Raw genomic sequence first — 144,179 nt, 5'->3', positions numbered from 1 at the left:
TTGGTCTTTCTGTCTATTTTGATGCCAATACCATACGGTTTTTATTACTATAGTATAATCAGATTAGTAAATCTCAAAATTCTTAAAAAGCACTTTTGGAGTTTTTCCTTACACAGCTCAGCCTTGTACTCTGAGCTGGTCTCAGCACCTTTTACTAGACAGTTAAGTGTGAGTGCTAGGGACACAGGTACCATCTGGAGATGTGGAGAAGTTGAAAGCCTGAGGAACCACTGTATACAGCACACATTTCTGAGCCCAAGGTGGCTCAGCTCCCTGAATCTCAGAAATGCTAGGCTGAGCTGCATCTTGGTTCCCAGTGAGGCGTGGAAGAGAAGTATGCAAGAGTACATCAGGAAGGGAAACCAAGTCAGGGAAGGGCCCTGGCCAGGGCTGGCAAGCACTCTCAGCAGCACCCTGGGGCACTCTGCTTCATGTAGCATGGCTAGCTGAAGATATGGTCCTTCGGAAGGTAGCAGCCCCTAGTCTATAGGTTCCACAGACAGAAGATACTGCAGTTCAGCATCTGCAAGAGTTTTCATGAAAGTTTCTTCCCATGAACTTGATTTTGAAGGCATCCTTCCTACTCAGGGGGATGATAGGATTCTCACAGATGCTGAACACAGAGCAAATTTCCTGTAGAAGTCCTCCAGGAAGTACATCTGGTCTGGCTGTCGAGGGCAAAGCTCTCTTTCCTGATGCACCTCACCATGTGTGAACCTGGTGCAGTTCACACATGGGAAGGAGGCGGAGTAGAAGGCCTGGCCCAGGGCCCTGATGACGTGATCCCAGACCACCTCTTCACACTCTGCCTCACTTCTCCAGGGTGTCCTGTAGCAGAGTTCACAGGGGGCTGCCCATCCTTTTGATAGACGCTCTGCCTGGCCAGCTGGTGGTGGCAGGGACAGCAGGTGAAGCACTGGGCATGGTGTTGCCTCTTCATGGCCTCCATGGCCTGTTCTCAGGGGGACACTATCTTATGGCAGAAGGCACAGACATCTGTGGAAATCTCTCTTTCCAGGAAGCCAACAGGTTCCTTTAGGAGAGGTGGCAGCTCCTTCTCTGAGGGCTTGAGGTGACTGGGTCAAGGCTGGACTGATATTCCCTCTGTCAGAGCCTGTGGTGGGGATGGGGGCAGGTGCAGTGGCTCCAAGTCCAAAATGAATGATGCTCCTTTTGGGGGTTCCTCATCAGAATGTGGCAGGAGGAGGTTCAGGTCACCAAGTGTGTCCTCGCTATTTGGGGTAGGGTAAGAGGGAGAGCATCCTTGGTTGGAGAGCTGAGGTGGTCCAGTTGGCACAGGAGCTGCAGTCCTGCTAGAGGGCACCCAAGGGCTGGGTTTCCCCACTGAGCCTGCCCCAGTTGCCTTCATGGAGGCAGGGGACTCCCAGGGATGGCCACGCCTGGATTCGCAAGCCACCTACTCCTTCAGTCATAGCCACATGCCTGCATAGGGGTACGAGGGTGATAAACACAGATAAGGTGACCCTCTTCTTGGGCTGTGAGACCATTGATTCAGCTCCTGCTGGGACAGGGAGATCTAAGTCCCAGAGGTAGGCCAGCTCTACTGCCTGGGCTGCTGGAGATCGGTGTTCAACCCTGGTTAGGCCCTGGGATTTGCCAGGGACCTGAGTCAAAGATGGGCTCTCTAGCCATTCCCTGAACATGTGACCCTGGGTGGCAGGCCATCTCCCTGAGCCTCAGTGCCTTCCTGGGGTTCCTTGGCACCTCTCCAGCATGGCCTTGATTTGCTCACAATGGCGTTTTAAAGCCTATGCTCTTGGTCACTTAGAAACTGCTTTTTCCATCCACACAGAGAGCTAATTGATAGGACAAAACAATATAACTTGGGATGTAGGAGGGGTATGTGTGTGGTAGCAAAAAGGCAACACAAGGAGTCTTTGTGTGGTGGAAATGTTCTACATCTTGACTCTGGTGTATATACAAAACTACCTAAGTGACAGCATTGTGTAAACACACACACGTGCACGCACCGTACAAGTAAAACTAGATGAACCTGAATAAGATCACAGGATTGCATTAAGTCAATATCCTGGTTGTGATATTATGCTATAATTTTAGAAAACACTACCATTGGAGAAACCTAGGAGAAACAAATAAGGGATGATCCTATAGTATGATTTGAGGGGATCTACTGATTTCTCAAGAACAATTTAAATCAAAAAAGAATACAGTTCTGAGATTGCCTTCCTTGATGAACTGAAGAGTAACTGCAAGATGGACGAATATCCTCTGAGGATATATTCTTCCTGAACATATCACACCACTTTTCTGATGATATATATATAAATAAATAGTTGAGATTTAATGCCAACGAATATAACTTTAGGAACATAAGTAAAAAGCTATAATAGCTTTCAATTATTTTTTAAAAATATGTTTTAGTTGTAAATGAATATTTTATTTAACTTATTTATTTATATGCAGTGCTGAGGATCGAACCCAGGGCCTCACACATGCTAGACAAGTGCTATACCACTGAGCCACAACTCCAGCCCCTTTCAATGATATTTTACCTCTGTAAACCTTAATAAATTCCATGTTTTGAAAGATTTAGGACACTACCCCAAACCATAAATATAAAACTTACAGCAACACAAATTGTTTAGTCTCTGTTCATTTTACCCCATTTACTGAAAGTGCAACAGAACTAAAACAGGCTCCAGACTACCAAAAGAGGCCTTTTGAGCCACGTCCTCCAGCTGCTTTCCAAGATTCTCTACTTCAGCTTGTGTGGACACAGTCAATAAACTAAACTTTAGCCACCATTGGGAATGTCAACATGAAGTGACATTTCAAGAATTTAGCTGGTTCCACAGATAGCAAACTTTTAGAAAATACGTAGCCTTGTGTGGTGGCACATGCCTATAATCCCAGCTACACGGGAGGCTGAGGTAGTAAGATTGCAAGTTGAAGGCCAGCTTCAGCAATTTAGTGAGGCCCTAGGCAACTTAACAAGGTCCCATCCCAAAATAAAAATGGTATGGGATATAGCTCAGTGGAAAATAAACCTGGGTTCAATCCTCATCACTATTTAAAATAAAATAAAATTACATTAAATTAAAAAGTAAAAAGGAATGAATATGTAGCTTAGTGACAGAGTGCTTGCCTAGCATGTGAGAGGCCTTGGGGTTCAGTCCTAAACAACACACACGCACACACACACACACACACAAAAATACGTGTCAAAAAACTATTGCCAAACATCTCAAGAAACTCTTGAAATCCAGCTGGTTTCCTGCAGAGCCTTGTCTTCCTTCTGTGGGTTTGCTCTTATGCAAGTGTCGAGCACTTATTTGGATCAGAGTATTTTCCTGTTGTGTGACTGTGGTAGAAAAAAATCAGTTGTTTTGAATCAGTTGCACATTCTCAAAGACTATTCTGTGATTGAGGATGTATATGAACTGATTTCTTTGTCTGTATCAGGCTTCCTGGTTAGAGAAGTGATTGAGAAGAATGAAAAATAAAATCACGTTTTTCTAGCGAAACAAAACCAGAGTTGCCCTGAGTATTCATTCCTCATCTCTTCTGCACCAGATGCTGCTGTTGCATCTGCCTTTCAGGCTTGGAGCATCTCTTCCACCACTAACACTGCTTCTGCCCGAAGTCAGAAGAGGACAAAGAATTAGAGAAGCCCTTTTCTTGGTGGCTTCATCTCATAGACCCATCTATTTAGTATGAGCTGGAAACTTATTATCAATTATTCTTTATGATACTATATACTTGTATCATTGAAATATAGTTAATCTTTATTAACAGATGGCTATTGCAGAGGGGGAAAATCAAACTCTTTCACTGGGCTTAGGGAATTAGCAAGTTGTCCTGAACCCTGAACAATGGCAGTTCTATTATTGTGCTCTGAACAAGTGTATGTTCCATAAATTTTTGTTATCTGTGATAAGAAGTGAGAAAAAAAAATCCATACATGGACATACATGGAGCTGTCCCCATAGAAACTTGATGAAAGACATTTGGCTTAAAAAAACAAAAACAAAAACAAAAAACATACCCTTCCTTTTGAAATGTTTCTATTATTGCTTTATTTTAAATAAAAATCTGCCTATACTGCCAGAGCTATGAATATATCTCAGAACTTTCCAAAATACCTGACAATTGTGGTGTGAGGTCAAACCACTGAAAAAGACAATGGAGTGGATTGATGCACAGAGGAGAAAATCGCCTGCATGTCTGGGCTTCTTCCTCTCAGGCTCCCACGAGCTCTGCTGAGAAGAGGCTGCCAATGGTGTACAAAGGTCTGCCTTTGGCTGCAAATAACTGTGCTATTCTGAGGACATCAAGGCCTCTCTAAGGCAATGAAGCCAGTCTACTTGTGAGTTGAGCTCAATTGTAAAAGAATTTCAGATTCCAACAAGGAAGGTTCTAGTGGAGCACACTAAGTCAGAATGTAATCAGAATGAGATGAATGCCTTTAGAAAGGTACGTGTGTGCTGAGAGTAGGCAGAAAGCCAGAATTCACTATTCAGTTCTTACAGTCTCAGCCCTGTGGAGGCCTTAGTTTGGCCTTGGTCCCAGCATGTAAATTTCCCTCTCCCTTCAAGTAAGCTGTGTTACCAATGACAGTTGTAATGATGGGTAGAAGGGGAGGAAGAAATCTGCATACCCATCATTCCTAAAAAACCAATTGTAAGCCCAGCAGCTGTCTTTATAGGCAAAAGGTAGAATTTTTACTAATAATCAGAAAACTAAGGTCAAGTTACCTCAAATAATGTTTCTTCTGCTATTATGCCCATAGTACTCTGGACCATGCCAGGATATAAAGTTGTTTGGGGCAATGGTTGTGGGTGTTTAATCAGAGGAAATTGTCTTAAGTCAACATGCTTCCCAATGTCTCTATTTTTGCTAATGGTACCATCATTTTCCTGTCATCCAGCCTTGAAACCAGAGACCATGAACTCTTCCATCACTTGTTTCACGTCAGAAGCCAGTAGAGAGTTGATCTATTACTTTCCCCCCATTCACAATATCTTTCTTATCTGTCCATGTTCGTTTTCATTCCCATATACCTTAATATGGTCATGGTCTTTTAACACTGCAGTTTTGTTCCCCTCTATAAACTCATGTTCCATGTGGCTGGGTTTGTAGCTCAGTGGTAGAACACTTGCCTAGCACGTGTGAGGCCCTGGGTTCAGTCCTCAACACCACATAAAAATAGATAAATAGAATAAAGGCATTGTATCCATCTACAACTAACTAACAAACAAACAAAACAAAATGAAACTCATGTTCCAAGCAGCATTTCATCATGTCACTCCTTTGTTTGAAAGCTGTCGATGGCACATGCCTGTGTACTAGTAGATAAAGGTCTAAATTCAACCAAGTATCCTCAGGCTACAAATATCTGGCCTGGAGTTGTACTTTCAATCCTATCTCCCTATGTGTGAAATATGCATTCTTCCCAAATGAGTCTATTCACTGTCCCTAAAACATTTGACTCACTCCTATTTTCTTTGCTTTCCCAAGACTGTGACTCCTGCCTGGAATCCCTTCCCTTGCCACTACTTAAGTCATGTGCCCTGAATGCATAGTTAACTTCTCTGGGAACAGCTCTTGCCTCCCCAGCTAAATACCATACTTAGTACTGGGCTGGTTCTGTAACCTTTGCTCTTTTGCTCTGAAGAACTTTGTCCTTAGAGGTATGTGGAGCTTTGTTTTTATAGCTTCCTTATTTCAAATAATGAAATTGTGGCAGAAAATTATGGAATCCAGGCTGTCTGTGGTCAGTTGCTAATTTTTACCTACATTTTGGAACTTAGTGGGTTCTATATAATAAAATGGCTTCTATATATTATACAATTTAATCCTATGTGAAAATACTGAAATTGACTATTATTGCTGAAAAGAAACTGAGAGACTGTTTTATGCCTTTCTATTTCAGGTGAGGTTCACAGATCCTGGTGATTGCAGTAAGAAGATCATTAGTTTGAGGCCAACCTGGGCAACATAGTGAGATCTCATTAAAAAAAAAATTGAGGTTCACAGACCAACAACATTATATGTATGACCTGGGAGCTTATTTGAAATGTTGAATCTTGGGCCCTAAGCTGGCCTACTGATCCCAAGATTCCTAAGTGATCTGTGGGCACAGTGGTGTTAGAAGCATTAGGATTCTCCCTACCTCTAGATCCAGAACAATTTTATGGAAGGTGAAAAGAAGGAGGCCATGTGAGCTAGTGGAAAGTATTCTGAAATATGAGCCAGAAGCTGTGTGTTTCATGCCATCCACCAGTTCATGATTCTGAAAAAAAAAAAAATCACTGATTCATTTTGGGCCTAGTTTTCTGAAATTTCAAATGGGAATAATACCTCCCGGTTGTTTTATGAGATTGAAAACAATTAAGCAAGAGAACAAATGTGAAAGTGATTTTAAAAATCACATAAGGTTCATATATGTTGTTAAATCATTATTATTGGTGTTTTAAAAAATTTGCTTTTGTGAGTCAGACATCTGGGTTGTGGCAGAATAAGGGGCTATGACGCAGCTCTCCTGCCTTCTAGTCCCATCAGCACTGAGTGAGGCTCCATCACCACAGGCTGTGCAAGGCCCTAGGTGTCGCAAAGAGCAGCTGGAACAATCTCTTGAGAAAGGTATTTGTACATTTCAAGAGTCTTTAAATGTGTTAGTACCCTGTGACCCAGTCTTTTCTACTAGAAATCTGCCTCGAGAAAATAAACAGGAATGCAGATAAAGAATTTTAAGTAATTATGTTCACTGAAGATTGACTCAGAAAAAACAGAAACAAGAACAAAACAACTGCAAACAATCTGAATACCCAACAGTAGGGAATGGTTAAATAAATTGTAAGACCCCCATATGTGGTACGTCATGCAGCTATTAAGATTTTTCTTTAAGGGGCTAGTGCTATGGCTCAGTGGTAGAGCACTTGCCTGGCATGTGTGAGGCACTAGGTTGATTCTCAGCACCACATATAAATAAATAAAATAAAGGTCTATCAACAACTAAAAAATTTTTTTTTCTTTAAAAAGAGTTTTTAAGGACATGAGAAAATGTTTGATGTAATACTAAGACCAAAAAAAGAAAAAAGAGGTGGATCATAAAATTATATATTAAGTATGATCTCAACTATGTTTTAAGAGCTGTGTGGGGAAAAATCTACTAGGAAACATAGGAAAATATGAATAGTGCTTGTTCTTGGAAGTGGAATTTTTTGGTTTTGCTTTTCATTTTTTAAAATGATACTGATTTTGATCAATGTGCATGGGAATGCCTGAAAGAATGATTACTTTTTTTTTAGATAATATGCATTAAAAAAATTTTTTTTTAGTTGTCAATGAACCTTCATTTTATTTATTTATATGTGGCTCTGAGAATCGAACCCAATGCCTCACGCATGCTAGGCAAGAAGTGTACCACTGAGCCACAACCCCAGCCCCAAGAATGATTACTTTTTTTTTTTTAGGAAAAGTCATCTTTACTCTAAAATGCATGCAATGGAAATACAGTTGTGTTTGTTGGTTAGTGGCTGTGGCTGCTTTATAAATAGTTTGTCTTATTCTTCCCCTATCCCTTCCCTCATTTTGAACAGAAAATAAATGCACCAGATTAAAATATGTGTGTGTATACATGTATATGTACATGTATAATTTTTTAGACCCAACAGTACAATTAGACACACAACATAGTATATCTTCCTCCCACCATTTCCTCAGACCAATTCCTCTTCCCAGAAACAATTACTGGTATAATTCACTATATTAGTTTCTCTGTTCCCTTTCAGAGGCAGTATGTGCATTTTCCCCCAAAGGTAATACACTATGTAGATTTTTCTTACTTCTTTTTCTTTTCTTAAAATAACTTTTTATTTTAAAAAATTCAAGACTTCAAAAGTTACATAAATAGTAAAACTCCTACATATCTTTACCCAGATCATCAATATTTTGCAATTGCATTCTCCCTCTTGTGTATATATATATATATATATATATGTATATATATATATATATATATATATATATATATATCTGTGTATTTTATTTCAATTTCTCTTATTATTGTTATATTTAAGAGTAAGCTGCAGACATATTTACTCTAAATACTTGTTTTCCTGTTTCCTAATTACAAAAATATTCTCTTATATAACCATGATACAATGATCAGATTTGAGAAATTTAACATTGATATGATGCTATTATCTAAATAAAATTTTTTCCAAATAAAAAATTTTTCCAGTTGTCCCAGTACTCTCCTTTGTGGCATTTTCCCCTCATACCAAGATCAGAACCACCTGGACACATTGCATTTTGTTGTCATGTGACTTTAGTCAACCTTACCATGATATATTTTCGAGTCTATCCATCTTTAATGACATTGACATGGTCAAAGAGTACAGACTGGTTGTTTTTCATGCACCATCTTTTATTCAATAACATGCCTTGAAGAGAATTTTAAGCTATTAATAAGCCAGCCTTTAAAAAGATTGCTTTTGGTAATGGGGATTGAATTCAGGGCTTAATACATATTAAACATGTGCTCTTCCCCTGAGCTATACCCTCAGTTCAGGCTATATAAATATACATATGCCTATATATGTTACAATACTGGACATTGGACCCGGGCCTTGAGCTCTGAGATATAGCCCTAGCACTTTTATTTTTTATTTTGAGACAGGGTCTCACTGAATTGCCCAGGTTGTCCTCAAACTTAGAATTTTTCTTTCTTTCTTTCTTCTTCTTCTTCTTCCTTTTTTTAAATTTGTTGTTTTTAGATACACATGACAGTAGGGTGTATTTTGACATGTCATACATACATGGGTGCCATTACATACTGGCATTACAATTTGGACACCATTCTTGTGGTTGAAACTGATGTGGAGTTACTCTGGTCATGTATTCATATATATGAGCATAGGAAAATTATGTCCAATTCATTCTACTGTCTTAAACTTGGAATTTTTCTGCCTCATCCTCTGGAGTAGTTCAGATTATAGGTGTGTGCCATTGCACTTGGCTTTCTTTGAACAAATTTTTGATAACATGGGTTTTCCTGGTAACAAGCTAGTACAAACACTATGTCATCTCCAGGTTATCCTGGCAAAACATATAAAACCACGAAATAGTTTATGCTTACTTTCATACATATGTTTTTTTTTAAGGTAGCACACATCATTGGAGAGCCGTATTCTTGTTGTTCAAAGAAAAAAAAATAATTTTCTTTCTCATGTTATCATAAGAGTAATATATGAAAAAAAGAGTAATATATGCTCATTATAAAAAACAAATCCAGACATTTCTTAGAAGTATAAGTAAAAATGCAAAATACACCTATTTTCTCAGCATTTAGAAAGAACCACACTTCATAGTTTGGGATATAGCTTCCTAAACCTTTTGCTGTGAATATTCACACATTTGCTTTTTATCCCCAAATGAGATAATTCTATTCATGTGATTTTATACCCGCTTTTTCTTTCTCCCCTCCCCCCATGGTGTGGGGATTAAACCCAGGGCCCTTGTGCATGCAAGAGAAGCACTCTACCAACTGAGCTATATCCCCAGCCCTGCTTTTCCTTTTAACAATACGTGATGGATAGTTTCCCATTTCAATAAACATATATCTGCATCGTCATTCCTAATAGTTACAGAATTTTCTACTATATTTACTTGTTCATTTATTCAATAAATATTCCTATATAGAATAGGCACTGATAAAAGCTCTTGGGATGCATTCATAAGTATTAAGTCTTTGTTGATACAAATTCACTAATTAACCCTGTATTACTGGATGGCAAAGTCATTCAATTTTTGCCATTATAAAAAGAGCTATGATGAATATATGTCCTTTTTTTTGTGCCTTTGTCTAAATACTGCCTTAGAATAAATTTCTGTGTTAATCACTTGACCAAAAATATTCATATTTTAAATCAATTGTGGTGGTGCATACTTGTAATGCCATCAACTCCAGAGCTGAGGCAGGAGGATTGCAAATTTGCGCCCAGCCTCAGCAAAGTAACAAGACCCTGTCTCAAAATAAAACAAAAAAGGGGATGGGGATTCACCTCAGTGGTAGAGCACTTGCCTATCATGAAGCTTCAACACCAGCACAACTAAATAAATAAATTAAAAAATTAATGGGAAAGGGGTATAGTTCAGTGGTAAAGCACCCCTGGGTTCAATCCCCAGTTAAAAAAAAAAAGAAAAAGAAAAAAGGGAAGAAAGAAGGAAGGAAGGAAGGAAGGAAGGAAGGAAGGAAGGAAGGAAGAAAAAAATACATATATTTTAAATATTAAATAAATGCAGATTGTCTTTTAGGCAAATTTTGCCAATTAATACCCAGTGCCCAGTATGGTTTGTATTCTTGCCCACACTGAGTAGTAGTAAGTTTTTAATCTTTGCCAACCTGATAGACCAAAAATTAAAATAAATGTTAACTTGTTGGTTTTTGTAAGTTTTAACAACTCATATTTTCTACCCTGGGATGTTCTTTTTCTTAGTGATTTATATAAGAAAATTATGATATATTTTACAACTACTTTCCAATTCCTTATTTATCTTTGTCCTTGGTTTGTAGTATTTTAAAAACCATATTAAACCATATTGAAGCTAATTTATTTTTCTCTATAGAACAACCGTGTGACTTACTTATCCATGTTTGTTTGCTTATGGTGCCAAGGTTTGAACTCTGGACCTTACACATGCTAGGCAAGTGCTCTACGACTGAGCTACATCCTATAGCTTTTAATAATGATTGATGATTAATAAACATACTGAGTTGAAAGTGTTTGAAATAAGCAGAAGATAGGCTTTTTGTCAACTTGAACATCTCCTTTTGAATTTCTGGCAGTGCATGTAGGAGGTGATCTGAAATCCGTTCCTTGGTGGGGTAGGTTGGAGTAGGTTGGGGTAGGTTCCTGCTAAGTGAAATGCAAGCTGAGTGATTTAAAGAAAGGGAGTGGAAAGAGAAGTAACCATCAGCCTGGCTGCAAGAGATCTGGGGAGGAAGATATGGTGCAGAGGAAGAGATGTGGTAGCTGAGGTATCGAGTGGAAATTTGAGGAAAGAAAGAAGTTTAAAGATAATTTTTAGGAAGTTTGTCAGTATGATAGCCAGTTCTCACAGAACCTGTAATAAAAACCACATCTACACACCATGCTTTGAAGTTGGACTTAGACCTATTTTGTGGTGCCAAGTGGAAGACAAGCCCCAAGGCAGGTGCCAGTGAAGCAGCGTGGCCTAAGGCAGCCGACTGTGTGGAGGGTCTGCCTGTCATCGCACTGAGGGTGACTCTGCAACATTCATGCCACCATTAGAAAACCAATTCCACCCACTCAAGGTAACTCTTTCTCTCTCAGCAGAGGTCAGTCAGGAATTTGTGCCAATGAGATGTCAGAGGAGGCTCCCTGGAGGCCTTCAGAAAAGAGAAGTGCATGACTCCTGCTGAAAGAAGACAAGATCTGTCCCAGATCATGTGGACTTGAGGGGAACTTGCCTTAGAAGCTAAATGGGGAGGGGGAGCCATGGCTCTATATTAAGCCACTGCAGCAACCATCTCTGAAGTCCACCCCACCTCTAGTCATCCTGTTTCGTGAAATAATAAATGTCCTTAATACTTCAGCCTGTGGGAGTTGAAACTTTGGACATTTTGACACACAGAGGAAATTTCAAGCAGGAGTTCGAGCGAGTTGGAACTCTGGCAAAAGTGCTAAATTCCTAAATGTAGTAGTCTGGACATTGTGCCAGATGTTTAGACTGGGCCTTTGCTCAAGAGCTGTTTTGAGCGGTCTTGGTTCCCAGAACATGTTATGTTCTCTCACCTCAGGGTCTTTGCCCAGGCCATTCCTTCTTCCTGGAATGCTCCTCCCTCTGCTCTGGCTCTATTAGGAGTCAAAGACTAGAAAGATTTCTCTGAGCCTTCAAGACACAGTTGGTCGTTCTCATGTGTGTCCTGGTGTTTTCCCAGGCATAGGCCTTTGCAAGCTATGTGGAAATTGCCTCAATCTCTTTGTGAAGACAGGGACTACATCTGTGTAAGTCACCATTGTCTACACTGTGCCTGGTATATTGCCATGCTGTGTCCAATATTTGCTGAATGAATGAATAAAAAAGTTTTTATTCTTCCTACTTGGGCTTTAAAAAGATTTTTGCCTTTTAAAAGAAAGCTCCCATTTGTTACAAATATAGATTAAAAAAAAGCAACCATTTAATTTTTCCTACAAAAAAGCAGACTCTTAAGTACTGACTACTTAATATGTCATAAAGAGCTATAAAAATTTTGAGATATACTTCACATAACATAGCGTTCACCCCTCTAAAGTATGTCATTGTGTTTTTTAGTGTATTCATAGGTTGTATGACCATCACTGCTATCTAATTTCAGAAAAATTTTCACCATCTCTGAATCCATTAACAGTCACTTCCCGTTCCCTTCTCCCAGACTCTGGTAATCACAAATCTGTTTCTGTCTCTACGGTTTTGCCTATTCTGGAAATTTCCCCCAAAATGGGATTATACTGTATGTGGCCTTTTGTGTCTGGCTTCTTTCACTTAGCCTAATGCTTTCAAGTTCATCCAAGTGGTAGCATGTATCAGTACTTCATTCCTTTGTATGGATGAACAGAATCCCATTGTCTGGACGTATCCCATTTTGTTTATCCATTTATCAGTTTGTCACAGGAAAGCAGGGAACCAAAACTCCAAACCTCAATTCTTGTGTTCTGACAAAAGAAAATTTAAAGTCAGCCACAAAAAAACCATGCAAGAGAAATTTATTAGAAGCCAAAGTAAAATTAAAAGCAAAGTGAGGCTCAAGCAGAGAGCACTCTCAAGAGAAAGTGGGCTGAGTGTGGTGGCACACGCCTGTAATCCCAGCATGCTGAGGCAGGAGGATCCTGAGTTCAAAGCCAGCCTCAGCAATTTAGCCAGGTGCTAAGCAACTCAGTGAGACCCTGTCTCTAATAAAATACAAAATAAGCCTAGGGATGTGACTCAGAGGTCGAGTGCCCCTGAGTTCAAAACCCAGTACCATCATCCACTCCCCTGAAAAAAGAGGGAGTGGTCCATCTCTAAGCAGAGAACAACAAATGCGATAACACTGTCTCCAAATTTATTACCAGTTTGATGTTTACTGGGAAAACTGGGGATCACCTTTGCCGGTAAGGTGTTCAACTCCTCTTTCACATCAGGCCGTGGAGTTTTAAAGCTTAGTTGGTCCTCTCCAACTGTCATGGTGGCCATCCTATTTAGGGGGTCTTTATGTACAAGTCAATCCCGTGTTAATGTGGGCACTGGGGTCAGTAACCAGTTAGAAGTTACCTTAGTGCACCTAAAGGTTATCTAGTGCTACTAAAGGAATCTTCCTTCCCAGACAAATGGAGACATCTATAGGCATAATTCCTAGCTTCACACCACCTTCAGTGGAGCTTGTCAAGAGTTAGTCCCATTAAACTTCTTTTTTTGCTGTATTTTCCCATTAGCTCCTTTGCTTCTGTTTATTTCTATAAATTACTACCACCCTTTGCTTTCTCATCCACTTTGAAAGTAACTTAAAGGAGACTCTAAAGTAATTTAAAGAATGCTTGTGACCTTGCCATGCATTTAACTGCTCATTGCTAGTTACTACCTAACAAGTTGAAGACCATTTGGGTTGTTTTCACTTTGGGGTTATGATGTATAATACTGCTAATGTAGCAGGTTTTTATGTGAATATGTTTTCTGTTCTTTTGGTATATCTAGGAATGGAATGGATCATGTATATGGTAACTCTATACTTAACTTTTTGAGGAATTGTTCAAGTGATTACCAAAGTGGCTGCACCATTTTACATTCCCACCAGGGATATATGAGGGTTCCAATTTCTGAACATTGTAGTAAATGTTAATTTGAATAAAATTATATTAGGCAAACAGAATGCTGACATGGAGAAATAGGAATGATGCACTTTATACTCATGGTTAATGCATATGAATAATAATCTCATCAATCTGTCAATCATTTGCTATCCAAGAGCTCATGAGCACAAGGCAACAGAAAATGACTAATGGAATATATGATAGATGTAACCAGTTATCTGTATTTTTTTAAAAGCATTCATGTTGATGGATAGAAGAGCCTGAAAGAGTTGAAAGTTATGGCTGGGCGCAATGGCGCATGCCTATAATTCCAGTAGCTCCGGAGGTTGAAGCAGGAGAATTACAAGTTCAAAGACAGCCTCAGTAACTTAGCAAAACCCTAAGCAACTCAGTGAGACCCTGTCTCTAACCAAAATATAAAAAAGGGCTGGAGATGTGGCCCAGTGGGTAAGCACCTCTGGGTACCAAAAAAAAAAAAAAAAAAAAAAAGAAAGTCATGAAACAGTGGCCTTAGTCTAATTAAGCCTAAACCCAATGGCATTCAGACATGTCTGTGCCTGTCTGGGAGACTGAGCTGCCAGAACCTGACTTTAAAGAGGAACCAATGAGCTTGGGAGAGAGGACTAAGCTAATGGAAGTGAGACTTAAATAGGAAAGTTTGTTAAGGTTTCTGGAGGGAAGCACAGTTGTGAGTTTGGATTCCCCAAAATCTAGTCCTGTCTTCCTATATCTAGGACTGAATTCCAGAAGAGAAAGGCCTGTGTGTAAAATCTGAAAGCATTATTTTCTTTAAATATTCTTAAGACCCTGGATTCAAAAGAGCACTGTCTCAATTAATTTGCTTATGTGGTTACATATCACACAAAAAAGAAAAAGGCTTTCTTCATTTGGTCAGCAAACTTTGAGACTTCCAAAATATTCATTTCCACTTAAAGGCCCCATGCTTCAGGATGGTGTCAGTGGCAATGGGCCTATTAGGGAGCAATGACTGAGGACATGGGAGACAGGCGTGGAGCACCTTCACAGAACTTATAGGCAGTGAAGTCTTGCCCGCGGAAAAGAGACCGAGCAGAAGGCAGTGGTGGTAGCTCATGGGGGTCCTGAACTTTTTGGTAAGTCCTGGCGAGATGTTCCCTGGACATTGATGGGGTCTATAGGTCCTTATCAATAAAATAAGAGCAGGAGACACATGAGTCATCACTATTTGTGTGTTAACAGTGTATAACATCCTGACTGGAAATGTAGTCTAACTATTAATGAAATAAAATGAAAAATAACTGGGTAGCTGAGGAATGAGCCACATAAATTTGAGTTGAATGATTAAAAACACATTGTTCCTTTTGAGATGAATAGTAGGACTATAAAATAGAAATTTTCCACCTTAAAAGTCTTTGTTATTGTTATAGCTGATGTAATAAAACTGGTTAGTGGCCTTTCCCACCATAGGTTGCTGTGTTATTCTCACAGCTAGGAATTTTCCATTGCTTTAGAGATTAATTTTTCCCACAGTTTTCTATCCCACAATCTTTGGAGTTATAGATGAAAATGTAGCTATTAGTCAATGGCAGGAAAAGTAAATGACTGGTACAATGTGTAACAACTAAAAAAAAAATGAAGCAAGTTCAAGTTCAATTGGATCCAAGATGTTGAATAAATATAAAGCCATTGCAACAGAATCTGTGAGGAGAGCCACACCCTGGGGTTCAAAGGGAGGAAAGGGAAGAACCCATGAATGCTACCTTTTAAACCTCACAAAAAATGAGATCACACCTTTATTTTTCTAATAGGATGAACTAGTCCCCCCCAACTCTCCACCTCCGTGGTACTGGGATGGAACCCAGGGCCTTGAGTAAGCTAGGCATATGCTTTACCACTGAGCCACAGCCACAGCTTAATAGGATGAAACACATTATTTCAGGCCAATGTTCTTTTTTGAGAATATCATGAGTTATCCCATTAAAGGACACTTTCAGAAGCATTAAGAAAGAAATGCAACAAGAGTTCTTCTGATAAATTCTTGGTACATATTGAAGCATAAAATTAGCTTGGGTGGGGCATTGTGTGAGAAGCACACAAGAAAGCATGATCAGGAGGAATGCCGTATTCCCTCTGTGTGTTGGGAGGAGAGATTAAGGCAATCTTTTCAAATGCTGGTGTCTTAGTCCTTTTCTGTTGTTATAACAAAATACTGGAAACTGGGTACTTTATAAAGAAAATAAGTTTATTTAGCTCATAGCTCTGGTGCTAGCATCAGCTCAGTTCTGGTGAGGGTTTGATAATGGATGGCATCAAAATGGCAGGAGTGTGTGCAGAAGTGACAGATCATATGGCAAGACAAAAAGCAAGAGACAGGGGAGGGGCCAGGCTCATTCTTTTTATAATAACTCACTCTTTCAGAAACTAATTCACTCCTACCAGACCTGTCCTCACTCCTGTTAGACAGCATTAATCCATTTTGAGGGTGGAGCCTCCATGACCTAATTATATTTCTCTTTTCCTTTCTTCCTTCCTTTTTATTCATCTATTTCTCTGGTACTGGAGCTTGAACAAAGAGCCTCACACATGCTAGGCAAGTGCCCTACCACTGATCTACATCGTCAGTCCTTTTTTTTTTTTTTTGGTACTAGGAATTGAACTCAGGGGCGGGGACTCAACCACTGAGCTACACCCCTAGCCCTATTTTGTATTGTATTTAGAGACAGGGTGTCATTGAATTGCTTAGCACTTTGCTTTTGCTGAGGCTGGCTTTGAACTTGCCATCCTCCTGCCTCAGCTTCTCGAGCCCCTGGGATTACAGGCATGTACCACTGAGCACAGCCCAGTCCTTTTAATTTTATTTTGAGATAGGGTCTTGCTCAGTTGACCAGGTTAGGTTCCAACTTGTGATCTTTCTGACTCAGCCTCTAGAGTTGCTGGGATTATAGGCATGCGCCACCATGACCAGCCTAACTCTCTTCTTGAAGCCCCATTTCTTAAGGGTTCCACCACACCAACACTGACCTTTTAGCACAAAAGGAGGCAAGCCATATCCAAACCACAGCACCTAATTTATGTGAGGGCCCTAAAAACACTTTGAAAGTATCCTGAGCTAGGGCTACTGAAAGGGGCCATATAGGTCCATGGTCTTCACAAAAAATCAGACAAACTGAGTTTTGATTTCTATTGTATATTCATTCATGCCTTAGGTTTCTAGTTGAACATAGGGATTTTCTGCTTAAAAAATGGAAAGAAAGTGGGGAATGAAGAGGAGAGAAACAGACAGAAAGAGATTGGACTTGACAACCACTGGGGTTTGCCTTGAATCCACTTTTGCAAATATTATGGTTTCCCAGGAGGAGCCATCTCCAGGCTGAACCCTGCACGTTAATCACAGTAGTAGCAAACTCAGCTGCTGTTTTCTTTACTCACACCGGGAATTCATCTACTCCTGGCTCCCAATGTGGTCTTGGCAACACTTGTCATGGCTGCTTTGTTACTGAGCCACATGGTTGGAAACTGAGCAGAGCTCAGTTTTGTTGGACACATCACACCAACCCCTGGCTGACCTCCTGCTCTGTACATCCCCATGTATGGGGGAGAAATCTCAGCCAGGAGCTGGTTAAACTGCTGACCTGTCCAGAATTTGGAAATCTCTTCTCAGCACCACTGAGATTAAAGGAGAGTTGGGAAGGAAAAATCAGTGGTTCCTTTAAGTGCCAGACAAGTTATGAAAATGCCAGGGGATGGCAAAGCTAGGGGGCTTGAACACTTGTCACTTTAGTACTCAGCTGTGTGACTTTGGGAAACTGTGTGTCACATTACTGAATCCAAAACCAGCCTTAATAAATTTTTTTTTCATCTTCATACTCAGGCATTTTAAGACACGGTAGAGAGGGCTTCTAATATTTTCCACACATCATAATGGAATAAAACCAGGAGAGGAACAAGAACAGCCAGAAAAGAATTACAAATAGAGAATAGAAGTTAGAAAAAATGGAAATTAAATGACATCTGTGGGTTTCATCCATAACTGAATCTGGCAACGAACAGTTTACTCAGGTAAGGCAAACAAAAGCCAGTAAGTTCCCTGCCTCCTGATGGGACCCCTACCTCCACCTTGGGCTTTTCGGCTCCTTGGATAGCAGCGGACACGTCAGTTCCTGCTGGCTTCAGTCCTGTCTGGCCTCTCTATTGAGCATTCAGCATTTCCTAAGTCCTGAGCCTCCAATGGCTACACATGGTACCACTGGAGTTCTTTGCTTGTTGGTGGGTCTGGAATTTGCCTGCTGCTGCTGCACCTGGTCCCCAGATGGAGAGGTTGACACAAGGCTTCCAGGTGTGCACTGAGCTACAGGTTCCTGAGTTTGTGGCTGGCCTCCTGCCTACTTTCTCCCCGTTCCTGCTGCTTTTTTTTTTTTTAGCTGGAACTAGACCCTGGTTCAGAAGCTGTCTGGGGCTGTCCATGCTGTTACCTGGATCCTGCCAGTCTGTTCCTATCATTTTCCCTGTTACTGCCCATTCACCCACTGCTGGAGTATGCTAGACTTCTAAACTCATTACTTCAAAAAATGTCACAACTACAGCAAAGTTGAAAACAATGTGATGAATAACCATACACTGTTCACTTAGATTTGCTAATTTTTAGCATTTTGTTACATTTGTTTTTACATGCACACACACACACACACACACACACACACACACACACCATTGTCCTTATAATGTTCTTTACAGTTATGTTTTTTTTTCAATCCAATCAGGATTCAATCAGGACCATGAATTGCATTTAGTTGTCATGTCTCTAATTATCTGTAATGGGGAATAGCTCTCTTGCTTTGAAAGAAAAATCCTATTTGACATCAGCAATTTTGAAGGTGTTCAGGCCAATTGTAAAACGTTCACATGTGGATGTCTGATTATCTCCTTACGATTAGATTCAGGTTAAGCATTTTAGCAGGATTATTGTATAAGTATCACTGACTCAGTCTAGCCTGTGCCCAGTGCTCACTTGCCTTCCTTTGCATACCCCAGCACAATAACCATCCTGTTGTCCCCAACTTCCACCCCAACAGAAGGCAAAGCACCAAACATGGCCAAAGAACTTTGCTGGGCAGACGTGGGCTTCCAGGGGACAGGGCAGGACTGCTGCCCCTAGATGCCACTCTGACAACTCAGATTGGATTGGTTGGAAAAATTAACAATCAAGTGTTCCTATTGGGCTTCTACTGTCATTTGTCTCAGATGAGATCTCAGACACACTGGGCTTTTAGAACTCTATCACAATCCAGGGTTGGTTAGGCTGAGGGTGGACCCAAGAGTAAACATGGGACAAAGATTCCATAGAAGCAAATCTTAGATGTTCCAAAGGCCCCAAGGCTCTTGTATCTAACCTTTATTGTTTAACAGACCTTCCAGACTCAAGTGGAAAGGGGCTGTCACTAGACTTCAGGCAGAAACAGGAAGGATGAGAAGTCAGGACTGAAAGTCTGGTTGAGTACAGGGATTGGCAGATACCCATGTTCTGCATTAGCAAGGAAATAAAATTCTTCCTTGAAAAGGAAGCCTTTCCTGTTATTCTGTACATCCCTATGACTGAGCACCTGCTCAGTAGATGGAGACACCCAATCCTTGCTTTGGAAAGAATGAATGGATACATAGATATGATTTCCAAAAGGCCAAGTTTAGTACCCAAGAGTCTTATTTAATTGAGAGGAACAAAGAATAAGTGAGAGATAGGGACAAACTGCAAAACATAGAACTTTGCAGTACATAAGTCAAGAATAACCCAACTGAGGAATGGGGATGAACCATGGTATGTTTGAGCATGTATTATAATTTAGCCCCAACCCACTAACACTGGATTTTTCTTTCACAATGAGCTTGTCAGTGTCCTGATTATTGCATGCGGAGGCTCTTCAGCCACCGTGTAGCCAGGAATATGCCTGCTCCATCAGACACTTGTTTGGCCTTCAACTAGCTCAGAGTCAGGCTAAAAGGAATCTCCCTGCCCCCCCCCCCCCTTTACTATTCTGAATCACACAGCAGAAAGAGCTGGAAAAGTGTGGACACACTCATGTAGTATCTGGGATCCTCAAAGCCAGAAAGGAGCATCTCCATCTCAGTCTTTAATATAACAGCTGTGAGGAAAGTCCAAAAGTAGGGATTTCTTGAAATTACATAGAGAGAAAGCCAAGATGCTCTAATAAAACAGATCAAATATAAAGATCTGGCATATTCTTAAGACAAGGAGCATGGTTGGTGTCAGCAACTGAGCTGCAGACTGTCTGCATTTAGCATCTGGAAGGCTGGAAGCTTCCAAAAAGATCTACTAGGTTGATGAAATGGCTCTGGAAGATCTCTTACTGGATATAAGCACCAAGGAGGGGAGGAAAAAAAAGACTCCTCAGGTGATTCAGGAGAAAAGTATTTTTAAATAGAGAAGAAGAGTGCAATCGTACTACCATCTCCACATTTAGAGATGAATAAAAAAAGGCACAAAGAGAGGAAGTGGGCTGTTCCTGGGCCTCCCGTAACTACAGTCCAGCTCTGCTTCCTTATATAGGTTTCTTTTGCACACATGCCCTTGGTTTAGGTTTCTAAAACCGATGTTTTTTATTTATAGGTAAGCAAACCCCAATTTTTCTAAATTCTCACTAAAGATGATGTTAGCCAGACCTTAATTTGTGTGATCACTGCGCCTGGATCCTCCTCCTTCCTCCCTTCCTGTCTGAGTCCCTTGAAGAAACTAGGTGACCTCTTCTGTTCTATAAACTTCCCAACTTTTTTCTTTCTCTCTCTCTTTTTTTTTTGCCAACGTGTCAGTACATCTGAGCCCTCCTGATCCCTGTTGGCTGCATGGGCTCAGTTCCAGTTCTATCCTTTCCCGGGGAGCTGCTGTCAGCCTGGCTGGATTACAGCCCGGCAACGGTTCTGTTGCTAATGAATTGGCAGGGAGAACAAAACACTGCAGCTCTCCTGGAACTATTTTGTCATCTATAGTTGGAGCGCATAAAACCTTGGGCTCTGGAAAAGAACAAATGTCATTCAAGTTTGATTATTAGCTCTAGGATGTCAGGACCCCTACTTCACCACACCCTGAATGTTTGTCCCATTGCAGAACTCAAATGACAAAGGTTAAAGGAAAACTCCACCCTTGTAGCATTTCCTCACATATTTCCCACTCCAGGACTGGCTGGCAGGACCAAGAAGGGAAAATTCTTGTATTTATAGCTCAGTGGATAACGGGGCCAGGCTTGGCAGCTTCCAAAAGGCTGAGCAAATCTTGGAACACTGGGATTAAAAGAGCCCTTAAGGAGCATTAAGTCCAATGTCCTCCTCTAAAGATCAAGAAACCAAAGCCAGAGAGATTGTCTGGTGTTGTGGGTTGAATTGTGTCTCTCCAAAGTTCATATATTGAAGCTCTAATATGGAGTTCCTCAGAATGTGACCTTTTTTGAAGATAGGGTCCTTAACAGAGGTAATTAAGTTAAAATGAGGCAATCAAGTTAAAATGAGGTCATTGGGGTGGGCCCTAATCCAGGATTACTGGTGTCCTGATAAGAAGGGGAAACTTGGACACTGAGACAAGTATACAGTGAACCACTGAAGATGGCCATCTGCAAGCCAGAAAGAAACAGATCCTTCCCCCACAGTCCTCCAAAGGAACCAACCCTGCTGACTTCTAGCCACCCAAACTGTGAGACAATACAGTCCTGTTAAGCCACTCAATTCATGGTGCTTTGTGACAGTAGCCTTAGCAAACAAATACACCTGGAATCTCAATTCAGAAGTGGCTGAACTGGGTGTCTTGATTGTATCCAGTGGTGCACTGTCCCTAGACTAGAGATACACTGTGAGGTTGCTATCTGCAGAAAACCAGGGTGCTTTTCAAGAGGAACAATTTGTCTAAGAATTTGGAGAGCACTGTCTCTGTCTTTTATAAGTAGAGGTAGAAGATGCTCCCATCCCTTGTTATCTAGCTTTAGAAGTTTCCCCTACTGAATTCATTTTTGCAGAGTTCAGGAAATACACATTCTCTTTTTATGTAATTGGCATGGCATTTTTTAGTACTTGTATTCAATTTCTTGAATACAAGAAAATTATCTGGGACTTTCATTCTTTTAGTATTCCTTTTTGTGAGAACATTTTCAGCTACTGTTCCTAATTTATTAATGGCATCCTAATTTAAAGTTATGAATAGGCTTGAATTTCATTTTTATGCAGATTCATAATGACATTTTTCTTTTGGAGAAACATATTTGAGAAATGCAGTGATCTGGATATTCTGCAATAACTCTTCACAATAGTGAAACTGTGACCACAGTAGATTTAAAGCAACAGCCCCAACAAGGATAGCCTTTAAGGCACCCTCTCTTCCAAAGTGTGGTCTCCCTAGAGCAGGGAGGTCAAAGACCGGGCGACTTAATTGAGAACTTGAGTAGGCTCTGTTCCCTTCATGTCTACGTGTTGAGGGAGGGTAGACATGATAAAGCATTCTAACTGCCTGGCACAAGCTTAGGAATTTTCCAGAGAAATTCTCATGGACAGGTGAAGAGTTAGGGATAGGCACTGGATACCAGGGGTAGGGATTAGCCAGTTGGCCTCATGAGAATGCTCCATGAGAAATCTGTGTCTCTGCTACCACATCAAAGCATATTAGTCGTGTTGGCCAATTCTGCCAGGGACCAGTCAGTTACACACTGGCTTTACAATGTACAGCCTGTAAAAAACCCTGAGCCATAGAAAGTGTGTTTCCATGTAGGCTCCCAGGATTTAGGATTTTTTGACCCCTTCAGCAAACTGGGAGCACTGAAAGATGGTCGGTAGCTTTAAGTTCTGCTAAAGAAGAATATTATTCAACAGTTTGTTTTTTTTCTAGTTTTTAGAAATATGGGTATTTTAACAGTGATTCAGATTTATTTATTTATTTTTTGGGTACTGGGGATCAAACCCAGAGCCTCACATCTGCTAGGCCAATGCTGTACCATTGAGCTATATCTCCAGCCACCCCCACCCCCGCCCTCCATATCTCTCTCTCTCTCTCGTTACACACAATACCTTTATTTTGCTTATTTATTTTTATATGGAGCTGAGGATCAAACTTGAGGGCCTTGCATGTGCTAGGAGAGCGCTCTACCACTGAGATACAACCCCAGCCCCACAGCCCACTCTTTTTAATTTAAAAATACAAACCTAAGCATTTTTCATCAAATGACATTCAGAATCCTAAAGTGACTCTTTTTTTTTTTTTTTTAAGAATATACCTATAATGTTTTTTCAAATGAGAAATATCATGACAATATCTTCTGGTTATCATTGTCACCTATGGTGCAGTTCCTGGTGGTGCTGGAGCCTGAACCCTCTCTCCGTAGTCCCAGGCTCTTGGGGGCACACAGCACAGGAAACCTGGGCATTCTCTTGGCAACCCCAGCATCTCACTGCTTCAGTAGGCTAGGGGCTCTGACCTCCTTTTTGTAGCTCCTTTGGTGTCCCCACCCTGCCCCAAGAATAGTTTTGTATCTTTTTACAGAGTAAAGAATAAAAATTCTTTTTTTCTTTTTTTTTGGTACTATGGATTTAACCCAGGGGTGCTCAACCACTGAGCTATACCCCTAGCCAATTTTATTTTATTTTGAGACAGTTTCCCTTAATTGCCTAGGCTGGCCTCAAACTTGAGATTCTCCTGCCTCAGTCTTCCCAGTTGCTGGGATTACAGGTATACACCATCACAAAGGGCTTGAAGAATCAAAATTCTTTATTACTTACAGGAAGCTCCTTAAAATACTTGTTAGCTAATATCAGCTCTCAAAAAGACGTGTCACTCCCGGGGCTGGGATTATAGCTCAGTGACAGAGTGCTTGCCTAGCATATGTGAGGGACTGGGTTTGATTCTCAGCACCACATATAAATAAATAAAATAAAGGTCCATCAACAACCCCCCGCCAAAAAATATGTCACTTCCCACTTTGGTGATGGTCCCCTTTGTCTTTGTTTCTAGGAAAACAGATTTTGAGACAGGGATTGGAGTACAAGCAGGTTATTGAGAAGGGCTACAATAGGGGAATGAAGATGGGAGACATAGAGAAGGTATGGGGCAGCTGGGTGACACCTGGGAAACTGCAAAGAGTACCCCTTGGAGTTATGCCACTGGAATACTGTCCCATAATTCTCATCTGTTACTGGCTAAATTCTGCTCCTGAAAGTGGCATGGATTATCCCGTGCTTTTTATCTGCCCCATGCACAAGCCACATGATCTCTTGCAGTCAGGTCAAGTCTTCAGGCAGAATCACAGACGCTACCTGTCTTAAAGATAACAGTGAGTGCCTAACAGACCTGGGTGGTACATCTGTTCTACCTCCTTCTGCAACCTCTGAACTCTTGATTTGAAATTATAGCACTGACTCTGACCTTCTATTGAAAGCAGTAAAACTGTGACTCATCTCTGCCATTGAGTGGAAAAAGGAAGGACCTTCTTCCCCAAAGAGCTTCATTCTATTTTTTCCATGGGTAACCAGACCACTCCCAATAATCTTTGTCTCGAGTCCATGGGCAAGATCATGGATTTATATTGTGGTGATGAAATAACATACACTCAAGACAGAAATCCCTCAGAGTTACCATGAACCATTTACTAAATGACCCAGACCAGAGATAGTAAACTGATTTCACTTGTGTGACCAAAGGATTTCCAGAATACTGCTCAGAGAATTCTTTATTTTTTAAATGTTTATTTTTCAGTTGTAGTTGGACACCATATCTTTATTTTCATGTGGAGCTGAGGATCAAACCCAGGACCTCGCCCGTGCTAGGTGAGTGCTCTACCTCTGAGCCACAATCCCAGCCCTACTGTTCGGAGAATTCTGAGACTCATGGAAAAAAGAGTAGGTTGATTATTAATTCATAATCCATAACTGTCAAGGTACCAATCCCTAAGGGTGTATATTAGTCCATTCTCTGTTGCTGTCAGAACACCTGACACTGGATCACTTATAAAGAATTTTTTTTTTTGCACATGGTTCTGGAGGTTGGAAAGTCCTCAAAAGATGTAAAACACAAGGAGTGGTCTCATTTTAGAATGACCTGCTCTCAAGGTAACTGATCCGATCTCGGGGAGAGAAGTCATTCCTATGAGAAAGGCATTAATCCCTTTTAACAAACTAATCACCTTTTAAATTTCAACATGAGTCTTGGTGGAGACAAGTCACATTCAAACCATAACAGGGTAAAAAAAAAAAAAAAATCCATGCAAGGGTTGGGGATATGGTTCAGTAGGTAGCGTGCTTGCCTCACATGCACAAGGCCCTGGGTTCACTCCCCAGCACCACATAAATAAATAAATAAATAAATAAATAAATAAATAAATAAATAAAATCCATGCAAGACATACCTGAATACACAGGTTTCCAGGATAGTATTCTCCAGAGTCAGGAATTAATTGACCAGTCCCTAGACCCTGCCTATAAGACTGTATTAGTGAGCTAGACATGATGATGCATACCTGTAATCCCAATAACTCCGGAGGCTGGGGCAAGAGGATCACAATTTCAAGGCCAGCCTCAGCAATTTAGTGAGGCCCTAAGCAACTGAATGAGACCCTGTCTCAAAATAAAAAAAATAAAAATAAAAAGAGCTGGGGATGTGGCTCAGTGGTAAAATATCTCTGGGTTCAATTCTGTTAAATTCTATTGGCAATATTACCAATAATTATTGGCTCAGTTAGAAAATGGCCATGCCCTCATTAGGGGGAGAAGGGAGCTTCCAGAGAAGTGACTGGAGTGTTCTGACCAGTTAGAGGAATTCCAAGTTTTATGTGTCAAAATCCCAGTCTCTCATGAATCCATGAAATGGAAAGGCTTTTATTTTTAAACAAACACAAGAGAGAACCTAAGGATGAGGAAGTGTCTTTTCCATTTTGACTAAATTTCCATAACCACTTGATAACTCAGAGTTCCCTGTTGTGAGAGTAGGAAATTCGCTTCAGTTTTCTGGGTCTCCCGCTTCCCCATGCGGAGAGAGTTATGGAATTTTTGACTCATCTTTTGGGGCCACTTTGAAGAAAGGTGAATATTAGATTCTGAAGGCAGTGGAGAATCTAAACATCAACAACGGAAGGGAGAATCAGGACTTGGAGTTTAGCAATCAATTACCTAGTGCCACACAAAGTCCTAGATTCGATATACAATTGTTGTGTGTTTTTATTTACAGTCAGGGAGGACTCTGAAGCTCATTACAATCTGGAATTACTTCATACCCTGGGCTGGAAATTTCAAAGGATTCAAATCCACTAGCTGCTTTGCTCTTCAATAACTATTAACTTGACCATTTACTTCTTAAAATCAGGCTGAGTTTAGTACTGGCTGAGCCAGCTTCTATCTGTCTTGAGTGATTCTTGCTATTGTCACTGTAGCCATGTGTGGACAGAAGAGAATATGGCCCATTATCCTACCAGATGCAAATATGATCCTGATTCAACAACAACAACAAAAATCTGTCCTCCACGCAGGGAAAATAACAACAGACTCTGAAGCCGAATGGAGCTTTTGTGACAGGGCAACCTGCTCTTTAGGAATTCACACTGTGGTTTGTGAAGAGCAAGAAAAAAGAATTCTGAAATGGACATTTCTAATTTTGTCTTGAGGCCTGTGCTAAGGTGAAATTTCGTTTTCTTTTTTTTAGTTGATGTACCTTTATTTTTTATTTATTCATATGTCGTGCTGAGAATCGAACCCAGTGCCTCACACATGCTAGGCAAGTGCTCTACCACTGGGCCACAACCCAATCCCCTAAGATGAAATTTCTATCAAATCAGAGCTGGGTGTGGTGGTGTCCCTGTAGTCCCAGCCATTCTGAAGGCTGAGGCAAAAGGATTGTTTGAGCCTAGGAGTTTGAGGCCAGCCTAAGCAAAATAGCAAGGCCCTGTCTCAAAGCAAAACAAAACACACAAGAAGAAAACAAAATCTGCTGAGAGATAATGAACTTTTTTTTTTTTTTAGTATATTTTTTTTTAGTTTTCGGCAGACACAACATCTTTGTGTGTGGTTCTGAGGGTCAAACCTGGGCCGCACGCATGCCAGGCCAGTGTGCTACCGCTTGAGCCACATCCCCAGCCCCAATGAACGTTTTTTTGAAAGATAAGATTTTGTAACAGAAAAATTTTTATTTGTATTATGTGGCTTATATGTGGCTCATCATTCCATCGTGCTCTCTGTACCTCTGGGAAACTAATACCCAATAAAAAGCAGTATCAATAACACAAGTAACTTCACCAATAATTCTTTGATCTAAGGCATAGGTGACTGAAATAAAGTGTTGATGAGCTACCTGTAGAAAATACTACTAATGAATAAATCACATTTGATTTCTACCTATGTGTAATGGAATAGTACTTTAATATTAATCTACCAGTTTCAATTCCTTGTGCTTCTTGCCTTCTCCCAATGTTTTAGAGTCGTTGAAGTCTTTTGATATGTATTGCTCCTATGGTAAGGTCTAAATGGCTAAAATGCAGGGGAAAAAAAACTGAATGTCTTTTGAGTTTTAAAAAGTTGACTTTGAAGATCTAGGAGGGTATGCCCCATTCCCTGTGCCCTACTCAGCAGTACTATAATTATTGTCTTTTTGTAATAACAGTTGTAAGAAAATGGTTTTTCTTTGTTATTGTATAGCTCTTAGTCATTTGTACTTTCTCATTTGAAAATTGTCTGTTTTATGTTCTTTTCTCATTTTTGTACTGGAATATCTTAGTTCCCTTATTTCCATATTGATGCATCATACATGTGTGTGAATGAATGTGTGTATTTGAGGGGTGTGTGTGTGTGTGTGTATACATTTGAATATATACATATATATATTCAAATGTTTTCCCAGTGTGATACTTCTCTTTTGATATTTTTGATCTATAGAGTTTAATATTCTATATAATCAAATCTACAGGGATGGGATATGGCTCAGTGGTACAGAGCTTGCCTAGTACACACAAGGTCCTGGGTTTGATCCCAGCACTGGAGTAAAGAAAAAGGAAAAAAAAAAATCTTTTTTTCCATGTGACTTCCTCCATGGCTTTGAAACTTAAGATGATAGCTTTTACACATAATAAGTTGAGAATAACATCTATTTGTAATTTCTCCTATTTTGTTTGCAGTTTGATTTTGACAACAAACTCTTTATTCTTAGGAATTTTATTCATTCCATCAATAAATATTTTTTGAGTCTGATAAAAGGTAGGTGATAGGGATAGACTAATAACCAAAATATTTAGAGTAGGAGAGATGAGTGAGCAGCCATCAGGAGCTCTTGCGCAGTTGGGGCTGTGTTCAAGGTGCTGAGCCTAAATGAAGCTGGCCAGGGTAGAGAGCCCTGGAACTTCTCCAAATCTTAACTTTGTTCTCAGAGAATTCCCTTGAGTTAACTTGATAAACTAAAACAGTTTCTGCAGCAGGCTAAATGTGATTAACCATGGAACATTATTCATGCTCTGGCTGTTAGGTGAAAAGTCATCAGAAACAAAGGAACCAAGAGAACTATTTTTAAAAGATTTAGGAAAACAACAAAATATACCTTCAGCAAGATTTAGAATCAGGATTCAGAGTATCAGGGCTGTCTGAGATGATTTAGCCTTGACTCCTGTACAACCAATAAAGAAAACCTCAAAATGACCAGTAAATGTGAAAAATAAAAACAGAACAATCTCACTTATAATCAAAGAAGTGCAAATTGAAACAAGAAGACATCACTTTAAGCCTATCAGACTAGCAGATATGTTTTATATATAGGATTTGGGGAAATTGATATTCTTTTAAAAAATATTTTCTAGTTGTAGATGGACACAATACCTTCATTTTGTTTATTTTTATGTGGTGCTGAGGATCAAACCCAGTGCCTCACACATGCTAGGCAAGTGGTCCACCATTGAACCACAACTCCAGCCCAGAAATAGGTATTCTTGTGCTGATGGTGTGAGTATATATCAGTGTAATTTTCAAGGAGATAAATTGGCCATATCACAATAAAGGCTGTAATATTTATAGCTGTTGACCCATCAATTCTACTTCCTAGAATTTATTTCATATGACTGGATATAGTAAAAAAATATGTATCCAAAGATTAATAACAAAAATCATAATAACTAAAATAGCAACACTGGAAAAACTATCCAATAATAGAGGGCTGATTAAATAAATTATAAAGGAGCATGTGGTTAATCATTTAAAAATATTAATGTTAGGAAATTGCTTATGTTAAGGAAATCATGTTTCAATTCATTTTTCCTTCTGAACACTAAAATATTAAACATATGGTGAAATTATGGGTTTTTTTAAAATGCTTTTTGTGCATTTTTAATTTTTTTTTCTCTTTTCTAAAAAAGTGGGTGAGATCTGTACTGCTGTGTTTAGAGAAATTACTAAGTGGGAAATGGTGGGCTCCTGGGGCATAAGGGAGAGAGGAGGGGCTCTGAGTGTTCCATGGGGAAGTTGTTACCTCAACCTGGCCTGTTACTGTCTTTTGGGGCCAATCTTAGGCCTGGGTAGTGTTGGGCCCAATGGACAGGGATGAGAACTACTTTTCCATTTTCTATTGTGCTTGAGCAATGTCCTGACCAGAGGTTCTAATAAAGCACCTCATCTGGGGCCCCAGGGCTGGTTAGCCAATGCAAGTTGTCCTGATTGGGCTCTGCCCATTAGTGTTTCAGAGATGTCTGCTGGTCCTGCCATCATGTGACATGCTATCTCCCTAATATGGCAAGCCCAGCATCATTTCTGGATAACTGGCAGGAAGAAGGGGGAACAACTTCCAACCTGCTGGTATGTTTTGTCACTTTAGCTGTGCCATGGTACCCAGATATTTGGCTAATCACATCTGGACATTTCTATAAAGGGTCTGTTTTGAAATAAGATTAGCATTTAAATCAATAGATTTTTGAGTAAAATAGATTACCCTCCACAGTGGGGAAGACTCATCCAGTCAGTTGAAGTCCTTAGGAAAAAAAGAGAGGTGTCCCAGAGGAGAGAGAATTCTGCCTGCAGACAACTTTTGTAGATGGATATAATCTCTTTATTTACTTATTTTTATGTGTTGAGGATCAAACCCAGTGCCTCATGCATTAGAGGCAAGCGATCAACCACTGAGCTACAACCCCAGCCCTGCCTATCTCTATCTTACCAGCCTATCCTGCAGATTTTGAACTTGCCAGCCTCATGACAATTAGTAGATTCCTTAAAATAAATCTCCCCATGTCCCTATATCTATATATAAATCTCTTCTATTGGTTCTGTTCCTTGGCTATTATAGTGAATAAATAGCTCAAGTAATTCTACTCTAAGCTCAGTCTGAGGCAGGAACCAGGAAGTAGAATATCTTCTTACTTTCTATTTGCATACATTTGATAGAATCATTTTTTTTTTTTTTGGTACTGGGTTTGAACTCAGGGGTACTCGACCACTGAGTCACATCCCCAGCCCTATTTTGTATTTTAATTAGAGACAAGGTCTTGCTTTAATTAAAGACAGGTCTTGTAGTTGCTTAGCACCTTGCTTTTGCTGAGGCTGGCTTTGAACTCTCAGCTTCCTGACCTGCTGGGATTACAGGTGTGTGCTACTGTGCCCAGCTAGAAACATGTTTAAACGTCTGCAAATACTATGATAATATATCAAACCAGTGTGGTATATCAGTGGTACAGAAACTGTAATAGCTTTTAGTCATTATTTTTATCAATCAATAAACACCAAAAGTACAACTACTGTGGTGTATGAAGAATTTTTATTCCATGAAGTTGACCAAATTATATTGTTATGGGTATGTACAAATGTTACAACAAATCGCACTATTATGTACAATTATAATGCACTAATAAAATTTTTTTGTTCTTTTTTAATGAACATAATACCTTTAGTTTTATTTATTTATTTTTATGTGGTGTTGAGGATCGAACCCAGTGCCTCACACATGTCAGGCAAGTGCTTTACCACTGAGCCACCCACCAGCCCAGAACTTTCCATTCTGGACGTTCTTAATATCAAAAATGGTCCCTACAGTTTTAAGTGATGAGAAGTCAATGAAAGATATTTTTAAATAAAAAATTTTTATTGCTTTTCCCCCACAGAATATGATACATTTTACTTAAAAACTTTATAAAATATAGATAAACAAAAAACAATAAAAAGGTGCACCCAGAGGTGATCAGTGTTCATAACTGTTAAACTTCCAGACCTTTTTCTATGCGTGTGTATAAACAAATATTTTTATAATTCTACATATTTAACTGTAACCCCCCCTTATAAACATCATTGTGACATTTATTACATATATACATCAGCATCATCATTTTAAATAGCTACATAGTATTGATAAGGAGATTTCATAATTTATCTCCTAACATTAGACAACTGTTTCTAATTTTTCCATTACATATAATAATGAGATGAACATCTCTGAGTGACTGACCACATTTGTCCAATTTTTTCATTGGGATTTTCCTTTGGAAGTGAGTCAAATGACATGAGGTCTTTTAAAAAATATATATATTTAAAAAATCTTATTTATTTATTCATTCATTTATGTGGTGCTGAGGATTGAACCCAGTGCCTCACACATGCAAGGCAAGCACTCAACCACTGAGCCCCGTTTTGAGGTTTTAGTATAAATTTCCCAAATTACTTTCAGAAAGTCTGCACCACTTTTACACCCATTATCTGTGTATAAGCATACGCTTTCCACATCTTTGTCAGGGTATTATTGTTATTTACCAAGTAGAAAGCATTATTTTTCCTTTCCTACTAATAAGGTTGAATTGTTTTTTTTAGATTTTTTTTTTTAGTTGTCAATGGATCTTTTATTTATTTATATGTGGCACCTCATACGTGCCAGGAAAGCGCTCTACCACCGAGCCACGACCCCAGCTCCCTCTCGGAGTTTGAGTTTTTTAAAACAGCTTTGAGGGATCACTTACATATCATAAAATTCAAGCAATGTCAATGTGCAATTCAATGATTTCAGTAAATGTACAGTGGCAACCAATACCACAATCCACTTCTAAAACATTTCTACCACCCCAGAAAGTTCCCCTATACCCATGGATAACCTCTGTTCTAGAAAACCACTGTTCTACTTTTTTTTTTTTTCCTATAATTTGTCCTTTATTGTGATTTCATACCAATGGAAACATACAAAGTGCAGTTATTTTGCAGTTGGCTTCTTTCAGTTGGCATAACGTTTCTGCGATTGTGTGTTGCAAATAAATCTGTCTAGAAGTCATTTGTTGCTAAACTTTTTTCTCCTCATGTTCATTTCCAGTTTTCTGTTACAAAGGCCCTTGCCTGTTTTTCTACTGGAGCATTAAAAGATTTTACAGGGAAGGGCTATAGTTTCAATTAAATAAAGAGAAATCTGGTACTTATTCTGATTTTATCTTTGCACTTCCAAATCTAGGATAATTAGTGAAAGTTTTGTGCATTAAATATTGGCTTTTATCTACAGTACAGGATTATAAATGATATGGCACTGAGGAGTAATTATTTATTTGAATCAAGTTTTCGTTTTCTCTCTTCAAGGAATATCATAAATTTCTAATGCTTTCTAAAAAGTCTTCAAGTTAGTCCTTTAAAGTTGATTTTCTTTAAGAGAATAAAAATATTTCCTTTCAGGAACAAGGTGGAATATAAATAAATAAATGTTGCCTTACTTTAATTCTGCTCTAGGTAACTTGTTTTCTTTATCAATGGCCCTTAAAACATTCCTCATCCCTAAGGTAGACAAAGACTACTATTTGAAAATTAAACAGCATTCTTTGAATTCTTTGTTATCTCTGTAGAGATTAATTAAAACAACAACAACAGCAACAACAAAATATTAATAGCTTGCAAAACCCATTGCCAGGTAAAAATTTTCTAGTCGGAAAAAAAAAATGTCCCTGGTACCAGGGATTGAACCCAGGGGCACTTAACTCTGAGCTACATCTCTAGCCAATTTTTTTTTTTTTAATTTTTTGACAGGGTCTCACTAAGTTACTGAGGCTGGCTTTGAACTTTCGATCCTCCTCCCTCAGCCTCCAGAGTCACTAGGATTACAGGCATGCACCAATGTACTCGGCAAAGATACAGTTCTTAAAGGTGGCAGAGAAATGTAAAGTTTGACACATTGAATAGGGAGCCTGAAACATTTCCGGATTACTCCTTCTTCAGCTTTCAAACATTTCCCTTCTTCCTAGAATGGTTTGTGTGTGATTTATTTTAATGCTAAAAAAGCTAAAGCTAGAGTTCCTCACATCTATGGGCTCCTTCCTAATTTGGGGCTCCTAATTTTATATGTTTTTCTTTAAAGAGGGAACTCCAAATTATATAAGCTTTGGGCTCCATAAAACCTGAATCTGTCCCTGTAATCAAAGCTCTCTGTAATCCATTTGAAGGTTTTCTACCTCATGGTTGAGTGCTGATATACTTCCACAAGATTTCTGTGCCATGATTTATCCTAGACATCTTTTTAGAAAAATTTGCTAGGCAAATGTCAAAGCAAGAACAAAAATGATTCACCTAGAATCCATCATCTCAAAAGTCACCTATTCATCTGTGGCACCTTCCAGGTTTGTCCACCTAATTTTAATGTGATTATAATTAACCTTGGATTTGAAAAAATATTATGCTGATAAACACGGCTCACTTTACAAAGTGAGCATCACTATCCTTTTTAAAATGTGTATGATGTGGCTTCATCATGGCACTCAACAGACAGGGAGGTGGGAACTTAAGTGATACCTAAGGAAGACGGTCGACTCAGTTGCAAAGGATGACAAACTGTGAGGGTCATGTCTGGCTTGTTCACCACTGTAAGCTCAGTGTTTAGTACAAGATCTGGCATGAAGTTAGTATTCAAATATTAACTGAGTGACTAACTTTGAATGTGACTGACCCAATATTTTTGGAGGGGAAGATGTATGGAATAAAATCCTAGATGATAGCAATTAACTTATCATTTTCTACTAAAGAAGAATCCTGTATAGTTAATTAAACAAGTGTAAACTGAGTGCCTAGATCACTTGGTATTGACAGAGAACCAAAGGAAGAAAAATCTGGAGAGTGAATGCCTTTTCACCCCTGTCCCAGGTCTGTACTACATGGTCTGAGGTCAATAAAGAGAATGGAGAAGTTTCCAATCTTTTAAAAAGACATAGCCTTATTTTACCTTTTCAGAAGAACTTGGAAATCAATAAAAATTATGTTGGGGAAAAAAAAGTAATTTTACTTAGGGATGTCAAAAATTTAGAGGCCTTTTTTGGCTTAAGGGACTCTGGAAAATGATGACACCAACATTTTGCTAGAAACAGGACCAAGCATATCTGCAGTGTCATAGTCATTGAGAAGTCTGACCCTGCAAAAGATGGAACCTAAGGTTTTCTTGTCCTGGGGCCAGAGCAAGGAGACAATAGCATTTCCCAGCAAAAATTAAGTAAACAAAATCCCAGAAATATTTTTCTTTCAAATAATACTGATTTAATTTCTACTTTCCTATGAAAAAACAAATTACATTTCAGAGAATACTATTTAGGTTAAGAGGTTCCCATCAGCGCTGTTTTGCAATATGTGTTTACATAATCTGAAGTGAAATGGCAGTTAAGTATAAAACTGGGGCCAGTCAGGTCAGTTTGGGTGCATTAAGAGGATTAATTTTATTTTGGATTACAAACTAATGTCACATTCTACTGTTTAAGTGTCAACTAGATTTGAATTTGGTTTTGGACATTCCAATTGGGATGAATCTGAGAAAAAAACAAAGTCTGGGGACGTGGCTCAGTGGTAGACTGCTGGCTAGCATGTGCAAGGCCCTGGGTTTGATCCATTCCCCAAAGCACAAAATAAAACCAAAAACAGAACAACTACCAGATTTTAAAAAGCAACAGGTCAGTGATTTGTAAAGAAAATATATAGCATCAATATTTCCTGCTGTTATCAACGGCTCAAACATTTGAGATTATGAATACTGACATTTAAACATGTGAAATTTCTGGAGAAAAGTGTGTGTGTGTGTGTGTGTGTGTTGGGAATCGAACCCAGGGCCTCACACGTGGTACATAACTGCTCTACCACTGAGTTACATGCCCAGCCTGACAGAAAATTATATAGAATGTTTTTGTTTGTACCACCCAATATGTTTCTAATTATTTCCCCTATTAATCATTTGGCTTTGCTGTGCATGACTCACAGGAGTGAATAACAGACTGTGCTAAGAACGCAAAAAGTAACAGCATGAAGAAGCAGTTAAACACATCTTGTAAAACTTGACTTAGAGGAAATTTATCCAAGTTAAAGCAAATATACTTAACATATGATTCCGTTTGCTGGCAAACATATCAAATATTTAAAATTTTGGGGGCTGGGATTGTGGCTCAGTGGTAGAGCACTCGCCTAGCACAGGTGGGACCTGGGTTCGATCCTCAGCACCACACAAAAATAAAGGCATTGTGTTGTGTCCATCTACACCTAAAAAATAAATATTAAAAAAATTTAAATTTTGGACAGTTATTAGGAGAAGCTTGACAATGGGCCCTGTTGCTTCATAATTCAGCTTGCTTTACCAACCCACCCTAGGATGCCCACCAAAGGTGCTCAGCATGAACTGTCTTGCAACATTCATTATTGTGAACACAGGTCCTTTACTAGATTGAAAGTTCCTTTAGAACACGAATGATGTCTTATACACCTCTGTCTCCTCCAAAGCACAGAACATTGTAGTTTATTCAATATTTATGGAAATGAGTATATCAAAACACAAAAAATTCTACCAGTGAACTCCAAAGAGAAACAAAAAAGTGTACTACTAGACTTTACATAGTATTTACAAAATATACTTATTGTATATAAAGCATTTCCATATAATATAGTCTCTTTTTTTGGATAAATTTATTTTGTACTCCCATGAGTTTTTGGATTTGCTCATGAAATTGATTTCAGATGATCATCCACAGGTATCAAACTTAGTTACATTTTCTTTGTCCTTTCTAATTTAGTATTGGCATATGCCACATATTCTTCCACAGAATTTCTAAGGAAGACCTCTCTAAAGAAACCATTTTAAATTTTATAGTGTCCTTCAGTTGTATGTTAAAAAAGCTACCTTCAAAGCAGCTAAAGTTAACCTCATCTGAGCAAAAAGTGAAAGAAACTTAATTAGAAAATTCAAAGAGATGATAGACAGTAGAGAAAAATCTCAAATTAATTGTCATGTGATCCTAATGATTTCATATCTTGTTATGCTAATGTGTGAGCCAGGACACACACATTCAAATACAAAGAGTTTAACCATGCCAATAACAGGCCAAAGGAGATAGTCTCTTATGCCATTAAGCATATATCTAACAGGATTTTAGAAATTGTCATATTTCCTTTGTCCATTAAGTGGGCAAAACACATCAAATCATTTTTGCATGTGTTAAAGCATTCAAGTACATTTTCGAAAAGAGGCAATGAAAACTTTATCTCTAAAGTTCATAAAGAGAAGGGAAGTAATTAGGAATAAATAGGGATTGAGCCTAGAAGATCTCTCTAGTGTTGTTGCATCTTATATCTCTTAACTGAGTAAGTCATATAAATCCAGAGGCTCTCAAGCAGAGTCATTTCTTCATTCCTTATACTTGGAGAGGTTAACACAGGAATTGAGACATCTAATACAGAATTTTCCAATTGACCTAATTTTTACCAGCAGTTTCTGCTACCAAAAACTTTGAGACTATCTCCATAATAAATGTAACTAAGTTTAAAAGCCTATTAGCTGCATATGTTAAGGTATGTAGAAATGAACTGACATAATGTCTGAGATTGACTATAAAAATATTTCAGTAGAAAAGAACAAAAAGGACAGGTGAAGCAAAAGCAGCTAAGCCTTGCAATTACTAAACTCTGGGTATGGACGTGTAGGTGTGTACCATATTATTCTATTTTTATGTGTGTTTGAGAATTTTAATAATGAGACTTTTAAAAAAGCTTCAGGAATTATAAATTATCATTAATATAGACATATGGGTCAATGAATAGAATGGAAAACTTTGCTTAAAGAAATTAAGGCTGGTCTTAAATCTGGAGCTCCTTACTAGGCATACAATATGATTTTACCCATATTTTGCAGGGAAGGAAATAATACAAATCTACGCATTATCCTGGAATGTGAAATCTTTATCAACACATTTATGAATTTTAGCCTAAAATCAGAGAAAAAAGATTCTTAATTCTAAGAATCCAGATTTCTTAATCTTTTTTTTTTTTGGATGTAAGTTTTTCTTATGGGGATTGAACTCTGCCTGGCCAGACTTCAGACTCCTTTTGGAAGTCATGTTTTAAACAGAATGAATCCTTCTCTGTGGTAGAGAAACCACTTTCACTCCCAGAGGAGTCAAGATATGCTGGGCAGAGCCTTACCTTCCCAGGCCTCTTCTCCATTTCCTTTTCTCCCCTGCATGGCCTCATATGCCTCTCTCTGCCCATGCTTTCCCCATTGGGCCTGTCATGACAGCCTCTGCAATTCAGGGATCCAAAAAGCAGAAGGGTCCCCTGAGTCTATGGGGACAATCATTCTTGCTCCAATGCAAAACCTGGTTTGGGCAACTATAATTTCAACCTACAAAACTGAAAATGAGTTAGAAATAAAGGAGGAGTCAGACACGCTACAAACTCTCCTAATTCATTTTGCATAATTTTCTGATTATGAGGCTCATACTAACACTGTTTTAAATTTTTGCCCTTCAAACAGAGATTAAAGATTCAGTTAAGAATTCATTCTATTAACACTGATGCCATGGAAGCATTTTTTTTTTTTTTTAAATGAGGTATTTGGTTTACAGTCCCAAATGGTAGAAGTTTAAGCCTATAGACATACTCTAGAAAATGAAAATGAAATTGAGTACATGGAAACATAAAGCAGAAACAGGATCTAGTAATATGCTAGCAAATGCTGTGAAACCCTGAGAATCCTTATTATAGCTAAAATAAATCCACCTACCTTATATTTCTAAGCAGGACACCCTATGATTTTTTTCCTATATATCTACTTAAAAAAGACAAATGAGAATGAAGAGGTAAGTGAATATGATAAAGGTAAAGAGACTATTCATTCTTATTGATCCTTTTCCCACTCTAATAAAAAATACTTAGTAATAGACCTTTGCTTTCAAATTATTTTAGAAAAACATTTAGAATTACAGCAGCAACAGCATTTACAAGTGAGTTTATGTAGAACTATTGTCAAGGCTCAAAATACCATGAAAGATCTTAAGAAAACAGTTTTCACATAAAAAACTGCACAATCAGGTTAGCCAGACCCAAAATGATGATGAAAATATGAAAAATTAACTTAGGCCATGTCAGACGTTCTTCTTGGTGGAGGGAAATTATATAGATGAGAGATGGATATATGAATACAAAGGCCAGACCGCAAGCTGCTCCTGAATATCTGTAAAATAAAAGCTTTGGGGATTAATATTCACCTTACATTTTGCTTTTTCTGTTTTATAATTAAGGCAAATACAGTAAACTTTAAATCTTCCTCAGTCTCATATTGTGACAAAATTACTTTGATTCTTTTATTGCTGACATTGGGCTTAAACTTATTTTACTTGTTAATAAAAACAATTATTTCCTGCTCATCTTTATAACATCTGCTTGACAAAGGGTTTTTATTCATCCCTCAAATCTCCATAGTTCCTCTGTGCCTCAGTGATTGTAGCTACTTCCTCAGAAACATCTGGAGACAGGCTTCCCATCTTTGATCTTTATAAACTAATTACACATTTTGAGTTTGTGAGGGACTGCTAGAATCTGCTTAAGAGTGAAAACAGATGAGTGCCACTGTGGCATTTAGCATAATTATCAAAGATATTAACAAAAATATCTAAACATGAGATTGTGACAGAAAAACAGGCATTTTCCTCTCTCTTTCCCAGTTTTCTTTAGGAATGGCTTAATAGAAACTTAAGAGACCAATACATTCAATATGTATCAGGCTAATAATCTCCTCTAGTTTCTTTTTCTCCCTACACCTGTTTTATTTAAAATAAGACTAAGTATTTCTTTTTTTTTTTTAGATAGAGAGAGGGGAGAAAAAGAAAGAGAGAGAGAGAGAGAGAGAGAGAGAGAGAGAGAGAGAGAGAGAGAGAGAGAGAATTTTTTTTTTAATATTTATTTTTTAGTTTTCAGCAGACACAACATCTTTGTATGTGGTGCTGAGGATCGAACCCGAGCCGCATGCATGCCAGGCGAGCATGCTACCGCTTGAGCCACATACCTGCCCCAAGTATTTCTTTTTGTATAATGGCAAATGGCTCAAATAATGCTGTTCATGAATCATTGATTGTTACTTTTTTAGATAAGGGCTTTCAAAAAAGCGACTCAGCTCTGCTGTCTGTATTAAGGAAGAGAAATCAGATCATTCTGAACCAGTTTAACATGAGAATCTGAGGTCACAATTTTATTTCCACCCTGCTCAACCTGTCACAACTTTTTAGGGAAAGGATATTAAGGATAGAGTCTCCTCTGGGACCTGAACTCTTACTTTTTGACTAAAATGGACACTGACATGTTTTTGAATAGATGCATTAAGGAAGTTGACATATAAAGGACCTCCTGGGCAGTCACAAGAATTTATGTATTATACAGTAAAAATACCTTTTTTGGGGGTTGAAAAATAAAGGAAATACAGTGGGAAGCTTTAGGGATAATGGGGCTTCTACAGTCTATTCTCCACCAGGAATAAACAGAAATGAAGTTTAATGAGCACCTTAACTGATACCAGGGAACTACATTTGAATGCTACCAATTTTAAAAATTAATAGAATTAGATACAATTAAAACAACAATGACAACGACTGTGACAATGACAACAACATCAGGAAAAGCCTAAAAATAAAGGCCAATGCACCAAAACGGTACAGGCAGTACCTTATGATCCCTCCTATGTTTGGGTAGAAACAGGCCATGATCACTCCAGCTCCCACAATAATTAGATTAAGAATCAGCACGTGGAAAATGCTACAAGGTGAGAAGAGAATTAAAAGGAAAAACAACATATATATAAATAAGCAAATTGTAACCACTAACATAAGAACAAAATTCATTCTTAACATCTTTAAAATGAATTGTCAATAAGATCACAGCAAAAATAAAAGGCAAACAATAGTACTCACTGCTGGTCACAAGACAGTGAAATTGGCCCTTTAATGCAATTACATAAATAGGCCAAATTCTATAGGTGCAAACTGGTAGCATGTATCAGAATTCACATTCTTTGATCTATCATTCCATTTGGAATATCTTAAGAAAATAATCAAAACCATGAAAAAAGCTATTAAAAATGTAAGGCAACAATTTACCTGACAGAATATAGTAACAATTATTAAAAATCACATCATTATTACCTAGATGATTTAAAAAATTACCTAACCAATTTGAAAAAGAGCTAGCTAGATTTTCACTACAGAAGAAAATCCAAAAATATTTGAAAAAATATTAGATGTAAACACTCTGGAAAAGCAGTAATGATGGATAGTATTAGGATTTAGAATTTCACATAATGTTTCCTCTTTTCTATACTTCAATTGTTTGTAAAATGTTTACCTTAACATTTATAATAGAAAAATTTTATATATTAAGGGAAAGGCATTATATATGGACAAGTATTTATTTTTCAGATTTATCTAAAGCTATTCAATATTTACCATGAATAGAATTTTTACTAAATACTTTAGCTAGATATTAACAATTCAAGGTTGGGAATTAATTTTGGAAACAAATAACAATAAATGTACATAAACACTGATGCCAAGGAAATAAATACTTCCCCCCAAAATGATTCTCGGAAGCCTAATGTACATATCAAAGCAACATTCTGGACCAAATCATCAGAGATTAATTAATCTCAGATAAAGATTACAGAGAACTAAAAATAAGGAAAATCCCTTATGCAAATAAGTGGTCAGTCATATATCTTGATAAATTACGAAGATATTAGGCTTCAAGATCTTACTATTTGTTTAGGAACTCAAATCTTAAAATTGCTTCAGGGCTTTGAGACCTGGCGGGGCCTTTGTTATTTCTGTATTGTAAAAGGAAATGACTTTCTATATTTTCCAAAGTGGTAGTTCTTAAAGTGTGATCATGAAGTTCAGGGCTTCCCAATATCCTTTCAGGTAGTCCCTGGGTAAAAATTTTTTCATACTACAAGATGTTATTTGCTTTGCAAAGATAATGGTGGTTCAAAATGCTGGCCCCTTAGCATGGGTATAGGTAACTGTACCTATCTGTAATTTGTATTCTTTATGCCAAATACTGTGGGGAGAGAGGAGAAAGAAAGAAAAAGAAAAAAAATTATTAAAAAATGCTGTTGAGGGTTGGGGTGCAGTTCAGTGACAGAACATGTGTTGAGCATGTGCAAGGACCTGGGTTTGAACTCCAGTCTGAAAACAACAGAAAAAATTCATGCTTTGAATATACATCTTTTTAATATTCTATTGAGCAAATGGGAATTACATAATAGAGCATATCTCCTATATACTGAAGTAAAATGGCTGTTCTTGGGAAAAAGTGCTTGAGCAGTAGAACTGGAAGCCAAACTAGCTGTTTTTCCCAAATACTGCTATTTTTACTTGATATGCAGACAATGATGGTCATCCAAACTTGGGTGTTTTTTTGTGTGTGTGTGTGGGTGTGTGGGGGGGCTGCTGTTGGTGCATGCCTGTAATCTCAGCTACTCAGGAGATTGAGGCAGGAGGATTGTAAGTCTGAAGCCAGACTAGGCAATTCAGCAAGACCCTGTCTCAAAGTGAAAAATATAAAAGGGGCTGGGGATATAGTACAGTGGTAAGCACCCTGGCTTTAATCCCCAGTACTGTAAAAACAAAAACAAACTTCGGTGTTTGACAGACATTTTCTTTAAAATAAATGATGAGCTTATCACTTTAGGAAACAACCTGCAGTATTTATTGCCAATGACAGCATGTGAGCTTTCAAATAAAAACTATAATTTTGAAGAACTTGCGAGTTTCCCAAAACTTAAAAGAATTTCATGATGAAATTATTGATAATAATGAATGTGGGTTTTGGGAGATCTGCAGAACTCAGTGAACCAATATTGACCATTCATGATGGATAAAAGAACCAATGTACAAGAAACACCAATAGATTTTAATGTGATTAAATTCCTGATTATACATTGCAACTATAACAAACTACCACTTGTCAAAGTTTTGACATAGTATCAAAGAATATCTGCCATTGTCTGAAAAGGCTATTAAAAATACCCCTTCTTGCTGGGTGCGGTTGAACATGCTTGTTATCTCAGCTGCTTGGGAAACTGAGGTAGGAGGGTCACAAGTTTAAGGCCAGCCTCAGCAACTTAGCAACACCCTCAGCAACTTAGTGAGACCCTGTCTCAACATTAAAAAAATTAAAAAGGCTGGGTAGGTAGCTGTGGTAGAGTGTCTCTGGGTTTAATCCCTAGGAATGCAAAGCCCCCCCAAAACAAAACAACAGCAACAAAAAATCCACACTCCCCCAAAGAACCCCACCCCACCCCCCAAAAAACCCTAGAGTTTTCAAGTATATTTATGTGAGGCTGGATTTTTCTTCACATATTTAAATGAAATCAATATATTATAACAGACAATGCGGAAACGAAAGGGAATCCAATTGTCCACTAGAGAAGCAGACATTAAAGAGTTTTAAAATGTTAAAAAAAAATTGGAAGTAGTTATATTTTGAAAAAATGTTATTAATGCTAACAAATAATGGTTATTATTATTATTATTATTTGAGGCAGGGTATCTCTGCATTGCTTATGTTGACCAGGCTGGCCTCGAATTCAAGATTCTCCTGCCTCAGCCTTCCAAATAGCTGGGACTACAGGTGGTCACCACTGCACCTGGCCTTATTGATTTTTAAGGAAATTAACAAATACTTTAAAATTCTTAAATCTTAATTTTTCATATGTTAAATATTGATAGATATACCTGCAAAAACTAAAGCTCCTGGGGGTCCTCAATAAATTTTAACAGCATAAAGAGGTTCTGAGACCAAAAAGTATGCTCCCAAGTATGCAGAGGCTGCAGCGTACTTGTAACTGTAGGATAAATGATAGTGTGTTTTTGGTGACAGGGGAAGAAATATAATGTGAACACGAAAGGGAAATCCCAGACATTTTGCAAGAAGAAAAAACAGTCTAACAGCCACCATTCTGCAAAATAATGGCAGAAAACAGGAGTAATGCATTTGTCCAGAATTTGTTCATCCATAAATTCACAAAATTTATTTTATGTTGGTGAATATAAATACAGCACAGAGAATAAACACAACAGGAGTCTTATATTTACTGAACTCCAGTCTTCTAGATTAGTAATGTTAGGAATGCAGTTTGTTTCTACTATCAATCTTAGAGATCTGGTAACTCTTTTTTTCTCTTTTCTTTCAGTGCTGGGATAGAACCCAGGGCCTCATGCATGCTAGGCAAGTACTCTACCACTGAGTTACGCCCCCCTACCCCTGAGACCTGATAACTCTTGACTTTTGCTTTGCTTTTAAACCAACATATTTATAGATATAATTACTTACCGAGGGAACAGACTACATAAAGTTTATTTCCAACAAGAAGTGGCTAAGATCACTTATTCAGTTTGTCGTGGTAAAATGCAATTTTCCCCAAATTTTAAAGTTTTCTTCCTTTAAGATAATTTACTCCCAATAAAATAGGACTAGGTACTTTTCACTAAGACAAACCTAAAATAAAACAACATAAGCCTGGTGTGGTAATTACAGGTGCACACACCTGTAAGCCCAGGGGCTCAGGAGGCAGGAGGATCACAAGTTTGAGGCCAGCCTTGACAATTTAGCAAGACTGTTTCAAAATAAATAAAAAGGACTGAGGATGTAGCTCAATGATAAAAATCCCCTGAGCTTGATCCCTAGTATTGCAAAAAGAAAATAACAACAACAATGAAAAACCAAAGTAAGAGTAGGAAGGAGTTAATCAGGGATCCACAAGAAGACTTCATGGAAACCCTTAAACCATACATGGAAACTTCTCTTGGATAAGGGTAACAAGCTTAGCTTTAAACTGATTTTCAAAGGGACTCACAATTCCCCCATATCCAACAGGAGATTAAAATTTACCACTGTAATTTAAACTTGTCATATATCAAGTAAGAAATACACTCATATATCTCATCTTCAATTCTAAACGTCTGATCATTTATGTCAAAAATGCACAAATGTTAATAATACACAAGTAAGTATCAATGACCAATAATTCACGTAACATTGTTGCTTCTCATTTGCACACATGACAACACAGGTATGACGTATTTTGTGCTTCTTAGCAATATGTAAAATAATAGCAACTAAGTCATAAGATATATATAACTGATATCAGTTAATTAGCTATACTGGAAGGAATGAACCTAAATCTATTCTGGACAAGGGAGTGGCTTCTATATTTAAAGCTCTTCTGGGAAAGGGACACCAATGATCTATCCTTAGTAACCATTTCATTAGGCAAATTTTTATAGCAAAAGGATCAGTCACACTTTAAACTGACCTGTTTGCATAGTCATTTGTTGCTTGGCACATCCTGCTGGTCAAGAGAAGAGTCCTTACCTAGGATAAATGTCACCGAAGATATGGCCCAATAGCTGGACACGAGCCAAGTAGCCTAAGAGCGGGTACACAGTCATCATCTGGAACAGCAGGAATATCCTTGCAATGAAGGACAGGGTGTCACTGCTAGGGAAGTTGTCTAAAAAATTCTAACCCAAGAAAGATAATGAGGTAATGTTAAAACTCAAATTCAGTACATACAAATTCATAAAATGGATAGTCTTATGCTTATTTTGAACACAGGTACTACTCAAATTGTGGACTGTGAACTGGTGCCCATCCACAAACTGCTCCTTAGCTATTTTTCAATGAGGAAAGTACAAATATTGAAAGTAAATGCTGAGAAACTCTTACAGAAGTTAAGATACTGCCATATATTTACTCTTTTATAAAAGTATCAGTCTGCAATTGCTTTGAATTTAAAACAAAAACAAAAAACTTGTTATTTACCATAGATGGATCAAGAAGCACTGCTTTCTATAAGGTCCAAACACAATACCTAAATCAGTTTTTAATATATTTAAATGGCAAATTAAATTCAACACTGTTTTAGCTTTCTTGCTTTTCCTCCTCTGAAGTACTGTAGTGCTTTCATAGTAAAGATTATAGAATAAGGTGAGAGTATATCTATCATCTAGTACCACCACTGTTTACAGTATAACATTAAGTAAAAAAATAATTTATTTCTACAATGTTTCATAACCCCTTTAGTTTGATATCTTAAAAAAATTAGTCACTCAATTTAAAACATTTTTCCTTTCAAATACAAATACCACAAATATCCCTATTCCCAAGGGAGTAGGCTTTGTATGGGATTGTTCATATCTGGGAATTCAGCAAATATCTGCCTGCCAAAGAACTTCTGGAATCAAAGAAATCAAGAGAATAAGAACATTTCAAACTATTATAACAGCAGTAACCTCTTCCTCTTAGAGAGATGAGAATAGTACTTAACATTATTCTGCTGAAATAAATTTTATAATTCAGTTGTAATAAATCATTGTATACACCACTATATTCTACTGGAGGAATATCTTTTGACTAGAAAGGAACCATGAAAAGCTGTTTTTTGTTTTTTCTTTCTTTTTTTTTAATGAAAAATTCTGTAGTCACAATAAAAAGTAGACTATTCCTAGCTAGGAGCAGTGTTACAAGCCTGTAATCCTAGTGACTTGGGTGGCAGAGGCAGGAGGATCGGGAGTTCAAATCCAGACTCAGCAAAAGCAAGGTGTTAAGCAACTCAGTGAGACCCTATCCCTAAAATAAAATACAGAATATGGCTGGGGATGTGGCTCAGTGGTCAAGTCCCCCTGAGATCAATCCCTGGTATCCCCGTCCTCCCAAAAAAGAGTATACTATTCCTAAATTTTTGATGGATTAAATCGAAGAAAATATTACTTATGGTAACCTTTTAGTGAAAGATTTTTTTTCTATTTTTTTTTCTGTCTTTTTAAGCAGCCAAATAGTCTGTCTTTGTTTTCAGTAGCAACTCAGTATCTAAATGAGTCAGATCTATCATTAGAGATTATGAACTCAGAACAGTTTATCCAGGGCATTTTAAGATCTGAGTTTGGAAAACAAGGCAGGTCAGGGGATTCTCTGTAGAGATTTTATAAATTCATAACAATAACTGTAACTATTCTCCACACAATGGTAAATAATATACATCATATAAGCCATTTATTTGAATACCACAAGGTGCCTGGTATCTAGTATGTTATTTCAGACAGAGTATGTACACTATCTAATGGAAAAGGAAATTGAAGCTCATAAAAGATTGGGAAAGGTGTCCAAATTCCTACACTTTGCGGGTATGGTGGAAATGGTATTCAAACCTAGGTCTGTCTGATATTATATCTTGTTACTATAGCATAGTGCCTACAATCATAAACAAAAGTATAAGGAATCACACAAAGAGGGCACACAGTGCCTTACCTGCTCAATACAATCTTTGGATAATGGTGGTGAAGGAAATGAAGCAAAAACCAGGACTCCAATATAGAGATAAGTTAATGTCACCAGCATGTAAGCAATGCACAAGTCCCTCACCTGTAAATATAAAAAATTGCCACAATATGAAGAAATTTACAGCAAGTCTACTTGTCTTTTTAAAAAATATTTATTTTTTAATTGTAGGTGGGCACAGTATCCTTATTTTACTTACTTATTTTTATGTGGTGCTGAGGATCAAACCCAGGGCCACGTAAGCGCAAGTGCTCTACCGCTGAGCCACCACCCCAGCCCTACAGCAAGTCTACTTAGAAGACTGACAGGGCTGGGTTTGTGGCTCAGTTGTAGAGTGCTGGTCTAGCATTCATGAGGCACAGGGTTCGATCCTCAGCACCACATAAAAATAAAAAGAAGATATTGTGTCCATCTAAAAAAAACTAAAAATAAACATTAAAAAAAGACTGACAAATAAATACAAAATATCTCTTTTACCTGTGTATGTCTGTGTATACTTTCTAGGTACCCAATCTGTTCATACAAAGTAGTTAAAACAAAATCCACATGCTTTAAAATTAGTCTGCCAATTTTTTTTTCTTTTTCTTTTTTTTTACTAGAATGGAGTATGTAGACTAAGCTGCCTGTTGGCAGACTCAGGAAAATTAACAAACTGTTGCTTAACATAATTTAAATCCTGACTTAATTTCAATAGACAATTCATCAAATTATAAAATATTTAACTACAATGATACAGCTAAGGGATAATAATAAAGTAAGTATAAGTCATCTTCATTATGAGCTGCAAAAATTTAAAAGTTCTTTCTTTAGTAAATTAACTTATATACATCAAAGCATGCTTTGATCACAAGAGTGGTACATATTAAAATATATTCAATAAAGAAGGAACGCTAGTTAAAGAGCAGACAATAAGTATTAAAGACAAGCTTAATAAACCTAAACAGTAAACAAAGAAAATCAAAAGGCAGCTGTTCAAACAGCTGCACAGTGTTATTACTGGAATCAGCAAACAAACACAGAACATTAAATTAAGTGGATTGCTTTCTTCCACTGCTGTTCCCACCCTCCCAATTTCCTCTCCTCATGCAAAGTAAAAAGCTCCAAGATATTTAATATAGCCAGCTGTCAGATCCAAACAGAACAGATTCCACCGCTTGAAAATTGTCTCCATCACCACTAAAGTTACAGCCAAACAATTTAGCACAACTAAAATGTGGCAGTAAGCCTATTCATTTTTCATTTTAAACAAATTACTTTGAAAGCTAAGAAAATAAATTAGAAAAAATATATACAACTTTTTTTTTTTTTTTTTTTAGTTTATAACACAGTAAGAATATTTGAATATTTGGAATCAAGGAACATTCAGATTTTCTGGCTAACTCTTCTCAAGTGGGTGAAATTGTAGTAGTGGAGTTTTTATGAACTTGAACTTTGATAAGCTCAGTTAAAAAACAAGTAACAAGCTATGAGAAATCTTATGGTTAGGAGGTAAATTGACAAAGAGCTTGAAAACATACCAGAAATTTCATATGCTAAAATAGATGTTGGAAAGGTCTAGGGAGCTGAAGGCTTATGCAGATTAGTCCCAGGCCTCTCGAAGAGCTTATTGTTCAGGGTTGAAGAAGGGGAAGATGACTAAACCTCTAGGAAGGGGTGCCGAAAGTCTTCCCTCTGTAGTTTATGCAGCTAAAGGGCCTATGGCATAGTTACCTCTAGGGTTGCCTCAAGCTCTGGTGTGGGATAAACAGGAATGAACCAGGCAACACCTATTTTCATATTTAAGGGTAGTACTCTCCCATTCTGACTTCTGAAAGTCATTTCATGCTCAACTTACTTGATACCATTCAAGAACAGAAGTAGCCTTATAAAAAAAAAATCTTGGGAGGCAAGACAGCTATGCCAGAGAGAGAGGTATGCATATAAAAAGAGGGACAGCCATCAATTTACATATGACTGATTACCACACTTCCTGCAAAAAAATAATAAAAAAAAAAAGGGTATCTAGTATGGAATATACTAGTACACTAGTATATTTTAAGTCTAAGATGCTTCCTCATAGAACAGTTTCCCCTTCTGCTTCTGTTTTTTTTTTTAATTAAAAAAATAAAAATTGACACACAGATTGTAAATATTTATGGGGAACCATGTGATTCAATAGTTTATTCTGTTATGTTTAGATCAAGTTGACTCTATCTCCTCCAATATTCACCATTAATCTGTGATGAAAACATATTATCTATAGTTACCCTATTGCACATTAGAACATGACAGATTTCTTTATAAAAGACCCTTTTTATCATGCAACTTGGCTTTTCTCTACACAATCTATATTCAATACAGAAAAAGAATAAATGCTTGGTGTCATGATTTTGTGTACTGAGTGCCACATTATATACCTAAAACAGTTATTCTAAGTAAATATGCAGTCTTCTCAGGTATCTTTGGGAAGTAGTCAATTAAACAAAAGTAAAATGGGGCAAGGAAATAAACTGTCTGGTCCTGACGCAGAGAATAAGTTCTTTAAAAAACAAGTGTTAGGTGGGCTGGGGTTGTGACTTAGTGGTGGAGTACTTGCCTAGCATGTGTGATGCACTGGGTTCGATTCTTAGCATTGCATATGAGCAAATAAATAAAATAAAGGTTCATCAACAATTAAAAAAAAAATCCCACAACACCAACAAACCAAGTTTTAGGGCTGGGGATATAGCTCAGTTGGTGGGTAGAGTGCTTGCCTTGTATGCACAAAGCCCTGGATTCAATCACCACCACTACACCACCACCACCACCACCACCACCACAAAAATAAAAAATACCAACAAAAACAATGACATTTACTTTGTAGTCTCCTATCATGTCATTTGTACATTTATATGCTGATGTCAAATTAAGATTCTTTGGAAAGAAATACAAGCATTATTTTCAATTATGCAAATTCCTTCTGTGTATGCTACCATGTTTGGGGATAATGGCAACTAAGACTATGTATCACAGCACATGCTTTGCTTGGTATTCATGGTCTTCCATTTACTATCAATTAACCTCACCCATCTTGGCTTCTGGATGGAGACACTCTTGTTTCTTATCATTATGTCCCTGCTTTGTTTATTTAGCCAGATACACAATCTAATCTGTTCTTGCTAACTTGGACTCCTAGCTTTTCATTTCCTTAGCTCTAATTGCTCCTAACCCACCCTTTCTGTCTTCACTGGTTTTGGGGAATTTCCTTTCCCATGTGTCACTTCTGTGGGCAGCCTTCTAACTGGTCTATTGCCCATCTTACTTTAGATATAGTAATTGTATCTGAAGGCAGGCAACAGGAGATGCTTCTCTCTTCTCATATTCTTATACACAACTCAGATCAGCAATGATTACACTGCATTGTAACTATAATTATTTTTTATTATAAAAGTAACCCATGCTCACGATAAAAATATTCTCAAGGGGCTGGGGTTGTGGCTCAGTGGTAGAGCGCTCACCTAGAATGTGCAAGGTGCTGGGTTCGAGCCTCAGCTCCACATAAAAATAAATAAATAAAATAAAGGTATTGTGTTCAACCGTAACTACAAAAAAATATTTAAAAAAGAGATTCAAGTGGAGACAAATGTCCCTTGACATTAAAAAAAAAAAAAAAAAAAAAACAGCTAAATTTAGTAGTTCTTATATCATGTTTTTAAAAATTTGTTTTGTGAATACAGTATTTTATTTATTTATTTTTTGTATGTGGTGCTGAGGCTCGAACCCAGTGCCTCACGCATGTGAGGCAAGTGCTCAACCACTGAGCCACAGCCCCGGCCCAATATATCATGTTAATACTAACACTACACTGTGAAATCTTGAGGAAAGGGACAGTGTCTTTTTCATCATTATATATCCTCAATACCCAGGACAGTACCTGGCACATAGGAAGAATTCAGTAAATACAGATAAAAAGCAGTAAACACATAGACTTCATTTGTTAATTGCTTCTAGTTGCTAGGCAGGGGCTGAGCATATTTCATATGTTATCTCATTTAATCCTCATACCAACCTTATAATGTAGATAAATTTCTTCATTTTATTGAGGAGTAAATTAAGTCTAGCAAAGTCAAAAACGCATTCATGACTATAATATTAGTAGTTGGTATGAATATATATATATATATATATATATATATATATATATATATATATATATTCAAATATGTATTAAAAGTCAACGTTCCAATCAAGGTCTTTCTGGTTCCATGCAATTAGCTACTACAAAAGAGAGTTTATCAGTCTTATGCATTTATGTCACAGTTAATAAATAACAATAATGAAAAAAAATGAAAGAAGCAACATGCTATGAAGTACGGAGAACAAAGAAATGCAAGAGAATAGCAAAATCAGGAAAGTTCTATTTCACAGTATTCAACATACATTCAGTAGAACTGAGTGAGGAGTAGCATATCTGGTTTGTTTTGTTTTGTTTTTGTTTGGTACTGGGGATTGAACCCAGGGGCATTTAACCACTGAGCCATATCCCCAGTCCTTTTCTGTATTTTATTAAGAGACAGGGTTTCACTGAGGTGCTTAGGGCCTCACTAAGTTGTTGAGGCTGCTCTGAACTCACGATTCTTTTTCCTCAGCCTCCTGAGCTGCTGAGATCACAGGTGTGCACCACTGCACCTGGATCATATCTGTTTTTATCTGAAAATACTTCAATGAATAGAAATGAAGCTTTTATTATAAAAGCATATGAGGTTTAGTGTGATCCTAGGTTTATGATTAGCATGCATATATGTGAGACTTGCTATTCTTTGGCTCAAACCCAAGCCACTGGCTCAAACCCAAGCCATTAGTGTACTAGACCTAAAGATATGGCCTCTTGAAAGCCCACTTACTGGAAAAGGGCAGAAAAATGTTATATTTTATAAAACGAGGCTCTGAGTGAAAAAAAAAACAACACTTAATAAAGAGACACTCATGACAATATGAACTAGTTATATGTCAGGAAGCCTATGTCACTACAGTAACCCAATTTGCTTCATGAGTAAGAAATGGCTAATGGTAGGGAACTAAAGGCTGGTAGAATATCAATTTAAAATGAGGAGTAGGTATACAACAGGCCAGAATAAGTCTGGGAGCACATTCTATTCATCAAACCTAGTTTACCATTTGTTCCATACACTGTTCATAGTGAAAATACTATCTAGTAGAACATTTACTAGAGAATAACAGAAACCGACCACACAGACCTACCCCAAACGTTCACATAAAATCTTTTTCTGGTGTATAGCCAAGTAAACTACAGACTCACATGAAAAAGGAAAATGAGATACAAAGCATTTCAAATTGTTTCAAATAAAGTAAACAGGGAGGGCTGGGGATGCACTTCAGTTGTAGAAAGCTTGCCCAGCATGTGTGAGGCTCTGGGTTCAATCCCCAGCAGAGCAAAACAAAAAAGAAAAACGAAAAGTGAAAACCCCACAAAAAACATAACAGGGTTTTATAAGTAAAGACAGACAAATACAAACAACAACAAAAGCACTATATAGCTGGGCACAGTGATACACATCTATAATTACAGTTATATGGGAGCCTGGGGTAGGAGGATTGCAAGTTCAAGGTCGTCTGGGGAACTTAGTGAGACTCTGTCTCAAAATAAAAAATAAAAAGAACTGGGATTTGTTTTCAGTGATAGAGCACCCCTGAGTTCAGCCCACAGTACCCCTCCCCACAACACATAGAACACTATGCAGGTTATGTAGGTTCTGACTCAAACAACAAAGAAATATCAAGACGTTAATCTACATATCCAGGAAGGCTATAAGGATTACATATTCTGATGATAAGGAATTGGATGATCTTCTTCAAACCCCTATTTTTTTTTTTTTTTTGGTAACATACACCTTAGTAAGGAATAGGAATAATAACCTGTTTAGTTATACATATATAAAAAGTTAGGTTTAGTTACAAAACAAAACAAAACAACCCAGAAAATTAAGTTGAATTGGAAAACTGGAAAATTCAGATTATTACAACTGTTTAGGGGCTTTATTTATTTATTTCCTCACACTGTCTTTAGATCCAAGTCCAACTATAGTTATAAAGAAGAGAAGGGAGGAGACTTTTTTATTCTTTTGTCTTCCACTATACTTTCAAACCTTTGTTTACTGAGCTTGGGATGACCAACTCAATATCAACACTGTGAGTTCAGAGTCCTTGACAAGCTTCACATTTTCTGACTTTAATTCCAAGAAAATATCATATCCCAATATTAAGTGGATTTCTTTTCTTTTTTTTTTTTTTTTTCGTGGTGCTGGGGATTGAACGCAGGGCCTTGGGCATGCAGGGCAAGCACTCTACCAACTGATCTGTATCCCCAGCCCTTAATTGGATTTCTATAAGTCAAATTAGTGAAAACTGTTGAAAGGTATAATCATTAATTAAATGACAAAAGTTCTTCTCAGTATTATAATATCTACTTAGCTTGATTTATGTCAACACTTATGATAATCAAAAGGAGATTGTAATTATTTGCATATACTCAGTATTTAGAATATTGTTGGCACAGAGTGGTTCATAAATGTTAGTTTTATCATTAGTACTCATAATTATAATTATTAGTATTTTTAGACTTTAACACAAAGTACAACTATTTTTTTGAAAGTCACACCATTATCTAGTTTTAATTAAGTAAGAACACATCATCCATTTAAATATTTACTTTTAAGGCTCTGTTTTGAAAATATTTCCCATAAGTGACAAAAACTGAAGTTAAATTTTATTGCTAACCTATCATACTAATTCTACGAAGCCCATTCCACAAACTCATTGTAAAAAATAACTCATTTTATGGTACTGAAGTTTCTACCTTTTTTTGTGTGTGTGCTGGGTGGGGATCAAATCCAGGGCCTCACTCATGCTAAACTAGACTACACCCCACAGCTTCTTGAATGTTCTAAGAAGAAGGCAAAAATCCCTCCCTTCCTCAACGCTCACAAGACCATGAAATAAAACACCCTTCCCTCTATCCAGTCCTGAGCTTTCCATGCTGGTTTATTTGTTTTCCAGATATACTTTTGTGATTTCTAGAAAACAATTGTACTTGAGAATTCTGGAGAACAAACAATCAAGCACAGACTGGCCTCATTTTGTATGGTAGTGCAAGACTAAAAATTACTGTGTAACCCAAAGCTATGCAAAGCAATCACAATAATCAAAGGGGAAAAACTATGATTATTCTGTGATCTTTAATAATTTTTGTTAAAACTTTAAAATTTCTCTGTTTATTACAAATGTATAAGAAAATAAAAAATAATAAAATGAATATTTATTTATTATTTATTTATATATTTATTTATTATCATAATTTAAAATATCAGAGGGGCTGGGGTTGTGGCTCAGTAGCAAAATGCTTGCCTAGTATGTGCGAGGCACTGGGTTCGATCTTCAGCACCACATGAAAATAATAAATAAATAAATAAATAAATAAATAATAAAATAAATGTATTGTGTCCGACTACAACAAAAAAAAATTTTTTTTTAAATACAATAAAATATCAGAAACTCTTCTCAAGTTCAAGAGTCTAATAGACCACCATACAATAATCAAGGGAGACTTCAACACACCTCTCTCACCAATGGACAGATCTTCCAAACAAAAGTTGAATAAGGAAACTATAGAACTCAATAACACAATTAATAACCTAGACTTAATTGACATATATAGAATATACTACCCAACATCAAGCAGTTACACTTTTTTCTCAGCAGCACATGGATCCTTCTCAAAAATAGATCATATATTATATCACAGGGCAATTCTTAGACAATATAAAGGAGTAGAGATAATACCATGCATCTTATCAGATCATAATGGAATGAAACTGAAAATCAACGATAAAAGAAGGAAGGAAAAATCATGCATCACTTGGAGAATGAACAATAGGTTACTGAATGATCAATGGGTTATAGAAGACATCAAGGAGGAAATTAAAAAATTCTTAGAGATAAATGAAAACACAGACACAACATATCGGAATCTATGGGACACATTGAAAGCAGTTCTAAGAGGAAAATTCATTGCTTGGAGTTCATTCCTTAAAAAAAGGCAAATAAATGATCTCATACTTCATCTCAAAATCCTAGAAAAAGAAGAGCAAAACAACAGCAAAAGAAGTAGAAGGCAAGAAATAATTAAAATCAGAGCTGAAATTAATGAAATCGAAACAAAAGAAACAATTGAAAAAATTGACAAAACTAAAAGTTGGTTCTTTGAAAAAATAATAAAATCGACAGACCCTTAGCCATGCTAACGAAGAGAAGAAGAGAGAGAACTCAAATTACTAGCATACGGGATGAAAAAGGCAATATCACAATAGACACTTCAGAAATACAGAAGATAATCAAAAATTATTTTGAATCCTTATACTCCAATAAATTAGAAGATAGTGAAGGCATCGATAAATTTCTTAAGTCATATGATCTGCCCAGATTGAGTCAGGAGGATATAGACAACCTAAACAGACCAATATCAATTGAGGAAATAGAAGAAACCATCAAAAGACTACCAACTAAGAAAAGCCCAAGACCGGATGGGTATACAGCAGAGTTTTACAAAACCTTTAAAGAGGAACTAATATCAATACTTTTCAAGCTACTTCAGGAAATAGAAAAACAGGGAGAACTTCCAAATTCATTCTACGAGGCCAACATCACCATGATTCCTAAACCAGACAAAGACACTTCAAAGAAAGAAAACTACAGACCAATATCTCTAATGAACCTAGATGCAAAAATCCTCAATAAAATTCTGGCGAATCGGATACAAAAACATATCAAAAAAATTGTGCACCATGATCAAGTAGGATTCATCCCTGGGATGCAAGGCTGGTTCAATATACGGAAATCAATCAATGTTATTCACCACATCAATAGACTTAAAAATAAGAACCATATGATCATCTCGATAGATGCGGAAAAAGCATTCGACAAAGTACAGTATCCCTTTATGTTCAAAACTCTAGAAAAACTAGGGATAACAGGAACATACCTCAATATTGTAAAAGCAATCTATGCTAAGCCTCAGGCTAGCATCATTCTGAATGGAGAAAAATTGAAGGCATTCCCTCTAAAATCTGGAACAAGACAGGGATGCCCTCTCTCACCACTTCTGTTCAACATAGTTCTCGAAACACTGGCCAGAGTAATTAGACAGACGAAAGAAATTAAAGGCATAAAAATAGGAAAAGAAGAAGTTAAATTATCACTGTTTGCAGAAGACATGATTATATACCTAGCAGACCCAAAAGGGTCTACAAAGAAACTATTAGAGCTAATAAATGAATTCAGCAAAGTGGCAGGATATAAAATCAACACACATAAATCAAAGGCATTCCTGTATATCAGCGACAAATCCTCTGAAATGGAAATGAGGACAACCACTCCATTCACAATATCCTCAAAAAAAAATAAAATACTTGGGAATCAACCTAACAAAAGAGGTGAAAGACTTATACAATGAAAACTACAGAACCCTAAAGAGAGAAATAGAAGAAGATCTTAGAAGATGGAAAAATATACCCTGTTCATGGATAGGCAGAACTAACATCATCAAAATGGCGATATTACCAAAAGTTCTCTATAGGTTTAATGCAATCCCAATCAAAATCTCAACGGCATTTCTTGTAGAAATAGAGAAAGCAATCATGAAATTCATATGGAAAAATAAAAGACCCAGAATAGCAAAAACAATGCTAAGCAGGAAGTGTGAATCAGGCGGTATAGCGATACCAGACTTCAAACTATACTACAGAGCAATAGTAACAAAAATAGCATGGTACTGGTACCAAAACAGACGGGTGGACCAATGGTACAGAATAGAGGACACAGAAACCAATCCACAAAACTACAACTATCTTATATTTGATAAAGGGGCTAAAAGCATGCAATGGAGGAAGGATAGCATCTTCAACAAATGGTGCTGGGAAAACTGGAAATCCATATGAAACTGAATCCCTTTCTCTCGCCATGCACAAAAGTTAATTCAAAATGGATCAAGGAGCTTGATATCAAATCAGAGACACGGCGTCTGATAGAAGAAAAAGTTGGCTACGATCTACATACTGTGGGGTCGGGCTCCAAATTCCTCAATAGGACACCCATAGCACAAAAGTTAATAACTAGAATCAACAAATGGGACTTACTCAAACTAAAAAGTTTTTTCTCAGCAAAAGAAACAATAAGAGAGGTAAATAGGGAGCCTACATCCTGGGAACAAATCTTTACTCCTCACACTTCAGATAGAGCCCTAATATCCAGAGTATACAAAGAACTCAAAAAATTAGACAATAAGATAACAAATAACCCAATCAACAAATGGGCCAAGGACCTGAACAGACACTTCTCAGAGGGGGACATACAATCAATCAACAAGTACATGAAAAAATGCTCACCATCTCTAGCAGTCAGAGAAATGCAAATCAAAACCACCCTAAGATACCATCTCACTCCAGTAAGATTGGCAGCCATTATGAAGTCAAACAACAACAAGTGCTGGTGAGGATGTGGGGAAAAGGGTACACTTGTACATTGCTGGTGGGACTGCAAATTGGTGCAGCCAATTTGGAAAGCAGTATGGAGATTTCTGGGAAAGCTGGGAATGGAACCACCATTTGACCCAGCTATTCCCCTTCTCGGTCTATTCCCTAAAGACCTAAAAAGAGCATGCTACAGGGACACTGCTACATTGATGTTCATAGCAGCACAATTCACAATAGCAAGACTGTGGAAGCAACCTAGATGCCCTTCAATAGACGAATGGATAAAAAAAATGTGGCATTTATACACAATGGAGCATTTATACACAATGCATTAAAAAATGACAAAATCATAGAATTTGCAGGGAAATGGATGGCATTAGAGCAGATTATGCTAAGTGAAGCTAGCCAATCCCTAAAAAACAAATGCCAAATGTCTTCTTTGATATAAGGAGTGTAACTAAGAACAGAGTAGGGACGAAGAGCATGAGAACAAGATTAACATTAAACTGGGATGGGAGGTGGGAGGGAAAGGGAGAGAGAAGGGAAATTGCATGGAAATGGAAGGAGACCCTCAGGGTTATACAAAATTTCATACAAGAGGAAGTGAGGGGAAAGGGGAAAATAATACAAGGGGGAGAAATGAATGACAGTAGAGGGGGTAGAGAGAGAAGAGGGGAGGGGAGGGGAGGGGGGATAGTAGAGGATAGGAAAGGCAGCAGAATACAACAGACACTAGTATGGCAATATGTAAATCAATGGATGTGTAACTGATGTGATTCTGCAATTTGTATACGGGGTAAAAATGGGAGTTCATAACCCACTTGAATCAAAGTGTGAAATATGATATATCAAGAACTATGTAATGTTTTGAACAACCAACAATAAAAAATTAAAAAATAAATAAATAAATAAATAAAATAAAATATCAGAAACAGCTGGGCACCTATAGTCCCAGCTACTTGAGAGGCTAAGGTAGGACAAGTGCCAGCAACTTGAGAGGCTGAGGTAGGACAAGTGCTTGAGACCAGGAGTTCAAGGCTAGCCAGGGCAACATAGTAAGATCTCATCTCAAAATACAGAAATAAAGGTTGGAATTGTGGCTCAGTGGTAGATGCTTACCTAGCATGTATGAGGCACTGGGTTCAATTCTCAGCACCACAAAAAATGAATAAAATAAAGGTCCACTGACAACTAAAAAATATTTAAAAAAATAAAAAAAATTTAAAGAAATAAAACATAAATACATAAAACATCAGAAACACTGAGCATTAGGATGTTCAATTTCTTTGTAAAAACCTAGCAAGAGTAATTTGAACCATGCTTGCTTCTTTTCATTGCATAATTTACAATATATAGCCAGCATCTTTTCCATGCCTTGGTGAACTTTCATAGTTCTTTATTCTAACTTTGCATCACTCCTAACATTTCATTCTTTGTGCTTTCAATATTGTGAAATATATCTGAGAATTCTTTCCATGCAAAGTCTTCTGACTATATTACTTCCTATAGAAGTATATATTATATACTTCCTATATATTACTTCACAATCGCCTGATGAATAGGTTCCCTTTCCCCTAAGCTCCTCTGGCTGCATATCTAGTCTGTCAAATGGTAGAAGCATCAACATGTCCCCAATCAGCTATTTCTTTTATAGCTCATTTATGTTCAATTTAAATTTCATTTTGAGCATTACCACATATTGTTTCTCTATTGCATTTTTACCTTTGATTGCCAATTCTTTAGTTCAATTATCAACTTTAAAAAATCATGTGGGTCAATGACAGAGAAGTAGGCAACACAACCACTCAATTTGCACACTGTACAGAAAGTAAATAGTATGCACAGGGATCGGTCGCTGACAGATTTTGAAAGAAGTGTTGTGACTGGTCACTAATTAAGGATGTGCACCTGTTATTTACATGTGATTTGTGAACTGAGGGCTTCCAGCTATTATTTTATTAGGCATGCACTCATAGTTCAGATCCTGTGGTACACTGAAATTAGAATCATGTTCTTGGGGGGAAACTGATGAATTTAAACCACAGTTAACTGAACTATTTAATTGTAGGAACCATGCAATATGAGAACTGCCTACAATATAACCCATTATTTTGATATTCTTTTCTATAAGACACTAATTATGAGTGTGACAAAAATATGAATGATTTAAGATTAAAACACAAGACTTCAATGAAATTGTGTTCTTCTTTCCTAGATTCCCAGATATGTGAAGTTGTTTTCTGTTATCAGGGAGACTTTGATAGTAAAATTTGAGAAGCTCAGCCCTATGGATAGAATGATCCCATACATGAGAATCCCACTTCACAGAATGGGCTTCTGGGGTACTTGGTCTATGTAGGCATAAGAAAATAGGCTGTAAATATCAGGAGAGAAAGGGTAAAAGGGATAAAGAAACCAGCCCCTACTATATGTAGACATGCTTCAATTTTATAACAGTGATACTCTTATTACAACCCTGACTGGCAGATATTGTTAATGATAAAAATACGTATAAGTTGAATCTGAGGCAAGGTCACCACATTAAGAAGTATGAAAAAATCTTAGGCTGGAGCTGAGGCTCAGCGTTGGAGTGCTTGCCTTTGAATATGTGAGGCACTGGGTTCGATCCTCAGCACCACATAAAAATAAATAAATAAAATAAAGGTATGTGTCCATCTACAACAAAATATTAAAAAAAAATAAGCATGAGGGGCTGGGATTGTGGCTCAGCAGTAGAGTGCCCACCTAGCTCGTGCAAGGCACTGAGTTCAATCCTCATCACCACATTAAAAAATAAATAAATAAAATAAAGGTAATAAAGATATTGTGTCCAACTACAACTAAGAAAAAAAAATCAAAAAAGAAAAAGTATTAAATTCTATGTTAACTCAACTCTAACTCCATTTACAAATAACATTCAGATATATGGGTAGTAAGAACAAAGGTAGAAGAGATGGACTTTTATGCTTGCCCTAATTTGAGAGCTAATTTTCCTCAATTTAGGAAGTTTTTTGTCTTCATAATGATTCTGCCAAACATTAACGCTTACTCGAAGCCTTCTCAGAATCCCCAGGCTTAGGAAACTCTTCCTCAATATTTCACTAACAACTGTATAGCCCTCTACTAGATTTTCATCATCTTTTTTGCTTATATGGTTATAAGAAGTCAAACGGAGATCAATAATTGCAGACAAGGCAATAGGGAACTGATTATGATTAACTTTTACTTGCATTGGGTTTAGTTTGCTCTGCTTTTTCCAATATCTTTTTTTTTTTTTTTTTTCCTGGTGCTGGGGACTGAACCCAGCTCCTCATTTTTATGTAGGTGTTCACAACTATACATTTCCTGCTAAGCACAGCTTTAGCTCTAATTCTGTAAGTTTTGGTATATTAATTTTTCATTTTCATTTGTCTCAAAATATTTTCTATTATATTTCTTCCTTGATCCATTGATTATTTAGGAGTATTTGTACATAATTGTTAGCTACACAAATGTCTTTGTTATTAATTTATAATTTTACTCCATTATAGCTGGAAAACATACTTTGCATATTTTTAGTCTTTTTAAATTTATTGAAACTTGCTTTTTGACCTACCATACAGTCTATCTTGGTCAATGTTCCTGTGTATTTGAAAAGAATGTGAATTCTGCTATTGAGAGAAGACATACATGTCAGTTAGTCAAATAAGTTGGTGGTATTTTTCATACCCTTACTTATTTTTGTCTATTTGTTCTACGAATTATAGAGGGAGATGTGATAAAATCTCCAGTTGTAATTGTGGATTTGCCTATTTCTTATTGCAGTTTGTCAACTGATAAACTTCATTTGTTTTGAAGCTCTATAAGTGCATACACATTTACAACTACTAGGTCTTCTTGATATATTGATCCTTAAAGATCATTATGTGATGCTCCTCTTTATCTCTGGTAATACTTATTTTTTTTAATTTTTATTGTTGGTTGTTCAAAACATTACATAGTTCTTGACAAATCATATTTCACACTTTGATTCAAGTGGGTTATGAACTCCCATTTTTACCCCGTATACAGATTTCAGCATCACATCGGTTACACATCCACTGTTTTACATATTGCTATACTAGTGTCTGTTGTATTCTGCTGCCTTTCCTATCCTCTACTATCTCCCATACCCTCCCCTCCCATCTTCTCTCTCTACCCCATCTACTGTAATTCGTTTCTCCCCCTTGTTTTTTTTTCCCCTTTTCCCTCACTTCCTCTTGTATGTAATTTCGTATAACCATGAGGGTCTCCTTCCATTTCCATGCAATTTCCCTTCTCTTTCCTTTTCCCTCCCACCTCTCACCCCTGTTTAATGTTAATCTTCTTCTCATGCTCTTCCTCCCAACTCTGTTCTTAGTTACTCTCCTTATATCAAAGAAAACAGTTGGCATTTGTTTTTTAGGGATTGGCTAGCTTCACTTAGCATAATCTGTTCTAATGCCATCCATTTCCCTGCAAATTCTATGATTTTGCCATTTTTTAATGCAGAGTAATACTCCATTGTGTATAAATGCCACATTTTTTTTATCCATTCGTCTATTGAAGGGCATCTAGGTTGCTTCCACAGTCTTGCTATTGTGAATTGTGCTGCTATGAACATCAATGTAGCAGTGTCCCTGTAGCATGCTCTTTTTAGGTCTTTAGGGAATAGACCGAGAAGGGGAATAGCTGGGTCAAATGGTGGTTCCATTCCCAGCTTTCCCAGAAATCTCCATACTGCTTTCCAAATTGGCTGCACCAATTTGCAGTCCCACCAGCAATGTACAAGTGTACCCTTTTCCCCACATCCTCACCAGCACTTGTTGTTGTTTGACTTCATAATGGCTGCCAATCTTACTGGAGTGAGATGGTATCTTAGGGTGGTTTTGATTTGCATTTCTCTGACTGCTAGAGATGGTGAGCATTTTTTCATGTACTTATTGATTGATTGTATGTCCTCCTCTGAGAAGTGTCTGTTCAGGTCCTTGGCCCTCTGGTAATATTTTTTGTCTGATATTAATACAGCTGCTCCATTTTTCTTGTGTTTAGTACTTGAATGGCATGTCCTTATATTTAAACTAAGTTTCTTGTAGACCACATGGTTACACTTTGTTTTACAACAAATCTGGCAATTTCTATCTTTTTAATTGCAGTGTTTGGACCATTTATCTTTAATGTAATTATCAATGCACTGGGTTTAAATCTACTAACTTGCCTTTTGTTTTTTTTGTCCCATCTATTTTTCATTCCTTTTTCTCTATCTTCTTTTGGATCATTTGGGTACTTTTTTTGGGGGGGGGGCAGGCACACTGGGGATTGCACCCAGGGGTTCTTTATCACTAAGCCACATTCCAGCCCCTCTTAAAATTTTTTATTTAGAGACAGGGTGTCAAAGTTGCTTAGGGGTTCGATAAGTGGCTGAAGCTGGCTTTGAGCTTGTAATCCTCCTGCCTCAACCTCCTGAGTCACTGGGATTATAGGCGTATGCCACCATGTCTGGCCGTTTGGGTACTTTTTACAATTTTATCACCATCATTGGCTTATTAACTACATTTTCTTATTTATTTAACTTCATTTTCTTATTTATTTATTTATTTTTAGTGATTGTTCCATGATAGGGGCTGGCACACAATGGCACACAGGCCAAATCTGACTCACTGTTTTTGTAAATAAGGTTTTATTGAAACATGTAACCACCATCCATTTGTTTATCTATTGTCTATGGATGCTTTCATGCCATAACAGCAGATTTGGATAACTATAAAAAACTATATAACCTGCAAAACCTAAAATATTTACCATCTGAACATGTACAGAATAAGTTTGCTGACCACTGCTCTAAAACTTGAAAATTAAGATCTTGAAACAAATTGCATAATTGTACTCCAAATACAAAGTGTCTCAAACACTGACTTAGAAAGTCTATCCTCAGGAGATATCAAAGTCAATTCCTCAGATAATTACTCACATTGTTTTCCTGGTTCTTGTTATTTTTCAAGAGTGTGATAATACAATTATGAATAAAGAAAGCAAGAGTAAGAACTCCAGTCAGCTGTGGGAACTGATATCTTATCTCTAGGAGAAAAAGAGACAGAAACAAAAAAGTTAAAACTGACAAGAAGAAAATGAGTATCAGTAGTCAATAAAAATCAGTTGTCTCTGTTTTGTCCAGGGAATAAGAATATTAAAATGTCTTTACAATGTTCCCAAGGTCAGTACTATACTCAAGCAAAGGAAGGAAAAGAATCAAGAAATGTCTATTCTGGGGCTAGGTTGTGGCTCAGCGGTAAAGCACTCGCCTAGCACGTGCAAGGCCCTGGGTTCGATCCTCAGCACCACGTAAATAAAATAAAGATACTGTGTCCAACTACAACTAAAAAATAAATATTAAAAATAAATAAAATAAAATAAACTTAAAATAAAAAGAAATATCTATTCTGTATAGGTACTTTATATCAATTATTCCTGATTGAAGTCACATGACTATTATATAGCTGAGCAGAATTCAAATTCAGGGTCTGACTCTAAAATCCTCTATTTTTCTAAGATCTGAATTTGCCAGAAAATTACTTCTAGAAAAGGATGGAGAATAAAAATGATCATTTAATATTTTTTGATGATGTCTAAAAAGCAATACTTAAGCTGGACAAGGTGGTGCATTCTTGTAATCCCAGTGATTTGGGAGTCTGAGACAGGAAGATAGCAAGTTTGAGGTAAGCTTCAGCAAAATAAAAACTAAAAACTTTAAAAAAAAAAAAAAAAAAGGGACTAGGAATGTGGCTCCATGGAAGAGTATCCCAGGGTTCAATGACTAGTACTGGAGTTGCATTGGGAGGATTGCTTAAGTTTTAGAAATAAATGTCTGCTTAGAGGGGACTGATTAGACTATGATAGAGTTGTACAGTGGTATACAATATTTAAAAATTATGTTGTTGAGGAAGATTTTTTTGTGGATTTATTTTTATTTTAAAAAATACATGTGTGAGGCTGGGGTTGTAGCTCAGTGGTAGAGTGCTTGCTTAGCATGTGTGAGGCACCGGGTTCCATTAGCACCACATAAAAATAAATAAATAAAATACAGGCATAAAATACAATAACATTAAGGGGCTGGGGTTGTGGCTCAGTGTAAGAGTGCTTGCCTAGCATGTGTGAGGCACTGGGTTCGATTCTAGTACCATATATAAATAAATGAATAAAATAAAGATCTATCAACAGCTAAAAAAATTTTTTAAAAAATTAAAAAAATACAAAAATGTACAGATGTATGGGCAAAGGAAGGATAAGAACCAAGAAATGTCTATTCTGTATAGGTATTCTGTTTTTGTAAATAAGGTTTTAAAACTTTGCTGTGACAGCTGTGGGTATACTACTCAGATCTCTTTTTGAGTGAGAATCGGAAACAAGAAATACAGTTAGCTGATGGCCTAAAGCTGCATGCCCTCATGGATCTGCTGCCCTGATCACGCACCAGTCATATTTTACTGGGCCTCGCTGAGCCAACAACTGAGCACAGCAGAGTACTAGGGCCTGACCACTTTTGCCTAATCCTGGATTTCTACACTGGTAATCTTTAACCAGAGGTTCACATTTGGGTTGTCTAAGACTTTCTGAATCTATTTCTGCTCAGTCCATCTCCTTTCCTTCTCTCCTTTCATAGAGCTCTGAGTCACACTGTGGTCCTACTAGTCACCTATGTCTCCTGCTCCCCTTCCCCAATCCCTTTATCTTTCATTAAGGGCTACCACAATAAATTTCTTATACTTCTCACTCCATATCTGTGTTTGCTCGTAAGAGAACCTGAACTGACAAGAGTTGGTATTGGAAGTGATGTGACAAAGAGGGCAGTAAGAAGGGATTTGGGTCTTGGATCAATTATTCAACTTTCAGTTATCATCCATGCTGACCTCATGCTATCTTCCAAGGTTCTCAGAGTGTTTTCACTATCATTATTTTGAGGGATACCGTGTTAACTTAGAGAGTGGATAAATGAGGCTATGGTACTTCTGACCTTTTCCTTCTTTTTGGTATTATTGGACTGCAGCAGTTCTATTATGAGTTCTGTTTATGGGCAGGGAATTACAGGACTATCTTTCTTTAAGTCTCCTGAAGACAGAAGCCCATCTTCCAAGTAAGGAGGAAGGACAGTCTTATAGCTGGCCTCCAAAGTTATTTTTAGTTTTAAAAGAGAAGGCTTTTTGTGCTGGGACGTTGGCTCAGTGGTAGAGAGCTTGCCTAGCATGCGTGAGGCACTGGGTTTGATTCTCAGCACCACATACAAATAAATAAAATAAAAAATTTCATCAACAACTAATAAAAATATTTTTTTTAAAAAGAAGGCTTTTCATGATTGAGCTTTTGCCTTTTAGCGCTTCCTTTTTCCCTATTACTTCCTCAGCAAATATTCTTTCACTAGCCATTCAAATCCTCATAATTTCCTAAATAAGTCATGTTATTTCAGGCCTTAACTGTTGCTTGAACATGTTGTTCCCATGACCAGGCATATTCCTGTCCCCCAGTTCTTCTCTTAGAGAACTCCTGTTGGCTAGCCCTTTAAAAAATTCCCTTTTGAACCCTTTTCTGACCCCTAACTTATTTATAAGCAATTCTTCTATCCTGTTACATCTACTGTGCATATCTTTGTATTATGATTGTTAATTCACAACAATTAATTGATCTTAATGCTCAGCTGTAGTCTCATGGAGGGCAGTGGATCCTCTCTATTATTACAGTTTGTCAAGTATTAGGGGTACTCATTTATTCTTAAGAACTGAAGGACTCTCAGCCATGAGAAATGTCCAAATTCTATTTTAAACTGCTTTTACAATGATTTTGATTTTTGCTAAGATTTATCAGTTTTCAATACACTCTTTTTCAATTTGGCTGACCTTGTCTTTCAGAGCAGCCAGCCTCTATGACTTCTAAGTCATCTTGTGAAGTATTTGTTAGTTGGTCCTTTGCCACCTTTTCTAATTAATTCAGATGATATCACTTCTATGTTTCTAACTTGTCAAATTACAGTGGTAAATATCCAGCTTTTTGCAATTAACTAAACAAATCACTTTTCAAATAAATTTCTTGAAAACCTGAGATTCTCTTAAGTATACATTTCACTCAAATGAAGTATACAATTAAATAGTTTTTAATGTGTTGACTGAGTTGTGCAATCATAACCATAGCACTTCCTTTCTATTGTACGGATATACAAATAATAGTCCATTGTATGGATATACCACACTTTATTCATTCATCATTGAAGGACATGGGATCATTTCCACTTTTGGCTATTATGAAAAATGCTGCTATGAACATCCATGTACAAATTTTTGTGTAGAAAACATGCCTCTTTAAAGAAAACAACATTTACATTATAATAAATTAAACTAGTAGGTTCTTCAACAAAGTGGTTTTAAAGAAGCCCCAAACATCTGATCTTTACAAACTGTTTATTTTATCCCTTTGGAAAAGCATATCAAGAGAGAATGTAAGCAGGGGTTGGGGACGTCGTAGCTCAGTGACAGAATGCTTGCCTAGGATGCGCAAGGCCCTGGGTTTGATTTCAAACTCTGTGGGGGCGGGGTGGTGGGAAGTGGGAGGGAGAATTAATATGGGTGCATGCAGATAGGGAAAAGATAATTGCCATATGCAGAATGTATAAAGAACTTGTATAGATTAATAAGAAAACCCCAGACAACTAAATAGGGAAATGAGCAAAGTCTTGAAAAGGTACCTCACAAAAGAGGAAATCCAAATAGCCAATGAACATATGAAAAGGTGCTAACTTCGTTAGTCATCAGGGAAATGCAAATGAAAACCACAAAGTAATATCAGCACTTGCCCACCAGAAAGGGTAGATGAAAAACACAGAAAATAAAGAATTAGTGAAGAGTGAAACAACTAGAACTCCCAAACACTGCTGGTGGGAATGTCAATTGGTACAAGCACTTTGGAAAACTGGTTGGCAGTATCTACTAAAGCAGAACATACACATACCCTGTGACCTATCAACTCTACTCCTCCACTGGTACTCAAAGCAGCCCTATGTTCACCAAGACTCAGATGAGAATGAAGAGTGCAGCAATAAACCTGACAGTTAAAAACTGGTAAAACATAAACTGTGGTAGACAAGCAATGAAATATCAATGAGAATGAACTATAAGTATGTGCACTAACAGGACTCACTCTCACAAATAACCAGACCTCAAACAATAATACTGTATATTCCACTTATATAATGTTTAAAAAAGCAGGCAAAACTAACATTTGGTGTTAGAACACTGGTTACAGGAAGATAATGACTGGTGGGAGGCCAATAATTTCTGGTTTCAATCTCAGTGCTATAGCAAGTGCTCAGTTTGTGAAAATTCAATAAGTTTTACATTTATGAGTTCTACATTTTTGTACATAAAAGTTCCACTTCAAAAACTTCAAAAGAAAAAAAAGGGAGAGAGGGCATGGCACACATCTAAAAAACGAGTAGAGAGAAGTTTTGTTATATTTGGAGGCACTATTAGTATCAATGAATGGTAAAATGTAATCTGATCTGCTCTGAACTATTTGAAACATATGTGAATAGAAAATTATTTTTTCCTAGTGACAGAGGAACATAGTACTGCTATCAAAATGGCAAATTACTCCATCATCCTTGAAATTCAGTGTCTGAAGTCTCTTTGAAGTCAGTTTCAAAGCATTGTACAATTTTTTATCTTAGAAATGTCATTTAAATTGCATTTTAAAATTCTTATTGACTAGAATTCTCTTGCTTCATATCTTCTGTCCCAAGCCAGCCATGGACTGTGTGTGTGAGCTACAAGCATTTGAGCACATGAGGGAACTGGACTGACATTGCTGCTCTGTCTGGGCTGTCGATGTATGTGTCTTTTTCACTTGCTCTGTCTTTGATCCCACACAGCACCTGAGATGGGTGGCTTTACATCACTGAACCCCAAGAAAATGATACTTTCTGTGCCTGTGTGATTTGTTCCTGCCAGCCCAATTCACCTGGAGTGACCCTGACTGATTTAGTTGCATGTCGCGGCAATCTTTCCTCCTAAATTCTGTTTCTCAGAGGCAAGGAATTTTAATTCTTCTATTGGGCATGTTTTAAACCCATAAGCTAGCTTATTTTAACATATTTATTAAAGTTAAAATCTAGCTGCTTCTTTATATTACTACTGTTGGTACCAGGAATTGAACCCAGGGGCACTATACCATTGAGCCACATTCTTAGCTCTTAAAATTTTTCATTTTGAGAAAGGGTCTTGCTAAATTGTCTATCTTGGCCTTTAATTTGTGATCCTCCTGCCTCAATCTCTCCAACTGCTGGGATTATAGGCATAAACCCCCATGCCTGGACTGATCTAGCTTATTTTTAAGTAATAAGCTTCTTAAAAACTTCCTTATTTCTAAATTTTTGACATAATTCATTGATTTTCCTTCCATCAGAAGGCTTTAGTACTTTTTAAATATTTTTTTTTAGTTGCAGTTGAACACAATACCTTTATTTTATTTATTTATTTTATGTGGTGCTGAGGATTGATGGAATATATTATGAGTACATTTCCTTTCATAGAAAAAAATATTTTTTAATGTTAACTTCTTCATCTTTATTTTTTTTAAATTTTTTTATTTTTTTATCTTTGAGGTGCTGGGGATTGAATCTGGGCACTTGCACATGCTAGGCAAGCTCTACCCTCAGCCCCAGATTATCTGTATTCTTATGACTGGCATTCTGACTGATATGTGATGAAATCTCAATACAGTTTTGATTTGCATTTACCTAATTGCTAATGATGTTGAAAATTCTTTTGTATATTGTTGGCCTTCTGTATTTCTTATTTTGAGAGGTATCTATTTAATTCATTTGCCCACTTATTAACTGGGTTATTTTATTTTTATTTTGGTGTTAAGTTTTTTGAGTTCTTTATATATTCTCGATATTAATCCTGTCAGAAGAGTAGCTAGCAAAGATTTTACTATTCTGTAGGTTTCCTATACTATGCAGAAGCATCAGTGTTCTGAAATTTTTTTTTTTGTCCATCAACAGATTTATTAACAAAATGTGATACATACATAGAATGGAATATTATTGGGGCCTTGGAAGGAAATTCTGAAATATGCTACAACATAAATGAAACTTGAGAACATTAAGCTAAGTGAAATAAACCAGTTTGAGACTTTGTATGTAGATATGAGGTATTTATAATAGTCAGTTGGTAGAGACAGAAAGATGGTAGCTGTCAGTGGCAGGGGAGAGAATTATGAAAGTAATGGTTCTTGTTAATGATTATGAAGTTTTGGTTTTACAAGATTAAGAATTCTGGAAATTGGTTGCATAAAAATGTAAATGTATCTAACTGTACTGAACTGTACATTCTGAAGTCATTAAGATGGTAAAGATCATGTTAGATATGGTTTACCACATTTTTTTAAAAGTATAAGATGAGAAGGGACAGAAATGGTCACCTCTAGTAGGAAAGAAGCATTATTTTATTTTTTTTTTAATTTTTTATTGTTGGTTGTTCAAAACATTACATAGTTCTTGACATATCATATTTCACACTTTGATTCAAGTGGGCTGAAATTTTATGATATGATTTGGCATGGGCCTTACTCAAAAGTGCTGAGCACTTCGGGCCCTTTAAATCTAGAAACTTGTATTATTCAGTTCTAGGACAATTTCTTACATTATAAGATAATTAATGACTTCCTTCCTTTCATCTTCTTTCTTCTCTGTGGGATGTCTTTTAGCTGAACCTTGGATCACCTTAATGCTCCAATTTTCTTATCTTTTTCTATTCTTCCTTTATCTTTTCTTCCCTTCCTTCCTTCCTTCCATCTATCCACCCAATTATGCTTTCTGCCCTACTTTTGGGAAGAAGTTAGCTTTATCTTCCAATTCTCTTGAATTTTAAATTTCCATTTTATACTTCTAAAGCCAAACCTCTCTCTTATTTCCCTCCTGTCTTGGCATCCAAATATTGTTTCATGGATATAATACTATCTTTTATCTTTGAGGATATAAATTTTTGGAAATTTCCTGGTGTTCCCTCTTATTTTCTTTTCTCTCCAAGTTTCCTTTTCCTGTATCATTTTCCTGTAAGAGGTATCTCTCAAATATCTAGTGATTTTTATTTTTTAATTTATATTTACAAGTGAATTTTTTTTTTAAATGCACTTAAGATGGATGTGGTAACATCAGCCTTTAATCCCAACTACTCAGGAGTCTGAGGCAGTAGGATCCTAAGTTCTTTGCCAGCTGTGGCAGCTTAGCAAGAACCTGTCTCAATACATACATACATACATGGCCTGGCAGATGTAGCTCAGTGATAAAGCATCTCTGGGGTTCAATCCTCAGTACTGGGGAAAAAATCTTTTTTCTAAATTAAAAATGTATAATTGGTAAACATCTAACTGGTCTGGTGAAAGCAAGGTACCTATCCATTTCTTTGGTAGAACCCAAACATCTGAGATTCTAGGTTGTTCCTTGTGGGTTTTCAGTTTCTTTATAAGACAACCTCTACCTGACTGTCAGTATTCTCAGAACCAAGGGATAAAAGAAATTTGGTGGAGACAGTGGGAGAAAGCAGTAAATCTCAACATTCAGCCTATACACTTAGTCCCTGTGATAGTATTAGAGTCTGTTTTCACCCTCTGCTATGCCTGGTGTATCCAAGTTTAGAGCTACTTTGATTTAGTTTTTTCCATTTCAACTTACTAGGTTGAGGAGGTAAAGGGGAATGTATCCCTCAAACTAGGCCCCTTTGTGTTAGAATTCCTATTTCTTACTTTTTTTTTTTTTTTAGTTGTAGATGGATACAACACCTTTATTTTGTTTATTTATTTTTATGTGGTGCTGAGGATTGGTCCCAGTGCCTCACACATGCAAGGTAAAAGCTCTACCGCTGAGCCTCAGCCCCCCTATTACTTACATTTACATTTCAGTTTCTCTGCTTTGTTTTCAGTTATCAACTCTTAGTTTTCCAGCTTCTAAAAATCTGTTGCTACCTCTTGTCTATTATTATATCTTCTACAAATTCTCTTGGTTTGGTTTTTATTTTCTCTACTGTTGTTTTAATGGGCTTTAGAAGGGAGTGGAAATAAACACATTTATTCAATGGGTTCAGCACTCTCTATATGCCAGGAAATATAAGGCTTAGGGGGACAATAGTAATACAGAAGTATAAAAAACAAAAACAATATTCCTTTTCTTAGAGAGTTTAACAGTCCAATTACAGGAGACAGATACACAAGTAAAGAAAAATAAACATACGTATTTGTTCCCATCTTGAACTTTCACAATCTGAGTAAAAAACCAAAGAAATTTGGAAACATTTTTGGATAAACTCCTTGCTTTCTTAACTTTTGCTATTTTCTGAAACTCAGGAACCAAGAGGTATTTCTCAATATCCTAATTCATTATCAAAATTAGGAATTTATTATTTATAGAGTTAGATAACCATGGACACTTGCATATAAAATTTGGTAGTGATAAGAGATTTAAATAAAGACAGGCACAAAAGGAGACATGAGGGTGGCAAGGTAGTCAGGGAAGACCTCTCTAATGATACTAACCATTCGGATGTCAGAAAACAAAAACACATTTCATACACAGGAATAGAAATCAAATGGAAATATTCTAAGACAGGAATGTGCTTGGCATTTTGATTGAACAGCAAGGAAGCCAGTGTGGCTGGAGTGGACTATGTAAGAGGAAAAGTTATAGAGGATTAAATAAGAAAGGATACCAGTAGCCAGATCATATAGGACCTATGAACTATGATAAAGACTCATTCTGAATAAGGTGGGAAGCCATTTCTCTTGCCAGGCACAGTGCATGCCTATAATCCCAGTGATTTAGGAGGCAGGAGGATCAAAAGTTTATGACCAGCCTTGGTCAAAATAGTAAGACCCTTCTCAAAAAACAAAAATTTTAAAAAAGGGGCTTGGGATGTAGTTCAGTGGTATCAAACTAGTACCACAACAAAACAAAACAACAACAAGAAAAAATCATTCTAGCTGCTAATGTAGAACAGATTGTGGTCAGGAAGACACAGTAGAGATAACAAGATTAACTAGGAGACCACTATAAATAATCCAGGTGAGATTAGTATCTTGACATAGTTCTTTCTGATAGAAATGGTAAGAAGTATTCAGATTCTCATTTTTTTTTTCCAAAGTAAACTAGACACACTTTGCAGATGGATTAGATATGGGATGGTAGTGAAGAAAGAACAAAGACTGAAAAGTTTTTGGCTTGAGTAACTGGAAAACTGGAGCTATTGTTTTTAAGAGAAGCCTAGGAGAACAGTAGGTTTAAACAGGGAGGTGGGTGGGGCCATGTGGATGTTGAAGTTTTTTACATATTTGATTTTTGTCAATTTAAGTTTAAGACATCTATAGACATCTATACGGAGATGCAGAAGGGGGAAGTAGATGTATGCTTATGGACTTCAGTGGAGAATCTAGGCTAGAGACATACAATTGGGACTAGTCAAGTCAGCATATAGATAATATACAAAGGCAGGTAACTGTATGACATTACTTAGGGAATAAGGATAAAGAGAAAATTTGAGATTTGAGTACTAAACCTTGGATGACTTACAATTAGAGGTCAGACATTTGAGAAGCAGCCAAGTTATAAAGAAGAGTCAAGAAAGAATGAGGCTTTAGAAGTGAAGTAAAGAAGGTGTTCCAAAATGGAACCAAACATGAATAAGAATAGTGAAAATCACTGGTTATCATGGAATGACTGGGGCAAAGCCTACAAAAATTGTGGTATATATGTGTATTAAGAATTGTAATGCAAAAAAAAAAAAAAAAAGAATAGTGTTACCTTAGATTAGGTAGAGGGAAGTGAAAGGAGGGGAAGGCAGGAGATGTGAGGATAAGAAAGACGTGAGGATAAGAAAGATAGTAGAATGAAACAGACTTTATTACTTTATGCATGTATGTGACTGTATGACCAATGTGATTCTACAATATGTATACTCAGAAAAATGAGAAATTATATCCCATCTATGTATGATATATCAAAGTATATAAGTGCATTCTACTGTCATATATAACTAATTAAAACAAATAAAGAATTTAAAAAAACCTTATATATATATATATATAAATAAATAAAAGAAGAGAGTTCAAGGCAAAATGGAAGGAGAACTTAGAGAGAGTGAGCATATGTAAGTCTTCCAAAATGTTTCTTCAAAGGGAGGCAATAGCTAGAGGGAATTATGGGACCACATAGTTTTTTTTTTTCTTTTTAGATTGGAGATTATTTTATATATTGGTAGAAATAACTCAAAAGAGGAAAAATTGATACATGATTTCAGAGAAAAAAGGGATAATTTTAAAGGTAAAGTCCTTCAGTAGGGAAGAAAGGGAGGAAAAAGTTTACATGGTTTTTCTTATCCTCACTTCCCCCAATTACTTGGAAGGAAGAGTGATGATGGGATCTACATGACTTGAAGAGTAAATTTTTGGAAGAAAGAGTATATAAGATTCACCTGGAACTATAAGTTTATCTGAGGAAAGATTTTATCTCCACTAGTTTTTCTTTGGTGGATTGAACCCAGAGTCCAGTAAATGGTAGGTAAGTGGTCTACCGAAAAGCTACTTTCTTTTTATTTTATTTACACTTTTTATTTAATTTTGAGGCAGGCTCTTGTAAAGTTGCTCAGGTTGGCCTCAAACTTGTGATCTTCCTGCCTCAGCTTCTCAAGTAAGTGGTGTACCACCATGCCTCATTTCAATTTCTGGTTTTTAATTAGTCTCTACTGAAAAAGGTTTACGGCATATTTTCATTCTTGAGAAATTTCTTAATGACAATAAAATAATTTTAGGATCATAAATATCAATACAAACTTTTTTTAGTTTTATGATTCTTCCTTTATGTCATTTTTAAATGAAGTCATGTGAAATAAATGACCTAGTATCTATTTAAATGTTTTTTTGTGTTTTCTATATATTTATCTTTTCCCTTTCTTTATCTCTATTTCTAATGTTCTATCATTAGCAGAAACTTTTATCATTAAGAGTTTTTACAAATCATAGTAGACCTAATTTTAGAAAATAATATCCTAGACTTTTTATCAATCAATGAAAAAACTAGCTTTAAATTGACATTTTCATCAGTATCCAACTTTGAATATAATCTTGGAGAGAACAGTGCCTTTTAAGTCCCAGTACTTCCTTTATCCTGAATCTACATTGACTTCCAAGTCTTTGTGGGCTTCGAATAAAAATGAAGAATCAAAGCTAATATAATCAAATATTCTGAACACAAGCAGCCACAGTAATTGGACTCTACAATGTCCAATAAATAGCATCTCCATACACCTGAAAAACTCAGGAATGTACTAACAATGGGAAGAAATGGGGTGGTAGACAACTACAATTACATATTTTGGAAGATAACCCAAGATACTGAGTAGATACTAGAATTCTTGACTGCCTAAATCAATGACTTAAGAATGGAAAGTGGGGCTGAGGATGTGGCTCAAGCGGTAGCGCGCTCGCCTGGCATGAGTGCGGCCCAGGTTCGATCCTCAGCACCACATACAAACAAAGATGTTGTGTCCGCCGAAAACTAAAAAATAAATATTAAAATTCTCTCTCTCTCTCTTAAAAAAAAAAAAATAATGGAAAGTGGTCTTTTAGCACCAACAACAAAATTATGTACTATTTCCTTATTATTAGTTTTCAAGGCATTTATCTAATAGCTACTTCCATTTTCTAATCTGTCTCCTCATTTAGCATTATTTATTTATTGTTTCACAGTACTTTTCTCATGTCCAAAATATTCTTTTTTTTTGGTGGTGCTGGGGATTTGAACCCAGGGCCTTGTGCATGTGAGGCAAGCACTCTACCAACTAAGCTATATCCCCAGCCCCTCATGTCCAAAATATTCTATATTTGGGTGAGAAGGAAATTACCAAGTTATAAGCATGAGGAAGGAAAGGGGCAAGGAGAGGCAAACATTAAATTATCACAATTTTAGCCTGAGAAACAGTAAAACCCATAAGGGGAACATTGTTTTAATAAGCAGTATCATCCATATATATCACTGACCATGTTCTAAGTCTTTGAAATTCTAGAGGTATATTTCTTAGAAAAGCCTAGAGAATTATTAACTTTCCAATTTCATTGTAACATAAACAAACCAAGTAGAAAAGACAAAGGGCCCTGGTTATCCCTAACTGTAAGAAATCCCAATTGTGGTCCTATTTTTAGCTTACTAGCATTAAGTGTTCAATATAAAAGAAAACACACTATTTGGTTTAAAATGGCATATAATGATAATTTAACTTACAGATCACATTATTATAATTTATTAGTATGTTATTTTGCCAAAACAACTCACCTGGTACAAAAAATTCTGTTGGCATAAACCAGTGAAATTCCAAATGAAATCCCAAGCGAATAGCTTTCAAGGTAACAAGAAAAATCAAATAGAGAACAGATACTGTGCCTGCAAGAAAAAAAAAATCCAGAAACTGTTTATCATTTTTATATGTGTATGTGTGTGTGTGTGTGTGTGTTTTGGGGGGAGGCGGTTTGAATCTAGGCGTGCTTTATTACTAAACTACTCCCCAGCCCTTTTTGTTTTTTGAGACAGGGCCTCACTAAGTTGCTGAGGCTGGCCTTGAACCTGTGATCTTCCTGCCTCAGCCTCCCTAACTGCTGGAATTACAGGTGTATGCCACTGTGTTCAACTATTCTCTTTGTGTGTTTTACAGACTTTTTAAAAATCAAACCTTGTTTCCTTATTCTCGCCAAAGTGTGAAAAATTGTTACCTTCATTGATTATCTCTACTAAAATCAAACTGGGACCTAAAGAATACAAATAAGTTATATGAGTTACCAGAAAATAAAATAAAAACTTTAAGTAGTAAGCCTAAGAATAACTGGATGAAGGTAGCTCACATATTGTTAAATGCAAGCTGCTTAATTTACTTATGAGCTGAGTTTGATGGAAGACACAAAGGGTCCATTACAAAACTGTAAGGTTACACAGGAGAAAAAAAAAAACAACATGAAACTATAACTTTTATTCTTTGCATTGATGCTAGTGACAGTCAACAGGCTGAAAAAGTCTGTCACAAAAATTAATGTGAAATGATAAGAAAGTAACAAATGTAGATCATAAACATTTGAGAAGGTAAAAAGTCAAATAATCCATAAACAATCGGATATAGTATTTACATGAGTGCTGAATGATTAGTACTGTTTGTACTTGAAAAAATTCCAGATTCCTTTCCCAGGTGTTATATACAAGGTGGAGTGGGCAGTCACAATGTTTTAGTAGAGCAGAAAAGTCAGAGGATTATTTCTTTTGAGGAAGTTAAGTCCAGTCATTATAGAGCACAGTCAGGAAGCCTAGGAATATCCTTAGATGCTAAATCCTCTAAAGAAGGTTTAGTTGTAAAAGAAAGGCAAAGCACCAAGGAAAAGAACAAAAGCTTTATATCCTTCAACCTGGTTAGAAGTCTGGTGATTGTTTTGCCGAAATGAGCAAATCCTTCCACAAGTTTCTATGCTTTCAAAAGATTTGTTCCACTGGAAAGTCAGCAAGCAAATCAGGAAACCACAAATGAGCCATATAAGCTCTACTGTGGGTTTTGAGATTAGCTGATTCAGAAAGGATGAAAACAAGAGGCCAAAGCTTATATAACCACAAATCTATTATTTTCTGTGTCGTGTGTGTAAAGTAGCTTATAGTGAATTTGGTTCTAAGGCAGAAAAGCAGAGAAATGTATCTTAACCTCCTCTTTTCATCTTCTGGAAACCCAGCTACATTTTGGGTTTCCACCATCAGATTCCTTGATGTGATGGATAATCTGATTATTTTATGCTATACTGCCTACCAGGGGATAAGATACACAGGGGGAGATAAAACCCTACAGTCTACTTGGGCCTATCAATTCTTTATGAATGACATCCTTGCATTTTCTCTAGTTAACCAGATTTGAGTTTACCCTGGGGATTGAAAATAGGGTTAAAACATTGCTTTAGTGAAAAAGAAATCACTGAAAGAGGTCTGTTACTTTAAGGAAACAATAGTATTCTAAGAAAGAAAATGCACTGAGGAAGAGAGCAAAAACAGAATAAACCTTAGAAGCTCGAGCTAGATAATGATATTCTAAGTTCAAATGATAATTCTATGCAATACTCTTAAATGGAAATGACAGGAAAAAAACATTCCATAACGTCCTGTAATAAGTTCTAATGTTTCCAACCCTTAAAGTTGAGGATTTCTATAATATCCATTTTGATCTCTCCTCCTGAAATTTTAGTCGATTTCCTCTAGTTGTACTCTCAGAAAAAATATAGAAGAGTTATCTAGTAAGGTTAGAATGGGAAACAAAATAACTTATATCTCAAAACACCAAAGAACAAAAAAGGACTTGAAATGATCATCTACATTTTTCTCTGTGCCAAAAAAAAAAAAAAATGTAGAGAACTATATGAACAAATTCAACATAGATGAACAGGCCTAGCAGATAACTTTCTCCCCAGAACCATATTTTCACAGAATCTACCATGTATTCTATTACACAGAATTTCCACAACACAGTATCATGTCTTACCTAGGATATTAAATTTTGAAAAAAACGAAGGAGATTTAAAATTGAGCAGTGGCAGGAGAAGCCCTATGAGGTAAAACGGCACTGTCTTGGACTTATTCCACCACTTTTCAAACTGTTGGACTTCTGTGTCATTGGCATGGAAAATCATAGAGCCATTGTCAGGATGGCCACCACTCCCAGCATTTGGACAAATCACTGCAACAGTAAAACACCACATTAGAGAAGACCATGAAAGTAGAAAATGTCCATCCCCACAGACTGATATTTGCTCAACTTTTACTAAACACTAAGCTTCTCCTTTATGACAAAAATGTAGAATTATATTTAGTCACATTAGGAATTTTTCACCTAAAAATGAATTAAAGATGAGGGAATCTTAGAAAATTTTGAGGTACACTCTTAATTTCTGTTGAAAACTATAAAATATCCCATCAAACATCCCTTGGTTCCAATGCGAGAGAGAAAATATTGGACTAAATGGCATTCAGTCCTATTTGTACAATAACACAAAAAATGTCATTCAGGGTAACTGTTGTACTATTAACTCATTAAAGGACAAAGGGTAGATTTCTTTTAATACAAATAGAATATACAGGTTTGGAATAAAAAGCAGACATTTCTAGAATAACTACCATGGTACTTCCCAAACCTAATCATTGGTGAAAACTTAACAGCCTTGAATTTTAGCAATCCAAAATAATTCTGGAAGTTTATCACCCTTGATAGAAGCCCAACAGCTGGCTGACATTACTAGAAAATTAGTAAAGTGCACATGTGTGTATTATGCGCATGCGCATGCATACACATACACACACACACACACACACACACACACACATATTGTTTGTTTGTTTGTTTTTGCTGGTACTGGGATAGAACCTAGAGATGCTCTATCACTGAGCTACATCCTCAGATCTTTTTAATTTTTATTTTGAGATAGCATCTCCCTAAATTGCCTAGGCTGGCCTCACACTTGCAAACCTCCTGCCTTAGCCTTCCTAGTCACTGGGATTACAGGCACATATAGCATTATGCCTAGCAAATGTATTTTTTCTTAATATTGATTTACAGGTGGCAATTTCTTCTATTATTAGATACTGTACAAATCATTCTTATTGTTTCTAATTTCACAAAAGAGCTTTTGATAGTAATCAGCATTCTTAATACTAGTGAAAAATTACTTATACTCAGCAACTGTCATATTCATCACTAGTCAAAGAGAAAGAACATTTATTTTATTATGAATTTTATTCTCTACCTATTTTTTGGTATGCCATAAAACCAAACATTTAATTTTTTCTCTTGTTCTTTCTTTTCTTAGCATCTTCTCTCTCTCTCTCTTTTTTTTTTTTTTGGTGGTATTGGGGATTGAACCAGGGCCTTGTGCATAGGAGGCAAGCACTCTATCAACTGAGCCATATCCCCAGCTCCTTTTTCTTTCTTAGCATCTTAACATGTACCTTTTTCTTCTATGCTCTGGAAAAAAAAATTGTCTTTGCTAACTGTAGTAGTAAAGAGCACAGGCTATGAAAGTAAATTGACTAAAACATCTGCTACTTAACAGATGTTTTTGGGCAAATTAACTTCTCTGTGTCTTGGATCCTACATTTACAAAGTGGAGCTAACAGTTTACCTTATAGTGTTGCTATGAAATGTTTAGAACAATGTCTTTGCCAAGTAAATATTCAATAAATATGAGCTACAATTATTTTGCACTAACTAAGATGGGTTGTTTCATACTTACCATACTGTTTCAAAATAAATATTAAAAGATAAATCAAGACATGCTGATATTAACACAGGTTATCACTATGCAAAGTAAACTGACTTTGCTGATGATATTTTACAAATTATCAACATAATTGTAATATTTATGACCTCATGGATGAAATTACTCCCTGCTGCAGAAGAAATTCTATGAGATAATTAATAAGCTACTTCCATCAATGGTATCAGAATAGCTATACAGCAAAATCATTTTCTCCTTTAAGACAAGATTCTTTGAAAATTCTGGAGTAATGAACAAGGTACAAGAGATTTTAATAGAGCAATTCAAAGGAATTATTTTATTCTCAGGAATAAAAGCTGGTTATTCACTCATTTTCAATAGTTGACAATTGACAGGTTAATCAGGCTTAATTAAGGGGTAAAGTAAGACACTGAACAGCAAGCATTGGAATGTATGCTTCATGAGAAGTTTGACTACTGTCTGTTCATTATTATAAACCCAGTGCTTATAACAGCTCCTGACACATACTGGGCTTAATAAATATTAGTGATCAATGTGTACCTCCATAAAAATGGCATCAATTTTTCATTCCTGAAACCTAACTCACAAAGCTTTAGGTAATGTTCAAGGTTAACAACAAAACTGTCAACAAGGTTACAACCGTGTTTACATTCATTTTCCCTATGATTTCCATACTGGTTTAAGCCCACTGGCCACAATGGGTTTATTTTAGTTTTTAAAAATTTTTATGTTTTTGTGGTGCTGAAGATTCACCCCAGGATCTTTCACATGTGCTCTACTGTTGGGCTACACTGCCAGCCCCAAGAATTTATTTTTAGTAAATAAATTAAAGGAAAATTTTATTAGTCTCTTTTCAGTATCAGGAAATTATTTTATTAATTACAAATCTGTGTAGCCTATAGATTAGTAACTAAAATATTACACACCTAAAATTAAGTTAACAAACTGAAAACTATGCTTCTAGACACCTAACCCAAGAAGTGATGTAGGTTCTTGAAAATTTTTGATTATTCAGGTAATACAGACACTCTGAGCTTAACTATGTGTTGTATAATACAGGTTGCATATCCCTTATCTGAAATGCTTGGGACCAAAAGTGGTTCAGATTTTGGATTATTTGCATTGATTTTACCAGCTGCACATCTCTAATTTTTGCTTTGTTTTGGATGATGCTGGGGATAGAACTCAGCACAACAAGCATGTAGGCAAGCACTCTAGCATTGAGCTACATTCCCAGCCCCCCAATCTAATTTTGGAACATTTTAAATTTCAGGTTTTTGAATCAGGGATATATAATATGTATGAACTAAATATTTTCCAGCTCACATTAACACAACCTATTGACTAGTTCACATCAACATAAACTTTTTTTGGAGTTTTTAAAAAAATGTATCAGTTATCAATAATTTAGTAGCAGCTCTGTTAACATAATAATAATAACAATATTGCACTTTTCATTTACCTAAAATAAATTCATAGGTTTTAGCTTAAATTCTTTTTGGACAAAGTGAGGAATAAAGAACCAAATTAAATTCCAAACTACTTACCAGGGTTGCTATTATTGGTTCTCAGTGTAGTGTCTGTGTCATTAATGTGATGAATAAAATCTAAAATTTAAAGACAAAAATGTAGCTTAATACTGAATGAAAGATGCTGAATCTATTACCCTCTAAAGTTTTTTATTTACAAAAATATTAAAATTATCTATCATGTGTAATATAGTATCTAGAACACTAAACCAAAACAAGTTTATTATTTTTTTTTCTTAAATTTTTTTTAGTTATACATGGGCACAATATCTTTATTTTTGTTTATTTATTTTTATGTGGTGCTGAGGATTGAACCCAAGGTCTCACACCTGAGAGGCGAGTGCTCTACTGCTGAGCCACAACTCCAGCCCCACAACTTTATTATTAACAGTTTCACCTTCTATAGCTTTCGTCACTTACAGGAATCATAATATTGGATTCAGAGTCCCACTTTGAAAATTTTTATATAATTTAATATTTTTAAAAAAATCTACCTACAAGGCTAAATTAATAGTAGTAAAAGCCCTGGAATGTAAATAATGTGTACAATTTATTTTTCTATATTCATGTTAATTACAGTTACATTTTACATAAAGTTCTAAAATATGCAAAAAGGGAAAACAACAATCATGTAGCTAAACTTACTGGGAAAAATCACTTAAGCTCTTTGTAAAGTACAATACGTGTTTTTATGGATCCAGGGCTGTAGAGTAATTATTATACTCCCAAGAACCATTGAGTTAGATTAAAGGAAGTATCAAAGAAAAAAGCATATACAGCCATGGTATATTAATATGAAGTCATACTAATTTAGGGTAAGCTCTAAAGGCAATGATTGGTGTCCATAAAGAAAGAGTGAAATTTAGGTGCACACAAACACACACATCTACACACATATATGTATGTATATGTTTGTATGTATTTATATGTGTGTATGTATACAAACATAAATGTATGCACATACATACAAACCATTTAAAATAATGAGTAGATAGGATGGAACTTTCTTTATGAATGATGTGACTATCTAAATAGAATATCAAAAAGTACATGCAGGGCCCTGGGTTCGATCCTGAGCACCATATAAAAAAAATAAATAAATAAAAACAAAGGTTAAAAAAAAAGTACATGTACAAAATTATTAGAATTAACAAGAGTTCAGCAAGTTTGCTAGATTCAAACATACAGAAATTGGTTTATAATCAACAAACAATTTGAATATGTGATTAAGAGATATCATTATTTCTGGAGAGATAAAAATAGAATTCTGTTTCTTGAAGGAGGTGTGGGTTATATGAATGTATCCATTTAACCATTAATCCATTGAATATTGTAAGTCAAATATTCAAGTATTTCAATGAATAAATTCTTTCTAAAAAAGAGAACTATATATATAAAATAATAGTTGAACTGGTGTGGCAAATGTGTATAATGTGGATCATGCTTTCTTAATGGATGTGGTATTGCTCCCAATGGGAGGAAAAAAACCTTATTATTTTTATATATCAAGTACAGATATACATACAATTCATGAACAGATTTATAGTATATCTGAGATATACTATATAAGCTATAGAGGAGAGGAATATGTAGGATCCTTATACTGTTGTTTCCTTTGTATGTTTGAAATTTTCTATAACAAAAAGTGCACATGTTGTATATTAAATCAAAACCACATTTACAAAAAAAATTTAAGGTACTAAGGAAAAAGTCTTTAAAAAAGATATGCAAGAGCTTTATCAAGAAAAATTTAGAAGATATTTAAAAAGCTTATATAAACAGAGAACTATGCCATGCCACGATCATGGATAGAAAAACTAAGTATCCTAATTATGTAAATTTTCTCCACACCTATAAATCTAGTGTAATTCTAATCAAATTCTAAACTCAGTACCTTAATGGCATCAATAGTGCATACTGACTAAAAAGTTTAATGCAATTTCAATCAAATTCTAATTGGATTTCTCTGGACCTTGACAAGTTGATTTTAAAATGTTAGGTCCATAGACCCTAGTGGAAAAAATTATGGATTTGAAATTAAAAGTAAAGCCAAGCCACCAACTAGAAGATATTTGCAACGCGATGGATAAAAATATTCCATAAAAAAGAAAAAGACCAATAATCCAATAGGAAAATGGGAGAACATGACTAAGTTACTTAACTGTTTATATAATTAAGAAAAGATGCCTAGTGTTACCCCTTATGAACAGATCTTGAGTGACAAAATCTGTCATAATACCTGTGAGGAGAACACAGAAGGAGGGACTTTCATAATTGCTGGTACCAGTGTAATTGATAAAACCAGGATAAAGAATAATTTGGCAATTTCTAACAAGGTGAAAAAGTGAATATTCCAATTTCTAGAAGTCTGTCTTAGAGTTACAAAGCCAGGAGAAACTCCCACATGTAAGAAGGAAACAGAAATAGAGATGTTTAATAAAGTGTTGCTTGTACTAGCAAAATAAATTAAATGTTCATCAAGACAATGGATAAGAAAGTTGGGGTATATTCAAATTATTAAATATGATAAATCAGTTACAATGAACTGTGTATTAATAAATATGACAAAAAGCAAGTTGCAAAATAACTTGAATAGATTAAAAACATGAAAGACAACACTACATGTTGTTCATATAGTTATGCAGTAAAAACACAAAAACATGCATGAGTGAAAAACACCAAATTTAGGGAAGAAGGAAAATGGGACTGTGAAGGGGAATACACATGTGGCTTCAATTATATCTGTAATATTTGATTTTTTCATAAGAATAGAGAACTAATACAAATATGGCAAATGTTAAAACACTAAAGCTTGTTAGTGGGTACAATGGTATTTATATTAACTTCTGCATTTTTTTGTAGATTGAAATGTTTCACAATTTTTCAACAATAAAAATGTTTGGCAATAAAACATCTAATTAAAAATGCTAATTTTATTGTTTAAAATAAAAATAGAATTCCTGACCCCTCACTTAAATACTGTAGAGAGACTAGCTTTCATGTAAATCCATATTTTAAATATATAGTTTACTTAAAGGCAGCTAAACATACTAAGTTTTAGGTCTATCAATTATTAGGCAAAAATAATTTGGAATCTTATTCAATATAAGATGAACTTCCTCTATCCAACTTAAAAAACATTATAAAGAGTATGTGGTCTGAATTTCTAAGACTCTTTTCAGAATTCAAGTAGCTTACTTGGGCAGATTACAATTTTGTAGTATATAAATAATATATTTATCAGATAAATTCTAATATTTTTAAAATAAGTAACTGAAATTTGTTTCTCCTAATCTACAAATCAAATTCTTTATTTTATTTATTCATTTTTTTTTTTTATGTGGCGCTGAGGATGGAACCCAGGGCCTCGCACATGTTAGGCGAGCGTTCTACCCCAGAGCCACAACCCCAGCACATCAAATTCTTTAGCAACAAACACTAATGATTTTCACAAAATTTTCTGCTACAATACTAAAATTTTTAACAATGCTTAAAATAGTCACTGGGTTATGACAATATTTTATATTAATTAGATACTTTGAAGGAACATTGTTTACTCAAAAATTAATGTTTGGAAATGAACATACACATTATATTTGAGATCATAACCATGGAAAACAAACTGAATCATAAATTTTCCAGAATTACATACTTACAGTACTTCTTATTTTGTAATATCCCAAGTCCTAGAGTTTAAGGCGGGAACTACAAGAGTAATTGTATTTGAAAGTAATTGTGTTAAAGTATATGATATCAATACTTACTAAAAATAAATTTTCCAGTATTAAAAAGAAAATTAGACATAAGCACCCAATAAACTATCATTGCTCCAATGAGAGACACCAAGGAGAAAAGGAGACTTGACCACTGCCCAAAGGAACCAAAATAATATCTGCAGACATCTGGATATTCCCAGGTAGTGGTATCCAATGAAGCTAGAGAAAATTAAAAAAAAAAAAAAAAGAATAAAAACAGATGGAGATCACATATTCTATATTAATAATTTGTGTTTCCCAAATTAACTCAAAACATTTAGAAAGATTACTGATATTTTACCACCAGAAATAATAGCAATTAAAACACAGTAGAAGCTGGGCAGTAGAGCACACTTATTATCCCAGCAACTCAGGAGGCTAGGATAGAAGGATCACCAAGTTTGAGACCAGTTCAGGCAACTTAGTGAGACCTTGTCTTAAAATAATAACATGGTCTATTTTTCTTACTTGTTAAGATCTTGTTCTTTGCTCTTAGATATAATTTTATATTTTTCTTCCAGCAGATGTGTTGCTAAATTCATTTCTAAGCTTACTATTGTGAATGAAATACGTTTCCTGCTTTGTAGTTCTAGTTGATTCTTGACCTTATAAGCAGCTTACTTTCATGTTAATAGTGTTAATAACTTAGCATTTTTAATAAAAATCTTTTTGCTCATGATATGATTCTAAGTCTCTTCCACTTTTTTTGTTTGTTTGTTTCATTTTGATTTTTTGCGATACTGGAGGTCTAACCTAGGGCTTTGTATATGCCAGGTAAACGCACTACCAGGCTATATCCACCAACCCATTCCTTTCTAGTTTTTTGATTATTTTTATTTTTTGCTGCATTTGATGACTCAAAAGAAACCCTGAACAATTATGAGCATTATTATGTTCTAATGGAAACATTAAAATGGAGCATTGCTACTTTAAAGGGAATAACTTTAGCATTTTATTGATGCTTGTACAAGTTTGGGAATAAACAGACATTAACATTGCTTTTTGCTTGTTTGGTTTGTCTGGGTACTAATGCTTGAATCCAGGTGTGCTTTACCACTGAGCTACATCTTTAACTCTTTCTTTCTTTTCTTTCCTTTCTTCCTTCCTTTCTCTCTCTCTCTCTTTCCATTCTTTTAATTGTTGATGGACCTTTATTTTATTTATTTATATGTGCTGCTGAGAATCAAACCCAGTGCCTCACACATGCTAGGCAAGTGCTCTACCACTGAGGTACAACCCCAGTCTCTCCAACCCTTTCTTAAAATTATTTTTTATTTTGAGACAGAGTCTTACTAAGTTTCTTAGGGTCTCACTAAGTTGCTGAGGCTGGCCTTAAACTTGAGAACTGCCTCAACCCCTTCCTTGAGTTGCTGGGATTACAGGTCTGTGCCACCAGATCCAGCACTAGGCCTTAACAAATTTAAACTGTGCCTTTTACTTAAGAATTTTAAACATGAACAGCTACTTAACTCTGTTAGTGCCTGTTTTGGATTCTGTTGATAATTGCAGATATTTCTTTCAATTAATGTAGTGAATTACATTGGATTTCTTAATAATGAAACATACACGCTTTATGAGAATATACCTTACTTTAAACATAGGATATTATCCTTTTGAAATGCTGCTTTTTCTATCTGACAATGCTTTCTTAAGAAGTTTAGCCAGATGCAGTGGTGCATGCCTGTAATCCCAGCAGCTAAGGAGGCTGAGGCAGGAGGATCTCAAGTTCAAAGCCAGCTTCAGCAATAGCGAGGTGCTAAGCAATTCAGTGAGACCCTGTCTCTAAATAAATACAAAATAGAGCTGGTGATATGGCTCAGTGATTGAATGCCCCTGAGTTCAATCCCTGGTAGACCCCTGCTCAAAAAAAAAAAAAGAAGTTTACAGCCAATGCTGTAATCCCAGCCACTTGGGTTGTGAATTAAGGGCCAGCTTTGGCAATTTAGTGAGGGCCTGGGTTCAATCCCCAGTACCAAAACCAAGTTTACAACCATATCTTTTTCTTTTTTTAACCCCAGGGATTAAACCCAGGGATGCTTTACCACTGAGCCACATCCCCAACCTTTTTTTTTTTTTTTTTTTAATTTAGAGACGGGGTCTCACTGAGTTTCTTAGGGCATCACTAAGTTGCTGAGGCTGGCTTTGAACTCCCAATCCTCCTGCTTCAGCCTTCTAAATCGCTGGGATTACAAGCTTGCACCACCATGCCCGGCTATTTTTCTTTCCTTTTTGGTACTGTCAGGTTTTATATTAGGTTGTGTTGACTTTGTAAAATGGACTGATACAAGTTTATCCTTTTAAATTTTGTGAAATAGTTTAAGTACCATGGGTGTTTCTTTTTTTTTTTTTTTTTTTGTTTTGGTGGTGGCTAGGGATTAAACCCAGGGCCTTGTGCATGTGAGGCGAGCACTCTACCAAATGAGCTATATTCCCAGCCCTGTTTCCTGTTTTTTAGTAGCTACAGAAAGATCTCAGAGAAGCTATGTTCTCATTTTTTAAAAAGACCCTGGATTAAGATATGCAGTCACTACATATGTTTAAAGAGGTTTTCCAAGTTTAGTCAAAACTGAAAAAGAGCAAAACTAAGGCTAAACTTTCTCATTTAGGAACTAGAATGAATCTTCTCTTAAAACTTTAAAATAATACTCCCCAAGTGGCTAAGAGGATATTTGGTACCTAAATAAAGAAGCTGCTTAAAGCCAGGCAAGATAGTGCATGCTTGTAATCCCAGAGACTCTGGAGGCTGACACAGGAAGTCCACAAGTTCGAGGCCAGCCTCAGCGACTCAGCAAGACACTGTCTCAAAATAAATAAATAAACAGGACTAGGACTGGGGATATAGCTCAGTGATAAAGTATGCCTAGATTCAATTCCTGGTACCAGAGAGAGAGAGAGAGAGAAGAGAAGAAAAGAAAGAAAGCTGCTTAGTAGAGAGAGGGAAAAAACAAGAGGTACAATCTGGTCAATTGGTTTATATATACTAAGAGCAAGTGAAATAAGTCCTAACTTACTTTAAAATGACCTAAAAAGATATTTCCCTCATCCAATAGGCAGGTGTGATACAGTCCCAGCTATTGGGAAGGCTAAGGTGGAGGATCACTTGAGTTTACAAATTTGAGACCAGCCTGGGTTGAAGACAGCCTGAACAACATCATGAGACTCCATTAAGAAAAAAAAAAAAAAAATAGATCTTCCCTAATCCAGAATTTTTATAGATGAGTAGAGGCAATGTGTTCACAAAACTTTAAGAATTGTTGAAAGCTGTGAATTAGGGGAGTAAATCTTTAAGTACAAAATTGAAAGACGTGGAATATACACATTTGGATCTGCCTCAATGGCAAGTGACTTACTAATACTCAAATCAATAATCTATTTTCACTGTGTCAAACTCTTACATATCATGGTTCGTGATTTCACCACTCTGTAGCAGCAATAAAGTGTTAAAAGGCCCATCAGTATGATGACGCACATTCCAGTGGTAAATCCAGCCTGTTTAAAATAAAAATGTAGAACGACATGTCATCATGTAAGAATAAATTCATATATAATCATACTAAGTGACCCTAAAAAATCATAAAACCTGATAATCAAAAACTATGTATATCATCTATTTAATGAAACTTATGTCAATTTCTTATAAAACAATAGAGAAAACATTTTCAGACATAAAGTGTGCTAAAAAATTATATTACCTGTTTTATGCCCCAAGGAATACTTAGTATAGATGTTCCCATCATGGTATTCCAAATCATAAAACTGAAAACACAGAATAATAGCCATAAAAATATGGAGTTAAACTCCTGAAATATTTTCATTAAGGAAAAAATTAAAATAATCTGTAATTTGTATTTGTATACCATTCAAGTCATGCTCCAAAAATTAATTTTTACTCACATGGTTACTAAACTGGTGTTTTTACCATATCCTTCAGTGCAGCTTTGAAGTTTATATGCAGAACCCAATGGACTATAAACATAGCATTCCTCAGGAGCTGGAACTACATGGTCTGGAGCAATCTGGTGAAAAAGAAACAGAAATGTCAGAAAAAGTAAATGTGTTAAACAGGATACACTCTATACATCAGAGTACATGATGGTACACATGTTTCTAGATACCATGAACAAAGAAAACAGTATGCATCCCTGATTAGTGAATTAAAAAATTATTTTTCAAATGTAGTAGTAGATCTAAAGAAACAAAAATTTATGCAACTGTCAAAATATTTTTCTCTTCACCTTTGTGAGAAAGGAGGAAAAAGAACCAGCAAAGAATAAGATTAAGGAAATTTAAATACAGAAGACTGGCCTTAAATGAGGAGAATTTCAAGAACCAAATGATTACTGAATTCTGATGAGAGGATATTTTCAGCAAAGAGACAAGCAGGGAATCTCAGAATATAAGGAATCGAGGAGTCAACAGATGGTAAAGAAATAAATAGTAAATACAGACTGTTAAAAAATATTTTGTTGCCTGGGATTGTAGCTCAGTGGTAGAGCGCTTGCCTAGCATGTGTGAGGCACTCGATTCAATTCTCAGCACTGCATATAAATAAACAAACCAACAAACCAACCAACAAATAAATAAAAATAAAAGTCCATGAACAACTAAAAACAATATTAAAAACAAAAACGAAAATGCTTTATAACAGAGGAAAAAGGTAACCTAAAGGGGCTTAAGGAAAAGGCAAAACAAAGATTTTTTTTTTTTTTGGTACTGAGGATTGAACCCAGGGGTGCTAAATGCCTCACTAAATTGCTGAGGCTGGCTTTGAACTTGCAATCCTCATGCCTCAGCCTCCAGAGCTGCTGGGATTATAGGTGTGCAGCACCATGCCCAGTGCAAAACAAAAATTTTAAAGGAAGAGTTTTAAGTATGTAAGCAAAAGGGAAGAAGCCAATAGAGGTTGAAGATATAACAGAGATGTTTCTTATACACATAGCTCCCAAGTTATCCTCTTCATTTCTTCCTAATTCTACCTTCCTATTTTAGAGGGAAAATAATACTGTTTCCTGATGCAATTCTGCCCATCTCCATAAGAATAGTTCTTTAAGAATAGGCAGTCAAAGCTGGGTGCAGTGGGGCATGCCTGCAATCCCAGTGACTCAGTAGCTGAGGCAGGAGAATCTCAAGTTCAAAGCCAGACTCAGACCCTGTCTCAAAGAATAAAAAAAAAAAAAAAAAAAAAAAAAACCAAGAAAAGGGCTGGGGATGTAGCTCAGTGGTTAAACATCCCTGGTACAAAAATAAATGAATAAATAAATAAAAATAAAGCAGTCCTAAAAGGCATAGAACCTGATGCACAAACCAACAATTTTTATATTTAGCAATTTTTATTTACAAATAAAAATTTACAACTCTGTGCTAGGTTTAGCATTTAAGAAAAAAAATTAAAAAAAAAACATATATATATATTTGTATATATATATATGGCTTCAAACTTTAAATTCCAGTTGGAGGACAGGAAGCTAGAAGATAATAAAAATTGACTCTATGGTATACTGTACCATAGGAATAACAAATAACATCAATAATGGGGACTAGAATAGTTGGAGAAGAATTCATGGAATAGATGGAGTATCAGGACTCAATAGGAATAGAGGATATGGATTGTGGATTGGTACAAAAAATGAAGAAGTGGTATCCATTTTCTTTTCGTGGCTCTGGGGATTGAACCCAGTTCCTTGTGCATGCTAGGCAAGTACTCTACCACTGAGCTACATTCACAGCCCTTTTGAATTTTATTTTGAGACAGGGTTTTGCTAAGTTGCCTAGGTTGGCCTGAAATTTGTAATTCACCTGCCTCTGCCTCCTGAGTAGCTGGGATTACAGGTGTGTGCCAGCCACCAAGCCCAGCACATTCTTCTCTTTATGTGCATTTGGGTGGTGGTGTCTTGAAGGCAAAGAATATCTTCAGTTTTCTGCATGGTGTAGCTTTGAAAACAACTATTTCCCAGAGATACAAAGACATATGGAAAGGGTCTTTAGCCTTCTCTTTACCCATAGTCCTCTTGGGTCTGAATTCTGTTGTCCTCTGCCATGAGTAAAAATTTAAAAGGACGGGCTGTGTCCATGAGAGGCAGGAGAAAAACCACCATGGCTAGCAAAGCAAATTGAGAAAATGTGAAAATAAAAAGTTATAAGGGGCAGGATTAGTAAGAAGTGGCAATTTCTGGCTGTGTTCTTACACTGACTATATAAAGAAACAACCTCCAGGTCCTGTGCCTGGTCTGCACTGCGTGAATAGAGAGACATAAAGCATGCCGGAGGGACAAAAAAATTGAAGGGTAGATCCCACTCTGGCAGTGGTCTAGGGTGGTGCTTGTCAGACTGAATTTACTATAAATCACACAGAGATCTTCTTAATATGTAGATTTGCTTCAGTAGTCTGAAGTGAGGTCTGAAATTCTCCATTTTTTTTACGCCCTCGGTAACACTATAATACCGATCTGTGCAGGCTATACTTTTATTAGCCAGGATCTAGGAGATGTTGGGAGACAATGATTTTCTTCCCTTTCCTATTATAGAATAAAATTATCAAGGTAAATGGGAAATTTTTCATAAACAAAAAGGTTTAACTCTAAAACTGAGACCAGTGATTTTATATTGTTATTCCCTGAAAAAAAGAAAAACAAAAATATATTTAGGAAAAGTAATTTGGGGATTCTTTTTTGTTGTTGTTGTTGAACTCCTCGCCTTTGCTGAAGCTGGCTTTGAAGTCAAGATTCTCCTGCGCTGCTGGGATTACAGGCATGTGCCAGTGTGCCCTGCCAATTTTGGGATTCTTCTGAAGGTGAATGTGAATATTCAAACACATTCATTAAAAATCTTTATATCAGGGGCTGGGGTTGTGGCTCAGCAGTAGAGCACTGGCCTTGCATGTGCAAAGCCCTGGGTTCAATCCTCAGCATCACATAAAAATAAACAAAATAAAGGTATTGTGTCCAACTACAACTAAAAATATTTAGAAAAAGTTTATATCATATTGTTAATTGTAGAACTGTAGATTACTATTTATATACTTTGATTCACTAGAGTCATCTCAGTGTCAGTTAACAAAAGGGATTCAACTTGGTGCACAATACAGTCTTAATTTCCAAGCAAATAATGTATGCTCAGGCCTAGACTCCTGGCTAATATCTCTGAAATTTGTTTCCCAGAGTACAGCTCTCAGAAGGTGTGAATTAGAGCATTAGATAGAGGATTACTTGTACTTTTCAAAGGGCTTAGATAATTCTATAATGGAACTAAGACTTTATCATCACTATGGATATAAAGTCCTAGAGGGGGTTAGGGGAAGCCCCCAAAATTGAAAAAAAAAAAAAATCATCCTACCTATTACATTTGGAAGTCTTTACTTTGGCCATAAAAAAGGAGAATTAATACTTACCTCACATAGCTATTGCAAAGATTAAATGAAATAGATATATTCAAGTGATGTCAAATCTCATATGGTGGTTCCTTTTTCCCTCTTATTACTAATATCTATTTTAAAAATCATATTTTTCTCCTAGAAGATTCCCACTTTTTTCAGTTTTCAAGATTCTGAATATCTTGTATGTGACCATTTTGATAAGAAACCAAATTACATATTTTTCATTCCACAATGATAAAACAAACAAACAAAAAAAAAGATCAAGGGTCCACAAACTGTGGCAAATCTAGCTTTCACTTGATTACTTATACGCCCCTTTCCTAAGAATGTTTCTTATTGTTTTTAATGGCTGTAAGACAAAACAAAGAAACTGCAATGGTATGTAGTCTACAAAGCCTAAAATTCTGTAGTATCTGGCCATTTGATTCCTGTTTTTGATCCAAAAAAGGATAATGGGAAATAGGAAAATGCTAAATAGGAAAATATTACATATATGAATAAACATATTTCAGTTTCTTACTCTAAAAAATTTCTAAATTTCCTTTGTAGTTTCCAAGTTAAAAATTGAACAGACTAACTAGAATTTTATGTTTTAAATCAATGATCTAAGCTGCCACTTCAGAAGTAATTTATCTTCCTCAGAGATCTTGGGAATGAGGATAAGCAGAATTTAATAAAAAAAAAAAAAAAAAAAAAAACCCAGGCTGTTGTTAATACAGAGAGAGTTTCAAATCTCTCTATGCCAGGTTAGATAAGAATAAACTAGACGGAGATGTAGATCATGTATTAATTACTATCTTTGACTTCACATAATGCTGTCCTTGGAACACAGCCAGCAAAAAGTTCAACGACTGGGAGTTGCCCTGGTTTATGTTGTTCACTGTTCATTTCAGTTTAACTTCAGGCGATTAGTAATGCTTTGCCTCTTACCAGGGCCTTGTCTGCAGGAGTGGTGAGCCGGCTGTAGTAATGAATCCTCTTGTTCATAGCAGAGGCATGGTCACTAACCCTCTGAATGACATCATTCACGCTGACGATGTTTGTGGGCTCTATATAGAAAGGCCTAAAGAAGGGAATATATACTTGACAAAAAACGTTCAGGCAGAAATTCTGGAAGTCAGCCATTGAAGAAAATAACTTCTTGTCCTCCATTAGAAATGGGATGCACAAAGGCAAGGCAGTCACTTCTCACTTTTGGTGGGAAAAGAAAATGTCACAGAAGAAGTATTATCCTAGCCACAGAATTAAGTTTTTGTCTCATAATACTTTTACTTTAAACATACTTTTTAATCGTAAGGGATTTTCCAACAGATGAGGCATAACAGGAAGACCTTATTATTAAAGAGAAATTTTGAAACGTTATCAAAAAGAAATTTAGCAAAGAAAAAAAAAAAGAATTATAGCAGTTGTCAGTTTCAACGATGAAACTTAGAAACAAACAGCTTTAACTAGTTTCTCAAAAAAGCTTCTGGCACTCAATCAGAGAAATTACAGATAAAAATATCCCTCTACTGAAGAGTCCCTACTCTTTCCTTATAAGACAAGGTTACCTCTTAAACAAAATTCCTATTTCTCAATTCGTGTATTAAGGACTAATGATCTCAACCATTTTCCTTGTGAGACTCACCCAAAGAAGTATCAAATGGAACATCAGGACACTAAAGACATTTTGCCTTATTCTACTCTTATTGAATTTTGGTCATAATACTCTATTATCCTATTATTTATGTATATATTTCCTTCTCATGACTGTGTCCTAATCAACTGCAGATTTTGGTTTTCAGTCATTAACCCCTTTAGTTTCTTTCCAAAATCCTCTCCATTTCTTCCTTTCCCCCTTTTCTTTCTCTTTTTTCTTTCTTTCCTTTCCCCCTTCCTTCCTTCCTTCTCCTCCCCCTCCCCTCCCCTCCTCTCCTTCCCCTGCCATCTCTCTCTCTCCTCTATCTCCTCTTTTTGCAGTACTACTGTATCACTGAGCTATATCTTCAGCTCTTTTTATTTTGAGAAAGGGTCTTGCCAAGTTGCCCAGCTAGCCTGGAACTTGTGATCTTCCTGCCTCAGCCTCCAGAGTAGCTGGGATTACAAAAATGTGCCACCATACCTGACTCTCAATTACTTTCTAAACCTCCAGTAACATACTGCCCAAATGGAACGACCAGAGTTGCACAAAAGGACTGCATTTCTCTGCTAATTGTCAGACCCCTAGAAGTCACAAATAACACTGTATCCCAAACTGTAAATAATTTACTATATTACATTATATACAGATAAAAATAATAAGAAGGAAAAAAAGCCAGGAGATCTATCATTGGTTTCATATAACTCTACACATATAGTTCTAAAAAAAGCTTAAAATATATTGATGCAGTGGTGCATGTCTGTAATCCCAGGGGGCTGAGACTGGAAGATCTCGAGTTCAAAGCCAGTCTCAGCAAAGGTGAGGTACTAGGCAACTCAGTGAGACCCTGTCTGTAAATAAAATCCAAAATAGGGCTGGGGATGTGTCTCCATGGTTAAGTGCCCCTAAGTCCAATTCCCGGTACAAAAATTAGAAAAAATATGTATAATCATTTCTGGAGATATTAGCATAAAGAATCTTGAAATCTTTTATTATTTACTCTCCACCACAGCATCTAAATATTATGGGTACTATCTAGGTCAATTCAACAAATATGTATGTAGAGTACTTGATAGAGCAAATATGTGGGTATGGAGATTTTATATATATATATATGTGTGTGTGTGTGTGTACACACACACACACACACACACACACCAAGTATATTACTGCTGAGTGCATTAAGTGGAATCAATAAATTTTAAGGGAATATAATGAAAAGATATGGTTCAGAAATGGTTCACAGGCTGAATAAACAATCCCTACTTATACATTTGGTAGCCTAACATAACTACCAATCTTCCCTAAGCATTATGATGTGCTATAGAATTTATCTCTCTACTATGACATTCAGTAGTACTAAAAAGCAATATTAAATATTGCTATCTGGCCAAGCACAGTGGTACACGTCTGTAATCCCAGCGGCTCAAGAGGCTGAGAGAGGAGAATCACGAGTTCAAAGCCAGCCTCAGCAATGGTGAGGTGCTAAGGAATTCAGTGACACCCTGTCTCTAAATAAAATACAAAACAGGGCTGGGGATATGGCTCAGTGGTTGAGTGCCCCTGAGTTCAATCTCTGGTACCCCTCCCCCCCAAAAAAATGCTATCTGGAAAAGGGTTTTATCATACCTGGCGTGACAATCTGTGGGATGAGACATTCTCTTCGTATTTGCAAGAACAGTGCCCCAAGAATGCTAATATTCAGAGACTGAAACTAACCATGGATTTCTAAAAAGTTAATAAGTACAATATTGATAGAAAGAGATGCATATGTTCTACTTATAGCTTTTTACTCTGAAAATGTAATGATATTAACATCAATCACTATGTGGGTTTGAAGGCCTGCTGAAAAGCAGTTTAGGAAGTGCTAAACTTCTTGGCTCCTGGCCTCTTACAGAAGTGTTAACTGTACCAGTTCAGTTGGCATGGGTACTATGAGAGCAGAATGACTGAAAATTTTTCTTTTCCAACTGTTTTCATCAAGATGCTGAGTGCCTGTTCAAACAAATATTTGAGAATACAAATTCTCTTTAAAAATATACAACTCAGCATAATTTAACTGAATTATAAAAAACATATGCTTAAAGCTTCATTTGAGAGAGTGAAAATATATTTTTGAATTTTAGTTGGATATTAAAACATTCTAAAAATTAAACAATACTACATAGAGGGAAATATTCAGAATGAGACTTTTGAAACTGGAGCTTTTCTCTTTTGAATACAGTTTCACATGATTGCTTCCTATCAATGTTACTTCCCATTTTATGTAGCTCTGCTCTGCCACACTGAAAATAAAGAAGTTATATCTGTCTCACCTTGTAAATATTTATGGTCATGCCACAGGAAAAAATGTCTTTAATATTAAGCAAAATTTATAAAATATTTCAAAATGTGACTCAAATTCCATGTGTTCATTTAAAATAACATTTATAAACAGAGAAACCTTATTTCTACTAACACCTTTCCTAAGTTCCACTCCTTAAATTCCTTAAAAATTTTTGGCTTTTAAATCTGTCTCCACCCTTCTTCCAACCAGTTATGCTTCTCTGAAGTTTAATAACAATTCCATGATTCTTAAGAAGGTTAATATCCAACATGACAACCTTGACTTAAAACTGTCCATTTATTCACATCCCTGACAGGTTGGGGTAATTTGTTAAAAAACAAAAAGGGAATCAGGTGTTCCAAAAAATCTCATGCAAATAAACATTCAAAATAATGAACCAACTGTACTTGCTTCTACCTGCTTGTATTTAATATCTGCTGGGCAGCTTTTCACAAAGTTGACAGAAAAGAAGTTAAGAAAGTTATTATACCTAGCCATTCCTTATTGTTACTAGAAAAATACTGGTAATCTCTGGCTTGTTGATGTTTCTCACTTCCTCTGATATCTATTAACATTCTCTGTCAACAACCTGTTCTATGGTCAACAAATATGAAAAAAAGTTCAACTTCTCTAGCAATTAGAGAAATGCAAATTAAAACTACATTGAGATTTTTTTTCTTACTCCAGTCAGAATGGCAATTATCAAGAATATAGGTAACCATAAATGTTGGCAAAGATGTGAGGGAAAGGGGTTCACTCATACATTGCTGGTGGGTCTGCAAATTAGTGCAACAATTCTGGGAAAGTGGTATGGAGATTCCTCAAAAAACTAAGAATAGAACCACAATTTGACTCCGTTATACCACTCCTCTGCATAAGTTTGAAGGCTTTAAAAACAGCATGCTACAGTGATGTAGCCACATCAATGTTTGTAGCAGCTCAATTCACAATAGCTAAGCGATGGAATCAATCTAGGTGCCCTTCAACAGATGAATGGATAAAGAAAATGGGGTACATATTCTCAGTGGGATATTACTCAGCCATAAAGAAGAATGACTATGACACTTGCCAGTAAATGAAAGGATCTGGAAATTATCATGCTAAATGAAATAAGCCAATCCCCCAAAACTAAATGTCTCTCTGATATGTGGATGCTAATGCAAAACAAGGGGGCAGGGAGAATAGTAGTTTATTGAATTAGACAAAAGGGAATGAAGGGAAGGGAGGGGGGATAGGAATAGGTAAGACAAGGGAATGAATTCCTATGTACATGTGAGTACACTACAGTGAATCTCAACATTGTGTATATCCACAAGACTAGAATCCTAATTAGAATAAGATATACTTCATATATGTATAATATGTCAAAATATATTCTACTGTCACATGTATCTAAAAAGAACAAATAAAAATAAATAAATAAATAATCAACACTGTAAGCTGCAGGGAAGTAAGTGGTGAGAGAGATGGTAAACCTGGTCCAGCATATAAAGGATTTCAGATGTCAACAAAGGACTTAATCCTAAATGGAAGACTCCTCAGTTTTCTTTGCTGATTACTTTCCAAATCCACAAACTTTAAATGTCATAGTATCCCATAGTTCAGACCATAGACATTTTTCTCTATTCTCACTCTCTTGGTGGATTCATGTACTCATATAACTCTAAATCCATGTATATGATAATGATAATTGAACTGTATTTCCAGCCTGAATGCCTGATTCATAAATCAAACTGCTCCGCCAAGCCTCCCTTACCCCATTCTCTTGGACTTCACTGTCTACCCTACCAGCCTCTTCATCCTTCCTGAAATACTATAAGCATATACCTCCTTTAGGACCTTCGTTATTAATCTTAGGTAAAAATCAAAGGCTTTGAAGACCTTTCATCTATATATTTGCACAGCTTACTTCTTTACTTCATTCAGCTCACTCCTCAACTGCCCCTTTCTCAATGAGGCATTTGACTACCTTAATCATCATATCTGAAATTTCAACACCTCTTCTCTACCCTTGCTATTTCCTGTCTACCAGCTCTGCTTTACACTTTCTCCTTAGCATCTATACTATCTAACATAATATATGCCTAATTATTCATTTTTAGTTGCCTCTGCTGTAATATACCCTCCAAGAGCACAGCTTTTTGTCAATTTGGTCAGTCCCATATTCCCAGGGCCTTATACAGTACCTGGCATATCATAGAAGCTCAATAAAATCTGATGAATGTGTAAAGGATAAACCTGTATTACTCTAAGAAAAATTAATTATTTTGAAATAACTTTAGATTGACACACAGAAGCTAGAAAAAGAATAAACAGAGTTGTGAGTTCCCTTATGCCCCTCACTTAGGTTCCCCTTCTGGTAACATATAATCATCAAAACTTGTATTACTTTTATAGTCAGAAAATAAGTCAATAAAAATTATGGGGATAATACAACTTTTATATAAGTTTAAAATTTTTTTAAATAAAAATTTGGGGGAGAAATGATGGGAGAAGTAATCAAAGGATCAAATGCAGCACAAATGAGAAGACTTGACCTGTAGGAAAATCAGTCTAGTTGTGATATCCCCAAGCCATTTTATCCATACAGGAAACACCTCAAACATCCAACAACAGTAAAATGTATAAATAACTACAGATACCCAAAAATAACAAATAGAAATGAAAGAATTGATTACATATAACTTGCCCAAAGATTACAATGTTGAACAAAAATCAGAAAAGAACACACTGAGTACGATCCCATCTATATAAGGTGCAAAACCAGGCCAACTAAATTCATATTTAGGAATATACAGATAATAAAACTATTATAATAATAAGGAAATGATCATACAAATCAAGATAGAGGTAACCTTTATGGAGAAAGAGATTTCTTTGGGGAAGATCCCATGGGGAACTTCTGGGGTGCTGTTATTTCTTGAACTTGGTGTTGGTTTAGATGGTATTGGCTTTGTAATTTCTTAAATTCCACATATATAATGAATTTTTGCATATATATCAAATGATACAAAATCTTTAAAAATAGATACTAAATGAACACATTCCTTTAAAAAATAGTAAGGGGATTAAAAGAGACCAAAATATCTTTTGTTCTGTCCAGAAATTCATTGGTATTTCGTGTCAAAGTACCTTAAATTACTTTCAAACAAATATGAGTTGTATATTTTTCTTTTATAAAAAGAAAATTGCTCTAAATTGGCTGATCTCTTTTATAATGACATGTGGCTACCAACAGTATGCTAATAAGTACATGGCAGATATTATAAACAAAACAAACCCAAACCAAATAACCCCACATTCTTAATCCTTCTCTCCTCAAAGTAAAAATGATATTTTAATAGTAATTGAGAAAGTAGTTCCTTTTTAAAAAAAACTCACGTTATACACAGAACATTTTGATAATAGATGTTTGAAAATATTTCCATTGTTACATGAAATTATTGCTGGAAATGATGTCTGTCACTAATAAAAACTTACATCCACAATATGAGTATGCATGGATTCAAAATTTTCTAAACTAAAAAACTTTCAAATGAAGAATTTAAATGGCCTTTGAATCTTTTATCAAACATAACAAAGAAATCAAACGAATAAAGTACTAAAGCAAATGGAACTACTAGTATCTTGGTGTTCATTTAATGAATGTATGTATTAATACAAATATTTTAATTAAGTGTTCAGTTCAGGTGTAGTGGTGTATACTTGCAATTCCAGCAGGTGAGGCAGGAGGATCAAAAGTTCAAGGCTAGCTTCTGGAATTTAGCAAGATTCTCTATCAACATAAAATATTAAAAATGGGCTGGGGCTGGTGACAGAGCACTTGCCTAGCAGGTATGAGGCACTGGGTTCCATCCTTAGCACCACATAAAAATAAACAAAATAAAACATGCTATCTATCTACAACTACAAAAAAGAAAAAAAGGCAGGGGATACAGCTCAGTGGTAAAGTAACTTAGGTTCAACCCCTAGTACCATATACACACATGCACTCACAAAAGTGTTCTGAAGTATAAAATGTTTTAAAATCAGTGAAGTAAATATTCAATATATTTCAAATATGGAGACTTACAAACATTGTAAAGCATCAAATAAAACAATATATAAAAACAAACACTAAACAGTTTTTATTCTAATATATTTTCAAGATGTAGCCAATGCTTCTTTCACTTTTGTATTTTTCTGCCCAGTGTGACTTCCAAACTGACACCATGAAGGAATGGACACAGAAAGGCTTTAGGACCTTCCCGAAGTGTTTAGCGCTCCTCCTGTGGAGCTTTCAGACCAGTGAGGCAGTTCTTCCACTCTGTCGAGAATGCGCCGAGTCGTAGCAGCTTTGATTTCTCTACCAGTTAATTTGGAAAGGGTGATTCTGTCCATTAATCCTCTCTCATTTCTCCAGCAGAGAGATCTGCTACCTTTTGAGGATTCCCTCTAAATCAATTTGTGTGTATTTGTGTGTGTGTGTGTGTGTGTGTGTGTGTGCGTGTGTGTCTACCAGGGACATTGTTGCTGGAACTGGGCAATAAAATAGAGTAAGGAGGTGTCAAGAATGAAGGGAAAGGCAGAGAAATGGAAAAGAGGAGAAGAGGCTGGGGGACTGGAAAGACAGCCAAGAAAGGTGAAAAAAACTAATGGTTGTTTACAAATTAACAGTATTGAATCAACAAAAACACTAGTAATTTCAGCTTTAGAAATAGAATGGTATATCGGAACATAGATAACCAGACTGCAATTACCACATGCTATTAGGTCGTGTGTGGTGGCGCAAGCCTGTAATCCCAGCGGCTCGGAGGCTGAGGCAGGAGGATCATGAGTTCAAAGCCAGTCTCAGCAATCTTGAGGTGCTAAGCAACTCTCTAAAAAAATACAAAACAGGGCTGGGGATGTGGCTCAGGGATTGAGTGTCCCTGGGTTCAATACCCGGTATTCCCTCCTCAAAAAAAAATTGACTAGGAAAATTTCAACAAAATTTTCCATATAATTGTTGGATGAAACGGAAGTAAACTTCAAATTGGTCTGAATTACTGCATGACAAAATATAAAATTGAAAAAAAGAAAGCATACTGAATTATTATTGGTATTATAAAGTGAAAACAGAAATTTTACTGCACCGGTAGTAAATATTTATTGAAACTTTCATCATTATGTGTTTTTAATAGGAAACATACAAATAAATATATGTACATAATTTGCAAATGAATATGCATACATACATATGCAGTCCCATTTTTTAGACTGTTATTGTTTTTTTAACTGAGAAGAGTGTATGATGAAAAATATGAGAAAAAATTAAATTTGATAAACACCTGGGTTGAAGGTTATGAGTTCCCTATTTTAGAATTTTATGCTGTTATTTAGCTGCAAGTAAACATCTTCAAAAACACGAAGAACCTGACCTGAAAATTCCTTTAAGAATGAGTTTTGAAATTCTTTTCAATGCAATTCATGCTTTCAAATTTTCTTTCTTAAAATTTCTATTAATTATTGTTTTAATTCTATTGTGCTAAAGACAAATAATCTTTTCTTTTACGGCCAACAAAAGGATCAGTAAAAGAAATGCAAAGTTTCAGTTTTTCTGTTTTCTTTTTTAGTATCAACACTGGATAAGGATTAGAGAATTGTATAAATACTAGGAACATTTCAATCAAGTTAAGATGCTAGATGTACTTGCAAGTAAATACCAACAAACAATTCTTCAGTTTTTCTCTAAGTTAATATAAAGAGTAACACAGTCATTCCATTTCATCTTCAGTTCAGAAAGAGCAGTTCCAAAGAGGACATGATGAGTGACACTCCACAAAAGATTAGGAATGTGGGAAATTTCCCAAGAGGGCACAGTTCTCCAAGCAGCTGCTTCTTTATCCACTTTATGAGAATGCCAAAATAAATCATAAATTGTCTCAATTTACTTAAGTATAATAATTAATAAGAGTAGTATTAACAATATCCTGAAATGAAGAACTTGCTTTAATCCTAACAAAGGGATTCAGCCAGCAATGCCATGCCAATTGTTACCCTCCCTCTTACACAATCTACCAGAAGAATTTCTGAAAAAGATAAAATGTCCAGTTTCATAACTATTCCCCATGGGAAAAAAGAAAAGTAAGGAATAAGAAAAACGACAGACTAGCATTTCAACTAAAATTTCCTTCCCTTAGAAACCAGAAAGATAATGAAAAGGTAAAAAATTCAATAAATATTATATGTAGAGAAAGAAATGTTTAATAAACATATCTGATTGTTCAGATAAGTACTAAAATGGCTTTTGTCTTATTATGTTATTTTTTATTTTATTTCATTTGGACACAGGGTCTTGCTATGTTGCCTAAACTGTCCTCAACTCCTGGGCTCAAGCAATTCTCAAGTAGCTGGGACTCCTAAGTAAGTGCCACCATGTCCAGCCTGCTTCTGTCATCTCAATTATCTAGAAATTGAAAATACACAAACAAAAAGAAACCTACATATACTCTCTAAACAGATGGGGGCGGGGCGTGGCAACTCATACTTGTCTCATAAAATGCTATAGTTTGAATGTGTCTCCTTCAAAATTCAGGTTTGCCAATGTGATAGTAAGAGGTAGGGCCTGTAAGAGGTAAAGAGGCCATGAGGGCACCTCCCTCATTAATATCAAGGCCTTTTTAACAGAAGCTTCACACAGCATTTGATTAGTTTGCTCTTCAGCTTTTCTGAAAAATGCAGCAAGAGGCCCCTCCAACAAACCAAAAGCTGGTGCCTTGATTTCAAACTTCTCAGCCTCTAGAACTGTGAGAAAATAGATTTCTGTTCTTTATAAATTACTCAGTCTCAGGTGTTCTTCTATAGCAGCACAAAACAGACTTAGACCCTTAAGAAATGGATTCTATATGCCAAGCCTTCATCATGGCTCTCAAAAAAGGTAGATGGACTAAGAGAACTTCTGCTTTACAGAAGACACTAAAAACAAATAGTCAACTTAACCTGGCCATCCAGGTGATGATGCATGTATTTTCTTTTTTTGGGGGGAGTGGGGTACTGGAGATTTAACCCAGGGGCACTTGACCACTGAGCCATATCCCCAGCCCTATTTTGTATTTTATTTAGATACATAGTCTCACTGAGTTATTTAGTGCCTCGCCATTGCTGAGACTGGCTTTGAACTCGAGATCCTCCTGCCTCAGTCTTCAGAGCTGCTGGGATTACAGGTGGGTGCCACTGTGCACAGCTGATGCATGTATTTTCAACTCAGATAGCAAATATTATAGAAGGCCGACCAGAACCCACTGCTAGCTGCATGGCATGTTATTGAGGAGACCAGACCCAGAAAAAATTACATACCAGTTAAGGCAAGAGTCCAAGGTGAATCCTGCCCTGCCAACTGGCTCCTATCAACTAACTTTTACATAACTGAAAAATTTTGTAAGCAAAATACAAGAAATATTTTAGGAAACAAAGAAAACAAACAGTGCTAGGAAAGGGTATATATTGAAATAGGAATTTTTACAAGTGGCTGGTAGGAGTATAAACTGGTACACTCTTTCTAGAAGGCAATTTGGCTCTATGTATCAAGAACCTTAATAGTGTTTATTATCCTTTAAGAATTGAGATCAAAATGTGGTATTAAAATTATGTAGAAACTACTAATCACAGCATTTAAACTAATTAAAATTGGAAATGGCTTAATATTCAAACATAGTGTTAAGTGAGGCATAGTGGTACCCATGTGTAATCCCAGTGACTTAGGAGGCTGAAGTAGGAGGATTCCAAGTTTGAAGCCAGCCTGGGCAATTTAGCAAGAAGCTGTCTCAAAAACTTTTTAAAAGGAGTGGGGAGGCATCTCGGTGGTAGAGCACCCCTGGGTTCAATCCCAGTATTGCAAAACAAACAAGCAAGCAAACAAACAAAAAAACCCATTACCACCATCACCACCACCCAAAACCCCTCAAAACAAAAACTATATTGGTAAAATGATTTACATGTAAAGAATACAAGTTTATTTAAGATGATGTTTAGAAAGGTTTTTTTTTTTTTTTTTTTTTTTTAAACTGGGGTGCTTTACCACTGAGCCACACATTCAACTGGTTTTATTATTTATTTATTTATTTTGGTACTAGGGATTAAACCCAGAGGCACTTAACCACTGAGCCACATCCCTAGCCCTTATTTCTTTAATTTTGAGACAGGTTCTCACTAAATTGCTTAGGGCCTCACTAAGTTGCTGAAGTTGGCCTCAAATTTTTGATCTTCTGTCTCAGCCTCCCCAGTCACTGGGATTACAGGAACGTGTCACCACAACTGGCTAAAAAGAATTCTTAATACAGAAAAATTCTTACGACAATTCCTTTTTGACATTTTAGTGTTTTTTTTTTTTTTTCTTTTCATTGTAGGGATAGAACCCAGGGTCTACATATGCTGGACAAGGTCATACCTTTACGCTATGTCTGCAGTCCTTTTCTTCCCTTTCCTTTTTTTATGAAACAGGGTCTCGTTAAGTTGCCCAGGCTGGCATTGAACTTGTGACCCTCCTGCCTCAGCCTCCTGAATGGTTGAGATTACCAATGTGTACCCAGCTTTGATGATTCTTTAGGACAAATCTGACTGCAAAACTTTTTGCTATTCTTTAAAACCTAGCAGTTTCCTCTTATCTATTTTTCTTAGCCTATCTCTAGGGTTTATGGCAATTAAAATCTTTGAATTACCTTGCCAAAAGATTCTAGGTTTGCTTCTAGAGCATGAAGTTTACAAAAAGGCTAAGGATTGATATATTGTTTTGTTGTTTGTAGATCTATTCTGATCAGAATGATTTTATTAGAAGCAATTGTGACATGAAGTGAAATTGAGGTGAGTGGATCTTACTTTTTTAACTTCTTCCAGAAACAAGTCAAGAGGTATTCCTAGGGGTCACAGCAATATCAGACCCTATGGTTGTTTATGCTTGAGCCCCTGCAGTTCCTCCTAGCAGATCAGGAGACTATAGCCCATTGGGACCAATATGGACTCATGGCCTATTTTCATAAATAAAGTTTTAATGAAACCCAGCCAGGCCCAGGCAATTATGTACTGTCTGTGGCAGATTTCATCCCACAATGGCAAAGTTACGTCCATATGTCCACAAAGCCTAATATATTTACTATCTAGTCCTTTATTGAGAAAATTTGTTAGTCCTTGTCCTAGACCACTAAAGGTCTTAGGGACTTATGAGCTGGAGAAAAGTCTTCCTTCATGCTCTTCTTACCAGATCTATGTCAGGGAACAGCTGAGTAGGTTTTTTCCTTTAGAAATGTTTATGACTAGATGTTCCTAGACCTCATCCAGTTAATCCCTTGCAAAATCTGCCTCTTGCATATCCAAAATAAAACAAAAGCCTAACAAAAGAACAACCTCAGCCAAAACAACACACACAACAAATGTTCTTATGCAAGGCAGCACCTGCACAGCATCAGACTCCAACCCCATCCCCAAGAACAAGTATAACAAATGGCCCTGGTTCACTTCAGATTGAACTCAGCCAGAACCTGTAGAACACTCACAAGATTATGATAATACAAGGTTTTCAGTAATGCTGGCTCAAAATGATGAGAACAATTAGTATTTTTCCTAAAATAGTATGTATATATTTAAAAAATTTTTTTAGTTGTAGATGGACATGATACCTTTATTTTATTTATTTATTTTTGTGTGGTGCTGAGGATGGAACCTAGTGTCTCACATGTGCCAGATAAGTGCTCTACCATGGAGTCACAACCCCAGCCCATTAAAATAGTATTTTTACTTTTAGTTGTTGATGGACCTTTATTTAATTAATTTTTTTATTTATATGTGGTGCTGAGAATTAAACCCTATACCTCACACATGCTAGGTGAGCACTCTACAGCTAAGCCACAACCCCAACCCCTAAAATAGTATGTTTTTAAAAAATAGGCCAGGTGTGGTAGCACATGCCTATAATCCAATAGTCTTGGGAGGCTCTCAAGTTGAAAGCCAGCCTAAGTAACTTAGGGAGATCCTAAGCATCTTAGCAAGACTCTGTCTCTAAATTTAAAAAAAATAAAAAGTGTATAATATATATATATATACATACACACACACACACACACACACACACACACACACATACACACGTTTATATAGAAAAGCTGGGGATGTAGCTCAGTGGTTAAGATCCCCTGGGTTCAAGCCATGGTACCAAAAAAAAAAAAAAAAAAAAGATTTTTTTCCCCCTGAAAAATGAGTTCTGAGGAAATCTAGATAGATAGATACATATATACACAGCTATCTTCCCCCCAAATATCTTTAACCTTTCATCAAAGTGCTTTCTTTTTTGCTAAAGGGAGGAATTGTGTTTGAGCCAAGTGTCTGGTACATAGTAGGAGCTTAAAGAACATTTGCTCGGGCTGGGGATGTGGCTCAAGCGATAGAGCGCTCGCCTGGCATGCGTGCGGCCCTGGTTCGATCCTTAGCACCACATACCAACAAAGATGTTGTGTCTGCCGAAAACTAAAAAATAAATATTAAAAAATTCTCTCTCTCTCTCTTTAAAAAAAAAAGAATCTTTGATCACAAAAGGAAGGAATGAAAAGAGGAAGAAAGGGAAGTGGGGGAAACAGGAGGAAAGAAAAGGAGGCAGGAAGACAGACATCTAGGTAATAACTTGTAATAACTAGGTAATAACTTGTAGAAATAAAACACCCCCATGTAATATAAATTAAACTGACAAGTAACACATTATATTTTCTATACTAAGTGACCTCATCTAAAAACAGAAGGCAAGGAGCAAGGTATTTGTGGGGTTTTTTGTTTTGTTGTTTTGGGTATTGGGGATTGAACCCAGGGGGCGATCTACCACTGAACTACATCCCCAGTCTTGTTTTTTAAATTTTGAGACAGGTCTTGCTAAGTTGTCCAGACTGGCCTTGAACTTGTGATACTCCTGCCTCAGCTTCGCAAATAGCTGGGATTACAGGAGTGAGTCACTATGTCTAGTTTAGGAGGAAGGTTTTAACATTTGCTTCTATGTGATGAGATTATATTTTTTCATGCTTCTAGGTTTTTTTCTGGAAATGAATTTTATAATCCTCCCCCTAAATGCTTCCCCAACTGGAAAAAAAAAAAAAAAAAAAAAAACTTTTTTTTTTTTTAAAATCATCCTACAGAAGCATTAGGCAATTTAACTAGTTTTAAGCAAATGAGTTATTTATCTTATATATGGTATCTTAAATTATAGAAATTTTCAACTTTTTAATAACTTTGTTCTCCTTAGAAAACTAGTAAATTGCCTATACTGCAGACAACATGTAAGTTATTGAAGAAAATAAAATCATCCATTAGATTTTTTTTCCTTAATATTTTCCACAATTATGGTTTTTATATTTGTAGTCATCACCAAAATTCTCAATCTTGTTTCCCTGAACAAATACCAAAATTCTCAATCTTGTTTCCTGAACAAATTGAGGGTGTTTAAGTCTTTTCTGTTAACTCCATTATCTGGATCACTTATGTGAGTCTTTTTTAATTTCCAATCATGATGTCTTGTCTCCTCTTATGCCTGGCTATTTTCAATTACATTTCTGATTTTGTATATGGAAAACTGTATAAATAATTTAATCCTAGAATATTTTCTTTAGAGAAAATTAATTCACATTTGCTTTAGTAGCCCTTTGAGACAGAAACAATCCTAGATTACCTTAATCCACTTTTTAAGAATTTAGATGAGTTAATATTGGGCTTTAGTCCCTGGAAGAAATCCATTCTCTTTCTCTCTCTCTTCCTTTTCTGCAGTGCTGAGACTGCATCCAGGGCCTCACACATGCTAAGCTAGCACTCTACCACTGAGCTATACTCGCAATCCAAGGCCATTTTGAATTCACTCAATATTTCTAGATTGTAACCATTTGGGCTTTTAATCCAGTTTACATGGGACTTATTCTTTTTCTTTTACATACATGACCAATAGTGGAATGCATTACACTTATTATCACCCATTTACAGCACAATTTTTCATAACTCTGTGTATAAAGTATGTTCACGCTAAATTATGCCATTATACATGTATTATCTTTTTTTTGGCATTATACTTCTTAATATACATATATACCACAATGGGCCATAGATTCCATTTTTTTTTCCCTCTATCTCTTTAAGGCTTTCAAAAGCTTTGTTCTGTTTTAAGCCTCTCAGCTTAAAGACTGTAATTGGCAGACATTCTTGAAGAAATGCTAGGCTTCCCTTTCCGGGTTTCCCTCTTTGTCCTGCTCTAGACTACAGTATTCTTTCATTCTTTTATTAGTTCTCCCATGTCTTCAAGAACATTAAAATTTTTTTTTTCTTAACAACTATTTTATTCTCAGCAATTTGTGGTTGATCTAAATTTCTTAATCTGTCATTCACAGAGTTTGCAACCATCACCACAATCAACTTTAGAACATTCTCATCACTCTCAAAGAAACCCCAAACCCCATTTTCCTCTGTCCCCAACCCCTGGCCACCATTAATCTGCTTTCTGTCTCAATAGCTTTAATTCTCTTGGTTAGATACCTAAGAGTAGAAATGTTGAGTCATGTGGTAAACTCTATATTTAACAATTTGAGGAATCATAAAATTGTTTTTAAAAAATGGCTACATCAGGGGCTGAGGCTGTAGCTCAGTGGTAGAGCGCTTGCCTAGCATGTATGAGACACTTGGTTGGTTTGATTCTCAGCACTATATAAATAAAATAAAAGTCCATTAACAACTAAAAAAAAGAGAGAGAGAGAGAGAAAACTTAAAAAAAAAAAAAAAAAAATGGCTGCATCAGATTTCAATCCCACCAGCAATACACAAGGACAAAGCCCTTTTTTAAAAAAAATTTTTTTAGTTGATGATGGACCTTTATTTTATTTATTTATATGTAATGCTGAGAATCGAACCCAGTGCCTCACACATGTTAGGCAGGCACTGTACCACTGAGCTACAACCCTACCCCCCAATCCCCCAAGTAATTATTCTATTTTTCTTTTTTGGTACTGGGGATTGAATCCAGGGGTGCTTTACCACTGAGCTATATCCTCAATCCTTTATATTTTGAGCAAGGTCTTGCTACAAGCTGAGGTTATCCTCTAACTTAAAAATCTTCCTGTCTCAGCCTCTAGAGTTGGTAGTATTACATGTATTTGCCATGGTGTCTGGCTTTAAATAATTATTCTTTATATCCCATGTGTCAGCCTTAATAAAAGTGATAGAAATAATACATATACATATGATATATATATATATATATATATATATATATATATATATATACGCGCATAGGTATTAAAATAAAAATAGTTCTCTAATGATAAAAGAGAAATAAAATAATAAATATTTTAATATGTAGATGCCGCAGCATAGCTACACATAAACATATGTAGAAGTTCAATACCTGATTCTATTTGTAGTGAGTGAGCAGTATTTAATAGAAGTAGTGATAACACAAGATAAATTGCACACCACTAAAGCAAAAAAAAAAAAGAGGTAATATGATGTTCTTAACAAATAAACAGGCTTTGTGTGTGTGTGTGTGTGTGTGTTATGGTGCTGGGGATCAAACCCAGTTCCTCAGACATAATAGGCAAGAACTCACCACTGTGCCATATTCCTAGCAAATCAGGCCTTTTCATAAGTTAGCAACAATTCTCTTGTTATTTCACAGAAAATATACTTCCTAACTTGAATTGTGAAGGCATTCACTTGTTTTCTAATACGACCTTAGAAACCATATCTTATGATAAGAGTATAAAGAATAGATTGTAAGAGAAAATATTAATATAAGAGGTAATACAAATAATAGACTTTGGGGTACAATTTCAGAATAAGAGTATAAGAACAGGGGGCTGGGGTTGTAGCTCAGTGGTAGAGCATTTGCCTCACATGTGTGAGGCTCTGGGCTCGATCCTCAGCACCACATAAATACAAATAAATAAAGATACTGTGTCCATCTAGAACTAAAAAATAAATAAATAAATAAATAAATAAAAAACAGTATAAGAACAGGAAAGCCTAAGATATATAATCTGTGATTTTTTTTTCTTTTTTTTTGAGTACCAGGGATTGAACTCAGGAGCACTCAACCACCAAACCACATCTCCAGCCCAACTCTGTATTTTATTTAGAGACAAGGTCTCACAAGTTGCTTAGCGCCTTGATTTTGCTGAGGCTGGCTTTGAACTCATGATCATCCTGCCTCAGCATCCTGAGCCACTGTGATTACAGGCATGTGCCACCGTGTCCAGCTTAAATATGTGATTTTCATAACATCAATTCTTTATCATTGGGCTATAGATAGCCAGTGGGCTTAAACAAGATTCTTCTATTTCAGGTGACTTCATTAATTTAATATTTGATATTTGCTTTTAAGTGTTGGTTAAAAGAAGTCTCAAATCATTTATTATATCTTAAAATTGGCTTCATTGCATTTATAGTACTAAAATAGTAATGGGCTGGGGCTGAGGCTCAGCGGTAGAGTGCTCACCTAGCATGTGCAAGGAGCTGGGTTCGATCCTCAGCACCACATAAAAGTAAATAAAATCAAGGTATTGTGTCCAAATAAAACTAAAAAAATTTAAAATATATATATATATATATATATATATATATATATATATATAGTACTATAATAGTAAAATCCATTTGATACACACACACACACACACACACACACACACTTAGAAATAATATTGAGTATAAAAGGAAAGAACAAAACCAACCCTTCATTCCCTTTCCACCTAGAAAACATACTTTTGACTTGGCTCTAATGAGCACTAGTCAAACCCAAATAGTCTCTCTCCTTTCTTCAGGTTTCTCCAAATAACATTAATGAAGGGGAGAGAGAAGAAGATAAAATATGACTAACTTCTAGGCAAGTAAACAAAAAGTAAATCACAACCGACATATCTAGGAAAGAGAGATGCAACTCAGGGAAGCAGATATGGATATATGAGAGGACAGTGAAGTAAACAAAGATATCTGGAACGAGAGGCAAAAGGAAAAACATTATAAGAACAGAGAATTTGAGAGAACAAGAAGATGCCAGTGTAATAAAAAATAATATCCTAAGCCAGGTGTGGTGGTGCACGCCTGCAATCCCTGTGACTTGAAAAGCTGAGGTAGGAGGATTGCAAGTTCAAAGCCAGCCTCAACAATTTAGCAAGGGCCTAAGCAACATAGCAAGACCCTGTCTCAAAATAAAAAATAAAAAGTTCTGAGGATGTAGCTCAGTAGTTAAGTGCTCCTGGGCTCAATCCCTGGTACCAAAAAAAAAATCCTAATCTAACAAAGTCATATTTAGATTTAAGGCATCTCTAACAACAAGGCCAAGATTGTCCTATTTAGGCATTCAGCAAAAAGAGAATTCTTTTGGGAAAAAACAATAGTGCAACATGTGCCTTGTCTTTTGGGTCTAGGACCTGAAGAGCTGGTAGAATTGCAAACTTAAAAAAACCCTTAAACAAGGAAGGTAAGAAACTCAGGACCAAAGCACTGAAGATTCAGGATGTTGTCACCCCATGTGTCCTGTAACACAATCACTGGCACATTACTCTAAAGAAACAGCATATTAAAAAAGATAAAGAGAAGTCTGAAAAATATGCTAACTTTGGCCAAAAGAATGAAAGAAGCTAAAGAAAAGAATAGGAACACATTGCCAAGAGACGCAGGCTATCTTGAGGGTTTCTACTTTTAAGTTTGAGACCAGTCAAAAATTAGAATTTTTAAGAATAATAAACAAATAAGATCAGACCTCCAAAAAAGAAAAAGAAAAAAAAAAAAACCCAACTTTTCTTTTCTTTCTTTTTTTTTTTTTTTTTTTTGGTGCTGGGGATGGAACTCAGGACTGAGAGCACACTAAGCACACATTCTAACACTGAGCTACACCATACTCCCAGCCCAAACGTTTCCATCCTTTGTTGTTTATCTATATAATTACCAACTATAAAATCAATAAGCCTGGGGTCTGACCTTAAATGGAGGAAGGAGCTTGTCCTTCTAGAGGAATGACATAATCATTTGGATAACATGGGAAATGAGTCGCTTCCAATCAGATTCTACCTTTACCTATTACTAATGAACTCCTCACTTTGCCTTAATAAACCTCCTTTGTCTTATCTTCTTTGTTTTTTTTTTGTTTGTTTGTTTGTTGGTTTGTTTTTTTTTTTTTTTTTTTTTTTAGGGCTACAAATACCAAAAGGAGTCAATTCAGGCTGCTCTACAGTGCTGGTATTCATGGCAGGTGAAACAGAGAACAGTTTACAAATGCATAGACTAGTTGATATTAAAAAAAAACAAAAAACTCATAGCATACCTTGTATGTTTGAAGGGCATGAGGAATGCTATCTATTTGAAATATCTCCTTTACCTCAAAATGGTTTATCAAAGCACTTGAAATGTTACCAATTAGAAAAATCTTGAACCTTCTTTAGGTTAGGATTTTATATATCCAGGACTCTCTATTTTAGAATGCAAATAGCCATAGGAAGGTAATAGACTAAGTCTCTGACACATCAGATTGTTTTGCATTCTAACATTAAACTGACAACAGAGTCCTAGAAAAACAGGGCAGATAAGCTCTGGTGAACAAGGGGCAGAAGACAAGTATGGTATACAAAGCACTCCTAGAGGGTTACGCCTGAATAAACACCTGCCTTGGGTAATATTGGGCATACAGAAAAGAAAATGCAAAGTTCTAGGCCCAGAGAAAAGTGGGGAAAGAGTAAACAGGAAGACTAAAAAGACTAAAACTCAAAACCCAATTAACCATTTCACAATTTGTTTGTAGGCTGGCTGGAATGGTCAACTGCCCCAGGGCATGGTCCCAGAGCAGCAGTAGAAAATGAAGCAATCCTGAATACCAGTTCTATCTTTGGTTACCAGTGGTCTGAGAAAAGTAGGAAAATAATTTCTTAGACTGGTAATTGCCAGTGAAATATATCAAATTCACATGGGATACTTTTAAACCTTCCTTTCTATCTCCAACCATATAACTCATCCCACCTCAAACCAGGTAAAAAATTTGAAGAAGGAAGGGAACCATGCTGAGTAAGAAGTGAACCTTCATAGTGTGAAAACATTCCCCAAGTGATCCAAATGATTATGTAATTCCTCTAGAAGGACAAGCTCCTTCTTCCACTTAAGGTCAGACCCCAGTTTCACCAAAATGAGAAGCAGATCCAGTAGTCCATAGCAGTTGTTAAAATTCTTTATAGTTGAAGATATAAAATTTTGATTGCCACCTAGTGGAAGAGATAGAAAACCACATGCTACAGTGAGGCTAAGTAATCTACAAGTATCAAATGTTTTCTGTACTTTGACAAGCAAGAAAGTTTCCGAAGAATGGGAATATGAAAGATGATTTTAGAGAGCACAAGGATGAATGTTATGTTAGCTAGCTGGTATTTGCTGCAATGCATACTAGAAAAAGGTATATACAACCTTCTGATCCATCAGTTCACAAATATGTGATAAACTAGATTAATCCTAATTTTAAAAAGTAAATAGATTTTTAAGAAACATCAAGTTATATTACACAGGTGGTACTCATATATACCCATGTAGTAAGATGACTCTAAAATGACTTAAGTTTTATAAATAGTTGTTTAAACTAGGTCTTCTAATGAAAAATACTTTCCCCTCAATGTGTCTGGTTTTATTTATATTTCCAAAAGTAAAGTAATCCATATTTTAACAGAAACATTTTTTATGGTACTCACATTTCTTTTTCTCATCAAATAGTTTATGTTTTTGTAAGCAAATTATTTCACAAGCAAATTAGCACTCAGGATTATTAAGTTCCTGTGTGTATCTACCTTCCTTAAAACATGTTTACCTAGGGTTAGGGAATGTAGCTCATCTACTTGCTTAGCATGTTCAAGGCCCTGGATTCAATTCCCAGCACTACAAAAACAAAATAAAACAAACATGCTTACCTAGGTAGTTATGCCATGTTCATAAATAGTTGATGCCTTCTCATTTTGACAAGTTTCTTTATAGAAAATTGAGGTGGGGCCTCAATTTCATTATAGAAAATATATTTCCATCTAATCTACCCTGTTAACCAAATTTTCAGAGAACTGTTTGAACTCTTGACAACTTATTGTAATAGAATGTACATTAATGACCTATGTCCTATTGTCACAGTAGTCAATTATTTATCATAGAATTTAGAGGTTTAAAGAAGACCCTAAGCACTCAGTCAGCATACATTAATGTTTATATTCCCTGATGTTAGAACACAGAAGTGCAAATCACAAGATTAATTTCATTATCTTTTTTTTTGGTACCAGGGATTGAACTCAGGGGCACTCAACCACTGAGCCACATCCCTAGCCCTATTTTGTATTTTATTAGAGACAGGGTGATTTCACCGAGTGGCTTAGCGCCTCGCTAAATTGCTGAGGCTGGCTTTGAACTCGGGATCCTCTTGCCTCCACCTCCCAAGCTGCTGGGATTGCAGGCATCTGCCACCGCACCAGGCCTCATTATCTTTTTTGATGGCCACTATGAATGGCAATGATAATTTTCTCCTGAGATAAATTTCACATTGCCACCTCTAGATGCAAGACTGAAAAACTGAGTACTAGAAAACGGAAACAAAATTATCAAGATTAGCTTAAACCAGTTCTCCATCTCCTATATTGGTAATTACTGCAGCTCTTAACCAAATTAGGATTCTGTTGACAGGGAAGAGAAGGGGGCATGAATAATTCCTGGGTATCAACCTACAGTATCTGCTATAAGACCCTACCTCAAGATTTGATTTCTCTCTAAGGTGGCATCACTCTTAGTTTTCTACTTATTTCCTCAGATTTTATTTATATATGTTGTATTATATGTAATGTATTAATTTATTTTTACTCAAATGGTGGCATACTATACATATTGCTCTGCACTGTACCTTTTTCACTTAAAAAGTTGAAGTCTTATTCCTTTTTGATATGTAATAAAACCACCTCCTAATAGGATAAAAGTATTCCATTGTATGAATATGCCATAATTTATCGAGTCCTGTAAGAAAAGACATTTTGGATACTTTCAATCTCTGCTACTATAAAAAAGACTACACTAAACTACCTTATACATGTGTCATCTGATACTATGAATTAGTGCTTAGAAGAGAAATTTCTGATCCATATAAACTTTGGAAATGGCTGCTGGCATTTGGGAAGAGGAATCACATTGAATTTATGGATTAAAATGTAAACAGCATGGCATCTTTATTTTAGAGCCTTTACACTGAGAGTAGAATCTGTCTTTTCATCATGTCATATTTTACTAATTCTAATATACACATTTATAAATAAGGATGTATCTCATAATCTAAAACAATTTTTAATTAGTTAGTCAGCAGACTACGTGACAGTAACTATTCCTGATGGCATGACAGATAAATGCCATCCCTTGTCATTTCAGTCATCAAACCATTTAAGGACCATTGGAGGAAGAAACGTGAATCATGTTGTTAGAAAACCTCTTGTGACATCTTCTGGTAAGATTAGGAAAATGCAAAACCAGTGTCCTAAGTAATTTGGAAGAAAATAAAGAAATATGACATAATCAAGGCTCTTCATGGCATAAAGAGCAATTCTGTGAGGGGGGAAGAAAACACCAATTTTGATGATTCCAAGTCAAAAAGTGATTCAGAAGAATCAGATTCTAAATGTGATGTGTAAGTAATATCTTAACAGATACACTTTGTATTTTTGTTTTTATAACTGCATGAGATAAAATACCAACTATGTCTAAGAGTTCTTTCCATAAATACAAAACAAAATTTTAAGTCCTAAAAGATTATTGCATCAGAGCTACTGGCAGCAGTTTTCTTCGTGTTATATTTTTTAAAATGCAATTTATAATCAGTAGTATCTCGAATTTCATGAAATACACTCAATATTATCTTACATCCCTCAGGAGCATCATTTTAAAGTTCCTCTCATAATTTTGCACATTCTTGTTAAGATTATTTCAATGTATTTTCTCTTTTCTTCCATTACATTTTCTCATTAGTTTATTCATTTTTGCCTATTTTGTAAGCAACTACTTTATTGAATTCTCTTAATATATAATATATATTAATATATACATATATATATATTTTAGAAGATACTTCTGGGGTTGTGGCTCAGTGGTAGAGTGCTCACCTAGCACAGGCGAGGCCCTGGGTTTGATCTTCAGCACCACATAAAAAAATAAATAAATAATTAAGATATTGTGTCCAACTACAACTAAAAAATAAATATTAAAAAAAGAAGATTCTTCTGGGTTTTCCAGATATAAACTGAAATAAAATTTAAACTCAAATTATCTTAAACTATCTGCTGACATTTTAGTTCAGTGAAGGTAAAGACTGCTTCCATTACTTTTACTGTTCTATCTCTAGCACCTGGGATATACATCTTACTTTGTAAAACTTACTCCAATCCTTCTTTTCCCCAACAGAAATGTTGAGTTAAGTCAAAAAAATAAAAAAATTAAAAATAAATTATTTTTATTTTTATTTATGTATGAGGAGATAATAGTCACACTCCCAGAAAACATACATACAAATCCTATAAGAAATTAGGTATCTTATAATCAAATTCATATACACTTGATTATAATTTGTTATATTTTAGTCATTAAAAACTCTAATATGAAGTAATTATTTTAAACTCTTACCTTTTAGATCTTAGATCTGATGACTCAAACTGGATATTCATAGGTCCAGGATTTATTTCATGATTTACTTCAGAGTTGAGAAGATGTCTAGAATCATTATCCATATTTGCCATTTTTCTCAGATTCTAAGCACTAGGGAAGCCCTACATAAACAGGAAAGATAGCAGTTTAGTTTAATTTCAAAAATATTTTACTTTCATAAGTAATACATTTGAATAGAGAAGAAATGGAAAAGTAGAGGAATTTGCTATCTTTTTTTCTTTTTCTTTTTTGAAATGAGGTCTTGCAAAATTGCCCAGGCTGGCCTCAAATTTAGGATCCTCCTGTCTCAGTCTCCAGAGCAGCTGGAACTATAGGCCTTCAGTTATTGCACTTCGCTGCTAAAGATATTGTAATGAATTATATGCCTGAAATATTTATCAGAGACTGAAATGTAGTTACTTCTTACTTCACAGCTCAATTAAAAAAAAAAAGTAAGTAGGATACTCCATTTCCAAGAATAAAACAGATTAGATTATTTAGACTCACTATAAATTAAAAAAAAAAGAATTTTTTTTTCTGTAATTTTTGAAAGCACTAACAATAGGAAAATCAGATCATTTGTTGGTGAGTTAAGGAACCTAGAGGTGTAAATGACTCAAGAAAATTGTTGCTGCCCTAGGAGTATTTACTATACCAAGATAATTTGAGTTGATGTTTACAAAGCCTTAAGAAGTATTAGAGAAACAGAAGACAAGTTCATATTTCATTTAAAGTAAGGAATGATTATAGTAGAGCTTTACTAGCCTAGGTTTCATTCCAAGTAAGGAATGTTTATAATAAGAGCTTATTAGAGTTGGAGTTACCAAAAAAGTAATTTACTTTTTCACAATGGACTTGCCAAGTTTCTTAACAATGAGTGTATGCAAGTATTTGTGGAGGGGGAGCTATTATAACAATTTGTTACCATATGCTACTGCTCATGCCAATTTGCAAAGTATCAAGGTACACTTAAAGCTGTGAATACAATTTAAAGTTAACCTACTTGGTAGCACTTTTAGGTAACTGACAGAAACCAATGTAAATCTTTCCTGTAAGGATACACCTTCATTGTAGGCCTTAAAGAAATCCTGTTAACAATCTTTTCAGGATAATGAATAATACACAGTCAAAAATAACCTAGTGCTGGGCGCAGTGGCATATGCCTGTAATCCCAGTGGTTGGGTAGGCTGAAACAGCCTCCTGTCTCGGGAGTTCAAAGCCAGCCTCAGCAAAAGTGAGGCACTAAGCAACTCAGTGAGACCATGCCTTTAAATAAAATACAAAATAGGGCTGAGGATGTGGCTCAGTGGTTGAGTGTCCCTGAGTTCAATCCCTGGTAGTCGTCCCTCCCCAAATTATGTAGGAAATAAAGTGCTATCAATGAGAACTTGAAGAAACAACAGCAGAAATAGATCCACAAGGACTTTAATTATAGAATTATCAGAACAAGATTATAAAATATTTATGTTTTCTATGTTTAAATAAAGAAAAGAAAAAGTAGAAATTTGTGGGGACAAGGGCATGCAGTACTGCATACATGGCATACCTTAAGGGCGTCTGAATGGCAGGCCACTCACCTCATGCTAGGCGCGGGAGCAGCAGACTGCTTACCCATAGGTACAGCCCTGGGTGTGAGGCCATGTGTTGCAGTCCCTGCGCTTGCTACACAGCCTACTCCTTGATTGGTCATTGCAAGGACAGTTAGCAAGAAAGTGTATTGGTGGCTGCCTATAATCTGCCTAGCTACCGCCTGAGTATATATACATGATAACTGAGCAATAAAATCAAACCTGCTTCTTACTCAGTCTCTGGAGGTCTTGATTAGCAACTCTGCAGCCACACTCTTCTCTACACTGTTCTGTGGACCTCTTCGCTGGATGAGAGAGAGCCTACACAATAATATTCCAAAAGTGTCTTACCTTATTTTGAAAAAATAGTCAAAATTTAACCCTCAATGGTTAGGTTTAAAAGTTGGAAGAGAAAATTAATGAATTGGAAGATAAGTCACAAGAAACTCTGTAGGAAAAAAAGAAAAAAAGAAGAAGTTCTCTAGAATGGGACAGAGAAAAAAAGGCCAAAAATTTGGAAGTTAATGTATATGAAAGAGAGAATGATTAGGTCTAACAAACACATTATTGGAGAATCAAAAAGAAAAAAGATGATAAAAGGTAATACTTGAAGAGATAATGGATGAGAACTTTCCAGAATTCATAAGAAACCAATCAGCAGATTCAAGCAGTTTAATGAATCTGAGAGAAATAATAAACTATTTATAGGGTCAGAAAAAAAGAATTAAAATTATAGATCAAAGTAAATAGGAATGGAGTGCATCACCCCCGTGTACCGCGTCACTACGCGGGTGAATGACGAGTTAGAACGGCCAAAAGCTATCTTGTTAGGAATTTCCAGCAAAATTGGGGTGCACCGAAACCTAGAGGAAGGATTTCCATCGCCCGAGGATCGGTTACTGGGGCTCAACCGCGAGTGATTTGTCCGCCCGGACATTCAAGCTGCTTATTCAGCGGCTCACCCCGCTGCTAGAGACTGCGGCGCGAGCCAGGAAACGGCGTCCATAGAAATGACGAGCTAGCAACGCAGAGAAACGGCGCTGCTGATTCAGCGGGCTCCTGCCGGCTGTGCCCTCACTGTGCTCAGTGCTGAATTCTGGGTTTGAGACGGGGGAAGGAAGCGGTCCAGTTCTGTCCTCCACACCAGTCAGACTACCGAGGAAGCCAGCGGCCACCATCTTGGAGAGCTGACGTCACCATCGCCAGTTTTCGACTGATCACAGCTCATTCAGCGATAGAACAGGTCTGTGACATTTAGCTCATCTCCCATACAGCGGGGAAATCACATAAAATCTCTCCCCGGCTTTCCGGGGGCGTGATTAACAGAGTGAGCGTGAGTAGAGGCGTGGAGGAAAGGTAAAGGCTCCTGACCCCCAACTCCTCCCTCCCAGCAGCGGTGAAAATGAAACCTGTTTCGCCAGCTCTAGGAGGAGGGGCTAGCGGAAGGAATCAAAACAATAAGGTTCCGGTTCCCAAAAGCCGTGCTCCATGTCCAGGAAACTGCAGGCACAGAGTGTAGTTTGAACTGCCGAGAGGTATCACACTGGGAAAGGCCTGGCTGACAGGAGAAGCCTGGGGACTAGAAACCAGGAATAAACCTAAGCTAACAGGTTTTGAGAGACACCAGTTGGGGGAGGAGGGAGCGGTCTCACACGGATTGTTTCCTACAGCCGGAGGGCAAAATCTTGGCCCGGAAGACACAGCACCACCTACTGGAAGCAAAGAAAATAGAAGCCTAACAGTGTCCCTTTTTTCTTTTAATTTTTTCTTTTTTAGTTTTAATATTTTTTTCTTTCCTTTTCTACAATTATACTATTATTTTTTTAAATGTAATTTTTATTTTACTGCATTTTATTATTTTTTTTATTATCATTTCCTTTCCTTTTCTATTCTTTTCTCTTTCTTTCCTCTCTCCCTCTCTCTTTCTTGGTTTGCTTCCTTACCTTTTCCCCATCTTTCCTCTTAAGCATGATCACCCAGATTACGTACAACTTACTAAATGCAAATAGATGAATACTACGAATTGGTCCATAGTCCGCCTAAGCCCTTAACTACCCCCAAGTACTCCTGTCTATTCTCTTGTTAATATCCGCCTGCATTTGAGCAACCCCCCAAAGAAGCTAACATATACTAACCTCCATACCATCAAAGCGCCCGACCTCAACATAAAATCCTAAGTTCAAACCTCAATTCTATACATGCCATCAAAATCTGTAGGCCTCTAATTAAACTAATGAATTTACCTTAAATCACAATTAAATCGAACATCTCTAAACATTGTCTCTCAACACAAAGGAGAAATATTGGAACTATAAAAACCAAAACAAATTTAAAGAAGAAAACAGAAACACAGCAGTCAAACAGAGTTGGAAAGCAACGCGAGCACTATGAAAAAACAAGGGAAAAAAAGATTACAAACAATGCAGGACAACTTAAATTCACAGGAGAACCTAGAGGCTTCAGAAAAATGGACAGAGAAAGAACTCAAGGCACACCTAACTCAGATGGAACGGAATCTTAGAGAAGACATTAGACAGCAAGTCCAAACAATGAAAGTATACTTTGAAAACGAATTAAATAGGCAAATTCAAATGGCAAAGAACGAGCTATACCAGGAGATAGAGATTTAAAAAAAAAAATCAAACAGTAATCCTAGAAATGCAGGAAACCATAAACCAAATTAAAAACTCAAACGAGAATATTACAAATAGACTAGATCAAATAGAAGTCAGAACATCAGATAATGAAGACAAAGTGTATCAACTTGAAAAGAATATACTCAACACAGAAAGGATGCTAAGAAATTACCAGCAATCTATCCAAGAGATATGGGATGTTATAAAAAAACCAAACTTGAGAGTCATCAGGATAGAAGAAGGTATAGAGGTTCAAACCAAAGGAATGAACAATCTATTGAATGAAATAATCCTAGAAAACTTCCCAGATATGAAAGATGGAATGGATTGCCAAATCCTGGAAGCCTACAGGAACCAAACATACAAAACCGTAATAGACCAACTCTAAGACACATAATTATGAAGATATCCAACATACAGAACAAGGAGAGAATATTAAAAGCTACGAGACAAAGAAGGCAGATTACATTCAGGGGTAAACCAATTAGGTTAACGGCTGATTTTTCATCACAGACGTTGAAAGCAAGAAGATCCTGGAACAACGTATTTCAAACGCTGAAAAATAAATGATTCCAACCAAGAATACTGTATCCAGCAAAATTAAGCTTCAGATTTGACAATGAAATTAAAATATTTCACGATAAACAAAAGTTAAAAGAATTCGCAGCCAGAAAACCAGCACTGCAAGGCATTTTGAGCAAAACACTACAAGAAGAGGAATTGAAAAACAGCACCCAAAACTAACATTGGGAGGTAACTCAGTAAAGGAAAGAATAAAAAATATAACCAAAAAGGAAAACGAGCCATATTAAAATAAATAAATAAATAAGCATTACTGGAAGTACAAACAATATATCAATAGTAACCTTAAACATTAATGGCTTAAATTCACCAATTAAGAGACAAAGGCTAGTAACCTGGATTAAAAAAACAAATCCAACAATATGCTGCCTTCAGGAGACTCATATGATAGGAAAAGACATACACAGGTTGAAAGTGAAAGGCTGGGAAAAATCATACCACTCACATGGTCCTCGGAAGCAAGCAGGAGTGGCCATACTCATATCGAATAAAATCAACTTCAAACCTAAGTTAATCAAAAGGGATAAAGAAGGCCACTATATACTGTTAAAAGGAACCATCCACCAACAAGACATAACAATTATCAATATGTATGCACCAAACAATGGTGCTGCAACATTCATAAAACAAACTCTCCTCAAGTTCAAGAGTCAAATAGACCACAACACAATAATTATCGGTGACTTCAACACACCGCTCTCTCCATTGGACAGATCCACCAGACAAAAACTGAATAAAGAAACTATAGAACTCAATAACACAATTAATAACCTAGACTTAACCGACATATATAGAATATATCAACCATCATCAAGTGGATACACGTTCTTCTCAGCAGCACATGGATCCTTCTCAAAGATAGACCATATATTATGTCATAGGGCAACTCTTAGTAAATATAAAGGTGTGGAGATAATACCATGCATCTTATCTGATCATAATGGAATGAAACTGGAAATCAATGATAAAAGAAGGAAGGAAAAAATCCTGCATCACCTGGAAAATGAACAATATGTTACTGAATGATCAATTCATAAAGGCATAAGACATAAAGGAGGAAATGAAAAAATTCTTAGAGATAAATGAAAATACAGACACAACATATCGGAATCTATGGGTCACAATGAAAGCAGTTTTAAGAGGGAAATTCATTGCCTGGAGGTCATTCCTCAATAAAAGAAAAAACCAACAAATAAATGAACTCACACTTCATCTCAAAACCCTAGAAAAGGAAGAGCAAAACAACAGCAAATGTAGTAGAAGGCAAGAAATAATTAAAATCAGAGTGGAATCAACGAAATTGAAACAAAAAAAAACCATTGAAAAAATTGATAAAACTAAAAGTTGGTTCTTCGAAAAAATAAATAACATCGACAGACCCTTAGCCATGCTAACAAAGAGAAGAAGAGAGAGAACTCAAATTACCAACATACGGGATGAAAAAGGCAATATCACAACGGACACTACAGAAATACAGAAGATAATTAGAAATTATTTTAAAACCCTATATTCCAATAAAATAGAAGATAGTGAAGATATCGATAAATTTCTTAAGTCATATGATTTGCCCAGATTGAGTCAGGAAGATACACACAATTTAAACAGACAAATAACAAAGGAGGAAATAGAAGAAGCCATCAAAAGACTACCAACCAAGAAAAGCCCTGGACCGGATAGATATACAGCGGAGTTTTACAAAACCTTCAAAGAAGAATTAATACCAATACTTTTCAAGTTATTTCAAGAAATAGAAAAAGAAGGAGATCTTCCAAATTCATTCTATGAGGCCAACATCACCCTGATCCCGAAACCAGACAAAGACACTTCAAAGAAAGAAAACTACAGACCAATATCTCTAATGAACATAGATGCAAAAATCCTCAATAAAATCCTGGTGAATCGGATACAAAAGCATATCAAAAAAATAGTGCACCATGATCAAGTAGGATTCATCCCTGGGATGCAAGGCTGGTTCAATATACAGAAATCAATAAATGTTATTCACCACATCCATAGACTTAAAGATAAGAACCACATGATCATCTCGATAGATGCAGAAAAAGCATTCGACAAAGTACAACATCCCTTTATGTTCAAAATACTAGAAAAACTAGGGATAACAGGATCTTTCCTCAACATCGTAAAAGCTATATATGCTAAGCTTCAGGCTAGCATTATTCTGAATGGAGAAAAACTGAAGGCATTCCCTCTAAAATCTGGAACAAGACAGGGAAGCCCTCTATCACCACTTCTATTCAATATAGTTCTCGAAACACTGGCCAGAGCAATTAGACAGACAAAAGAAATTAAAGGCATCAAAATAGGAAAAGAAGAACTTAAATTATCACTATTTGCGGATGATATGATACTATATCTAACAGACCCAAAAGGGTCTACAAAGAAACTACTAGAGTTAATAAATGAATTCAGCAAAGTGGCAGGATATAAAATCAACACACATAAATCAAAGGCATTCCTGTATATCAGCGACAAATCTTCTGAAATGGAAATGAGGACAACCACCCCATTCACAATATCCTCAAAAAAAAAAATAAAATACTTGGGAATCAACCTAACAAAAGAGGTGAAAGATTTATACAATGAAAACTACAGAACCCTAAAGAGAGAAATAGAAGAAGACCTTAGAAGATGGAAAAATATACCCTGTTCATGGATAGGAAGAACTAACATCATCAAAATGGCGATATTACCCAAAGTTCTCTATAGGTTTAATGCAATGCCAATCAAAATCCCAAGGGCATTTCTTGTAGAAATAGATAAAGCAATTATGAAATTCATATGGAAAAACAAAAGACCCAGAATAGCAAAAGCAATTCTAAGCAGGAAGTGTGAGTCAGGTGGTATAGCGATACCAGATTTCGAACTATACTACAGAGCAATAGTAACAAAAACAGCATGGTACTGGTACCAAAACAGGCGGGTGGACCAATGGTACAGAATAGAGGACACAGAGACCAATCCACAAAATTACAACTTTCTTATATTTGATAAAGGGGCTAAAAGCATGCAATGAAGGAAGGATAGTATCTTCAACAAATGGTGCTGGGAAAACTGGAAATCCGTATGCAACAAAATGAAACTGAATCCCTTTCTCTCACCATGCACAAAAGTTAACTCAAAATGAATCAAAGAGCTTGATATCAAATCAGAGACTCTGCGCCTGATAGAAGAAAAAGTTGGCTCCGATCTACATATTGTTGGGGCGGCTCCAAATTCCTTAACAGGACACCCATAGCACAAGAGTTAATAACTAGAATCAACAAATGGGACTTACTCAAACTAAAAAGTTTTTTCTCAGCAAGAGAAACCATAAGAGAGGTAAATAGGGAGCCTACATCCTGGGAACAAATTTTTACTCCTCACATTTCAGACAGAGCCCTAATATCCAGAGTATACAAAGAACTCAAAAAATTAAACAATAAGAAAACAAATAAGCCAATCAACAAATGGGCCAAAGACCTGAACAGACACTTCTCAGAGGAGGACATACAATCAATCAACAAGTACATGAAAAAATGCTCACCATCTCTAGCAGTCAAAGAAATGCAAATCAAAACCACCCTAAGATACCATCTCACTCCAGTAAGATTGGCAGCCATTTTGAAATCAAACAACAACAAGTGCTGGCGAGGATGTGGGGAAAAGGGTACTCTTATACATTGCTGGTGGGACTGCAAATTGGTACGGCCAATTTGGAAAGCTGTATGGAGATTCCTGGGAAAGCTGGGAATGGAACCACCATTTGACCCAGCTATTGCCCTTCTCGGACTATTCCCTGAAGACCTTAAAAGAGCGTACTACAGGGATACTGCCACATCGATGTTCATAGCAGCACAATTCACAATAGCTAGACTGTGGAACTAACCCAGATGCCCTTCAATATATGAATGGATAAAAAAAATGTGGCATTTATACACAATGGAGTATTACGCAGCACTAAAAAATGTCAAAATCATGGAATTTGCAGGGAAATGGATGGCATTAGAGCAGATTATGCTAAGTGAAGCTAGCCAATCCCTAAAAAACAAATGCCAAATGTCTTCTTTGATATAATGAGAGCAACTAAGAACAGAGCAGGGAGGAAGAGCAGGAGGAAAAGACTAACATTAAACAGAGACATGAGGTGGGAGGGAAAGGGAGAGAAAAGGGAAATTGCATGGAATTGGAAGGAGACCCTCACTGTTACACAAAATTACATATAAGAGGTTGTGAGGGGAATGGGGAAAAAAACAAGGGGAGAAATGAATTACAGTAGATGGGGTAGAGAGAGAAGATGGGAGGGGAGGGGAGGGGGATAATAGAGGATAGGAAAGGTAGCAGAATACAACAGTCACGAATATGGCATCATGTAAAAATGTGGATGTGTAACCGATGTGATTCTGCAATCTGTAATTGGGGTAAAAATGGGAGTTCATAACCCACTTGAATCTAATGTATGAAATATGATATGTCAAGAGCTTTGTAATGTTTTGAACAACCAATAAAAAAAAAAGTAAATAAAAAGTCAGGTTAAGTTCTTAGAATTAAAGTGTTTTAAGATCCTTATATTGTCTAGATCAATTCCATATTGGTAGAATCTATGTTGTAATTTTAAGGTAACTATTAACATAACATAACAGTATTTAACAAAATCTAGTAAAAGGGAAAAAGAAAATGATTAAAACATTTTATCTAAAAGCAAGAAAGGAGAGGGGAGAAAAAGATGGCAGAGTAGAGGAAAGCTGCATTCCAACCACACCATGGCTCAGGACCAAAGCTGCAGGTGCACAGCTTCTCAGCGAGGTGATTAAAAAAAAAAAAGGACTTCACTAAAATTCAACATTGGTCTCTTAAAGTAGCTTAGGACTCAGCTTGGTATAATAAACAAAGAAAAAAGAATATATTGGAGCTGATCAGGCGCTGTGGTGCAAATTCACCGCAGAGGAAGGAGGAACACAGTTTTGGTACAGAAAAACCTGAGATTAAAAAATGCCACCAAGCTGCACTGTGTACCTGTGCTTGAAAAGTGCACTCTGTATCTCAACTCATCTTGGAGAGCTAAGCAGGAGCCCCGGAGATCAGAAACAACAACAAACATAACCACAATATCCTGGCAGGCACCTATCCTATAGCCTAGGCTGTGCCAGCGGACTGTGAGTGAAACAGTTGCTGAGTAGACTGTACTCAGAGAGATTCAAGTTGGAAGGGCAAAGGGGAGCCCAACTGGCTTCTTCTTTTTGAAGTGGTGTTTCTTGGCAGCAGAGAGTGGAGGACTGGCCTGGCCTCCTTGCCTCACAATTGGTTTTCTTGGTAGGGTAATAAGAATCAGATGCACATCAGAGATGGGCTACTGTCAAGCCCTACAGTTGGGTAGATTTAATCTCTCCAAAGCCAGTACCACCCAACAAAGCCCCTGAGTCTAGGTCAGACCTAAAGCCCACCTGCTGGAACTGCCCTCACAGAACTCTGAAGAAGCTGTACCCTGGGAGTGCACCAAACTGGTCTGAATGGACAAAATGCCAACTGACAGTACTTCCTCATTTATCCCAATTTATACTGGTGAGAAGGGAGGCTAAACCTTGTACCAAAAGGCTTCAATGTTAAGCCAATCCAACTGGCAGCTCAGACAGCAACATAAAAACAGGAAGGGGTTCACAATCCTCACCTCTTGCTCTATCAGTACATAACTCAAGAAGAACTGGAAAGAAAGACAGTTTTGACCACCTACATGGAGATAGTTCCTTTATTCTTCATTAATTTTTAAATTTATTATTCTTTCTTTGTATGTGCACATGTGTGTGAATTCTTGTTGTGCTGCTGATTGGTTCAGGGACATATATACATATACTTGTTTCTTTTTCTCTCATTTTTAACATTTTTAAAATGTAATTATTTTTTCCTAGAACTGTCTTTTGCAGGTTCAGGTTGGTTGGTTGGTTTTTTTATTTCATATTTTGGTTTGGTTTTGTATTATTTTCATTTATTTATTTCTCTTGTTTCTCTTTCTCCTACTAACAGCTAAATTCTATTGTTCTCTCTCCCGCTCTCTCAATACTTTGCTTCTTCTATTTTTTCTCCTTTTGTACAAACATCACCCGCTATATCTCTTCTGTAGTCTCTGTTCACTTTTTGAAACTGTAAACTCTTTTGAAACTTCTAACACATTGCTTTGCCCCTAATTAACTGTATTTTTACCATATTTCAGAACTAACTGGATTATATAATTCCTCCACCGCCCCTCACACTGATACTATCATTACTGCTGTGGATGATATATTTGACACCTGTTGAACTGCTTTAAAGCCAGTTCTAGTCGTTGTTATTGTTTTTACTGTTGTCAATTGCTGAACCACCATTCCTGTTTATTATTGTTGAAGATGTCATAGTAGGAACTAGGTATTTACTTTAACAATATGTCTTTTTATTTGGGGGGGTGGGGGGTACCGGGGATTGAATTCGGGGCAATCGACCACTGATCCACATTCCCAAACCTATTTTGTACTTTATTTAGAGACAGGGTCTCACTGAGTTGCTTAGTGCCTCACTTTTGCTGAGACTGGCTTTGAAATTACAGTCCTCCTATCTCAGCCTGCTGAGCCGCTGGGATTACAGGTGTGCACCAACCACACCCAGCAACACTGTATCTTATTTGCAAGGTTATTATTATTGTTTATTTCACCCTATTCTATGAGATGCTAGGAACCTACAGGAACACTAAAAGTTCACAGATCAGAGACTCTGCTGCTAGACTAAACATTCCCTGACATTACTTCAACTCAAAGAAGTGAGGAGAAAAAAGCCCCAAACCAAAAACCAGGACCCAAGGAGGAACAATCAGAGAGAGACCTCAGGTCCTACCTCCTGTTTTGATGTATGAGTAGATAAGTCCAAGAACAAATGAGATAATTACGAGAGAGAGAGAGAGAGAGAGAGAGAGAGAGAGAGAGAGAAATCCACCTCAACTGTCACAAGCCCAGACCTCTGAAAACATGAGGAAACAGACAATCTCCCCCCAAAATTCACAATGCTCCAACAAAGAATCCCACTGATAGTGAGGTGGACACAAGCCCAGAGAAAATTACTTAAAAATTCATTATTAAAGTGTTCAATGAACTAAAAGAAGATCAAAGGAAGGAGTTAAGATACCAATTAAAGGAGATGAAAGAATAAAGAAATAGAAATAGTGAAAAGAAACCAAGCAGAATTTCTAAAAATGAAAAGACTCAATCAATCAAATTAAAAACTCACTTGAAGGCATCACTAACAGATTAGAATGTGTAGAAAATAGAATCTCAGTTCTTAAATACAAAACTTCAGGCCCTGAAGACAGGGCATGTGATTTTAGGTATACAGAGTGCAATAAAGGAAAAGAAATTATAGAACATGACCAGAATATACAAGAAATCTGGGAAAACACTAAAAGACCACACCTGAGAATCATTGGGATAAAAGAGAAGATCAAGATACAAACTAAAGACATAAAGAACATTTTAAATGATATAATTAAAGAAAACTTTTCACATATGAGAAATGAGATACACATCCAAGAGGCTTACAAGACCCAAATAGACCTAATCAAGTGAGAAGCTAACGTAGAAATGCCTAACGTAGAAAATAAAGAAAGAGGGGCTAGGATTGTGGCTCAGCAGTGGAGCTCTCGCCTAGCATGGGCGGGACCCAGGTTCGATCCTCAGCACAACATAAAAATAAATGCATTGTGTTGTGTCCATCTACACCTAAAAAATAAATATTAAAACAAAAAAAAAAAAAAAGAAGAAAGAAAGATTAGTAAAAGCTGCAAGACAAAAGCATCAGGTCACATTTAGGGGCAAACTAAAAAGGCTCACTTGTGATTTCTCAGCTCAGACTTTAAAATCAAGGAGGACCCGAAATGAGATAATCCGAGCCCTAAAAGGGAACAATTGCCAGCCAAGGTTACTATAGGAGCAAAGCCCAGTTTCAAATTTGAGGGGCAAATAAAACCTTTCCACAACAAGAATAAACTAAAAGAATTCATGAGCACTAAGCCAGCACTACAAAGACTACTCAAAGATAAACTGCACAAAGTAGAACTAAAAAACAATTCCCAAAGTCCAAAGAGTTCAATAGAAGAATAATCCATTAAATGAGAATCAAGACAGGTTAAAATATAGCAAAAAACCAAAATGGTAGGAAACCACAAACACGTATCCATACTAATGCTGAATGTTAATGGTCTCAACTTCCCAATGAAAAGACACAGATTAGCAGAATGAGTCAAAAAATAAGATCCAACTATGTGCTGTTTACAAGAGACACATCTTATAGGAAAAGACATCCACAAGCTGAAGTTAAAAGGATGACAAAAATATTCATGCATATGGTATAAGAAAACAATCAGAAATAGCTAGTCTCATATTGAATAAGGCAGATTTCAAGCCAAAAGTAATCAGAAGAGAACAAGAAGGCCACTATATCCTTGTAAAGGGAACAATCCAACAAGAAGATAAAACAATAGTAAACATTTATGGCCTAAACGTCAACACAACCAATTATTAGGAAAAAATTCTCCATGACATTACATCCCACATAGACTGTGGCACAATACTGCTAGATGGTTTCAATATACCCTTATCACAATAAAAAGGTCATAAAAGCATAAAATTAACAAAGATATCTCCAATCCCAATAACACCACAAATAAATGGACCTAATGGATGTCTGTAGAATACCCCACTCCCCAAAAAGCTAAATTTATGTTCTTCTCAACTATGCATGGAACTTTTCCCAAAATAGATCATATGCTATGCCACAAAGTAAATCTTAGCAAATACAAAAAAAAAACAAAAAAAAAACTGATATAATCCCATGTATCCTATCAGATCATAATGGAATAAAGCTAGAAATCAACAGCAAGAAAAATAATAGAAACCACATAAACATATGATGATTAAACACATGGAGATTGAAGAATGGATCAAAGAAGAAATGAGAACAGAAATCAAGAAATTCTTATAAGTGAATGAGAACAGAAATAGAACATATCAAAATCTCTGGGACAGCAAGAAACCAGTTCTAAGAGGAAAATTTATAGCACTGAGTGTCTACATTAAAAATTAGAGAGATCCCAAATAAATGTTTATGCTTCATCTCAAGGCCTTAGAAAAAGAACACACTAACCCCCAAACCAGTAGAAAACAGAAAATAATTAAGATCAGAATCAAAATCAATGAAATTGAGAATAAGAAAACACAATCAATGCAACAAAGAGTTGGTCCTTTGAAAAGATAAATAAGATTGACAAATCCTTAGCCAAACTACCCAAAAGAAAATGAGAAGACCCAAATCAACAAGATCAGAAATGAAAAAGTATATATCACCACAAACCCTTCTGAAATTCAGAGGATTATCAGAACCTATTTTGAAAATATATACTCCAATAAGCTGGGAAATCTAGAAAACATCAACAAATTTCTAGATACATATGACCTGCCCAAATTGAAGCAGGAAGATATAGAAAACCTAAATAGACCAATATCATATAATTAAATTGAAACAGAAGTCAAAAGCCTTCCAAAAAAGAAAAGACCTGGGGCTGGGATTGTGGTTCAGCGGTAGAGTGCTTGCTTAGCCCCTTAGTACCACATAAATAAATAAATAAATAAAATGAAGGTATTATGTCCAACTACAACTAAAAGAATACTTAAAAAAAAAAAAAAGCCCAGCACTTGATGGATTCTCAGATGAGATCTACTAGACATTTATAGAGAACACTAGTCTTTATTCCATGAAATTGAAAGAGAAGAAACACTCCCAATACATTTTATGAAGCCAGTGTAACCCTGATACCAAACTAGACAAAGACACACTAAGGAGAGAAAACTACAAACCATTATCCCTGATGAACACAGATGCAAAGATCCTTAATAAAATATTAGCAAATATTCAAAACCACATCAAAAAGATAATACAGGGACTTGGGTTGTGGCTCAGCAGTAGAACGCTGACCTACCATGTGCAAGGCACTGGGTTCAATCTTCAGCACCACATAAAATAAATAAATAAAATAAAGGTATTGTGTCCAACTACAACTAAAAAAAAATATATTAAAAAAAAAAAAAAAAGGCTGGGCATGGTGGTGCACACCTGTAATTCCATGACTCGGAAGACTGAGGCAGGAGGATTGAGAGCTCAAAGCCAGCCTCAGCAACTTAGTGAGGTACTTAGCAACTCAGTGATACCCTATATCTAAATAAAATACAAAAAAAGGGCTGAGGACACGATCCAGTGGTTAAGTGCCCCTGGGTTCAATCCCCAGTACCAAAAAAAAAAGATAATACACCATGATGAAGTGGGTTTCATTCCATGGATGCAAATCTGGTTCAACATAAACAAAAAGTGTAATTCACCATTTAAGCAGAATTAAGGACAAAAATCACATGATCATCCCAATAGATGCAGAAAAGGCCTTTGATAAAATCCAATACCCTTTCATGTCAAAAATGATGTAGAGGGAGAGAGAAGGGAAATTGCATGGAAATGGAAGGAGACCCTCAGGGTTATACAAAATTACATACAAGAGGAAGTGAGGGGAAAGGGAAAAATAATACAAGGGGGAGAAATGAATGACAGTAGAGGGGGTAGAGAGAGAAGAGGGGAGGGGAGGGGAGGGGGAATAGTAGAGGATAGGAAAGGCAGCAGAATACAACAGACACTAGTATGGCAACATGTAAATCAATGGATGTGTAACTGATATGATTCTGCAATCTGTATACGGGGTAAAAATGGGAGTTCATAACCCACTTGAATCAAAGTGTGAAATATGATATATCAAGAACTATGTAATGTTTTGAACAACCAACAATAAAAAATTTAAAAAAAAATGATGTAGAAGCTAGGAATTGAAGAGATTTAACATCATAAAGGCCATTTTTGACAAACCCCAAATCAACATCATACTAAATGGAGGAAAAAAGTATTTCCTCTAAAATCAGGAAGAAGACAAGGCCATCCACTCTCACCACTCCTATTCAATATAGTCCTTGAAACATTAGCCAGAGTGATCAGGCAAGAAAAGGAAATCAAAGGGATACAAATAGGAAAAGTGAAACTACTTCTGTTTGCTGATAATATGATCCTGGAAGACCAAAAAAACTCCACCAGAAGACCTTTAGAGCTTATAAATGAGGTTAGCAAAGTAGTAGGATACAAGATCAACATGCATAAGTCAATAGCTTTTCTATATTCCAAAAATAGTTCAGCTGAGTAAGAAATCAGGAAAACCATCCTATTCACAATAACCTAAACAATAACAACAACAACAAAACTAAAATAAAAAAACATGGTTGGGGTTGTCGCTCAGTGGTAGAGTGCTCGCCTGACATGTGTGAGGCCCTGGGTTCAATCCTCAGCACCACATACAAATAAATAAATAAAATAAAGGTATTGTATCCATCTACAAATAAAAACAACAACAACAACAAACCCCACCATCTTAGAAATTAAATCTAACCAAGGAGACAAAAGAGCTTTAAAACGAAAACTATGGAACACTGAAGAAAGAAACTGAAGAAGACCTTAGAAGATGGAAATACATTTCATGTTCTTAGATAGGAAAAATCAATATTGTCAAAATAGCCATAGCACCAATGCAATTCCCCATAGAAATACCATTAATAGTCTGCACAGAATTAGAAAAAACACTTCTTCAATTCACTTTTAAGAATAAGAGATTCAGAGTAGCCAAAGCAATACTAAGCAAAAAAAGAAAAGCAGGAAGCATCACAATGCCTGATCTGAAATTATACTATAGAGCTGTAATAACAAAAACAGCATTGTATTGGCATCAAAACAGACATAAAGACCAATGGAATAGAACAGAAGTCACCCCGATAATTCCACATACCTACAGCTGTCTGACATTTGACAAAGGTGCCAAAAATATATTATGGAGAAAAGACAGTCTTTTTAACAAATGATGCTGGGAAAACTAGATAACTCTATCTAGTTATGCAAATCTGGTTCAACATAAACAAATCATTCCATCATTGTAGAAAGTTCTAATGTCATAAGCAATGACAACTTCTATGTTAGTATTTCTAGCCTAAATTTTTCTCCTGAGAAATGAAATTAGAACCCCTATTTCTCTCCCTGTACAAAACTCAAATCAAAATGGATCAAAGACTTGGGAATTAGACCAGAAACTTTACAACTGATAGAAGAAAACACAGGGTCAACACTCCACCATATAGATGCTGGCAAGTCACCTTAACAAGATCCCCCAAAATGCAAGAAAGAATTATCAATTGGGATGCCATTAAACTAAAAAGCTTCTGCACAGAAAAGGAAATGATGAGTGAGAGAGCCTACAGAATGGGAGAAAATCCTCTGATAGGGGATTAATTTCCAGAATATACAAAGAACTCAAACCCCTCAATACAACCTAATTAGTAAATGGGCAAAAGAAAAACAGCATCTCAATAAAGAAACACAAAAGGACAATAAATATATAAAAAATGTTCAACATCTCTAGCAATTAGGGAAATGCAAATCAAAACTACACTAAAATTTCCTCCCACTCTAGTCAGAATGGCAATGATCAAGACCATGAAAGATAATAAATGCTGGCAAAGTTGTGGGGGAAAAGATACACTTGAACATTGTTGCTTTGGAAAGCAGTACAGAAATTCCTCAAAAAACTAGGGGTGAAACCACCATATGATCCAGTTATCCCACTCCTTCGTATTTTCCCAAAAGACCTAAATTTGGCATATAGCCACCTCAATGTTTATAGCAGCACAATTCACAATACTAAATTATGGGATCAATCTAGATGCCTGTCAACAGATGAACACATTAAGAAATTGTGATATATATATATATATATATATATACACACACACACACACACACACACACACAGAGAAGTTCTACTCAGAAAAAAAAAAGAAAGAAAGAAAGAAAAAGAAGAAGAAGAAAATTATCATTTACTGGTAAATGATGGAAATGGAGAATATCATGCTAAGTGAAATAAGCCAACTTATCAGAAACTTAAAGACAGCATATTTTCTCTCATATACGGAAGCTAGACTAAAATAAGGAAAAGAGTGAGGGGAGGACACAAAGAACCAATCAAATATAAAATAATAGATGAGCAAAAGGAAGTCTAATAGAATAGAGGAAGAAGAATGGAAGAGGGGAAGGCAAAGAAGGGATCATGAACTGAAATCAATTTCCTTGCATGTATGAGTTTGTTGGGATGAACCCAAGTACTATGTATAATTATAAAGCTCTGATAAAAAATATTTTTAAAAAGCAAAAAGGTGAAAATTAAAATAGATGAGAAAAAAAGAAAGCCCAAGATAAGTAAGATCCTCTTATTCTTTCTCAAATGTATGCTAACATGTCTATCTTTCCTATCACTACACAGAAGTTGTTTTTCTGGATCATCAATGACCCCCATATTGATAAATGACTCAATGGTCATTTCTTAGTCTGTAAAAATTGACCTATCAGAAATATTTGCTTACAGGGATCACTCTCCATCTCCATGATCAAAGAGATTCACTAGGCATCTAGGTTTTCTACCTATCTCACAGGTCCCTCCTACTTCTCTTGTCTCCTTTACTGTTTGTTCCTCATCTCTTAGATCTCTTTGAAGTTGCAAAATTCCAAGATTCAGTCTTTTCCATCTACTCTCAATCTCTTCATAATTTTACCCAGTCTCATGGTTTTAATACCACTGTTTGTGTTGCCCAATAAGGTAGCTACTAATCACATGACTAAATTTAAATTATGTAAAATTAAATAAAGTTAAAAATTTAGTACCTCAGTCATAATAGTTACATTTGAGGTACTCAATAGCCACTTCTAGCTACCATATTAGACAATATTAGACAATGTAGAAATAAAACATTTTCATCATTGTAGAAAGTTCTATTGACATAGGCAATGACAACTTCCATGTTAATATTTCTAGCCTAAATATTTCTCCTGAATATCAGACTTACATAGTAAACTGGCTACTCAACATCTTTACCTGGATGTAATATACAACTCAAAACTAACATGTCTAAAAATTTATTTTCTTCTTCCAAAATTACCCCACCCATTGTTTTCCTCATTTCAGTTGTTGGAATCTTTTCCTAGTTGCTTAGGCTAAAGTTCTTGAAATCATACATCACTTCTGTTTCTCAGTCTGCATTCAATCCATTAACAAACTTATTGGTTTTTCCTTCAAATATATCCAGAATTTGACCACCATCATTACTTACCAAGTTACTACAACTGCTTTTAAAAGAGCTCCCTGCTTCTACTTTTTTCTCCCTATAGTCTATGTTCCAGACAGCAAGTAAAGAATTGTGGAGAGATGTAATAAGGAATATGACCTCATCCAACTATTTGTTACATTTGGTGGGAGTACACTGGCACCCAAAGGGCAGAAATCAGGGATGCTGCTAAACATCCTACAATGCATAGGACAATCTCCTTCCAAAAAAAAAAAAAAAAAAAAAAGATAATTCTAAGGCTGAGAGAACTTACTCTAGAGGGAAAATAGGAGATTGTGATTAGGGGGCCTTATATGGAAATGGCAGCATTTCATTTCTTTAACTTGATTCTAGATACATGGCTTTTTGCTTTATAATTATTCTCGTCTATCTATCTTCTCTCTCTCCCTAAACTCCCCTCACACTATACACACACATACCTTTATGCACTTTTTTGTATATATATTTCATAATAAAAAATGCAGAGAGAACTGAGTAAGATTTAGCTCAGTGGTAGAGCATTTGCCTAGCTTGTGCAAGGCTCTGGGCTTATTCTCTCCATCAAAACCAAGACAAATGCCATACCTTTATTCCTCACTTTGTAAGTTACTATTATAATATTCGTTTTATAGATAAGAATATAAGGCCCAGAGAAGAGAAGCAACTAATCAAAGTGTTAGAATCAAACTGAGGCAGTCTTACTCCAGAACCTGCACTGTTTGCCCCATATGCTGCACTATCTATCCTGTTCTTTCTCTTTGCGTTTCACTTTCTTCTGTTTGTTACTGCCCAGACCATTTAAAAATCAGTTTCATTGTTGTTGTATTTGTTGAATGGATAATTATGTCAACTTATCCTAATTTTCCAGATGTCACATTTATAGAAGGATAGAAATAAAATTTTTGAATCAGAAATCCTGTATTTACCACTTACTACCTGTATAATCTAGCATTAATTATTGAACCAGTTTAATTAATTATTAGTTATTAATTATTTGAGATGATTATTAATAACACCCATCTCACTGGGTTGTCAGAGAATTAGCATACTACATTTACCAGTTTTCAAGAAAATAAATGTCTAGGTATATTATTATGATTCTCAAATACCAAATGAAAATACTTGGTTTTTAACAAACGTAGCCTTTTAAGGTCTTTTTCCTCTTTTTTTGTACTTCTGCAGATGGAACTCAGAGCCTCAGGTGTACTAGTACTAGATAGGCACTCTACCACTAAGTCACATCCACATGCCCCACCTGAGATCTACCCTTTTTTTAAAGTGAAAAATTCTTCAATAATGAACAGTTATGCAAATGTTAATCTGCCATTGATTTTGAGATTCAGAAGCCAGTAATGATGTTTTTCTTTCTCTGTTTCTTTCCCCTTTCTACTTTATTGCTTGATATTTAAACTAGTAAAAACCCTCATTTAATTTAGTCCTATTGGTGACAAACAAATGTTAAAGAAAAATGTGAAAGCAGTACCTTATGAAAGTAATATTTCAAAACAATAGAGGGGCTGAAGGTATAGCTGGTAGAGCACTTGCCTAGTATGCATGAGGCCCTGGGTTTGATCCTCAGTGGCAGAATAATAATATAAGGATAATACAAGGAACTTGGGAATAACTTAATCCTGAAAATCAACTTTTTTTTTTTTTTTTTTTTTTTTTTTTGAGATAAGGTCTTCCTAAGCTACCCAAGTGAGCCTGCCCAAATTTCCAAATCTTGTGCTGCCTAGGTGGACCTAACTAAATTTTTACCTTGCCCTAATCTTGCTTATCTTTGAGAGGAGGCCAAAGGCCAGAAGTCCTCTTCAGGTAGGCTAGCTAAAACTTGTTAGATCTAAGCGCTGCCAGAGCTACAGCCAGCCAATCTCTAACTTCATTTCATCTGCAAGCTAAATGACAACCCCCCACCCCCTCATGATAGTTGATAGTTGCCATGACCCAAACCAGAAAGAATCATAAAGAAACGAAATGAAGTGGTGTCTGAATTCCTGGAAACTCTTTGCCTAGTCCCAGAAAAGACATAAATAAGCCCTCCCTTTTATTAGCTTCTCCCTTCCCCTCATTTTTCTCCCTAAATCTATACACTCCCAATACCCAACGAACAGGAAGTTGGTATAGGAGTTTATCTCCCACTTCTATTCTTGGCCAAGAATAAAGGTCTTCTTCACTGCTCAGTCAGTGCTTGGTCTTGCTATTGGTTCCACAATTCCAAGAGAGAAAAGGGATCTAAACTTTTGGAATCAAAAATTAGTAATATGCAGGTTGGTTTTAAACTCCTAGGCTCAAGTGATCCTCTTGCCTCAGCTTCCCCCAAGTAGCAGGGACTACAAGCATATATCACCATGTCTGGCTAAAATACATAAAAAAAATTTATATCTCTAAGTTCATATGTATAAACATTTAGAACCATGGCAAATACTACTCTGTATCAGAGCTTGTTATTATTATTTCTGAACTTAATAAAACTAAGCCTAATGTAACTCTATTTTGCAAGGAGGAAAACAACCTATATATTAAGTTGCTAAAAAATGCTAGAGGGCTGGGGGTGTAGCTCACTGGCAGAATGCTTGCCTGGCATGTGCAAGGCCGTGGGTTCAATCCCCAGTATCATTAAAAAAAAGAATAAAATGCTAGAGAAAGAACCGTATTATTCCTTAACCCCAAATTGCTTAAAAAAAAAAAACCTTCAGAAAGATTTGTTTATATTATACACAATGATTAAGCTTATTAAGTAGTGCCTGAATCTTACTCTTGGCTCTGTGTTTGCCAACTGTCACTTTGGACAATTTATTTAAATTCCTTAAGATTCACCAGTTTGGAGGATAATAAAATTATGAGTCTTACCGGGTTTGATATTTAAATGCAATAATATATGTAAGGTGCCTGATACACAGTGAATATATATATTAAAAAAAGCTATCATTTTCATTATGAGTTTGGCTCTTCAAAAGTAACTATAAAAGAAATCTGCATTGGCTTACTTCAGGCCTGAATAAAATCAGCTAACATACATTCATATCCTTAGTACCATGGGAGTGAACTCAGCAAGGTTTAAAAAAAAAAAAAAAAAAATTAAATGGGGGCTGGGTTGTGGCTCAGTGGTAGAGCGCTTGCCTCGCACTGGTGAGGCCCTGTGTTCAATCCTCAGCAGCACATTAAAAAAAAAAAAAAAAAAAAATTAAATAAAGATATTGTGTCCCTCTACAACTGAAAAAAAAAAAATTAAATGGTTGACCATCATAAAATGAATGAACTGCCACAAACAGAAGAATACTAACGGAAAATAATTTATTTCTGAAGAAGAAAATGGTACCATATTAGAGGAAAACTCAAGGAAAAAAAAAAACCAAAAACAAATCGATGGAAAGGCAGTAGGAGATGGAAAGATAGAAATAAATTTTACTTATTGAATGCCTCCTCCTGGCCTAATGGCTTACCTGGTATTGTTTAATTCCAATTAATCATTAGAATTTGGGAAATAAGTTTCATCTTCATATTGAAAACAGACAAAGAAAGAAAAGAAATTGAAGGTCAGAGAAGAAATTTGTCCTAAAATCACTTAGCTAATAAAGTTTGGGATTAAAACAAGTCACTCTGATCTGATCCCAAATGTTTTTTCTACTTGATATATGCCTCAAGAAAGAATAAGATTACCTAAAAGACAAAAGAAACATCTATAAATCAGTTCTTTCTTTTTCTATTTTCCTTCTTCTTTTTTAAAAAACAAATCTATTTGTAAATAAAAAAGAGCAATAAGGGGCTGGGGCTGTAGCTCAGTGGTAGAACACTTGTCTCACATGTGTGCACTGGGTTCTATCCTCAGTACCACATAAAAATAAATAAATAAAGATACTGTGTTCACACACACAAAAAAATTCAGTCTACTGTTATATCTTAAAAAAAAGAACAACAACAAATAAAAAAAAGCACAATAATATATAAAATGGCAAATAGTCTTAAATTATTTAAAACACAGCTGGGACTAGGATGATTGAAAATGCATGCCTGGGTATCCAGACAGCAATTTGAACACAATGAAGTTTGTTTTCTTGAAGTCAACTAGTTTAGATGAATCTATTTCCTATTGCAAACTTTTTTGTCTCAAGGTTAGGTATTCTTTAGGCAGCAACAACGCTTCTAGTGGCAGTGAAACAGGAAAAGGACAATAGCCGAGTAGAGTAGCAAAAAGATACCTTCTTAAACAACTGTAGAAATAGATGGCTACTCTTCAAAATTTACTTTGTAACCAATATACTCTGCCACATAATTTAATATGAGAATGTGACTGAGTTTAGAGAGACTAGATCCTTTTAACTCCTGAAGATCATATTTTAACTACAGAGTGAATGCTAGGAAAACAGGAAAGAGAAATTTAGAAAGATCCTGGAATTTCAGTCAGCCTTACCAAAAAATAATAATCAAGGATAGGAAAATTTAAGTGTTATTCAGGAATTAAAATAAAGGTTCCAGTTTATTAATATATGAATATTTGTTTTGAACAAGCCTGAAATTTTGTGCCATAGTAAAATTATTTATTTCAAGGAAGCAGAAAACTGACAATATCTTAGCAATTTAAGTAATTAAAGTTGAGGAGTCCAAAGTTCCTGGTGCCTTTTAATCAAATATTTAATAATTTTCAAGTAAATATGATGAACTTGAAAGGAAACTGGTAATTTTCAGTTGCCTCAATTAGCCTGAATGTCAGATTTCCCTAGAATGTTGTTTAAAAGCAATTTAATGCCTTTTTTAAATGTCTTGATAAGAACTATAAAATATTTTGGAGTATGATAAATTAGGTTGAGAGGTGAATTAGAGTTCCTTAGCTATTATTATATAGATGATAATGCAGAAAAGTCTATCAACGATTAACTAAAATGCTAAATACTCTTCCAGTATTTATTTGCCATAGATATAACACTGCTATGATTTTTGGTAAATATGCAAGTTGTCATAAACAGACATATTCACTTCAATATTTCATTAAATATTTTAGCTTTAAAACAAAGTCACAGATGTGAGACTATTAAGTCAAAGCTAAGTCAACCAATAAGGAGTTCCTAATTGTTTAAGATTGGTTTAAAATGGAGTCCTACTATGGTTTGCATATTTGTATTCCCTCCAATATTCATAATGGAACTTAATTGCCAATGTTATGGTGTCAAGAAATGGGGCCTGAGCCAGGTGCTGTGGTGCATGCTTGTAATCCCAGGGGCTTGGGAGGCTGAGGCAGGAGAATTGCAAGTTCAAAGCCAGCCTCAGGAACTTAGTGAGGCGCTAAGCAACTCACTGAGACCTTGTCTCTAAATAAAATACAAAAAAGGGCTGGGGACATGGTTCAGTGGTTAAGCGCCCCTGAATTTAATCCCCAGTACCAAAAAAAAAAAAAAAAGAAGAAGAAGAAGAAGAAGAAGTGGGGCCTGCCAGGCACAGTGTCATAGACCTGTTGTCCCACCTATTTGGAAGGCTGAGACAGAAGAATCACTTGAGTCCAGGAGTTTGAAGCTAGCCTGGACAACAGGACAACAGGAAGGGACCCCTTGTCTAAAAAAAAAAAAAAAAAAAAAAAGGAGATGAGATGACTAAGTATTAATCCTTATAAAAGGGCCAAAGGGAACTAGGTAGGCCCCTTTTTACCCTTCTATCCCTTCTAACATGGGACACACATGTATCAATTTGCAATAGAATACCAACAAATTTAACTATGGACCCATCACACAATTATTTATATGTTCTTTCTCAAAGGCTAAAAATTTAGTCTTCTGGAATACATATGTGTTCCATGGTAGAAGGGAGAGAAATATACCAAGAAGGCATCATTTTAGAAGGCTCTCACAAACATTGAATCTGACTGTACCTTGATCTTGACTTCGTGCTCCAAGAACTGTTAAATATAAACTTGTTATTTATAAAATATTAAATTTGAGGTATTTCTTAGAGCAGTATGAACCAAGTGAGATAGGTCCCAATAAGAAATCAATGGTTTACCAGATAAATGTGATAACTTGAAATGTTATTTAAAATGTTGATGCCTTTAATGAAGCACTTATCCTCTTCAAAAAGACATAGAGAGGGGCTGGGGTTGTAGCTCAGTGACAGAGGAAGGGAGTTAGATAAATTTGCCACAGATCTTTCAATTATGGACTTATACAGAAGAAAACACATATGCCATAACAGAAATACAGGCCTGGTAGAAAATTTTAACCTCTTATTCCTTTTTTAAAACTTTAATGGCATTATATCTTTTTTTTTTTTTTCTTTGTTTCTTTCTTCTTTCTGGTACTGGGGATGGAATCCAGGACCTTAAGCATGCTAGGCAAGTGCTCTACCTCTCAGATACATTCCCAGCCCTATTCTTCTAAAAAAATATTATAGAGTATCATTTTAATTTGCAATTCAGGTTGGTATTCCTATCTTTCTGTGCTAATTTTACCCATTATTGTAAATATTTAGGGTATTATAAAACAAATTTAAAAATCACTATTAACAGCAATTTTTATGTATGTAACTGCAATAGACAGTACTTAAGATTATGAGGGGAAAAAACGATTTTCTAACTGTTCTCAGAGCTCTAAAGGGCATAAATAGGAAAGGAAAGGTAAACTTTGTTTTCTTGGAGGCATAGAAACTATAGGTGCTATCTTTGCTATCAACCTTTTATCTTCATATGAAGAATTGTAGTTGTTTAAGGCAGAAATTTTTCTTAAAGTTACGTATTTAGGGTTACTTTGAACTACTGAAAAGTTTAAATAAAAGCCTTTCCCCTGAGCAGTTGTCTATTATTCTGTATATGTCAATTCAATATCATGTCCCACAAAGGCATTAAAAAGAAAAAGGCAAGCTGGGCTTGGTGGTGCACAACTGTAATCCCAGCGAGTAGGGAGGCTGAGCCAGGCGGACTTTGCAAGTTCCAGGTCAGCCTCAATAACTTAGGGAGCCCCTCAGCAACTTAGCAAGACGATGTTTCAAAATAAAAAAGGACTCAGGACCTGGCTCAGTGGTTAAGCGGCCCTGGTTTCAAAAAAAAAAAAAGAGGGGGTGTACTCAGTGTGTGGCTCAGGGGTAGAGAGCTTGCCTAGCATGCATGAGGCCCTAAGTTCTATCTTCAGCATCGTGAAACAGAAAAACAACTTACTACTAAATTATTTAATAGTGTAACGACACAAAAAGATCCCCAGAGATTAAGAAAAAAGGAAGGGGTGCGCCTTAGAGTTTGCAAATCTACTGTTCTCACTGTCCGACTCATGACAATGAGGTTTTAGTCAATTTGGCCGCTAACTGGCTGTCTGGTGATGAATGGGTTCCTCTAACTCGGGGGAATCTCAGTTTTCTCATCTGTAAAGTGAGGCGAATGCTCTTGGCCAGATGTTCTCCCAGCTCCAGTATTCTTAGACAGCTAACATACCAAGCCACCCACTATCAGGATACTCAACTGGCACTAGTCAATCTCGTGACAAGCGTGCGAAGCGCTTACCAGCGATGGCCCCCCCAAGCCATCTGTAGTCCTAGCTCAAGGCGAAAAGGGGCTTCCGTCCTTAAACCCTGTCGCCAGCTATTCCCTACTCTGAAAAGAGAAGGGTACTCGGTTCCTGCAAAACCCCAACTCACCTTCTCTCACTTGGGAGTCAAGATGTTCATCTGCCTTACCACTTAACACTTGCCTTTTCCCCAAGGCTTCAGTAGACGCCCGCTTCCTCTCCCGGGGGCTCCCTGACTTTACTGCTCTCCAGCCCGTGAGGAGGCGAGGAGCGCGCGCAGCCTCCAGGGAGCAGCCTCCGCGGCCCGGGATTTGGCTCCGCGGCTCCCCCAAGAAGCTGCTGTGCCGACTCGCCACACCAAAAAACTACCGCAGGTGACAGCCGGCTTCGGCGCAAGGTCAGCCCTCCCTGCCGCCTCCCGTCGCTCCCTGTCCACCCTCCGGAGGGGATAATTTGTTTGCAAGATCAGAAACGTGCTCTACCTGAGCAGGCCAACTGGACGGGAAAGCGTAGACCCTTTTCCAAACCCTCGCAATTCGCGGCCGCCGGACTATTAGTCACCCAAACAGGAAGAGGCAATGCCTTGGGCCGCGGGGACCGGCGGGCAATGGAGTTCTGAGTGCGCCGTACCGGCGGCCTCTGTCAAAGCTCGGCCGCCGCGGACTACGACTCCCAGAAGGCCCTGCGGCCGTGCGCTTCTCCGGCGGAGCCGGGTCGGCGTCGGGAGAACCGCGCCCCGCGCGCAGGTGTGCGGTCCGGCGGGCGCTCGAGTCTCCAGGGCACCTGGGAGGAGAGGCGCGGCCTCCTGTCGTATTTACAACCTCGGAGAAAAATCGTTGATGGGCAGTCCCCACGTCGGGCTGACCTCCCTTTGTCTGTCTTCTCAGGCTTTCGCGGCTGTTTTTGTACTATGTGGTCACGTGCTTGGACCTTACAGAAACTTATCGGACCTGGGTTTGAAAAAAAAAAGAATAGAAATTAAGAAAGGGAACCAAATAGAATTGCTGAGTTGTCCCTCGTATAGACATTTAGGTTGGTTTTCTATGTATTGATAAATTAGTCTCTAAACTAAAAGACTTTGGGGGGATTTTAGCCCCCTTCTTCCCAGCAGATTTCCCAAAGCCAACGCAAATAAATATACAACCTAGGTAAAAATAATGTG

At 36.3% G+C, this 144,179-nt stretch overlaps 1 protein-coding gene and 1 pseudogene across 3 annotated transcripts; both read right to left on the bottom strand.

Moving 5' to 3' along the window:
* Nucleotides 1-403: 403 nt before the first annotated feature.
* LOC114094942 (filamin-binding LIM protein 1 pseudogene) lies at nt 404-1,508 on the bottom strand (annotated as a pseudogene).
* A 29,370-nt stretch (nt 1,509-30,878) lies between these two features.
* On the bottom strand, nt 30,879-143,579 carry Slc38a9 (solute carrier family 38 member 9). 3 transcript variants are annotated; one of them, XM_027938090.3, is made up of 15 exons: nt 143,500-143,579; nt 116,484-116,626; nt 92,827-92,959; nt 88,419-88,540; nt 88,217-88,280; nt 87,920-88,013; nt 84,534-84,704; nt 80,788-80,847; nt 77,491-77,685; nt 75,264-75,371; nt 62,874-62,980; nt 46,371-46,484; nt 44,436-44,584; nt 39,732-39,821; nt 30,879-38,247 (listed from the first exon to the last, which is right to left on the bottom strand). In XM_027938090.3, the coding sequence occupies exons 2-15, from the start codon at nt 116,594-116,596 to the stop codon at nt 38,082-38,084; spliced, it is 1,686 nt and encodes a 561-aa protein (XP_027793891.1). In that variant the 5' UTR covers nt 116,597-116,626; nt 143,500-143,579; the 3' UTR covers nt 30,879-38,081. The 3 variants fall into 3 exon arrangements, with proteins under 3 accessions (XP_027793891.1, XP_071468703.1, XP_071468704.1); XM_071612602.1 differs by lacking the exon at nt 80,788-80,847; XM_071612603.1 differs by lacking the exons at nt 92,827-92,959; nt 143,500-143,579 and having other exon boundaries at nt 116,484-116,542.
* Between the last annotated feature and the right edge of the window lie 600 nt (nt 143,580-144,179).

This window comes from Marmota flaviventris, chromosome 5 (genome assembly GCF_047511675.1).
Source record: "Marmota flaviventris isolate mMarFla1 chromosome 5, mMarFla1.hap1, whole genome shotgun sequence".
Classification (NCBI taxonomy): Eukaryota; Metazoa; Chordata; class Mammalia; order Rodentia; family Sciuridae; genus Marmota; species Marmota flaviventris.
This window is presented reverse-complemented; position numbering and strand designations above follow the sequence as displayed.

Excerpts from the sequence above, each read along its gene's own strand:
- Slc38a9 (XM_027938090.3), bottom strand. The coding sequence starts at position 116,596 with ATGGCAAATATGGATAATGATTCTAGACATCTTCTCAACTCTGAAGTA. Across the intron at positions 80,848-84,533 it reads TACTGGAAAATTTATTTTTA|ATTTTATTCATCACATTAAT; the intron begins GTAAGTATTGAT and ends TTTAAATTTTAG. Across the intron at positions 38,248-39,731 it reads AACATAGGAGGGATCATAAG|ATATTCAGGAGCAGCTTGCG; the intron begins GTACTGCCTGTA and ends TTTATTTTACAG.